The sequence below is a fragment of the Lathyrus oleraceus genome, chromosome 1 (genome assembly GCF_024323335.1).
Source record: "Lathyrus oleraceus cultivar Zhongwan6 chromosome 1, CAAS_Psat_ZW6_1.0, whole genome shotgun sequence".
NCBI lineage: Eukaryota > Viridiplantae > Streptophyta > Magnoliopsida > Fabales > Fabaceae > Lathyrus > Lathyrus oleraceus.
This window is the reverse complement of record NC_066579.1, coordinates 33,688,332-33,832,510: the sequence shown is the minus strand read 5'-3', so window position 1 is coordinate 33,832,510 and position 144,179 is coordinate 33,688,332. Positions and strand designations below refer to the sequence as shown.

The 144,179-nt window shown below is 36.8% G+C and overlaps 6 protein-coding genes across 8 annotated transcripts; 4 read left to right on the top strand and 2 right to left on the bottom strand.

The window, feature by feature from the left end:
• Positions 1 to 15,927: 15,927 nt before the first annotated feature.
• LOC127089215 (uncharacterized) lies at positions 15,928 to 17,154 on the bottom strand. The gene is made up of 2 exons (XM_051029352.1): positions 16,383 to 17,154; positions 15,928 to 16,301 (listed from the first exon to the last, which is right to left on the bottom strand). Exons 1-2 carry the CDS (start codon positions 17,152 to 17,154, stop codon positions 15,928 to 15,930), a joined length of 1,146 nt encoding a protein of 381 aa, XP_050885309.1.
• A 14,822-nt stretch (positions 17,155 to 31,976) lies between these two features.
• Positions 31,977 to 36,823, top strand: LOC127084674 (adenylate kinase 5, chloroplastic). 3 transcript variants are annotated; one of them, XM_051025273.1, is made up of 19 exons: positions 31,977 to 32,339; positions 32,416 to 32,523; positions 32,601 to 32,720; positions 32,831 to 32,965; positions 33,397 to 33,543; positions 34,116 to 34,190; positions 34,281 to 34,377; positions 34,469 to 34,515; positions 34,619 to 34,747; positions 34,940 to 34,975; positions 35,055 to 35,135; positions 35,259 to 35,397; positions 35,527 to 35,606; positions 35,767 to 35,832; positions 35,932 to 35,961; positions 36,049 to 36,158; positions 36,241 to 36,378; positions 36,463 to 36,492; positions 36,582 to 36,823. In XM_051025273.1, exons 1-19 carry the CDS (start codon positions 32,154 to 32,156, stop codon positions 36,604 to 36,606), a joined length of 1,779 nt encoding a protein of 592 aa, XP_050881230.1. In that variant the 5' UTR covers positions 31,977 to 32,153; the 3' UTR covers positions 36,607 to 36,823. The 3 variants fall into 3 exon arrangements, with proteins under 3 accessions (XP_050881230.1, XP_050881164.1, XP_050881300.1); XM_051025207.1 differs by having other exon boundaries at positions 31,978 to 32,339; positions 32,601 to 32,729; XM_051025343.1 differs by lacking the exon at positions 36,463 to 36,492 and having other exon boundaries at positions 31,978 to 32,339; positions 32,601 to 32,729.
• A 19,333-nt stretch (positions 36,824 to 56,156) lies between these two features.
• LOC127089184 (uncharacterized) lies at positions 56,157 to 58,488 on the top strand. The gene is made up of 3 exons (XM_051029351.1): positions 56,157 to 56,667; positions 56,791 to 58,172; positions 58,456 to 58,488. The coding sequence occupies exons 1-3, from the start codon at positions 56,157 to 56,159 to the stop codon at positions 58,486 to 58,488; spliced, it is 1,926 nt and encodes a 641-aa protein (XP_050885308.1).
• Positions 58,489 to 69,449: 10,961 nt separating this feature from the next.
• On the top strand, positions 69,450 to 81,155 carry LOC127089168 (E3 ubiquitin-protein ligase WAV3). The gene is made up of 2 exons (XM_051029350.1): positions 69,450 to 69,592; positions 80,447 to 81,155. The coding sequence occupies exons 1-2, from the start codon at positions 69,450 to 69,452 to the stop codon at positions 81,153 to 81,155; spliced, it is 852 nt and encodes a 283-aa protein (XP_050885307.1).
• Positions 81,156 to 96,441: 15,286 nt separating this feature from the next.
• On the top strand, positions 96,442 to 99,798 carry LOC127084578 (sugar transport protein 7). The gene is made up of 4 exons (XM_051025097.1): positions 96,442 to 96,977; positions 97,628 to 97,947; positions 98,273 to 98,899; positions 99,104 to 99,798. Exons 1-4 carry the CDS (start codon positions 96,833 to 96,835, stop codon positions 99,521 to 99,523), a joined length of 1,512 nt encoding a protein of 503 aa, XP_050881054.1. The 5' UTR covers positions 96,442 to 96,832; the 3' UTR covers positions 99,524 to 99,798.
• A 1,126-nt stretch (positions 99,799 to 100,924) lies between these two features.
• On the bottom strand, positions 100,925 to 101,398 carry LOC127089122 (uncharacterized). Its single transcript, XM_051029348.1, has one exon. It carries the CDS (start codon positions 101,396 to 101,398, stop codon positions 100,925 to 100,927), a length of 474 nt encoding a protein of 157 aa, XP_050885305.1.
• Between the last annotated feature and the right edge of the window lie 42,781 nt (positions 101,399 to 144,179).

Here is a 144,179-nt window from a genome sequence, read left to right as displayed (position 1 = left end):
GCGGGATCACAATCCCCTCGACCAGCCCCATGTTGGACATGTTGACAAACCCCGGAGTAGCATGGCTTTCCAGAGCCCTTACCTTCTCTGCCAGTAACTGAATTTCTTTGCTTTGTGGCTGAGCACCATATTGACCGAATGGCTCATTGTGCATGGAGAATTGATCAGCTTCTCGGTCCTCCTCTTTATCGTCATCAGCCCCAAAGAATGGAGGGAACAGACTATCCTTCAGAAGAAGAAGAAGAAGAAAAATTGCTCAATGTTGCAGTAGAATTATTCACAAAATTTTCAATACCGTAGATCGACTTCACACACACCTACCTTTGTATCTATCAAAAATGCATGTATTTTCCAAAATAGTAAAACTAGCAGCATGCTTGTGAAATTTTCTACTACTATTTTTATTGAAACAAAATAACACATTATAATACTAACCAAAATTATGTACAATGTCGATTCAACAAAATACATTGTAACAGAGTAATCAAAATGAAACCGTGTACCGTTCCAAAATAGCACAGCAAAATACTTAATTGAAAATTCAAATGCAATATCAGTACTTCAGTTTATTGAAACCAAAATTTATAAATAACAGAAAATAAAAATATTAACTAGAAAAGAAATGGTTTCAGTTCCAGAAACGTGAACTCATCTTCAATTCTCATCCCTGCATTTTCAAATCTAATAACATTTCTTCTCAAACTCATATGAACAAAAACAGCACGCACCTCTCTTATTGACATATGATCATTTAAACCAAATACCAATCTCACTAATAACTCAAACAGAAAAACTAGTACGCATAACCAATCATCAGAAAATAACGCAAGAGAGTTTGAAAACCGGAAATTACCGAAACCGGGTTGTTGTCAATGTTGACGCTGATACGTAGAAGAGTCACATGTAGGAACCACTTTGACGTTGTTGCTTGGGAGTTGATGATGAGCTTATGCAATTCAAAACCAAGTGAGACGAATCGAAACAATTCACATCATTTGGGCGTGGCCATAAGGACGTGGGCCTGTTTCCGTGGCATCTTCGTCAAGTACAGACCCATCGTTTCTTGCTGAAGTAGCTGGAGTTTAAGTTGGATAACTTGTTCTAGCCGCGCCGAATCCGTGAACCTACATTTTTCAAGCTTCCAGAACCAGTTCCACTCTCCAAACCATCCCCAATAACATTCGCCCCGCTTAACTCAACCAAAACCGAAAATCCCAATAACTGTCAACAACATAACTTTCAGAAAAAACAAAACTGAAGAGAAACCCGATGGATATAACCTATAATTAAACCAGTGGTCAACGGCAAGAAACCAAACTTCCCTAACGATCAAACGGTCCCTATAGAGAGAAAATTGAAACCAAGACTTCAAAACTGAATTCACCACTAACAATTCTGATTCTGAACCGCATAAAAAATCGTAATCTTCACAACCCAAATACAAGAACATAACTGAACTCCCCAGGCCTGCATAAACACCTTGCTAAAACCACCAATCGAAAAAACAGAAGACCTGCAATTTCCGAACTCTCCCCCAACATCTAAACCAACCAACAACTACCCTTCAACAATGAACCACCTTGAATCTCCGTCATAACTCCCTCAACCAGTAACAATCAATAACCAAAACCAACAACCTCCAAACATGTTCACCCTTAACCTTCCAAGAACGACTTTCACATCAATCAAATATAAAGAATTCGTAGAAACAAAAGCAAACAGACATAGAATAGGTGAAGAAGAGACGAACAGAACAATGACCACACAAGCAGGAGCGGAAGAATTTGAGACTGTGCTAGGAACGAGGTTACCGTAGAGGCCAACGATGACGCGTCCGAGTGAGGTGGAATCTGAGCATAGAGTGGAAATGTTGTCTCCTAGGGTGCGATTTGGGAGGTAATAGTTGGGGTAGAGGCGGAATTCCATGAAGACACGGTCGGTGATGGTGGGGTTTGGTGGTTATGTTGGTGAGGCGGAAGAGGAAAGGGTGGGGAAGGAAAAAGTGGCGGTGGATGTGAGGAGGAGTGAGCGGCGGGTGAGGTTGGATTTGGGAAATGAGTGGTGGAGAGAGAGTGAGGGTTTCGTGAGGGAGTGAAGGAAGAAGAAGAGATTTTTTTTTTTTATCTTTTCAGAGAAGTGAGAGAGAAGAGAGAGGGTGACAGTTGGGTTAAGAGAGACGTTCTATCATGTGTGCTTCTTTAACTTTTGTTTTTGGTGATGTGTCAAAGGGTCATTGGTTGAGAAGGATAATTGAGGATAGGGATCCATGTGTTTTCCAATTGGGATCACTGATTAACTTGAATTAAAGGTTACGATTGGACCAATGAAACACAACATTGTTAACCAAATTAAAAATGCCTAGAATATCCCTTCTAGAAGCTTTAATCAATTTAAATCAATTAAATTAAATAAATTTCACCTTTTTTCATATAAACATGATAAAATTAAAACGAGAGCAGGATTATACCTATTTGATTTTTTTGATTTTTCTGACACAATAATGAAAATAAACGGATTTAAAATGAATAAAAATCAGGTGCGAAATCACTCGAAAAATTAAATTGAATGCACCAAAATGATCAGTGTGAAATAAACTTATTGGAAAAATACAGCGTTTCTTTTAATTTTGAAATAAATTTTGACCGGTTAAACAGGTTTGAGCTGATCAGGAAGTATCAGAAAGTGGCCGAAAAATTAGCTGAAAAATAAATCGAGCATACCAGATTAAACTACGCGAAGCGTAGATTAATAAAATTGATGTCTAGAAGCTTGAATTTAAAATTTTTCGTTCACTGATTTAACGCACATCCATTGACTAATTCTAACGGTTTGTCTATAGATCCGGAAAAAATTGTTTCGACTGATATTTTAGGCACTATGCAGTATGGAATGCATGGTATGCTATGTAGACATGCAATAGCTATGATGAATGTATTGAATCAGCGATTCAGGGTCAAAATTGGGGTATGACAGGAGGATTCATACAAAGAACTTCCAAAATACTTAGTGGCACTTAAGCATTATACCCTAGGGACTATTGTCAATTTGGAAACGTTATCGGCATATACCCCAGACATGACTTGTATTAGTGGTAATGGCATATTCTACCGACTCTTTTGGGCGTATGAAACATGCATCAAAGGTTTTGCTTTATGTAAATCTATTATACAAATTGATGGTACATGGTTGTACGAGAAATATAAAGGAATGCTACTCATGGCAGTGGCACAAGATGGAAACAACAACATTTTTCCAATCTCCTTTGCACTAGTTGAAGGAGAGACTCTTGGGGGATAGAGTTTTTTCCTAAAAAATATCTGATTGCATGTTGCTCCTCAGCATAACTTATGTTTGATCTCAGAAAGACACCCATCAATTATGAGTTCCTATAAAAACATTGATAACAACTGGCATGATCCTCCTTCGACGCATGTCTACTTCATTAAACATATCGCTCAAAATTTCATGCGGGAGATCAAAGATAAAACGTTGCGGAAGAAAGTTATTAATGCATAATATGCATTAACAAAAGCTTCCTTCAAACACTACCACGAAGACATTAGATTGTCAAACGCATATGTAATAAGGTGGATCGACAATATTTCATTGGAGAAGTGGACTAGGGCATATGCCAACGATCAATGATAGGGCCACATGACAAAAAATCTCGTGAAATTAATGAAATTTATCTTCAAAGGCATCTGAAACCTACCAATAACTGCTTTAGTGCAAGCAACCTATTTTAGGCTAGGGCGTTGTTTAAGATTAGACATTCCAAATGGAGTTCAATATTACAATCTGGGAAACTGTTGAGTGACGCTTCAATGAAATTCATTAAAGAGGAAGCTGCAAAAGCTAACACACATGTGGTCACAGTGTTTGACCGTACTAAAGGTTGGTACAGTGTTGTTGCGTCAATGGATCATAATGAAGGCATGTTGAGGGGACACTATTGAGTGGAACTAGATAGAGGTTGGCGCGACTGCGGAAAGTTCCAAGCCTTTTGTATTTGTCGCAACCTAAAAAAAGGGAAATGCGAAAAAAAAACCGGCAAAAAAGAAATGACAGGAGACTCGCCACCGTGCGTTATTTATCCCAGAGGAGGGAAAGGAAACGCTCGAAGTAAACCTGGAAAAAGGAAAGGAAAAGACAAGGTCTCGCAACCAAATCTTGGGTTCGGGAGTCGATTATGCGAAGGGAAGGTATTAGCACCCCTACGCATCCGTAGTACTCTACGGGATCCACTCTTGTTGTTCTTGTCTAAAGGGTGTGGGTTTATCTAATGCACTATTTACTAAAAGAGGGGTCAAAAGAAAATGACTCGCACGGATGTCGCATCCACTGCATACGTATCTCATATGAATATGAGAATCAGAGTCTTCGTAGCTCGGCTGACCTATTTGTTTGTTGTGTTTTTTTTAGGTGAACAACGTTACTACGCAATCTACCGGATGCTCGACCTTTGGAGACTTACTCGCCTGTATTAGAAGGAGTTAACGCGTTCTTAGGAAAAGAAAAATCAATGGATTTGTTTGTGTTTTAGGAATGCTCATGCAAAAAGGAAGTCCAAAACGAAGGAACCGTGCTACCTTAATTGACATGCAAACGAGAGACTATACGAAGCCTAGCAATCCTATGGGGAGACGATCACACCATACAAAACAAACATGCATAAAGTAACCATGCCAACAAGGGGGCTCAAACATACATGGGTAGGGCTTTAGTCAAGAGGGGTCATATCAACCTCGACAAACAAGCCATGGAAGGGTAATCAAAAGGGCTCTTAACCACTGACATTGAACGTCAGGGTGAGCAGATCAAAAGGGTAATGAGGATAAGACCTCATAGCTCTTAACCCTGGACAGGGTGAGCTCATGACAAAAAGTGGGGATTCAGAAAGGTGGAACCCTCTCCACTGACCGACCGGACAAAAGATCTTGGGCTTTTGTTCTGAAGCATCGACACGTAGTGCAAGCATAAAGAACGACACACTGAATAACGGGGGATTGACTACTAATCCCTTTTATCCGTCAATTGCCTCTTCGTGGAGGTCTTTAGTACTGGTGCCTCTTCTTGGAGGTCTTTGGGCACAAAAGTAAACAAACAAAAGAAAACATTGCCTCCTGTTGAGGTCTTCCAGCTAAGAATGCGGTAAAATACGGGAAAGATGAAAAAGGGATCAAGAGATCTACCACACGGATAAAGATCCGCAGTAATAGCAACTAAAGAAATAAGAAACCCGGAGATCTCTCAGGCTAGCACCATCAAAGAAAACAAGTCAGCAAAGCAATCAGAATAAATCTCCAAACGGTATCCCACAAATAAAGTGGAATACCAAGCAAGTTATATCTTCAAGAATCATGTGAGCCCTCACAAAAAACTCAACAAACAAGTTAGAATAACAAGACGGGGTGCAATCAAGAGTTGCACAAAAGAAACATAACAACAACAGTGTCAGGTAAACAGTGCACGGATGCAATAGAAAACATGTCACAACAAAACACAAAACAGATTGGAGAGCAAACAGAAAAAACAGCTACTGTCGCGATCGCTACTGCTTCGCTTAGCGAAGCTTCGCTGCAGATTCACCTAGCGAAGGGGCTAGCTAATGCCTGCGGGTTCTGGGTTCTTCTTTGATAACAGTACGATTTCAGGAACCCCAAACCCTATGGTATCCATCTCATAAGCGAAGTGATTAAACATTCAAGGCCTTGTTCTACACATTCATGCACATCTAAACCCACATGTAAAACCTAACGATACCCACTCTTCCAAATTCACTCATGATGCCTCATACATTCAGAAATTTCAAATTGAAAGCATAAAGTAATGGAAATAGAGCAAACCTGATTGGAGAGATCGAATAAAATTTGAATTGCCCGGTTGGGTTTGCAAAGCAATCTTAGGGTTTGTGTGAGAAGTGTGTGAGTCAGAGTGAAAAGTCTCAGAGTCCGAGTGAATTTTTCACTTCAATGTCTGGAGGCTACTCTGAATTCTGGTAGCTCTTCTCTTCTCTAGGGTTTTGTTTCAATGAAGTTTGGAATTTATAGCCTGATTTTCGTGGCTTTGTGGGCTCAAATGAGAGAGGTCCAAGCCCAAGATTTTTCTGTTATATTTTTAAAACGCGTGGGCTTCGTCTAGCGAAGAATCTGCTCGCCTAGCGAGCATGACAGTTCAGGCTCTGGTGGCTCACTAGGCGAACCATTCTGCTCGCCTAGCGAGCATGACAGTTCAGGTCATCTTTCCAAGTTGTAACCTGTGCGCTGGGCCTTTGTTCCTTCAAGAGTAATATGTCGTATGTTGAATAGGCCTCATTCGAACATGTTGGAAGTAACTCAAGTCATCCTCTAGCCATTTGACCCTCAGTTGACCAACAGTTGACTTTCGATTTCACCGTTGAATTTTGAAATGTACTGAGCCTGTTAAGCTTGATCTGTTCAAGAAAACCTCTGAAAATGAAACCAACTGACTTGGATGATATCCAAGCTTCTTGGAAGATAAACTCTTGGAGCTAATTCTGATTGACATGATGAAATGCAATATGAAATGTTAAATGACCTAAAATGAATGCATGAATGAGGAGGGCAAATTTGAGGTGTTACAGTATTCCCTGCTCCCATGTCATAGTGGCATGTTTAAAGGTTCGACATGATCCTTCCAACATACTATCCGCCATTTACAAAGTCATTAACCTATGCAATATTTACAAAATTATCTTATCGGTGGTAGCAAAAGAGGATTATTGGCCTGCATATCGAGGGGACACACTCTGGCACAATGAAATAATACGAAAAAAGAAAAAGGGTCGCCCAAACAGCACTCGTATTTGAACCGAAAGGGATATAATGAACAAAATGGTGAGATTATGTAGTTCATGTCACCAGCCCGATCATAATCGTACAAATTGTCCCAGTGTTGGACCAAACATAACAACATAATTTTAACTGTAACCCTTTTTCTTTATATTAAAAATAACATTCATTTCATAAATATCATAAGATTCAGTTACAATAACTTGAAAACAACAATTAAACAATAATTTAAATAACAATTAAACAACAACACAAATAACTACAACAATAAAACAATATCACAAACAAATACAACAAATACACAACATAACTATGCGATTACAACCATCAAAACAATTTTGTGAGAAGTATACATCAACATGTGAACATCTCTGTCAGTTTTAACATTCAACCAGAAACGGACTTCTCCATTTTGGTTGAACGTGGTATCAAACCTTTGAATTCTTCTGATCTTTTCACACTTTGCAATTTCTCCATCTAACCAACGGTTCAAGGTCCTGTTAAGATGTTCAAACATATCTATATTCCAAAGTCGAATCTTCATCGGAGGATTCACTGCTGAAAAAATTAAATCGACATTTCTCTTATGAATATAAGGACACATATATGAAGACATTTTAAAGAAAAATGGAAGGAGATAGTAAGAAGACGTGTAAAAATTATGAGAGGGTGGTTTTGTATTTATAGACGTGCAAAAGAGCATGGGCAAGAGCAATAGCCACATGCATTGACACACCCACTTAGTGGATTATGTATGTGCCATTGCATGTGGTGCATTGGACATGTATGCGGCACTCCTAGTGGCGAAATTGACATGCATGCGCCAATGCAAATGACGCATATGTTCAAAAAAATCATTGCATGCGCCAATGGAAATGGCACATTGGTTCTTTTGTTTTGGAAAAATGGTTATATTGGTAAATATTTTGAAATTATGGTTATTTTGGTATTATTTTTTAAAAACATTGTTATTTAAAAAAAACTCCTTTTCCTTATCATTGATAGCACAATGCCTTTACATATGTTTATTACATAAGTAAACTGTTACTTGCACAACAAAAAATTGGACTTGGCCTTACTACACTAATTAAGCTTAAAATATACTTTAGTGAAGAGCACGTGACAATGTTGCTACAAACTTCAATGGTACATAACAAAATAATAAGTTGCTTCTTAGATGACAATGATATGGTTCTTGACCCAAGCATGAACACATACTCTGATGTGCTTTTCTGATCATAATAACACCTACATAATCCGGGTCTGACCATCCTTTAAGATCTTGTATCACTCACCTTCTGTACAAAATACCAAGGCATAATGATCCTTTGAGATATATGAGAATTCTTCTTGCTGAAGCCAAGTGAATCTCTATTACCCTTGTCATACCCTAACTTTTAACCCTAAGATCCCACATACCATTTGCATCCTTGCATACAAACAAGATCGCATATTGGTCCTCTCCCTCTCATCTTTGACGTTTTCCTTTTGCAGGAATCATCAAGCACCTCTTTGTCAGTGTTTTACCTTTTGTGTTTATATGTTCATTGAATATCTAACAACTAATCAAAATATCAAATATATGTTTTGTTTTCTTTAAGTCTATTGTGCAAGGTAGGGCTTTTCCAGCAAGAACATCAAGCATGGCTCCTCGGCTAGGGTTTGTTTTGATTCCTCAACAAAGTGTGGTCAACCATTGGTTCTCAAGGTCATTATCTCTAAATCATGATCTCTAAGGTTCTCAAGAACCTTTCAATCTCATTTGGATCAAGAGCATCTCAAAGTCTTGTGGCTTACTTCTCAAGAAAAGTCAAAGGTTCATGTGTTTATTTCCATACCTTCTTCAATAAGTTACTTCAAACTTTGAGCAATTTAATCAAGAGATGTTCAAGGGCATATTATTTTTAGTTAATATGATCATCCATGTACCTTGAAATTCAAGAAAAGTTCAAGTGCACAAGTTTTATTCCAAGAGGTTTGACCAAAAAGTCAACATTTGAAGTCAAGGTTCAAAGGATCACAACTCCTTCAATTATCAAGATTTTTGAATGATTCTTTTTGCATATGAATCTTCTCAATATTCTCTACAACTTCTATTTACATGAAAAGAGCCAATTATTATTAGAGGATCATCAAAAGTTTGAAGACATTATAGGTTATTTGTGGACTTAGTGAAATTTGACTTATTTTCAAGTGACTTTTTCTCAAACTTCCAAGATTTATAACTTCTTCAATTATTAACATTTGAGGCTGATTCTTTTTTTCATAATATCATTTGTGATACACTCTACAAGTTTTCTTCCAGGATCAAAGTCAAATTATGCTTGGAAGGCCATGTGATTTATTGAGACATTACAGGTCATTATTAACCATTTGGGACTTAGAATTTTCTAAGTTACATGACCAGTTTTTCGTGCCAACTTCAACGTACCATAATTTTGTGCTCAAGCATCCAAATGCAATATTTCTTGGCACATTGTAATCTCTGACATGATGTCAAAACATTGCAAAAATAATGGGATTAAAAAGCCTCATGTGTAAGATGCCTCATTGAGTTGAACATAGTGACTTGGAACTGAAGAAATCACCATGGTCCGAATTTGAACTTCACTAATTCTCAATTCCAAGCCAAATTAGCACGCTTTTTGGACCTAAACATGTTTAACCAAGTCTCGAGAAGTTAATTGACCCTTGAAACACATGATTTGGATGAGTTTTGATGGATTACAAGTCACATTTCCACACATTCTGATCAAATCAGTTTTGCACGAATTAAGCTTGATTCCATATGTATTTCAATCCAAACACATTCCCTATAAATAGAGGAAGCTACTACATTCATTTCCAAGCTTTTGAGAGCTGATAAATTCCTAGTTCACTCTGAAATATTTCCAGAAAATTGAACTATCATGTTTTGAATTCCAACTTATTTCAATCCAACGTCTTGATTCCATTAGCACCTTGTTTACTATGGAAATTGGTAAACAACCGTTGGTCCTCCCTAGGCTTAAAACGAAGGGTTACTTGCAGGATCGACCAGTTGATCCTAGGACATGTGCTAGTGCAAGTGAAACTTGTCCAAATTTCGACGAAATGACTTTGTGAGGAACGGCTCCCAACAAAGTGTCGAACAAGCGTAGGGTTTTTCCACACGAACGGTTTTAGACAATGTTATCGCCTATAGGTAACTCGTGACCGACAATGCTATAACATTCAAAAGATGTATAATACGAACACGCTTTTGGTGAACTCTATGATCGTGATAGAGTCAGTGTCGACAGCGTAAATGACAACGTACAATGATAACTCAAAAGCAAAAGAAATTAAGATAAAATGTTCAACGGGAACAATTGAAAAGTAGGGAAGTTACATTGAAATAAATGTGGTGATTCACGTACATAGCACTCTCAGAAAAACTCTTGCTTCCTCGCGCTGGGAATGGGAAGTTTTCTTATAAGTGATTTCGTAGTACAAAGTGAACACCCCTGAGCCCCTTGTGGGATACTCCTATTTATACTAAACTAGAGGAAACTACTCATAAGCTAACTCCTAGAAACTAGCAGATGTTATGACACACGATCTGCATAACCGCCGAACCCATGTCTTGCTAACTTCTTCGCATTATGGCGCTCTTACTCCTTTTGGAACTGCTATTTTATTTTGAATTTCAAATTTCTCCCGCCCAGACGTTGGGGCGAAGCTGTCTTCTGCACATTTGACTATAATTCTTTAAGTCCCAAACCTCGCGCTGGTCGACATAATGGCCTGTCGACGGAGCCAACTTTCCCTGTCGGCTTCGTCCTTTGGTTTGTTTTTTTTTTCTTTCTTGCTTGCTTCCAACATGTCTTTACCTTTTAGTAGGATATGATCCCCACATTCACAGGACTCTTTCATTACTTGTGCTTTCAACCTGCCTTAGGAATATTTCGTGGTAACAAAATGCCCCCCAGAGATGCCATTTTCTAATGTCGATGTTGATGAGATGATGGCATCTCTAAAACTGTCGAATTACCCCTTACTGTTCCCGCTTCTACTTAGTGGGACCTCTGTGTACCCCACGTGGGTGACGTCAGACAATCATGGTGAACATTTCTTCTTCCCCTCGAGACGCACAAAATCACGTATATGTCACTTCACGTCTCCAAAACTGAACGTGTTTGTCTTTTCGCTTGCCCTCTCTCCTCCACGTGTCCGTAGGCGTGGGAACGTGAGTATACGTGTCGGTCATGGAAGTGTAACCGCTCCCTCTTCTTTGCTCAGGGTTTAAGGGCTATAAAACCCTCATTCTTCTTTCTTCTTCTCTTTTTTGGCTTTCTTGATTTAGCATTCACTTGTCTTCTGCCTTTTTTGTGAAAACTCTTCCACTCCACAACGAAGAAACCTTATGTTCTTTCCATGGCCACCTCTAACAAACCTTCAGCTGCTGAACTCACGCGCCCCATCAACATTGATGGCAGAGAGTATGTCCCTGAGCCTCCATTGGTAGAAGAAAAGGAGAAAATCTGGCGTTCTCAGGTATTGATTCCTTTCTCTCTGGCTAATGAACCCTTAGCGTTTATAGGTCCTCTCCCAGAAAAACGACACCCAGAGATTACTAAAAATGACTCTTCCCTTTTTCCCGCCAGTCACATTTCTGAACCTGTGATGTCTGCTCAACAACCCTTCTGCCTTCGATACGTCGATAGGAACTTCAGGACCGCTCCTCCCAGGAATTGTCCTAAGTTTTGTGTTTGGATGGACCGGTTGGAAACGGAGAAAATCGACCACTGGAAAAGGATAGACATCTATACCCTTGTACAGATTTCCCACTGTGGCCCTCCTCAGTCTTGTGGCATGTTATTAGCCGCCCTTCAATTCTGGGAGAGTTCGACCAACTCTTTCCATACTAGGTGTGGCATGATCACGCCGACACTTCTAGACATTGCTGCGATCACTGGCTTGAGACCGACTGGCGAAGTTTTTGACTGCGAGGTCGTAGCGCCAGTCTCCTTGAGGTTCGACGTTGCTGACTCTCGCAAACCAACATACAACAACTTTATTGATCATCACGCCACTTCTGCAGGCCCCGTGACCGACGAGGAACATGTGGCGTTCTTGACCCTTTGGTTGTCCCGCTTTATTTTCTGCTCAAGGTCTATGCAGGTAGCCAAACACTTTGCTCTCCTGGCAACCCAATTGCATCAAGAGCGTGACGTTGCCTTGGTCCAGCTGATACTAGCCTCTCTCTACGAGTCTCTATCTGAGGTTGTCTGCCAGATCAGACTCTTCGACCCTGAGAACTCCAAAAAGAAGAACGTATTGGTCCATGGCCCTTTCTGGTTTATGCAATTGTGGCTTAATGCCACTTTCTCTAAAGACGTAGCCCCCTATGGGATGAGGAGGGTTGCGTGTCCCCCAGAGGAACGACATCTTACCTGGAAATGGTTAATCCCCTTGACCCCCATCGACAAGAATTTCTCAAACCTCCAGGTGTTTCGACTCATCTTCAACATCATGTTGACTCGTGTCGATTTCCTACCCTCTATGGCCCCTTTTTATCGTCGCACTGAGGGTCCTGAGTGGCTCACTAGACCTTTCCCTCCGGCTGACGGGGAACATAGGAATGAATCCTTCCTTATTTGGAGGCGGTTTTTGGTCCCTCGCTTCTTGTCGGCGGAGACTGCCAGCAGCAATCCTGGCCTAGTAGCTTACCAGCCTAACCTTGTGGCCAGGCAATTTGGCCTTTGCCAATTCATCCCCAAACCTCTGTTTTCCTCTCAAGAGTTGCTTGCCAATATCCTTTGCGGCCAACCTTGGAGCAAGGTCGAAGAGGAACTCGAAAACATTTGGACAAATCGACCGCATCTTCCCTCTCTCCCCTTTCGACCAACCCACTACTGTACCAAGGAATTCCATGATTGGTGGCAGTCCTATTTTACCCTTTATGTTGGAGATCCTGATGCCAAACTTTCTGAATTAACTGAGGCTTTTGTTTGTTTGCAGGCAAAGTCGACTAAATGTAAGGCTCTTCGAGTCAAACAAATTAGCGCTTTCCAGAATTATTTCCAAGTTGTGTATCGACCAAATAATCTTCGTGGGACCATCTGGGAAGCTGTGGTCAAACTAAAAATGAAAGTAACCGACCAACTTTCGAAACTCAAAATCCCTGCTTACGTGAAAGACAAATATCTTTACGCCCTTCACTCCGGAAAACTCAAATTCCCTCATCTGCCATTAGTCCACTAGCTTTGGCCTTTGGTAATTTGGTTCCAGTGTGGTTCTATTGTCCCATTTCGTACATACAGAACGCCTCTAAAAAGAGAAAAGCCAACAGAGTGGTCCCAATGAAGTATTATCTTCCTGAGTACTCAGGACCGCTTCATATTGATCCTCAATATGTTAGCGTGTTTGAAACCACGCAACTTGGTAACATTTCTCTGGAAATTTTAACACTCCCGTTTATCCGAATCTTGTTACTTACTTGTGTTTCCTTTATTTATTTGCAGCGCTCCCACTAAATCCTGCAGGTTCTGTATCTGCTGACCAACCTGCTCCCTCGACACAAAAGGCTCAGGTTCGACTCTGGCTGCCTCACTATTTCCTTTGACTTTTGCTTTTATTCTTAGCCATCCTTTCCTTTCTTGCAGGCTGCTCCTGAGAAATCTTTTGTATGCTATTCTCTGAAGCATCTCCATTCGCTTTTGTTTTCTACAGGGGAACATTATGTGGTTGCTAATGTTTCACTTATGTGCAGGGTCAACCACGTTTGTCAGAACCTACTGTCTCTTCCGCCTCCAAGAAATCCAAAAAACACAATCGCTTTGCTCCCGCGGGCACTGAGGTATTTCTTGTCGGCTCGTCTGCTCTTTTGGCTAGACTATTTGCTTATAACCTTTCTTCGTGTCTCTAGCACACCTCCCACCATAAATCCAAAAGCCATCATGGCCACAAACGGAAGAAACATGACTCTCCTTCCAAGAGTGGCGACAATAAAAAGAAGAGGCATCATACAACGCCTCCTTCAGAGGTTCCTGTCGAAGATGCCGACCCTCCTTGGTCGACGCTTCCACCCTTGGTGCGGTCCCTGCTCCAACTGTGGGAGCTTCACCGTCGATTGGTCCCTCCCCCGCTACTGCCTTGGGGAACACAAATCAGGATGCAGTCTCCCCTGCATCGACACAGGTATTTACCCATATTCCTATTTATTCCTTTGGATTTTTGTTGCGCTTCTCTTACACAATTTTCTTTCTCCAAGCTGATGCTTCTACTGAGTCGACTCAGCCTGTTGCTGACTATACTCCCGCGTCGCTAGTTTCTTCTCTAGCTCGCCCCTTTCAATCTGTCGACACCGCTGGTGAGTCCATTGAATTTCCTCTCCAGATCAGTGACAGTGACTCTGATTCAGTCACTAGTCCTGCGACGTATCTGGACTCCTATTCGACTAGTTCTGACTCGAGTCTCTCTTCAGCTCCCTTGCAGGATCCACGGGAGCCAGTCGGTGTCGACACCAACAAACAACAGTCCTCCCAGGCTACTCCGTTGTCGACTGCTTCTCCTCAGGTTACTTCTCCGTCAGCAACTTCTCCTTCAACCTTCTCGGGGTTGGCGATCAAGCCTTCTGCTTTAGAAGCAATTACCAGATTCCGCAATCTGGTGAAATTGCGTAATGTTTCTTCAGACTCTGAGCAATTATCTTCTGGCAAAATGGGCCCTGAGGCGACGAAAACTAAGGCTCTTATGGATAAAATCCGCGTGCACGCTTTGAACTCTGACCTTCCTTTCGTGCTCATGCATGAACCTGCTGTCGGTCCAGAGGTCTTGAGCGCACTTGCCCAGCTAAAGGATCTCCAACTCTCTGATTACGCCAGACGTGCAATGGCGACTCTAGAACAAATCTTGGTGCCTATGTTGCGCCATATTGACAGCGTTCGAGACACTGAGCGCCAAATTGTTGATACTGAGGCCTCTGTGAAGGAGAAATGGGAGTTGGTAATGCATGCCGACGCGGAAGTTACCAGTATGTTGAGGGCTATGGAGGAGCGGCAGAAGGAATTGACCTCCAAACAAGCAAGGGCCACTGAGCTACGTCAACAAATCGATGCCCTTCGACGTCAAATTGCCACCTTGAAAAATGAGTTGGACTCAATTGTTAAGGAGGAGTCCCGTTTCGTCGACGAAGTGCTACAACCTGCTCAGGCCACTGTGGAACAAACTAGCCGTGATGCCTTAGCGGTCGGTGAAGAACTTATGGCCGTCGAAGGGAAGCTTGAGGAGCTTAAAGCCTATGCTGACACCCTAGAGCCTACGTCTTTGCACTATAATTTCGAACTAAAATCCTTCCAATCCAAGTTCGCCCAGATTTTACTGATTTTACTAATTGTACTAAGATTTTGTTTTTTGTAATGTTTGAACAATGGCTTCTTGCCACATTTAATGTTATATTTCTTGCCTTTAGCACTGTCTACTTATTTTCTATGCCTTTGCAGCTGGTATCTAACATAATTATCTCCAACTTTAGTCTCGCCCATATTTTAGTCTTCCAAAATTTTGACCTCTTGAAGGAGAGGCCTGTATTTTTTCAAGTACTTTCCATTTATTCTTAAAATCCGCTTGTCTGGTGCCAACTCTTCGACCTCGTAGGCGTTATTATAAAAGGCTTGTATCACCTTAAACGGTCCCTCCAATTTGGGGACCACTTACCTAAAACTCTATCATTTCTGTCCATAGGCAGAATTACCCTCCAAACCAGATCGCCGACAGCGAATACTTTCCCTTTCACCCTTTTATTGTAGGCTCGGGCGACTTTCTCTTTCTGTCTTTGTAGAGAGTCTAATGCTAGCATTCTTTCTTCATCTATGTCGACTAATTCGTCTGTCATCATACTCCAGTAATCTTCAGAAGGTATTTCATACTGCCTTTGGATTCTGACTGCTTGGACCTGAAGTTCTACTGGCAATACTGCGTCATGCCCATACGCCAGTCGAAATGGGGTTGTTCCAGTTGCTTCTTTTGGTGACGTTCGACCTGCCCACAAAGCTTGGTCCAACGTCTTATGCCAATTTCTTGGCTTCTTTCCTATGTGTTTCTTTATTAGGCTAATGATCACCTTATTAGCAGCTTCGACTTGGCCATTCGCCTATGCGTAATATGGGGTAGATGTCAGTAACTTGACTCCCATTTCTCTTGCAAATTCTTGCACTTTTTGACCAGTGAAAACCGACCCCTGGTCGGTTGTGATAGTTTCTGGGATGCCAAATATGCAAATGATGTAACTCTGGACAAAGTCTATCACAACTTCTTGGTTCACATTTGGTAATGCTACGGCTTCGACCCATTTTGTGAAATAGTCGATACCAACTAACATATACCTTTGTTGTTTCGACGAGGCTGGCTTTATTTCTCCTATAACGTCCAAAGCCCATCCTCGAAATGGCCAAGGTTTCACAATTGTGTGTAGCTCACTTGCAGGCACATGCTGTATGCCCCCATGCAATTGGCATTCTAGACAACCTTTAGCAAATTCAATGCAATCTTTCAGCATTGAAGGCCAATAAACTCCTGACCGCATCAAGAGCCATTTCATCTTCAAACCTGCTTGATGTGCCCCACACGCCCCGCTATGTATGCTCGACACAGCCACGTATACCTCACTTTCTCCCAGGCATTTTAATAACACTCCTTCGACTGTCTTTTCGAATAATTCATCATTTATCAAGACGTATTTAAGGGCCCTATACTTTATTTTTTGATCTGTCGACCCCACGGGATCACGCAAGTAATCAACTAGCGGTTTACGCCAATCACTTCTTCTCTCGTTGTCGACAACCAGAATTTCAAAATGATTTTTATCTACTGCCCCCAACTTCACGATCGCCAGATCTGACGGTGACAACACTGTCGCCCGTACTTTCTCTCTCATTTGGATATCTTCGTCCTGGTCTTTCAACGTTTTATACCCTGAAGCCTCCTGCGCCAAATCATTTGCTCTTTGGTTTTCTAGCCGTGGTATGTGTTGGAGATTGACTTGCTCAAACCTTTTGAGTAGTCTGATGGTGACCACGAAGTACATGATCAGATTTTCTTTAACACACCTATATTCTTTCGATGCTTTTTTAATCACTAACTCTGAATCTCCCATAATTTCGACATTCCTTGCCCCCAATTCCAGCAGAAGCTCAAGTCCGGTGATCAATGACTCGTATTTTGCTTCATTATTGGTGCATATCCCTTCGATTTTGTATTTGAACTCGACTGGAATTCCATTTGGAGAAATTATGACTCCTCTTATCCCAGCTCCATGCTTATGTCTTGATCCATCGAAGTATAGCCTCCATGGTGCTAAATCTACGTAATTTTGCGCCATTTTGACCATTGAATGATCGACCAGAAAGTCTGCTACTACTTGCCCTTTCATCGCTTTCAAGGGTACGTATGTCAGGGAGTATTCTGTTAACGCTAAAGCCCATTTTCCAATTCGACTATGCAAAATTGGTTTAGATAGCATATGTTTAATAATATCAAAGTGAGAAGATACGTAAACATCAACAAGCTTGATATATTGCTTTAATTTCGTACAAGAGAAATACAGGCATAGACATAGTTTTTCTATATCACTATACCTAGTTTCAGGATCATTAAGCATTCGACTAAGATAATACATAGGTCTTTCGACACAATTTTCATCCTCTTGGACTAACATACTTCCTATAGTCGATTCTGAGGCTGCAATATACAGTCTCATTGGCCTATGCCTAACATGAGGGGCCAATACTAGAGGCTTAGTCAAATACTCTTTGATTTTGTCGAAAGCCTCTTGGTGTGCATCCTGCCATTTGAACTCTTCATTCTTCAGTCGAAGTAGTGGGGAGAACGCTTTTGTTTTGCCACTTAGATTTGATATGAATCTTCTAAGAAAAATTATTTTTCCCAAAAAGGATTGTAGCTCCTTTTTGGTCGAAGGAGGCTTGACGTCCATAATGGCTTTTGTTTTGCTTTGGTTTACTTCAATGCCCTTTTTGTGCACCACAAAACCAAGGAAGTCGCCTGCCTGCACACAAAAAGCGCATTTTAATGGATTCATTTTTAATCCACATTTCCTCATCCTCAGGAAGGCTTTTCGGAGATGGTCGACGTAAGTATGTTGTCCATTTGATTTTATCACAATGTCATCAATATAGACTTGCATGAAATCTTCAATGAAGTCATGGAACATTGAGTTCATTACCCTCTGGTATGTTGCTCCGGCATTTTTCAAACCGAATGGCATGACAACCCACTCATATGTCCCTAAGGCTCCTGGACATCGAAACGCCGTCTTCGGCACGTCTTCTTCTGCAATAAAAATTTGGTTATATCCAGCATAACCATCTAACATGCTTAAATATTCAAAACCAGCGGCCGAATCGACCAGCATCTCAGCCACGGGCATGGCATATTCATCTTTTGGGGTGGCAGCATTTAGATCTCTAAAATCAATGCACACTCTTAAAGACCCATTTTTCTTTATGACTGGCACAATATTGGCCAACCATTCGACATACCTTGCAGTTTGGATAAACTTGCTTTTTAGGAGTCTTTCTATTTCTATTTTTATCTTTGCCATAATCTCTGGGGCGAAACGCCTGGGGGTTTGTTTCACTGGCTTTCTTCCAGCTTTTATGGGCAACTTTAACTTGACCAAGTCTCTACTTAAACCAGGCATTTCATTATAATCCCAAGCAAAACAATCTCTAAATTCTTTAAGTATGGATATTACCTCAGACTTTAGTTTGTTGTCGATGTTGGCGCTTATATATGTTGGCCTTTTCTCGCCATTCTCGCCAAGGTCGACTTCTTCCAAGGGTTCTTTTGGTCGGATTCTCTCTGGTGCCTTTGGGTCTTTTTCGAACCCTAAGGGTTCACTGTCGTAAATGCAATCCAGACGCTGTATGTCGAAGTCCCCTTTGGCCAAAGTTGGTTTGTTTGGGTTTTTTGCCCAATAGCCCTATGCCCTCCTTTATTCAATGCATAGGCCTCAATAGCCATGTTTTCTTCAGCCTCTATGGCCGACTTTATTTTGTTCTCAGTAATGTATGCCGAAATATTTCTTAAAGCTTCTAACTCAGACATCATCACTGGCATCCCTCCAGCCTATCAGCCGGATACCTGTGTATGGTAGATCATCTAGGCGTTCCACATCCCAAATGAAGTTGTGAGTCTCATGTAGAGTTAGAGAGACGAAAGCTTCACTTAGATTGGCATATACATCCTCAGCTGGGAAGCAAGGAGAGATGTTGGCTAGCTTTCTTTCAAACTCCTTCTTGCCGACATTATTCACATCGGCCATAAAATATCCTTGGTCAGCCTCGATACTTTCGGCCACCCCATCCTCTCTCCAAATCACCAGTCTTTGGTGTGCTGAAGATGGTACAGCTCCGACGCCATGTAGTCACTCTCTGCCAAGTAGCAAGTTGTAACTTGGCCTTGCGTCTATCACTATGAATAGTGTCGGTCTGGTCACGGAACCTACTGTAACATTCACCATAATTACTCCCATGGTGCTTTTCGTCTTTCCTCCATAGTCCGACAAGACCACGTTATTAGACCTGATGTCGGTATCATACTTGCCAATCTTCCTCAGAATATGGTGTGGCATAATATTGACCGTGGCACCACAGTCGACCAAAATTTTGTTGACGGTTACGCCTTCCACTTTTGCCCTGATCAACAGTGGTTTCAAATGGTTTTTCATGTTCATCGTTGGTCTTTCGAACACTGCCTCTTGGCTTTCAGCAGCACCATCGTTCAGCACAAAATAGCATCTTGGTTGGTGCAAAGCCATTTCTTCAGCATCAACATTGTCCACCGACTCTTCGACTTCAGTCACACACTTGTATTCCTGTGGTAGGATTGATACCACGTTGACCAGGATGTCGAGGCTTGCTTCAGATTCTGAATTGAAGTCATCAGTCACTTCATCAGAACATTTTTCGGCTGGTCGACGGACGTACTTTCTTATCCGTTCTTTTGCCGCTGTGTTGACCTTCACAACAATTTTCTTCCCAGTATTCGCCTCGCTGGTCATGCCTCTTGCATCATCCCTCTCTACATGTTTATGCCTCTGAAAACGTCTCCATTGAGTCCTCGACATGGGGTTCTTTCCCAAATAGTTTTCAGAGATATGAGTCCTCTTTTCTGACTTGAATTCACGCCTGTAGTTAACTGCTAGACCCCCTCTAGCATCAGCAGAAACCCCTTTTGGGGTGTCTTGTCGAGGCTTGATCCAAGTACCTCTAGGAGCCCTTGCCGACGGCACGAAGCTTTTAGGCCTTGTTGGGTTATTTCCCACAGCCCTTTTTGAGCCTCTTTCATTCTGGTAACCCCTTGTCGGCACATTCCTTTTGCTCTTACCCAGTTGCAGCTTTTGGAAATTCTCTGCAACTATTTTGTCAGTGACAGCACCACACCTTGGGCACAGGAACACCTGTGAACCCTTGTTCTTACAGCGATACAGAAAATCCACCAAGTCTTCATCAGCCCTTGGGTAAACTTTAGCTATATCGACATCTGGGCTTTCCCCAGTTTGCTCGAGCATGTTGGCCTCATCATATTCGCTGATCTCGACCATGTTGATTTCGACTGGCTCCACGAACAGGGCTTCCTACTGGTGAAGAGGATCAGCGTCGATCTTCATTCTGCGACCAGCAAATTTCAGCCTGCCTTCTTGAATTGCTTTCTGAACCAAGTCCCTGAAAAGGTAACAATTAGAGGTGTTATGACCAAGATAGTTATGATATTTACAAAACCCTCTTTTCTGTCTTTGTTCCAACGGTGGTATTTTAGTACTAGGAGGTACCACCATCTGCCCATCTTTGACCAATAAGTCAAAAATTTCCTCACACTTCGACACGTCAAAAGTATAAGTTTTCGAAGGGAATTTTGGGTTGTTTTCGACAGGATTCTTTCCTTGCGCAGGCAGCAAGGAGCGACACTCATAGGAGGAGCCTGGCTTTAGTTCAGCCATGTCGATTTCTAATTCGGTCGATGAAGCATAATCGGCCTCACGTATTGGGTCTGTCGCGTCGTATTCGACAAACGCTACCTTTTCTTTCTTAGACTTATTGTGCCTAACTTTTTCTAGCCTCAACCGTTCTAGATGTCGGACTTTATCAGCCAGTTGTGACATACTTTTAACAAAAGTTGGATCTATCTTCTTCCTAATGGAATAATCTAAACCTCCTGCGGCCATTTAAACCAGTTCATGTTCTGGCACTTGTGTGAAGCACCTAGCTTTTAAAGACCTAAAACGATTCAGATAATCATCTATACTTTCAGCGAACCTTCTCTTAATACTAGACAACTCTGCCAAACTACTTTTTTGAGTGTCCTTCATAAAACTGTTCATGGAACTTCTTTTCTAATTTGGCCCATGAGTCGATGGAACTTGGGGCCAACGAAGTAAACCATGTGAAGGCCGCCTTGGTCAGAGAGGAAGGGAAGTTTTTTACTCTTAAACATTCATTATAAGTTAGATCCCCTGACTCTGTTAAATATTTGGCGACGTGCTCTATTGTCGATTCACCAGACTCTCCCCCAAATTTAGTGTACTTAGGCACTTTCATCCCCCTGGGCGCCTCGGCTTGGAGAATAAATTCAGCTAACGGGGAAACGTATAATGGCCTTTGTAATGTAGCACCCATGCCATTTCTACCATAATCCTTTCGACAATAGTTGTCAAATTATTTTCCACCGCCAAGTCTTCTTGTCGGTGTTGGTCGACGATTTGATCAGCATCCTGCTGTCGGTTGACCATTACCATCTGGTTACGTCCCGCAACTCCTGATTCGACGCCTTGATGTTGAAGGGGTCTAATGATTTGTCCTTCGTGGACTGTCTCCTCCTCCGCTGCCCCTATCTCTATCTGCACAGGAACAGTCAGTCTAATCGTTGGCGTCATCTGTCGGGTCGGTGCCCCCAGAAAATTGCATAAACGCGTCAATTGGTTCGCCACCTGTCTGTTTGTTTCAGCAGATTCTTGTATTAGTGGATTGAAGACTGTGCCCATCTGGTTGGTCAACATGTTAACCAATTCATGGTTACTATCGTCCATTTGCTGTCTCAACACCGCTACTGAAGTGTTCGACAACGACATGGTTCTGTTCTAAGTAGTGTTCCTTATGTTGTCCCCTTGTGATGATCCTTGCAAGGGAGGGTTTGTATCTGAAAACAGTGTTGCACTAGATGTCGATTGATATCCTGGCATTAAGGAATACGACATTCCATAAAGCGGATCTGTGGTGCCAAAGCGAGGCACATAAGGTCTGAATGTCGTTATCGTTGATCCTGAACCCCCTGGTGGAGGTTGAGGAATTGATGTTCCAACCGCACCCGTAGTCGACATGGTTAGGGCTGCACTTGTCATCGGCGGCAAAGTGACAACCTGTGAAACTACTGTTTCCGTATTGGATAAAGTCCCTCGTGGAACTTCATCAGTGTTAGTTTCTGACATTTTCGCACTACTTCGTGGCTTACTATATAGCTTGCCACTTCTAAGTTTCATGCAATTTCGTAACTGCTCTATCACTATCCCATCGGGTGTGCCATTTTGTTTACTGTGGAAATTGGTAAACAACCGCTGGTCCTCCCTAGGCTTAAAACGAAGGGTTACTTGCAGGATTGACCAGTTGATCCTAGGACATGTGCTAGTGCAAGTGAAACTTGTCCAAACTTCGACGAAATGACTTTGTGAGGAACGGCTCCCAACAAAGTGTCGAACAAGCGTAGGGTTTTTCCACACGAACAGTTTTAGACAATGTTATCGCCTATAGGTGACTCGTGACCGACAACACTATAACATTCAAAAGATGTATAATACGAACACGCTTTTGGTGAACTCTATGATCGTGATAGAGTCAGTGTCGACAGCGTAAACGACAACGTATAATGATAACTCAAAAGCAAAAGAAATTAAGATAAAATGTTCAACGGGAACAATTGAAAAGTAGGGAAGTTGCATTGAAATAAATGTGGTGATTCACGTACATAGCACTCTCAGAAAAACTCTTGCTTCCTCGCGCTGGGAATGGGAAGTTTTCTTACAAGTGATTTCGTAGTACAAAGTGAACACCCCTGAGCCCCTTGTGGGATACTCCTATTTATACTAAACTAGAGGAAACTACTCATAAGCTAACTCCTAGAAACTAGCAGATGTTATGACACACGATCTGCATAACCGCCGCACCCATGTCTTGCTAACTGCTCCGCATTATGGCGCTCTTACTCCTTTTGGAACTGCTATTTTATTTTGAATTTCAAATTTCTCCCGCCCAGACGTTGGGGCGAAGCTGTCTTCTGCACATTTGGCTATAATTCTTTAAGTCCCAAACCTCGCGCTGGTCGACATAATGGCCTGTCGACGGAGCCAACTTTCCCTGTCGGCTTCGTCCTTTGGTTTGTTTTTTTTCTTTCTTGTTTGCTTCCAACATCTCTTTACCTTTTAGTAGGATATGATCCCCACATTCACAGGACTCTTTCATTACTTGTGCTTTCAACCTACCTTAGGAATATTTCGTGGTAACACACTTTCGATCTTCTCTAAAGCTTTTGCAATAATTCCCAAGCTCCAAGACCTCATGAATCTCTCCAACCAGATCGAGCTTCATCAACTTTTGATCACCATTTGGACAAGGTAGTTTTGGGCATCATTTGAACTCAAACAAGTTACCACAATGTAGTCTTTCACTCTCTGATGCTTTCCCCTAACTTATCTGGTGTTGATTGATCGTGTTCATCATTTATTTTTCGTGGCTTACTTGCTTCTGAAACTTCTCTGAAACTCCCCATGCTCAGTTTAGATAAATGAATTTGGAGCATGAGGTTGAATTCGTGATAAGGAGGCGATCACATTGGTGGTGGTCTCGTGTTCTGAATTTACCAAACAATGAAACTCCGGTGAGGGGCCATCGGGGAAGATGACTAGAGTTTATCTCAGGTCATCTAATTTTGAAGACACACTGAACATTTGAAATGTTTTGATTGGTCCAATTTGAATTAGATCTTGTGTTTTATTTTGGCTGATTTCCTCTGTGTGTCCCAACCTTGTGATTGTTGGATATGCCACATCAATTAATAAAGTCAGATCCAACGCTCCGTATTTTTTCTAATTTTATTTCTTTTTCTTTTTTCTTTTAAATTGCATTTTCTTTTAAAATTCATAGAAAATTCATTTTGCATCCAAAAAATACCAAAATAATTTCTAAAATTTTATTTTATTTTTCTGCATATGATTTTTACTTTTCAACATTTTATTTTCTTGATTTTTTTTTTGAATTTTCTCTTTTCCTCTTTGTTTTAATTGGTTTAAAAATACTTTTATGCATTTTAAAATTCTGAAAATTTTATTATATGCTTATTATTTTATTTCCAACCTTCCATAATTTTCTTGGCCATTTATTTGGTATTTTGAAGGACTTTATGGATTTTCTCTTTAATTCCCTTTGAAAATTCATTTTAAAAATATTTTGATGAATTTTATTTTATTTTATTACATTTTATAATTGTTTGACCTTTGTTGAATTCTGTTGGCCTTGGATCATGGTTGTTTTGATCCTAGATCTCATCAAACTCAATGAATCTTGGGTGTTGATGGGGGTGAAAACCCTAATCCACCAAAATGGATGATTGATTTTTATGATGACTTGATCAAACCTTTGATCCAATTTGGGTGTGATCTCTTTTGTCCTCTTCTTCTTCATCTCCTTCTTTTCTTCTTGATCAATTGAATGGTTTGTGTCCATTTTGTTCATGATGTGTGGATTGGTGCTTGATGAACTTTCATCATTTTAAATCTACCTCTTAATTGGTCATGGATCATTTATGATACTTTGGGTTGATGCATAAGTTTTTCTTAAGTGCTATGAAGTATGGATTGATGTAATGAACCACTCTCATAGCCATTGTATTTGATTAATTCTCTTTTCTTTTTTTGTGCGGCATATCTTTAGGAGAATGATTTACATATCATTTCTCTAGCATGTATTAACACAAATATTATTATTGACCGGCCTCAGATAGTTGTGACTTCTACATAAGTCCAATTACGGTTGCTTAATATATCGCTAAATTTGTCCCGAAAGTAAATCATTTTCATAAGTGAGACTGTAAGTCTCATACTCTTCATGGTATTATGTGAAAATATTGCTTCCTTTTCATTTATGAGTGATAGTGACATACTTGTTGATTTTTATTCAAGTTGGATCCCTTTTCATAGATGATGTAAAAGTTCATATTTTCATGCTTGTGGGTGAATAGTTGAGTGTTCTCCAAAAAATGAAAAAAATTCTCTCTTTTTAATTACTAACATCATTTACTAACATTATTTTGTATTAACTTTTACTTTAAATGTAATTTATCTTATGCTCTTTATTCTTTTGTCATTTACTTTATGCTTTTATTTTAGTATCCCATATCATATTGTTTATGCTTATATTATTTGTTCTTTGTCCATTTGGATTTCTCTTTCTTTCAAAGACATTAATAAAGGAAAAAACCCTACAAATTTTGGTTCTCTGGATTCATGGACTTAAGGTTACTATCCTTAGCATTGTTGTGGAGTTATGGACTTAGAACTAAGACTTTGACCCTTGCTTTGGGAGCTTGTGATTTGAGACCTTGGGATTCATCTGGTACCTTTGACTTTGGACTTATTTTGAAGACTTGGCTTGGTTATTCTGGTTTCATCTGATACATGATTTATTCTTTGCTTATTTGACTTGCTTTAGGCTTAATTCAAATGAGGGAATTCTTGCTTGACTTATATCATAAAGCTTGCTATCTCTTGGTTAAATCTTTCTTCCCTAGCTTTTACTTTATGCTCTAGGATAGTCTCTTATTCTTTTCTCTCTTTTCAAAACTTTCTTATTTTTACGCTTGAACCACTTTCTCAATAAACCTTGATTTTTGTCAAGTGGTTTTCAAAATCTTCTTCTTAATAAATACTAATACATCTTAAGCATATTCAGACCAATTTCAAAAAGATTAAAAAATGCATAGCTCATTTAAATCATTTTGTGTCCTTTGTGCTCTTTTCCCTTTTAAACTTTTCTCAAAATTTTGACATGAGTTATTTCCATAGTTGAGATGTAATTCTCCTATCTCCATAGTACTGATGATCATTCTTTTCCACCCAAGAGAGCTAGTGACATACTTGTTGATCTTTACCCAAGTTGGAGTTCTTCTCTATGGTGATGTGAAGTTCTCATACTTGTGGGTGGCTAGTTGAGTGCTCTCCTTAAAATGACAAAATATCTTTGCATTAAAAATAAATTAGACAAGCATTTTGAATCTCTTAAAGAATTAAAATACTTCGTTTTTGCACCTGATCATATAGAACCAAAGCTTTCGACTATACTCATAGAAAAATGAGACAGAATACTTGTTTCCACCAATGGAATGATCATCAAAGGGCAAAATACATCTTAGTGTACTACTTCTAGTATGTAGAAGGATCTCATTGGCATAGTCAAAACAAAATACTTCCTAGATTGATTCCCTACTAAGCAAACTTCACAGAGTTTGTTAGGCATCATAAGACTTGGTATACTAGTTACCATTTCTTGAGTAATTAGCTGATTGAGTGACCAAAAATTCAAATGGGAAAACCTAAAATGCCACAACCAACTATGGTTGTGGTCGACAACTATTTCCAGGCATTGTACCTCAATTGAATTGATCATGGTCTTGAATATCCTATTCTTCGACATAGGAGATTTTAAGACCAAATTATTCTGGGTGTAAAACAATTCTAAGGATCCATCTTTTATAACCACTGAGAAACCTTTTTCGACCAGTTGTCTAACACTTAGCAGGCTGCATTTCATGCCAGGTGCATAGAGTACATCTTTGATCATAACTTTTGCTCCATTACTCCTTTGAATAACTATGTTGATAGTATCTTCTTCGTGTAAAGAGCTATTATCTGCAAGCTTGACATTGCTCTTCTTCGACTCGTCAAAATCTTCCAACCACACTCTTCGACCAATCATGTGATTTGAGTAGCCTGTGTCGAGGAACCAGGTCTTGAAGTCGACATGTGTAATACCCCATATTCTCTTAAATGCTCAATTGGATATCAGTTGAGACTAAATGAGTTCCTATGTACTATATATCTTGTCAGTTGGAATAATTTGAGCTCATATGTGCTCTAAATACTGTCAGTTGGGACAACTAGAGTAATCAGTGAACTCTGAAGAGATCAATCCTTATTAAAAGAGATTGACCTTTATTAATAAGTACAAGAGGGTGCATTTTGGTATAAAATTAATAATTGGTTTATTGGTCTAGTAGTGAGAAATATCAATGGATGATATTTTATTTCTGTTTTTTCTAACCATGCATTATTATATTATATTATGTATTGTATATGTATGTGGTGAAAAGAAGAAAAAGAAAGAAAAAGAAAGAAAAAGAAAGAAAACTAGAAAGAAAGAAAAGAGGAAAAAGATAAAGAAGAGAAAGAGAGAAAGGAAAAGAAGAAGAAAAGGAAGAACTTGGGAAAAAGAAGAAAAATCTTGGATCATCATCATTTCATCTTATTTTCTTCATCATCTTCATTATTCAAGGCGAGTTCCTAGATAAATTTAGCCTTTGGGGGAGAAATTCATAAAAAGGGAATTAGGGTTTGTGTATTAGTTATGAATATGAAATTGATGGTGAAACATGATATTCTTGTTGTTTTGCATGCCTATATATGTTAAACCATACTAATTTGGGTTATTGGATGCAATATGATCATATGTGTTGATGTGTATGTCCATTTTCACCTTCCAGACACGTTTCTACACTTTTTGGGTTCTGTCAGCTTCGCCATGCGAGCCCCAAACGAGCTGGTCTCGCTGGGTCTTCGTCAGGCGAGAACAGGGTGTTTTGCTACTGACTTGTCTCGCTAGAGCTTGCTACCAGCATACAGAAAAGTGTTTGGTTCTTATTTCCACCATAACTCGAAAGCCGTGAATCAGATTGGTACGAGATTTAAAGCATTGGAAAACCCTTTCAATGGTCTACTAGATAGTGAAGTATAAACATGGGTATATGCCAATGACGGATAGTATAGTGATGATATACTATCATGTATGTTATATGGGTGAGAAGAAATCATGTTTGTGCCATGATTATTATTTGGGTATTGGTCATGAATTGGTTAAGTATGTTTATGAACCACATTTTGATATAGAGAGATGTCTGTATGACTTATTTCACATAATATTTACCTTTAAGTCCAGTGAACCTCCTCCATAGGATGATCAGACAAATGTTGTTTTGAGACTTGGAAGTGGAATAAGTTAGAATGAGGCGGGTTGTGTGATAACCTTGTTGATTGTTTTGTAATGTGTTATGTTACCATGTCTGCCTTATGTAGGTTATGAAATATATCATGATGCATGCTTTATATTGTGAATTGTTATTGTGTGGTTTGTGTAATAATATGACTAATATCCTATGATGATGAGTGAGGGAACCTAGGTGTAAAACTAGGTAAATGACTTAGTAAGATAACTTAGGTTATGAAATGACTGAAGTGGTGATTCTTGGAAGCAAAGGTACCTCGGTGTATATTGAAGACAAGTAGTCACTTGATTAGCGAATTAATATGGATTGTATGGAACATACAGAATAACATTTGAATGGGTTGATATGACCACCTAGGATCTGATGAATACCATGAGAATCAATTTGACTTCTGGTGAGGAACCTTTGTTCTGAAAGTACTATTTGGTGAGGAGATTTACTTCGAAAGTCCTATTGTTGTTGATACCTAATCACATATCCGGATGTGAATTGTGAATATACAACTTCAAAGGCTTAGGTAAAGCGGTAAGTGGGGATGTGGCACCAATGATTCGTGCCTTAATTGGGTTTGAGTCCCAACCATGGCTGACGTGGGGGAAAGGTGGACACCTAAGTGGGTTCGAGTTCCATATGGTGAAAGATACTCTAAGTGGGTTCGAGTCTCATACGAGTGAAGGTATCTTGAGCTGAGTTTGAGTCTCATAGAGGACCCAATATCCACCGCAAAATTCAAACCATACAAGCATGCATGAGCCGAGCCTGGCCTAGACGTAGGTCCATTCGGGGATTGATGTTTCGTGAATCCGAATAATGATTGTTTGAGTTATGAGAACTCAATAACATGTTTGTATATATTGTGAATATCCCTTCGATACTTAAGTCTTAGTTATCTTATGTGAATGATACACATGTAACGAGAGATGAAAACTTGAGTTAGGATTTGATTAGAAAACTCTATAGAGCCGAGAGGACCCATATGATAGGGGAACTCACTGAGACTATTATCTCACCCCAATATTATTGTTGCTTTTCAGGTGTTGTTTGCTGGTTATATATCTACATGAAGAGTTGTGCATTGATGTTTCAATGGATGCTGATTATTGTGATCTTCGGCTGCAGCGTTGTGTATAATGAAGATATTGTACATAGTTCTTAGAGTTTATTTTTTTAGGATTGATTGTATAACATGTGTCATTTATGTATTTAGATGGACATTCGTATATAATGATGTCATTAGCCATTTATGTTGGGTCAGTACCTAGAATTAACACTTGTATGATATTATCTAAATATATATTATACGAGTTGTTACAACATGCTCATCTGCAACTGCAACCATAAGCACCATACCATAAGAATCATCAAAATCTTGATGTGCAAGGTTTGTTCCTTCATCATCCTTTCCTTTTGTCGCTCCCTTGTCTTTCTTGTACCAACAATTCTTGGCCAAGTGAGCACACTTTTCGCAATTATAGCACTGTACAGTTTTCTTCTCATGTTCGTCTTTTTGTTATGAGGTTCCTTCTCCTATTTTCGAGGATTCATAAACCTTATCATCGATCTTATTCTTTTGAGGGTTCACCAAAGACTTCTTGCTATGAGTCTTGTCTCCTTTGCCTTTGAAATTGTTGAAACCACCATGCTTCTTCCATGTCTAGGCCTGCAGTGCTTGTATCGAATCTTGAACACATTTCCTCTCGACAATCCTTAGCTCACGTGCCTCCAACAAACCAACCAAATCTTCCAATTTCAAGGTTGTAAGATTGTTATATTCTTGAATGGCTATGATAACATGATCAAAGTGAGAGATCAATATACGCATTACCTTCTCAACTACCATCTTATCAATTAGGACTTCACCATAATCTTTCATGAGATGAACAAGATTTAACACCATCAAGACATAGTCTATAATCTTTTCATCTTCTCCCATATGCAGTAACTCATATTACATTTGTAGTGGATGCAACTTGACAACTTTAACCTTCTCACCACCTTCGTAATACTTGACAAGAATATCCCATGCCTCATTCAACATGAGAAATTCGATCAAAATTTTCCGCATCTACTACATATTGAATACATAATGCAACCTTGCAATCTTTCTTCTTAGCATCCTTGTGAGTAACTCTCTGTGCATCGTTTGTGTTGTGAGCAAGCTCAGGAACACCATTAGTAACCCCTTTTAGGGTTTCATGAAAATCGACTAATGACTGCATTTGTTTACTTCATCAGATCCAATTTTTGCCATCAAGAACTAGAAGAGGATTGAGAATACTATTGCTACCATTAATCTTTGCAGCAAACACGATTCACGATACCTGGAAACCCGACCACAGACGTGCAATTCTTAAATTCACGATCAAGAAAAATAAACCAGAAGTTCTAGATATCAATTTCTTAGTGCCAATGCACTTGGGTGGGGAAAGAATAAGAGAGAGAGTATGAAAAGTAATTGTATTGAATTGCTATATAAAGTTATCTACACATGTATTTATATATAATATGTTACTTATAACCCAAGTAGTTAGACTAACTTGAATTATATCACAACACTAACATAATGCGGTTCGATTTGCAACAAATCACAAACCGAACTAAACCGCATAGTTATTTTAAAAAGTGAGTCAAATATATCTGAACCAAATGTGATTTTTTGAAATTTTCGATTTGATTTACTTTGGTTCAGTTAACAATTTTTTATTGGACCGATTGAATTTTGAACACCCCTGTCAAAGACAAATAACTACTCTTATATTCTTATAGGCTGACTTTAATTTTATTAATCATGGTTCTAAAAGATAGTCTTCTAAATTGTTCTAAATTATTACTAGTTAATAATTTCAAATACTTAAATATTGTTACACCCACTTTAATATTTATATAGTTTTTTAAAGTATGGGAGAGCTAGACCGAGACTCTTCTCCTATTAATAAATTCTTCTATTAACAAATTACAAATGAGAGATCCTAAATCCTCCTTCTCACCCTATCTTATACCCATAAAATAAATTCTTTCAAATAAACATATTAATAAATTCTTTCAAATAAACATATTTAGCATCGAGTTCATTCTTTCAATTACAATAAAAAATAAAAATAATTTCTCCTAAGAAATTCACATCCTATTAAAAACTCATTTGTTGAATTGGAGTTCGTTTTAAGTGATGTTTTAAAATTCATCCCTCCATCAAATTGAAAAATTCTTTTTAACATAGCCATAATAATAATCTCATTTTTCCACCGAATATCTTTGGCTTTATTTTTTGGGATATGTATATAGTTGGATTGAGAATAAAATAGAGAAAAAGTTATATAAAACGCTATAAATTGTATTTTAAAAATAAAAATAAAATTGTTTTCTCATGTACTGTGTTTATTTCCGGTGATTTAAGTGCAAGAGAATATTTTCCCTGCTTAGAGGTCTTGTGTGTTTTTACTTTCTCTCCATACATGAAACGAAAAGAACTTTAGCCATTAATTTGTCATCTTTTTCATTATATACCATTTATCTTATTATAATGCTGATAATTAATTATAATTCATGTAAATGTACAATTTTTTTTTTCTTTAACTATAGATAATCAATAAAAATTAAATTATAAAATCAAGCTAGTTAATTTGATTAGAGTATACTCCTTCCGTCCCATATTATAAACAAATTTCACCTTTTTAGATTTATTAAATAATTAATGTATCTGATCTATATAATAAACCAGATACATTAATTATTTAATGAATCTAAAAAGGTGAAATTTACTTATAATATGGGACGGATGGGACGGAGGAAGTATATATTGTGACCAATTAGTAAAAATATTAGTAAAAATATATTGTGACATTCATATTTTCTATCTTTTCTTACTCTTTCTCACCTCTTTCTCTCTTTACGACTCTCTTCTCAACCAATCAAAGCCGTAAAGAAGTAGTGGCCTTGGTTGCTTGCCATTACAGTGTGACGAGTGACTAATAACCACTGAAACTAAATTCAGGCAAAAAGTGTGAGCCTGGGTGACTCATTCATTCTCTGATTGCAACAATGTTGCACACCACCCCCTCCTCCTCTTCCTATGTCCACTCAACAATTCTCCTTCCTCAATCTCATTCTCCTTCTTCTTCCTATCACCCATGTTTACTTCTCAACCACCAACACCACCACTTTCACACTCAACCTCTTCACTTTACCAACTTCACCCGGAAAATCTATTCTCCATTAAAACCCAAGGTTCGTTTCACTTTATTTATGTCTTTCAATTTTATTCTGAGTTTTGTTTATCCGTCATCGTTTTCTTTTTAACAAGGTACTCAAAAAAGTGATAAATTGCTCCACAAGCGAGCCGTTGAAGGTTATGATATCAGGTGCACCGGCATCTGGCAAGGGAACACAATGTGAATTGATCGTTACTAAGGTAAACTTATATTGCATTGATTGAAACAAATGTTTTCAGGTCAGGCCTGATCAGATATGTTGTATCTCTTTCTGCAGTATGGATTGGTGCACATATCTACTGGGGACTTGCTAAGACAAGAAGTAGCAGCTGGCACTGAAATAGGAAATAAAGCGAAAGAGTTCATGAATGCCGGTGGCTTGGTTCCTGATGAAATTGTGACTTCTGTATTGTCAAGAATTGCACATTTTGATTTTCAGTTTCTTTTGTGCTCCATTTTCATATGCTGATATACATACCTTTGTTTTGTTTTTTTTTTCTCTTGTAGATGGTGGCAGCGCGTTTGTCTCTCGAAGATGCAAAACAAAACGGGTGGCTTCTTGACGGTTACCCTCGGAGTTTGACTCAAGCGGAGAGCCTGGAGAAAATGCAGATAAGACCTGATGTGTATATTGTATTAGATGTATGTTAATAACTGTTTTTTTTTTTTTTTACTTTTATCTCCAAAATATCTTCGGCTAAATTAGCAATTTTCTTAAAGCTTAGTAAATTCATCAACCATTAACTTGTTTCTTTTACTCAAAATTTCACTCTGTTGAGTCTGTTCTTACGCATGTGACTTATTTTGTTTAATAAGGTGCTAATGTTTTGTTAGTTATTGAATAAATTAACAAGTTTGTAAAACGAGAGATTTCGTAACTTATCCACAACAAACTACTGAGTCATTTATTATATATAATGCGCATAAACACTTACTTTGCTGGTATTGAGATATTGAAATGATATATGTAATTTAATTGTATTCCGTAGAGTAATGTATGCGATGTATATCTATTAATCAGAAACAAACTGTTCAATTTTCCTTGCTAAGTTATTAAGTTTTCTAATATTCAGGTTCCTGATGAAATTCTGATCGACAGATGTGTTGGTAGAAGGCTAGACCCGGTAACTGGAAAGATATATCATCAGAAATTTTTTCCACCGGAGACTAAGGAAATCAAAGCCAGGCTGATAACTCGTCCTGATGACACCCAAGAAAAGGTGTGATATGCTATGCTTCTCTTTTTATTTAATGTCGTCTTCATTGATATATAACTAGGTCATATGATGTCAAAGTGCATCAGATATGTGTCATCATAGAAATGATGGTCTCAACACAAACACACACACGCGCACATACGCACACAGTATAGAAGCAAATTTGGTAGGACTGAACCATCTTTATTAGATATCCTTCTTAAGTAATAGCATTGATTGTCAAAGTTTATAGTAACTGGTGGATTATCAATGGTTTGAGAAAAGTGTTTTTTAAAGGAATTGTGCATGTAGTTTTTAAATACACTTTAAATGTCTTCACATGCCAGCAATGTCATGGTTTAAGCATCTCTTTCTGTTTACTTTTTAGTGATCATTTTTGTGCATGCTTGTGATTCATTTCTACAATGTGTAGTTCGGAAGCAGAAAATGTAGTCATTAAGCTCATGTTAAAGAAGGAACATGATTTAGTCATTTAGTGATATTTCTGTTGTGTTATCGCACTTTTTCCTGTTAGCAGTAAATGAAACTGATATCCTTCTGAACTAATTTATGTATACTTACTCAATTATTCTCAGGTTCTGTCACGCCTGAGCATATATAAGCAAAATGCAGATGCGGTATCTTCCTCTTATTCAAACATAACAAATAAGGTTACTGAAGATTATTTTCTTATCTATATTATGCCAATATTGTGAACCAGTAGGACATTCTCATATTTTAGTTATTTGTCATATACGCAGATTGATGGCAGCCGTCATAAAGAGGAAGTTTTCAAAGATATTGAATCTTTATTAACTCAATTACAACAGAATAAAGTGAAAATAGTTAATTCTGGAGGTATGAATTTTCAAAAGCATACTATTTCAAACTTCGGCCCAGATATATTTGTATGGAACTGAAAGTTTATTTCAAACTGTTATTTATTCAGAAAAACCAATTCTTGATTTGAAAAAGGGACCAGCATCTTTAATCCAGGTAGCTGATAGTACTTTGTAAAAAGAATTGTTTATTTATTTTGGTTATTTTTACAAAAGCTTCCTCTGTGTATCTTCTCTTATTTTGCTTTAGCTTGTTACAGGATAAATGGAGAGGAGTTCCAACTAAACTAAACAACATTCCCCATTCTCGAGATATCAGGAAATATTTTTATGATGATGTGATACTAGCTACACAGAGGGCTATCAATGATGGAAAAACTAGATTGAGGGTAAAAAAATAAGGATAGTCCCAGAATTTTCTGTAATTGTAGCTTACAGCATTTGTCAAATTCTATTTGTTAACCATAGTATTCCTACACCTTCTGCCCTAAGCTTTCCTATTTTACCTAGACTTGTCTTGTTTTTAATAGCTTGAGGAGGCCAAAGCTGATATAGATTTTTTTTCTTTCCAAATCAAATAGGTTGACATCAACATTCCTGAACTGAATACAGAAATGGTATGGTGTATAGACTTTTGTTTTCTTTCTTTTGATTTTCACTTAACGTCTTGATATAACCATATGTTTTGGTATACAGGATGTTTATCGAATTGGTACCTTGATGGAACTTATTAGATCTCTTGCACTTTCATTTGCTGATGATGGGAAACGTGTAAAGGTGTTTTCCCGACTCATTTTGCTCTAACACACATAGAACATTTTGTTTGTCTCGAAGGCACTTCTATCTGCGAACGTGAAAGTAGTTTTCTTTATTTAAACTTTCTTCAACTTCGTTATGCAGGTTTGTGTGCAAGGGTCAATGGGAGAAGGTGCTCTTTCTGGAATGCCATTGCAGCTTGCTGGAAGCCGAAAGATTTTAGAGCTCATGGATTGGGGTGATTATGGTGCAAAAGGAACATTCATCAACATTGGTTCGATAGGTATATCAATGAGCTTCAACTTGTATGATTCTGCTGTTGCAGCTTTTGATTTAAGCCCCTTGTGCATTATTATTGGATGACAAGTTTAGAATTTGGTCTTACTGATTCCAGCTTAATGTCTAATCTCAGGTGCGGCAGAGGTTGAAGAGCAAGATGACATGTATATCTTGGTGGCTCCTCAGAATGCCATGGGGAATTGTATTATTGATGTAAGGCGATAGAATGGAAGTTTGACAGATTTAATAGATATCACATTCTGAACTTTCTATTCGCCTTGATGGATTTTGATATATATTTTCTTAACCCTTCCGAGCTGCTATCTTTTTTTTTTCTTCGGTTTCTTAATATTTTCCGAGGTTGGATATACAGGATTTAAAAGCAATGACCAGTGCTGCCGAACACAGACCAGTTATCTTAATCAACCCCGAGCTTAAGGTTCATTTCCTAGTTCCCTATTCTGTAGTTCAAGTTTATTTACAAGTTTTTCAGATTTGTACCTACGAGTCCTAAACTAATAGATTTTGACGAATTCAGGATTTACCAGCTTCTAGTGGTATTATGCAAGTGAGTACTAAACCAGCAAATTGAAGATAGTAACAATTTATTCAAGAGAAAAGTAAGGTTTTATAACTTTGTCTTCTTAATCACTAGACAATGGGGCGAGACAAAAGACTCGAGTATGCAGCATCATTTGAAAGTTGCTATGTCTTTCTGCTTCTCTATTATGCAGGAACCCAGTATCCCATAATGGGAGCTATCAGGTCAGATTGTTACATATACTTGTATCATTAAACTTTTTCTAATAACTACTAACTTGGCCGGACCGGTCGGACCGGTATGTAGGATGTCTTATCCATACCGGTATGAGCTGTACAGGAGAGTAGATGAGTCACCTGGAAAAGAGAAGTATGTAATTTTATCTACTTTTCCTCAAATGCCTACTGTTGATGAAGTTAATGATTCCTTTGAAGGAAAACCAAGGTAACAGATCTTCAATATTTATAATCTAAACATTCTGAAACCAGATTTTCAATTTTGCTTAACATTTAAACTTGACTTTTGTAGAAATGGAACCAGGAAAGCCTCAGGGTTGTGGTTAGAAACATCTAGCCTCAATCTATTATTAGTTGTTTAAATTTTTATAAACTATTTTCATTGCATGGATGTACCTATTTTCTCTGCAGGGGCTTCTTGAGTGAAATATTTTGAGCATGGCAGAGTCAGAGCTTGTGGTAGGACATCTTGAAGATTAAAAAAAAATCAATTATTAAATGATCTTTCAGTTTTGAAACAAGGTTGAAATTTTTTGTTTTTAAGCAACTGTATTAATAAATATTATGGGCCTCACGTGATAGCAAATGTATTGTCTTTCGATTACTAGGGTCCCTTTATATTTTTAATTATATTAGTGATTTGTTTTCCGGAATACCCTTATTAAAATTTTACTATTTTTTGTACTAACCAATATAAAAAGAAAATGTTATGGCAAAGCTAAATAAATCCCATCATTTAAAGAGAGTTAGCAAAATAATAGTATTCATAATGAATAAATTGTTAATACTATTACTAATGTTTATAATTATCGTGATTTAGGTAGTGCTATTATAATTTTTTTTTGTCAAAAGCTATTATAGTTTCTTGACATGTCAAAGGTTCAATTTAATCCTTTTTTTTATACAAGGAGGGCTTAAAGCCCAAACAAAAGGAACTAAACCGCAACAAAAGGAGGACCCGGAGTTTCCACCCTATCAATAGCCACGAGATGCCTCATCTAGGAAAGAGACGAATTAAAGAAACCGAAATCTTTTGGAAGTTCCAAACGTCTCTTAGCAAGAGCGTTTGTACAATAATTCTCTTCCCTAATATATAACACAGTCTCTTAAATGTTTTAATTGTTGTTGGTTGAGATAAATTAAATTTCTATATGCTTTATTTGTTGTCAGACGAGATAAATTGCATTCTTATATGTTATATTACTTGTCACTTGTGATAAATAGAATAATAAGTGAACTCATATGAGTCTAATTTTTACTCTTTAAGATTGATCTTTTATTAATTTGTTAAAGAATGAATATTTTAGTAACATTACAAATTTATTCATACGATTGAAGGCATGTGAGATACGCATGAAAGGCTAGTAACCTATATTGTCATTTGCACCAGAAGTGGCTCCAAGAGTAAAACATGCTTTAAGAGTAGTGCATTCTTATGTATGTCGACCATTTAAAATACCTTCACTTGGAGGAAACAAGTATTGTGTCTTTTATGGATGATTTCACAAGAATGACATGGGTAACACTCATCAAGTTTAAGAATAAGGTGTTTATTCAGTTTCAGAAGTTCAAGGTGAAGGCTGAAAAATAGAATGGTAATAAGCTGAAAATTCTCAGAACTGATGGTGGAGGTGAGTACAACACTACAAGGTTTAGAAGGTTCTGTGAGGATAATGGAATTCAGCATGAGGTTACCGCTTCATACACTCCTCAACATAATGGTCTTGATGAAAGAAGAAACAAAACTTTGATTGATATGACAAGGAGCATGCTGAAGGAGAATAAGCTCCTTCCCACCTTGTGGGGAGAAGTTGTTGCCACTGTAGCATATGTGATCAATAGATGTTCCACATTGAAGTTGAAAGGAGTAGTTCCTATTCAGAAGTGGACTAGAGACAAGCAAAATGTAATCTATCTGAAGGTGTTTGGTTCTGTTTTCTAAAAGCATGTCTCATATGCTAAGAAAAGGAAGTTGGATGACAGAAGCAGAGTCATGTTTCTTGTAGGGTACCACAGTACAGGTGCTTATAAGCTCTATTGTCCTGTCACTAACAAGGTGGAATTCAGCAGAGATGTGTTTGTGAGGGAAATAGAAGCATGGGATTGGAACAAGTCTCAATCCAACTCTGGTGTAGTGTTGACACCTGAGTTAACTTCTAAAGATATTTCAGACTCTGAAGGAGATTCTGCCTTTGAAGATGAGTAGGTGACTCTGATGCTAAAGTTGATTCTGAAGGCGAGTCTGACTCTGAAGGTGAATCTGATTCTGATCCAGATTCTGAAGATGATCCAGACTTTGGTGGTAATCATGTCTCTAAAGGTGGTCCAACCTCTGAAGGTGTTCCAGCATTTAAAGAAGATTCTAAGAAGGTTCATAGGCCACAAAGAATCAGACAAATACCAAGAAGCTTTGCAGATTTTGACAAGTTGCAAGATAATAAGATAAAATCTGAAGTGGAAGTAATTTAATGTGTCATGTTGGTAGTCTCTGAACCAGTCAGTACTAAATAAGCTCTCAAGAAGAAAGTGTGGCTATAAGCCATGAAAGAAGCACTTTAGGCTATAGAAATAAACAAGACTTGGGAGTTGACTGGGCTTCCATAGAACAAGAAATCCATAAGTGTGAGATGAGTTTACAAGTTGAAACTGACGCCAGATGGATCAATTGGAAAACACAAAGTAAGGTTAGTATCTAGAGGATTTCTACATAAATATGGTTTAGACTACTTTGAAGTATTTGCACCTGTATCTAAACATGAAATAATCAGATTGGTGATTGCTATAGTTGCTAGTAGAAATTGGCATCTGGTGCATTTAGATGTGAAAACTGCATTTCTAAATGGTTCTTTACAAGAGGAAGTTTATGTGTCACAACCTCCTGGATTTGTGGAAAAAAAAATAAGGAATGGATGGTGTACAAATTGCATAAAATCCTTGTATGGACTAAAATAAGCTTCTAGAGCCTCGAATCTGAAAATTGATTCATTTTTCAAGATTCAAGGATTCAGAAAATGCGAGATGGAGTATGGTGTTTATGTTCATCATACATCTGATAGTAATATGATTCTGGTGTGTCTCTATGTTGATGACATATTGCTAACAGGGAGTTATTCAGATGAGATAGCTAAGTTCAAAAAGGTGATGATGAATGAGTTTGAGATGACTGATCTAGGAAATATCACATATTTTCTAGGGATGGGGGTTTTGTACTCTGATAAGGGTAAAATCTTGCATCATCTGAAGTATGAACTTGAGCTTCTGAAGAGATTTTAGCTAATGAATTGCAAGTTTGAAATCACACCTGCTGAAACAAATCACAAGCTAGATTGTGATGGTCAAGGGGATGATGTAGATGCTACAATTTTAAATAGTTGGTGGGCTCATTGAGATATCTCTGTAATACCAGACCTGATATTTGGTATGCAGTTGGAGTGGTGAGTAGGTTCATGAACAAACCAAAGTGGTCACATTACCAAGCTACTGTCAGGATACTAAGGTATATTAAAGGGACTCTGAGGTATGGAGTTTTGTTTCCCTTTGATGTTAAATCTGATTTGCAGTTGATATGTTTTTTAGACTCTAATTGGTGTGTACACAGAGTTGACAGAAGAAGTACTTATGGATATTTCTTCAAGTATCTAGGAGGTACCATTTCTTGGTGCTCCAAGAAGCAACCAATGGATGCATTGTCAACCTATGAAGTTGAGTATATTGCACGTGCTTTGTCTGCTTGTTGAGCCAATTGGATTCTGAACATGTTGCAGGATTTGAAGATCAAGGTGAGCAAGATTGTGAAGTTGATGATTGACAACAAATTATCTATAAACCTTGCCAAGAATCCTGTGCTGCATGGAAAGACGCAAGCATACTGACACAAGTTCTATTTTCTACACAATCAGATTCAAAATGGAGTGCTTGAAGTTGCTCATTGTAGCACTCATAAGTAGTTGACAGATGTTCTAACCAAAGCAATCAAGACTGGACATTTTATCCATTTTAGGGATGAAATTGATGTTGTTGGTTTTAGTCTTGAATGTGGGTTAAGGGATTGTATTAAAGTGTAATCCAAATTCAAGTAGTTAGTTACATTTAATTTAAGTGTCATTTGAGTTTAGATTGCATTTGAGTTTAATTTCAGATTTTGACTTTGTATATAAATAGAATCGATATTTCAGTTTGAGTAGAATTGAATTTGTAACAAAGTCTCAAAATTCACTTAGAGTTTTCTCCCTCTTTTTCTTCCATCATCTTCTTCATCTTTAACCTTGTGCACCATCATTAACAAGTCTAATATGTAATACTTGTGGTAATTAAAAGTCTTATTATTTAAAAAGTAGATAAAAATGTATTTTTAGATTTTTTGAAAAGTAATTTGTACCAATAAAATAATCTAAATGCATTAAACATTTTATTGTATTTAACTTATCGAAATAACATAATAATATTAAACATTGTTAATAAAAATATATAATAAAAAATATTATAAAGTCTAACCAAACACTCATAAAAAATTCAACAAAATATTACAAAATATTTTGAAGTATCATAAAACAATGAAACTTTCAATGTCTTAAAAGATGTGCTACACAAGATATAAAAGGTGTATTCATATTTGAACATTTGAAATACTTTAATCGTAAAATCTTGTAAGCTTTTTCTTTACTTCTATTTTATCTACCATCTGCACTTAGTAAAAAATAAAATTAGAATAATTTATAGGATAAAAAATAATGATAGATTATAGTAATGATTTTTTTTATAGAAAGGAGGGTCAAAGTCCAAACGAAAAGAAACTACAATGGAATTAATTGGGAAATAGAATTTTCAAACAAATCACTAACAGTAATGTGATTAAGAAACGAATGACACTCTTCTAAAATGCACGTAGAATTCGACTGTAATCTTCCTTCTCTGGCTAACGCATCCGCACACATATTGGATTCCTTGTAGATGTGGTGAATCTTAATCTCTCTATCTTGATGCATTAAAGTTATTATACTTGTGATCAAGTGTCTTCCCATGTTACTACTCAGATCACCCATCGTAATGTCCTTGATCACTTGTTGAGAATCCACCTCCACAATAATGTTCGAAAAGTCCATTGCCATAGCTAGCTTTAAGCCTTCCAAGACATCCCAAAGCTCAACTATGTAAACACTACTCATGCCAACAGATTTAAAGAAACCTCGAAGCCACTCTCCTCCGCTCCCTCTAATGATCCCACCATAACTTGTATTATCGTGTTTATCTCTCGCTTCATCCATGTTTAGTTTGACCTATCCCACCGGAGGAACTTCCCACTTTATGTAACTTAAGCTTCTATGGGGCTTCAAGCTGATATTTGCAGCAGCTTTTGCATTTTTATAATCTTGAACCAATCTATTGATATGACTTAACATGCATGACGATCGATTAAAACTTCCACGTGAGTCTCTTTATTGTGCCACGTCCAAATACTATGGCATGCGGTAGCCCAAAACGTTGTCAAATCTTTCTCGGTGTTCCGCCCTAAGTTACCATTCATGTTATATTAAATCCAATCCTTCACGTTACTTGCAAAAAAACTAAAAGTATTCTTAATGTTCACAGCTTCCACCCAAAGCACAACTGCACAGGGGAAATCCCTAAGAACATGGAATGTGTCTTCTTCAATGTTATTACAAAAGGAACACATTGCACTTCCAAGTCCCATTTGGTGCTTCCTACTATTAGTGAGCAATCTGTAATGTTTAAGAATCCAAACAAAGAATCAAACTCGTTTCATAGCTTGAATTTTCCAAATTTCTTTCCATGGCATATTGCTTATTCTTCCCCCACAATCATCAAGAAGTTTGTACATGGTTCCAAAACTTAATTATTTTCCATCTTGCCCAAATCCAACCCTGACATCTGGACCTGCATCGAAAGAAGGAGGCATAATTGTAGAAATTTGTTGTAGCATATCCACTGGAAGCCAATGATTCAGTTCCTCCCAATTCCAACCAACATCTTCGTTAACAACATCAGCAACTTTAGCAGCCTTCATGTGCATGGGGATATCAATTTGCAGGTCAGATATAAGAATGTTCGGAGAAATCCAAACACCACTTTACGCATTCACATCCTTAATGTTTCCAATACTCCACATACCGTGTTTATCAATTTCTGGCCAAACTTTAGCAATACTTTTCCAAAGGCTTGAGTCAGTGGGCTTCATCGAAATTTCTCTTATGTTAGCATTTTGGTCGTATTTACCCCAAACAACATCAAACCAGAAGTCCTCATTATTATTTTGGAGCTTCCAACCAAGTTTGGAGATATAAGCCTTGTTCATAATGTCCATCTTGTGCAGCTCCAGACCACCATCACTTTTTAAACTAGTAACAACATCCCATTTGATGGCATGATGCTTTCTGCTATTGATATTATCCCCCCATATGAACCTCCGTTGGATCTTATGAATTTCATCTATACACGACTTAGGGATGATAGATGTAATCATAGGAAAGATTGGGATATGTTCAATAACACTCTTGGCAATAGTCACTTTCCCTGTAAAAGCATGTTGACTTCCCTTCCACAAAGCAAGCTTAACATTTACTTGGTCGATAGTGTAGTGAAACTCCTCTTTCCTAGGAATCTTTCCAGTAAGAGGAACATCCAAATATTTACTAAGCGCGACTATTTTGCCAAAACCCGACATCCTTCCAAGCTTATCACACATGCTCCTTGGAACATTCTTGGAATATAACATTTTGGTTTCTCTTAGTTTATTTGTTGTCCAGACATACTGCATAATTTCTTCAAAATTCTCATCACACAACTCATTTGTGTAGGAGTAACTTCACCAAATAAAAGGAGGTTATCAGCAAACATGAGATGTGAAACCCTAGGTCCTCTCCTACCAGCTCGAATAGTTTTCCACCTATCTTCTTCCACAACTTGAGACATAAGATGCAAAAGCTTGTTTAGACATAAACCAAAGAGGTAAGGAGATATTTGATCATCTTTTCTAATACCTATGCTAGGCCGAAAATACTCAGAAGTTGAACCATTCCACTTGATGTTAGTCTCCACACTAGTCACACCATGCATGATGATATTAATCATCTTCATAGGAAGTTCTATTTCAACTAGAGTTCTCCAAATAAAGTCCCAAATAAGTTTATCATAAGCCTTTGACATATCCACTTTGATCACAAAGTATCCCCCCTCCTTCACGTTATTCATGCAATGCACTATCTTCTGAGTAACAATTATATTCTCATGAATGTTGCAACCTGAGACAGATCTAGGTTGAAATAACAGACAAGTTTAGGGATGATTGTAACATCCCAATTTTATTAATTGTTTTATTTTAAACTATTGGTGATTCATAATGATTTTCGGTGTTTTATTTAATTATTAGATGTTGGTGTGATTTAAAGTAAATTATTTGAATATGTGTTGTTGGGGTGTGGTAGAAATAATAGGGTGCGGTGAGACGATGGAGTAAGTTAGAAAATGATTATAATAATTGGAATTTGATTTATTATTATTGATAAAATAAGAAATTGGAGAGAATATGAGTTTGGGCCAATTGTGGGATTTAAGGAGAGTTTGCAGTAAGAAGAGGGAAGTTAGAGTTAAATTGGGCAAAAATAATAATTAAGCAAAAGTAAGGAGGGTACTATGTATTTCAAAAGTTGGGAGAGAAGATAGTTTTATGAAAAAATTTGTCAGTACGTGATATTGGAACAAAAGAGGCAAAGATGGAGAGCAAAAACTTGAGGTTGAAGAAGAAGATCAAGGGCTTTTACTGGAGACCAGGTAAGGATGAGAACTTGTTCCAATAGTAAATGGTATGATAGAAGGGCAGAATGGAGGAACCTTTAACCTCCTTAAGGTTTGGTATTTTGATTTATAATTTTGAATAAAGAAGCTATGATGGTTGTTATATGATGGTTATATGACGAATTTCGTGTGCCTTATATGCATGTAGTTTTTCTATTTTGAAGATTGAAACCTAAATCCACCATTGTTGCAATTTCGAAGGTTTTAGGTATAATCTTAAAATAATGATTAGATTATATAATTTTGTTAAAACTGTAAATTAACTTAAGATAATTAGAGTATTGCATGAGTTGTAATTTTCTAAGCGTTTGGGTTTTTTAAGAATCAAAATCGGAGATCCGGAAGGCCTCCAACGATGAAAAACGCAGAAAATTCTACATTATGTCCGTCACGACTACGCTCAGCGCGGGAGACCCGTAAGTCCAAATCAAGTTTTGTTTGAAGGGTTTGATATCTTCAATAGAGGGCTATAACTTTGTTTCAAGGATAAAATAATTTTGGTGATTACTTCATGGGCATTTTTGGGGTTGAAGAAGATGAAAATCATGCTGGAAATTTTAGAAAAACAACTTTTTAATAAAGCCTTCATGCGCGGTTTTGATCATAACTTTCAACTCGTGAATCATTTTAGGATGTGGTTTGAAGTATTAAAAATTTGAATCTCAGAGATATAGCGTGACGGTGATAAGTGGATTTTTTTAGTATTATTCATATGCCAACTATGTTGGTGAAGTTTTTGTTCATACGTTCGGTTAATGAATTGTTGACATATCCCGACGATTTTGGTCATAACTTTTATTCCGTAAGTCGGATTTTAATGTCGTTTGAAGTGTTAGAAATATAACGCTCGGACCTATAACATGGTAGTGATTTTTGAGATGTTTAAATATTATTCACATTCCTACTATGTTAATAAATGTATTGATTTATACGTTTGATTGATGAATCGTTGCATTTGTGTAATATCGTGGTGTGATAATTATGTTGTTACATCGATGATGTTAAGATGTTGATAAGTTGCTGCTATTTGTTGATATTATTCATGTGGTAACATGAATTGTTGTTGCATGATGAATATGTGATGATAAATGATGAGATGTGTGTGGGGATCCTTTTGGTGAACCTTGTTCTGTTAATGCATGTTATTTTAGAGTTATGCATCTTGGTGTATGGGCTTCGGTCCAGTTTTTGTGAGCCTCGATCCTATGGTGATGGATAAGATGCGAGTAACTAATTTCTATTATGGGGGATTAGTGAATATTTACCTATGTTGATGGTAACGAGTTTTTGTGAGCCTCGATTCCATTGTGATGGATCAGGTGCGAGTAGCTAATTCCTATTATGAGGGATTAGTGAAGCGTTACCTATGCTGATAGTAGCAATTTTGGTGTACTCCAGTTCCAAGACGGAATCAATCCTATGGTGGGGATCATGGAGTAAGATGAACCTGAGTGTTCATATTTGGTACCACATGCATGTCGATTTGGTGTTAAGTACATTGCATAAGTGTTGTATTTATATTGGTTGTTGTTGATGTGTTGTTGGATGGGATGTTGTTGCATATAATGTTAATGATAATTGAGATATGGTTTTGTATGATGTTGATGATAATTTAGATGTTGTCGTGTATGATGTTGATTATGATTTGGATGTGAGAATGTGATATATTATTGTGCATGATTGTGTAGATGTTGTACTTTATTCTTTATTATATACCGTTTATTATAGAAATGAATTATCACCCCTTTTGTTTGATTGTTGCCTTTACATGGGCATCGTGCAGATAGTCAAGAGTAGAATTGATGATGTAAGTGGAAGGTAGCTCTTGTGACAGATCATTTTGAAGCAAACAAAAATGCATTCTAAAAACTGAAATTACAAAAATTAATGTTCCAATAGTTTAACCCACAACCTTATATTGCATTTAATTTTTTTTATAAGCAAGAAGACTTGTGGCAATAAAAAGAGGCACAAGGGGGTACCCACCCTTTTACAACCGAAAAAGCCAAAGGAAAAAACACAACAACACCATCAAACCAAAAGTAAAAAACCACCGCCTACTCCCAACACTTGACGGGATTAGAACACCGCAACCAAGAGATGTTCCTACCATTCTTGGAGAAAGCGTTGAACCACTCCCAAGAAGTAAATTGAATCGTGCTCAAAACGTTCAAGTCCCTAAGGACTGCCTTTAAAAAGGACCGCATTCCTACAAGGCCAAATGGACCAACAAAAAATCAAACCAAAAAACCAAGATGAAGAAGAGGAATTCATACCATGGAGTCTATCCAGCAACGAGCTAGTAGTGATAGTATTGCCCACTCCAACTCAATTACACAACTTGGACCAAATAATTTTTTTTATAAAAAAAAGCAAGAGCCGAATAGATGCTCAACATCCTCTTCTTCCAAAAAGCATAAAGGGCAAACCACATTGTGCGAACCATCAATAATACCTCTCTTCGCCAACTCCAACCTCGTGGACAATCTATTAAGAAGAAGGTGTTAAAAAAAATATGCACCTTACTCGGAACTTTAGATAACCATAACCGAGCTAAGGCTTTATGCAACGAAGGAACCACATTAGGCACCATAACACTAGCTTCAAAAACCCTCTTGTAACTCGCTTTAACCGAGTAACCAAATGTATCCCTCCATCACACAAAGTTGTCCTCCTTGCTAACATTTGGTTTCACATCATGAAGAAAACGCAATAACTCCTCTAACGATAAACTATCCTCGGCGCTCAAGAAGACCCCACTAAGACCAAGATCCCAATTCCAAGAATCATGGATCCACACCTCGACATCACACACTCTACGAAAAATTGACCCACAAAGGCAAAACAAAGAAGGGAAGAGAATATCAAAGGAAGAAGATTCAAGTCAAGCTTGCCCCCAAAAGTCTAAACTCTTCCCATTACCAAGCTTACAAGAAACAGAAGAGGAAAACAAATTAGAATGCGAATGATCAATGTTCAAAGGTTCCCCAATAACACACACATCCCTCCACCATAAAGACGTCTTCATACTCACACAAGGCCCACCAAACATCGCCAAATTAATATTGTCATACCTTACCGCAATAATATCTTACCAAAAAGCAGAGCCACCATTAAGAATCCTCCACTTCCACTTGCTTAAGAAAGCAAAATTAAATAGCCCACAATGTTTCACCCTTAATCCACCAACCTCCTTGGGTAAACAAACACTATCACAATTAACCCAATTCACTTTCTTAACGTCTTCACAACCACCCCATAAAAATGTTCTTTGAATCTTTATAATCACTTTAAGAACCACCTTAGGAGTCTTATAAAAAGAAAAGAAGGGAAGATAACAAGTATTCAAATAATTATTTTCAAATTGAACAAAAATTATACATAAACCGGTTACCCTTTATAAATTCGTATTAAATGAAACATATCTAAGCATCCATGATAAGTCACAAAAGTGAACAAGAAAAAGTAACAAATCATATTTATCAAAGGATCCCTCTCCTAAAGAAAAACTTGAAGTTAATTACCTCAATTCGCACATTGGATTTTGACAATCATATAACCATCTCTGTCATACCCCGATTTTGATCCTGAATTGTTTCCAATTTTTGTTCAATACTATTCAGGTCATATATGAACCTGTTGTTGAACTATTATTCCGGTGTCAGTTCATATATGAACCTGTTCTGAAGAGTCTTTCTCTATGATTGTTCCAGTATTATCAGGTCATATATGAACATGTTGATACACTCTTCTTGAATTTTTCTGAGTTTGTTAGGTCATACCTGAACCTGCTGTCAGAACTTCTTGATATTCCCCAGCGTTGTTAGGTCATATGCAAACTGGTTGTAGCATCTTTTCCTTTTTTCGGGTTAGTAAGTCATATGTGAACTTACTATCGAAACCTCTTGTATTCCAAGTATCGATGATCAAATTTCACTTTGAGTACTCCCCGTTGTGTCTGATTCTCCAGCCGGATTTGTCTTCCCCAACGAGTTTGTTTTTTTACCATTTGTCTGTCTCTCCGTGGACCACCAGCATTCCCCACAGCTTGGTCTGTCTAGTAGCATCTCCTGCCAAGGGTCCACCATATCCCTAGCAGGGAAGAAAATTAAAAAAAAAAATCATGCATCCATGCATATCATATCATATCATATCATACCATATCACATCACATCATGTCATAGGGATTCAGGATCAAAATCCGGGTCTCCTTAGTATTTAACCATCTCCCACTATGATCATATGAAGAGTGTCCTGCTCCATATTCTCTAGTTGAAGATACTTAAATAGGGGCAACTGTCATACCCCGATTTTGATCCTGAATTGTTTCCATTTTTTTCATTTTTTTATTTGGCACTTGGCCTAAAGTTCGTTTGCATACATTCATTCCCAAATCCATATTTTGTGATAAACATTGGTTATTATCTAACTTTTTGATCATGGTGCTTTGTGATTACAAATTGGATTTTAGTTATCTGACTTTTTTAATTTTTCAATTTTAATTTAATTTCAAAGTAAATCTAATTCCAAATTTCGAATTAATCTTAATTGTTTTTTTACTAATGATTCAAACTCTAATTGATTTTTATTTTCAAATAAATGTTAGAATTGATATCAAAGTAATTTTAACAAATTATAGACTAATTTGATTTTAATTGGTGTTATTGGTTTTTTGGATTTTAAATTGACATTTAGATGAGTTTTAGATTATTTCGAAATAATCCCTATCCATTTCTACAACCACAAATTCATTTCATTCAAACCAAATTCAAACATTCATTACATCATTCAAATGTCCAAATAATCATTTCATTCATTAACAATCCAATTACTTTAGAATAACCATGTCAAAAAAAATAATAACCAAGCATGATCCCATAAACATGTCCATATGCGTTGCATTACATGAGATTTGGCATTGTGTGAATCATTTTACATAAGCTAAATACTATTATAACTTATTACATCCTAATGACTAATACATATTACAATAATTGGTTGGAATTAAAAGGGAATATAAAAAAAATTCCACAACAAAAAAGAAACTCATCAACCTTTTCCCTCACCGTCTCCCTCCACCATCATCATTTTCTCCTTGAACCAATCTTCAACAATTCTGGAAAAATAGCAACAAACCTGATGCTAAAAAGAAGGGTTGGCTTTCATTTTCTTGCGATGAACCTGTAGCTGTAGCAGGTTCGGAATCAGTTTTGGAATCTTCAGTTTGCTTGGTTTGAGAAGGTTTATGAAAAGGATCCTGCTATTGTGGCAAAAGAAGCCATTCAGGAAGCTTCTCGTAATGGTTCGGATGTGGTGCTCGTTGATACAGCTGGTCATATGCAGGATAATGAACCGTTGATGAGAGCACTGTCAAAGTTGATCTACCTTAACAATCTCCACACTGAAATTCTTCTCGGCACATGGGTTCCGGCTCTGAATATATTTGAGTCCAGCTTACGACGTCGAAACTGTGCAGAAGCTCGTTGAGGCGTTTGTAGCACAGGAACATCCTGAAACATTAAAAAACTGGAGGAATTCAGTTTACTTATCACTCAAGCCATAAGCTAAATTCAAAAACAACAAGCTTGGCATATGCCTCTCACTGCAGCACTCGATGTTGCGTATTGGATCCTTCTAACTTTCCATTTCCAAAAGATAAGTCGTGGATGATTCAGCATGTTGCTGTTACTTGCATCTCTTTAGATGAAGGACCTTCACCCATTGATAGTCGGTATCTAAACAGACCTCAAACCTGCAGGTTTTGGTTTCCAAGCAAACAAAACAAATTGTACATCAGTTCAATAATAATATTAAACCAGATCATGTAACAATGGTAGCAGTTCTAAACAGACCTCAAACCTACAGCTTGTATTCATTCCGGTTTTGTAGCACAAGGGCAATTGCTATTTAGACAAATGATAGAAGTCTACGCAAATAAATTCAAGGATTAAGCACTATTCTTGTATGGACCATCTCTTTGGAAGAGCTGGTCTCATTGACAAAGCAAAGGAGTTTGGAAGCACAGGATTATATATGTACGGTTACCGTCATGCTAAGACCCACCGGAGTCATTTCAAGACGGTTAAATTCTTAAACTGACTATTGTGCTTCAGCCTCATCAAGATACAAGCCAAGCACCTGTTATTAAAATCAACCGGCGGCCAATGCAATTTTGTGGAGAATTCCAAACTTGACAAACCTGCAGCAGAAAGAAGTGAAGGTTAAGCCTGTCAATCTAATGGAGTAATCTTATGCAGGTAGGAATACAAAATCAATGGAGGAAAGAGCTGTTGGTATTATGCAGGCAACACCTGTTACAACTAGAGAGAAAGAACTGCATTTGCAGGTGACTCAACTCCAACAAAGTACCGGAAGCCTTGTCGACGAATTGCGGAGACAAAAGATGAAAAATGTTCGGTTAGAGAGACAGTTGAGCAGTGTGAACAACAAAATTGAAAAATGAAGAACAAGATGATGAGATTTATCATGGTTTGATTAATCTTGAGGGATAGGGGAATATCTTATTACCATGTATGAACGTGTGGTTGCGGCAGACAACAGTTTTTGAGATGCTATTCCTTGAGTCAACCAGCCAATTCAAATCACGAGTCAGCATAGCATAACAGCCCAAATATATTAATGCACTAACAGCAGTATAACAGCAGGCTTGGTTTTGGATCGCACCAAACTGTCTTCCAAATACCTGCAATCAACTTCTGAGTGACTCCAACAAGGACTGCCGGTCTTCCGCAAAGTTCTGTTGGAATGCTTCCAGCTCCATCATCACCAACAATGCAATTTCTGAGAGAAATATTTGCGGTAAGAGTACTTGAGATACCGATACTGTTCGAGCAATGGAGATTAAAACATGCCCTGAAGTGTCTTCCGTTCCAAGGTCCGACACTTGTGCTAACTTCACATTTTTGGTTCATCTCAAAGCTACTGCTGCAGCCGCTGCTTCTACCAGAAGACAAAATCTTAGCAGAAATCAGACCAGCTTGACGCAGACCTCGCAGACTCCGCGTGCCCCAGTTGACTTGGTCACCGTGCTTGACATCAGTGGTAGCATGGCTGGAACTAAGCTCGCACTACTAAAAAGGGCTATGGGATTTGTTATACAGAACCTAGGCACTAATGACCGGCTTTCTGTTATTGTTTTCTCTTCCACAGCTCGCCGTCTCTTTCCACTATGTAAGATGACTGATTCTGGACGGCAACAGGCATTACAAGCTGTTAATTCTTTGGTTGCAAATGGTGGTACCAATATTGCGGGAGGGCTGAGAAAAGGTGCCAAGATAATGGAAGACCGAAAAGAAAAGAATCCACTTGCAAATATTATTCTCTTGTCGGATGGGCAAGATAATTACACTGTTGGCAGCTCGGGAAATGACCAACCTCAACCAAACTATCATTTGCTTCTGCCAATTTCCATCAGTGGTCGAGATAATTCGGGATTTCAAATTCCCGTGCATGCTTTTGGATTTGGCGCAGACCATGATGCCTCATCAATGCACTCAATTTCGGAGATCTCTGGCGGAACATTTTCATTCACCGTAACCGAAACTGTGAACCAGAGCTGTGATCAAAATCGAAACTGCTTTTGAATCTTCAATATTTTTACTGCAGTAACACAAAGCAATTGGCAAGTCAGTTAAAATTTCAAATAAATTCCCAAATTGGAATAGAGACAAAATTCAAAGAGAAAGTTTGAGCTCAGATTACCTGTTCCAAATCCAAACATCAAAGGGACCAATCCGATACTAAGCAAAAAAATGTAGTTCGTAGGGACGCCTCTTTTGAACCCAATGTACCAATTCGAAACCCTAATCAGCCGAGCATAAATAGAAAAGAAAGGAATCAGTGTGACGGACGAAAAATTTGACGAAAAAAATTAGAGGCGCACACAATTCCACCAAGAACCCTAATCCCAAAATCGAAACATACCTGGAATAAAGAGGCGAAAGAGTGAAGTTTAGGCTTCATCATCACCGTCGCCACCGCCGAAGGTGAGCCCTTTTTGTTTTAGCCATGGATTCTTGCATCGTTTCAGAGAGATTGAGTGAGATGTGAGCGATTGGGGATGGAATGGTTGCGCTTAAGAAAGAGAGACGCGATTGGGAGAGAGACGAGTTTGTGAGAGGGGTTTGGTGTGAGGAGGAGAGAAACGTAGAGAATGAGAACGGGATTGAGAGCTTTGAGAGAGGAAGAGATCAGTTCAGCATGAATGCTAGCTCATTCATTTTCTTTTTTTATTATTTACCTTAGGAGTGTTTAAAATATTTTTTTTGGAAATTTAAATGACCCTTTAGTATTCCAAGTGGATATTAATTTTGTTGTTTAATAATAATTTCACTTTTTACTATTCCCAATCCATTAACTCTAAAACCCAACAGCCAAGCGGCTGGGTTTGATTTTTGTTCATTTTCCTGGTAGTCCAACAGATTTTTTTTTATCTTAGTTTTTATTCTAATGTCTAATCTATCTTAGTTTATATATCTAAAATAGCATTAAGATAATAACTAATGATAAATGGTCTAGTGGAGAGAGGGTAGTTTCATAATCTTAAGTGGAGAGGGTTCAATACTCATATGTAGCATTTTTTTTCCTTTAGCATTTTATTTTCTTTTATCATTTTATTTCTTTTAGCATTTTATTTCTTTTAACATTTTTTATGTTTATGTTTTATTATACTCATGGTTTCATTATTATTTAATAACACAAATCTGTTTTTTATTAATTTCATCACTCATTCAAAACCATTTTAAAATTATTAAAATCATATTTCTCGATTCAATGTCGAGCCTATTTTCATACCCTTGTAAGTCGATCGCTTTTAAGCATCGCCATCAACCTCACATAGCTTACTCTTGGGCTTTCTTACAATGAGCCGGTTCTCTTGCACTTACACTCATGCATTGCATTATTTGTTGTTTGGGCCCGATTTAATTGTTTCATGATTTTTTAATCCCCATTTAACAAGATGTACCCCACTCCCCCGATGTGTAATAATTTGGTACTGTTTTATTTCTTTATTACTTGATTGTTTAGTTAGATACTAACACAAGAGTAAAATCAACAATTTCAAAAAATACAAAAATATGACTCGATCCAACGTCGAGTATTTTCTCAATAAACAAACCAATCCATTTCTCCCTCCCATTCTATTCCATTTGTTTCAAACTTTCACCAAACGCTTGATTCAACGTCAAGTCATTTTTTCTAATAAAAAACTCAAAAAATATTAATTTATAGTTAAGACTTTTTCAATAAGATGGAAGTGGAACGTGGTGTATACCGCGCACTCCTGAGACTAGGATTCGAGATGTATATCTCGCCAATCCTAGCTCTCGCCATCATCCAAATTTATCCACTTTGATTTCTCTCAAACACTCATTCAAATTTCTTTTAAACGTCCATCAATACTTGATCTATGGTCAAGTCATTTTCGCAACAAAACTCAAAATACCTAATTCTTACTTAACACTTTTCCAATAAAGGTGGAAATGGAACATGGTGTATACCATGCACTCCTGAGGTTAAGATTCGAGACGTATGCCTCGCCAATCTTAACTCTCGCCATCGCCTAAAATTGCCAAAGCGGTTTCTTCAAACCCTTTCTCAATCAAATTCCAAAATACTTAATTCCTATCTTAACCTCTTTCAATAAAGATGGAAATGGAACATGGTGTATACCATGCACTCCTGAGGCTAGGATTTGAGATGTATATCTCGCTCATCCAAGTTCTCGCCATCACTCAGAATACATCCAACCAATCAAACCCTTTTCTCGCCGCCGTGCGACTAATCAAAAAACCTTTTTTCATAAACGAAAGATATATTGTCTTAAGGTGATGCAAAACAATGTTTCGACCACGATTGTTGAGTAGAGATAAATGACGATTTTCCGAATGTAGATTTATATATCCGTTAGATGTGTGGTATGCGTTCACTCCTCATCTGTTTTGGGTAAAACAATGTTTTCGTCGATTAATACAGTATAGCTTACGCTAAAATCGACCAACAAACAAACATTTTTCTACCCAGAACTACGTAAGCCTTGATTTCTCTTTTGAGATACGTAGGAGCAGGATCTATAAATCTTGTCAGGCCCACTAATAAAAAACTTAGGTTTAGTCCTTCGTTAAAAAAATCCAAAAACATTTCTTGTCTCTTCTTCCTTTCTTTCCCACCTAATAATTCGAAAAGCCTAACATTTCAAACTAACATTAACGCACACAATTGACCTAATGGTTCCCGTTGAGTACAACGGACGTGAGGGGTGCTAATACCTTCCCCTTGCGTAATCAACTCCCGAACCCTGATTTGGTTGCGACGACCATAATCATTGTCGTTTTGTTTCTTGGGTTTTATCGATATTTCCCCTTTCCTTTTTAGGAATAAATAAAGTTCGGTGGCGACTCTGTTCAGTCCATCATTGCGAGCGTGCGTTTGCGCTTCGCTTTGAAGTCGTATCCCCACATTTTTTCGAGGTGCGACAGATGGCGACTCTGCTGGGGAGTAATCAATCCCTAAGTGAGTCAAGCCTAGTTAGGACGTCTGTGTGCCTTTGTTTGTTTAATTATGTGGCTTTTCCATTATTTATTGCTTTTTAATATCTTTATTGTTATATTGATATTTGTTGTATATTGGTTCCGCCGTGTTTGGTACTTGGATTTTGATTGCAAGCCATGTGGGAAAGACTCTACACCCGAGTCTAGAGTGGAAAAAAAACATAAGATAGGACGATGGTTGAGTAGTACGGACTCCCGAGGTGAATACTTCGTAAGAGTCGGTACGAGCACCTCACTTAGAGTAGATTCTTTTGCAAATATTGTCGCCCGAGGTGTATACCTCGTAAGCGCCGATGTTTCAAAGGAGTCCATGACTCTAAGGACCTTTTAGAACATTGAACCTTTGGCCAACTAGAAATGATGGTTGCGTAGTATGGATTCCCGAGGTGGATACTTCGTAAGGATCGATATGAGAACCTCGCTCAGAATAGATTCCCTAGATGGAGTTGATGACCGGAAAGTATTTTCCGTAAGCGTCAAACAGTCTTTTGAATCCATGACTCTGAGTACCCTGTCTAGAACCCAGTCGATGGTTGCGTAGTATGGACTCCTGAGGTGAATACTTCGTAAGAGTCGGTACGAGAACCTCACCCAGAATAGATTCCCTTGATGGAGTTGACGACCGGAAAGTATTTCCCGTAAGCGTCAAACATTCTTGTGAATCAATGAATCTGGGGATCCTTTGTAACAAAGCCCTAGATCATACACGGTGAGAACCCCGTTTTAGAAAAGCAATCAAATTTATCCCTACCTCGGACTTTTGAACCTATCCAAAAAAAAAACAAAAAAACATTGCATCCATCCATTCATTGCATATGCATAAAAAGCAAAACTCTTGGTTTTTATCAAACAAATGCATCCATACATGCATTCATACATTTTCAAAAAGAGAGAGTCTCACTCCGCCCTTTCTTCCACCAGTTTCACGCTGAATTTTTAACACCAGTATAATACTCGCGCTAGAGCAAGACAGAGAATGGCTGAACAAGAACAAGAGAGCGCCCGAGTTAGAGCTGAGCTAGACGAAATCAAAGGAGGCATGTCCCAGATGCGAGAGATGCTGCAAGCTTTAACCTTCAGGTTTGAGGTTCCACAAGCGACCGTTATTTCAGAGACCACGGGCCCAGCAGTAGAAGTCCCACCTCAGAGGACGTTACCCTCAACCCTTCCTCCGTATGGGCTACCTTATGACTTCGTCCCCCGAGCGGAGGTGGTGCACGACATGGGGCAATTTGTCCAACATGCCGTGCCATTACCGGTTTACACTGATGCACGTCCAGTCATCCATACTGTGGTTCCACCAGCTGCCTATACTAGACATGTTCCTCATTATGAAGATCAAAACCACATGTATCAGACTGTTGACTCAACCGTTGCTGGTGACGAAGTAAGGTTTGAGGACTTCAGAGAAGTAAAGGAGAACATGCAGCTCCTCGAGAAGAAGTTCTGAGATCTAGAAGGAGACCACGTCTTTGGATCTGCTGCCAAAGAAATGTGCCTTGTATCCGGGTTGGTGATTCCAGCAAAATTCAAAACTCCGGACTTCGACAAATACAAGGGGCATACTTGTCCAAAAAGCCATCTCATCATGTATTACCGCAAAATGGCTGCACACGTGGAGGATGACAAGCTGATGATTCACTGTTTTCAGGACAGTTTGAGCGGGGCTCCTTCTAAATGGTACCTAAGTCTGGATCAGAACAGGATCAGGTGTTTCCAAGACCTGTCAGACGCATTCATAAAACATTACAAGTATAATATGGACATGGCGCCTGACAGAAGACAGTTGCAGAGCATGTTTCAGCATGATAAGGAGTCTTTCAAAGAGTACGCTCAGAGATGGAGGGAACTGGCTTCCCAGGTTGAACCACCTCTTGCTGAAAAAGAATTGGCTGAATTGTTTATCGACACTGTCCAACCCCAATTCTACGAGAAGATGGTTGGAAGTGCTTCTTTGGGATTCTCCGAGCTGGTTGCTATAGGAGCTCGCGTGGAATATGGTGTAAGGAATGGCAAACTGGCAGCTGTAGCTGGAACTTCAAGTGCTAATCCGAAGAAGTTCTCTGGAGGGTTTCCTAGAAAGAAGGAAGGGGAAACAAATGCCCTGACTGCTGGTCAAGGAAGAGCTCCTCCAAGAAGGAGACCACAATAATATCCACCTCAGCAATGTATTCAACAACCAATTCCCTATCAACCACCCATGTATCCCATCCAGTATGCTCCATAACCATACGTAGCTGCTGTGACGCCTGCGTTCAATCAACAGCCTGCTCAGGCTTATCAAGCGCCTCCAGCTTATCGACCAGCTCCAGTTCAACAACGTGCTGCGGCTCCTCCAGCTTATCAACAAACACCAGCAACTCCTGTTTATCAACAACCGAGAGCGCAAGCGCCGAGGCAGAATGCTCAGAACCAAAATAGGAGACAAGGGGAGAGGGTGACCTTCAATCCAATCCCAATGTCCTACACTGAGTTGTATCCTTCCCTATTGCAAAAGGGTTTGGTGGTTCCCAGACCTATGGGACCTCCACCTGATCGTCTTCCTCCATGGTACAACCCTAATGCACACTGTCCTTTTCACGAAGGTGCCCCCGGGCATGACCTAGAGGGTTGTTACGCTCTGAAGCATAGGGTTCGGGAATTGATTGAGAGCAAGATCTTGTCTTTTAAGGACATGGGACCGAATGTGAAGAATAATCCCCTTCCTCCCCATGGAAATCCTGAAGTCAACGCCATTGAAGACGCTTCTGTTGGTGTTACGGTTGAGAAGGTGGAGGATGTAAAGACTCCTTTGGCAGCATTCCATGCCCGATTGGTGGAAGCTGGCCTGGTTAATGTTGATCATGACAATTGTGAAGAGTGTGCCACACACCCAAGAGGATGTCAGGTGGTACGAGACAATATTCAAAATTCGATGGATAAAGGAGTGCTTCAAATATCCAGTGTTGTGAAGAATGAAGATGTGTTGGTAATTGAACCTTGCTTCAATTTACCTGAACCAGTGGAAATACCTTACTATAGCAGAAGGGTGGCGCCTGAGGATAGTCATCCGTCGCCTGTGGAAATATGTATGCCCGCACCTTTTCCGTATGAGAGCACCAAGGCCGTGCCTTGGAAATATGAGATTACTGCTGTGGATAAGGTTGTTGAAGGAAGTTCAGACGCTGAGGTGACAGAAGCTGTAAGTGAAGACGTCACAAATATTGCAGGAATGAGCAGAATGACCCGTAGTGGTCGAATCTATACGCCTGAATTCAATGTGACTCCTCAAGGGCCAAATAAGGAATCAACGGTTGCAACTCCCACTAAAGAACCCGAAGTGGTCCAATCCGAAGATGCTGTTGAATTCTTGAAGTTGATCAAGAAAAGTGACTACAAGGTTGTGGACCAGTTGCATCAAACACCATCTAAGATCTCTATTCTGTCTCTTCTATTGAACTCCCAAGCCCATAGGGAAGCTTTGTTGAAGGTGCTTGCTCAAGCTCATGTAACACAAAGCATAACAGTAGACCAATTTGATGGAGTAGTTGCAAATATCACAGCCTGCAATACTTTGAGCTTCAGTAGAGAGGAATTACCTGAGGATGGACAAAATCATAATCGTGCCCTCCATATCTCGGTAAAATGCAAAGATGATGCTTTGGCAAGAGTTTTGGTTGATACCGGATCTTCTCTGAATGTTATGCCAAAGAGAACACTCACCAAGTTATCTTATCAAGGACCAGCCATGAAGCCTAGTGCCTTGGTAGTGAAAGCTTTTGACGGTTCCAGGAGAACAGTGATTGGAGAGGTTGAATTGCCCATATTGATTGACCCTCATGTATTCCCGATTAATTTCCAAGTCATGGATATTAATCCAGCGTATAGCTGCTTACTGGGACGTCCTTGGATTCATGCTGCAGGGGCAGTCACCTCCACTTTACACCAAAAGATGAAGTTTGTGGTGGACAATCAACTAATCATCATTTCTGGGGAGGAAGACTTTGTGGTCAGTCACCTTTCATCCTTCAGATATATCGAGGCTGATGAGGACGCTTTGGAAGCTTCTTTCCAAGCTCTTGAAATAGCCAATGCCACTTTTGTGGAAATGAAGGGCCCTGTTGGGAAAGCTTGTTCATCTTTCGCTTCTCTGAAAAGCGCAAAGTCTAGTATTGAAGGAGGAAACCCTGAAGGTTGGGGTCAACTTATTGATATTCGTGAGAAGCATGATCGCTTTGGTCTGGGATATGTGCCTTCCGCTGCGAAAGGAGCCCGAGTCTCTATAAAGGACAACACCCGAAGCATCCAGGAAGTATTCCTCAGCACAGGATTCATCCATGGAGATCAAGTCAATGCAATTGAAGATAGCACCGCCAATGAAGATGAGCCATGTTTAGTTTACCGGTGTGAGACAGCTTTGAACAACTGGAAGGCGGTTGAGATCCCCGAAATTTTTCCTTTGTCAAAGTAATAATTGTTGTATTTTTCCTTTCAAATCCTTAGCTCTGCCCAAGGCTAATGGATCATGTTGTAGGGCCCACTTTCATTTTCAAATAATCATTATCAATGAGTAAAAGGCATTTTGTTAAATTCTTAAAATTCATTTATTTTGCTTTCTCTTAAGAAAATGGCAATATTTTCAAAAACAAAAAAAAAACTTTTCATTTATACATCTTTTATTTTTACTTTTCTAAAAGAAATCAATCATTCAAACATGCAGAATAAACGATAACCCCGTTGAATCCAATGACTTTACTACCTCTCATAACTTTGACTCCCCTATCTACCAAGCGGAAGAGGAGGGTGAAGAAGATTGTTACATCCCCGACGAACTGGCAAGGCTGCTCGAGCACGAGTCCAAAGCCCTTCATCCACATGAAGAACCGGTGGAAACAATCAACCTTGGCACAGAGGAAGAGAAGAAAGAAGTCAAAATCGGCACCACGCTCGAAGCAAGCATCAAAGAGAGATTGGTCAAGCTGTTACAAGAATATGTGGATGTATTTGCATGGTCATACCAGGATATGCCAGGTCTAGACACCGAGATCGTTGAGCACAAGCTCCCGCTTCAGCCAGAATGCCCGCCAGTAAAACAAAAACTCCGAAGAACAAGACCAGATATGGCTCTGAAGATTCGTGAAGAAGTCAAACGACAATTTTGTTGGTGTAAGCCCTAGAGGCCAATACATTTTGGTACTTGTATCGAATAATAAAAGGCATTCTCTTTATTATGGTTGATTAATAAAGTCCCTAGAATAGATAGTCCGTTTAATGTATTAAGTGTGACTTAATCATGAGAACACATTAAACATAAGGACACTATTCTTAAAGTATCCGTAGTCGAGCTTTAGTGTGAAGTGGGATAACATTAAAGCATTAAGACTATTATGTTTGTAGACTGATGATCACATCTCATGGATCATGGATAAAGAGTTATCAAGTCTTAAACATAGGTATGAATATTAGGAGTAATATTTATACCGGATTGACCCGCTATGAGAATACTATATAGAAAGTTATGCAAGGTGTCATAAGTTATTCTCATGGTGATAATAGTGTATTCCACTCTTCGACCTGAAACCACTATGGATCCTAGATGTAGAGTCGAGTGCTTTATTGTTGATCCAACGTTGTCCGTAACTGGATAACCATAAAGACAGTTGATGGGTACTCCACAAAGCATGCTGAGGGACATGAGTGACCTAGATGGAATTTGCCCATCCTGCATAACAGGATAAATGTCTATGGGCCCAATATTGAACTGGACAAGGATGACACGGTCTATGCCTTGTGTTCAATATAGACATAAGGGCAAAAGGGTAATTATACACATAAGTATTATCACAGAAGGAATTGTCAGATCACATGACATTTTCGTGTCTTGGGTAGTAGTGATGTGTTGCTAGATACCGCTCACTGTTTATTATGTTAAATGCGTGATTTAATATAATTGCCAACGTCACGGAAACCTACAGGGTCACACACAAAGGACGGAATGATGAGAGATAGAGTAACTAAGGAATACCGTAAGGTACGGTGCCCTTAAGTGAGTTATAGAGCATCGTAAGGTACGATGTACTTGAGTAGAATACGAAATATGGTAAGGTACCATGAGCTTAAGTGATTTTGGGCATATTATAAGATATGGGCCAAAATACACTTAAGTGGGCTTTAAGCTTGAAGCCCACACAAGTGGTTCTATAAATAGAACCCTTGTGCAGAAGCAAAAATTTGCGGTTGCATTATTTTCGTTTTCTCTCTCTCTCTCTCTCACTCAAAGCCTTCATTCGTACCAGCTAGCACTAAGATTGAAGGAATCTGTTCGTGTGGACTGAGTAGAGACGTTGTCATCGTTCAACGTTCGTGATCACTCCGTGGATCTGCATCAGAGGTTTTGATCGTCACAAGAGATCTGCACCAAAGGTTTCGATCATCACAAGAGGTAAATATTCTATCACTGATCATGACCATTCGTAAGGATCTCTAAAGGAGAAATTATTAATTTCCGCTGCGTTTTGGACCGCAATTCTCCTTCAAATTTAACGCTGGTTTTCTCGCAGTGGCGAAGTACCCACAATGGGTAGCTGACATTGTACCTGTGCCTAAAAAGGATGGCAAGGTGAGGATGTGTGTTGACTATAGGGATCTGAACAAAGCTAGTCCAAAGGACGATTTCCCTCTACCACACATTGATACTCTGGTAGATAACACTGCAAGATTTGCTGTCTTCTCCTTTATGGACGGTTTTTCGGGATACAATCAAATCAAGATGGCTCCAGATGACATGGAGAAGACCACTTTTATCACCCCTTGGGGGACTTTTTGCTACAAGGTAATGCCTTTCGGTCTCAAAAATGCTGGGGCAACTTACCAAAGAGCTATGGTCACTCTCTTCCATGATATGATGCACAAGGAGATAGAGGTATATGTTGACGACATGATCGCTAAATCTCAGAATGAAGAAGATCATATGAGCCATCTGAAGAAGCTGTTTGAACGCCTCAGAAAGTTTAGATTACGATTAAACCCTGCAAAATGCACATTTGGTCTCCGTTCGGGGAAGTTGCTTGGCTTCATCGTTAGTCAACGAGGAATTGAGGTAGACCCTGACAAGGTCCGAGCTATACAAGAAATGCCTGCTCCACGCACCGAGCGAGAGGTCAGAGGTTTCCTTGGACGTTTGAATTACATCTCAAGGTTTATCTCACACATGACGGCCACGTGTGAGCCTATCTTCAAATTGCTTCGAAAAGATCAAGCTGTTGAATGGAATTCTGATTGTCAAAATGCTTTTGAGAAGATTCGTCAATACTTACAAGAGCCTCCTATTTTAATTCCACCTGTCCCAAGAAAGCCATTAATCATGTATATGACGGTGCTTGAAGGGTCGATGGGATGCGTGCTGGGGCAACATGACGAAACTGGTCGGAAAGAACATGATATTTACTATCTGAGTAAAAAGTTTACCGATTGTGAAAGTCGATATTCGCTTTTGGAGAAAACTTGTTGCGCGCTGGCATGGGCCGCTCGTCGTTTGAGGCAGTACATGATTTTCCATACTACTTTGTTGATCTCGAAAATGGATCCAATAAAGTACATCTTTGAGAAACCTGCCTTGACTGGAAGACTTGCCCGTTGGCAGATGCTTTTGTCAGAATACGACATCCAGTATGTAACCCAAAAGGCAATCAAAGGAAGTGTTTTAGCAGAGTATCTTTCTCACCAACCAGTTGAAGACTATCAGGCGTTGAAGTTTGATTTCCCCGATGAGGATATCATGGTGATAAAGGATTGTGAGATCCCAGGCCCAGATGAAGGACCAGAACCAGGATCTCGATGGAAGCTCGCATTTGATGGTTCCTCCAATTACAGTGGTCATGGTGTGGGGGCTGTTTTGATGAATCCAAATGGTGGCTTTACCCCTTTCACAGCAAGGTTGTGCTTTGATTGTACAAATAATATCGCCGAATATGAAGCCTGTATCCTTGGTCTTGAAGCTGCAATTGATCTCCGAATCAAGATCCTTGAGGTGTATGGAGATTCAGCCTTAGTGATCTATCAAGTCAAAGGAGAATGGGAAACTCGCGATGCGAAGCTGATCCCGTATCGCGCTCATGTTGTGAAGATGATAGAATACTTCGACGATATCACTTTCCATCACATCCCAAGAGTAGAAAATCAAGTGGCTGACGCTTTGGCAACATTAGCATCAATGTACCAAGTCAGATTCCACAATGAAGCTCCACTTATTCGAATCGAGCGAAGAGATGAGCCTGCCTACTGTCAGCTGATTGAAGAAGAAACTGATGGTAAACCTTGGTTTCATGATATCAAGCGATATCTTCTAAATCAAGAGTATCCAGAAGATGCTACATTGTTGGATAAGAAAACTCTAAGGAGGTTATCGTCCAAATTCTTTTTGAGCAATGATGTGCTTTACAAGAGAAACCATGACATGGTTCTGCTCAGATGCGTGGATAGACACGAAGCAGACATGTTAATTAAGGAGATTCATGAAGGATCCTTTGGGACCCATGCCAATGGACATGCCATGGCAAAGAAGATTTTGAGAGCTGGCTATTACTGGTTGACCATGGAGTCTGATTGTTTCAGCTATGCAAGAAAATGTCATAAATGCCAAATTTATGCGGATAAGGTGCATGTACCGCCAACACTGTTGAATGTTTTGACATCACCTTGGCCTTTTTCAATGTGGGGCATCGACATGATTGGTGCTATAGAGCCCAAGGCTTCCAATGGTCATTGCTTCATCCTGGTTGCCATCGATTACTTTACTAAATGGGTAGAGGCTGCTTCCTACACCAATGTGACGAGACATGTGGTTGCTCGCTTTATCAAGAAGGAGATTATCTGTCGCTATGGAATCCCAAGCAAGATCATCACTGACAACGGTTCAAACTTGAACAACAAGACAATGACAGAATTATGTGAGAGTTTCAAGATTGACCACCATAATTCTTCTCCATATCGTCCAAAGATGAATGGTGCTGTTGAAGCTGCCAACAAAAATATCAAGAAGATCCTGCAAAAGATGGTGAAAACTTATAAGGATTGGCACGAGATGCTACCCTTTGCTTTGCATGGATACCGGACCTCAGTCCGCACTTCAACAGGGGAAACCCCATTCTCCTTAGTGTATGGGATGGACGCAGTTCTCCCAGTCGAAGTAGAGATACCTTCAATGAGAATATTGATGGAAGCCAAGCTGGATGAAGCTGAATGGATCCAGAATAACTATGATCAACTTAACCTCATTGATGAGAAGCGTATGACCGCTCTGTGCCATGGACAATTGTACCAACAACGAATCAAGAAAGCATTTGACAAAAAGGTCCGTCCTCGAGAGTTCAAGGAAGGAGATCTCGTGCTCAAGAAGATCTTGCAAGTATACAAAGACTCGCGTGGGAAGTGGACTCCCAACTATGAAGGCCCATACGTTGTAAAGAGAGCATACTCTGGAGGTGCTCTATTTCTCACAACTATGGATGGCGAAGAGTTCATTCACCCTGTGAACTCTGATGCAGTCAAAAGATATTATGCCTGACAAATCCCGGTGGATTGAAAACCCGAAAGGGCAGTCTAGGCAAAAATTAGGGATAAAAAAAAGAAGATGATAGCTCGCTAAGTTGAAAACCTGAAAGGGTGACTTAGGCAAAAAGGAGCGTCCCGGTGGATTGAAAACCCGAAAGGGCGATCCAGGCAAAAATTAGGGACAAAAGGCATAGACTGCATCGGTTCGTCACTGATCAACACAGAAGAGCTAAAAATGGAAGATCAATCTAGTTACTCCCTTCAGAAGGGAGGTCCCGTGGAGTCATTGTTATTAGGGATAATAGTAGTCATTGTGATTCAATGTAAACCTTTCCCTATTGCCATTTTCAAATTTGTAACATTCCATGGAGCTACGCCATTTGCGTGCTACCATTCTTGAATAAATACAAGTTTGCCTATCAAATTCTATCATTTGCTATTTTTTCTGACTTTCTTTGTTATGCAAAATGTCATTTATTTGTTAATAATGGAGTTTTGAACTCAAAAAGAATTTTTCAAACATATTGAGAAACACAATTTAGCTTTGACATGTGGAAATATTAAAAGGAAATCTTTCGTCTTTCCCCGCAAGTCTCAAGTTGCAAGACTCCCCTTGGATGATTAACATCTATCTCCAGAGAGCACAAATTTATCATTCTCTGGAAGGATTATTGGGCCAGTTGTAACTGTTCAGCTTGATAAATCCTCCTTTGATGCATTTACTCACTCCTTTGGTTGAGTTATTGGTGTTGAAGATTCAGTACCTCCATAAAGCTTTCCCTAATGTGCAGTCTGTATATTGTCAGCATTTGCATTTCATATATCATGCATAAAAGAAAATTCAAACCATGCATAACCGAAATATACTTCGGGCTCATTTTGCATTGACCCAGGTCTTGTTGTTGATCTTATATATTTTAACCTCTAATTCCAATTTGAATTTGGTGCCCTTAAACCATCATCTGGTTTTCGCAGTCATTCTCAAGTCCAATTGTTGTTGGCAGAAATCTGTTAAAAGCTGGTTGTAATCCATTTGCTTACAGTCAAAGTCCAATTGTTGTTGGCACCTATCCGTTAAAGTTTGGTTGTGATCCATTACTTATGGTCAAAAGTCCAATTGTTGTTGGCACGTACAGAGAGTTTAATTATCCTGTCTTTCCTGATGGTTCCGTGAAAGTCATGTATGACTTATCATCTTGAGGAATTTCCAGAAGCTTGGAGGTTCTTCGTGTTAGAAAGCTCCAATGATGTTCCTTTGTTTGTTTTCCAATATTCTCAGGTCATGTATGAACCTATTGGTAAAACTCCCTTTGTTTTTTCCCAAGTGATGTCAGGTCATGTATGAACCTATTGATGAAACTTGCTTTGTATGTTTTCCAATGTTCTCAGGTCATGTATGAACCTATTGGTAAAACTCCCTTCGATTTTTTTCCAAGTGTCGTCAGGTCATGTATGAACCTGCCTGTTAAAAATTCTTTGAATAATCAAGTGTTGACAGGTCATGTATGAACCTGCTGTTGAAAATTCTTTGGATGTTCCAGCATTGTTAGGTCATGTATGAACCTGTTGCTGTTGAGCTTTTATTCCAATATTCTCAGGTCATGTCTGAACCTGTTTTTGAAGAATATTTCCAATGTTGTCTAAGTCATGTATGAACTTGTTGTGGAAATTTTCTCAAAATGTTCCAGCATTGTTAGGTCATGTATGAACCCGTTGCTGTTGAGCCTTTATTCCAGTTTTACCAGGTCATGTATGAACCTGTTGCTGAGCTTTTTATTCCAATATTCTCAGGTCATGTCTGAACCTGTTTTTGAAGAATCTTTCCAATGTTGTCTAAGTCATGTATGAACTTGTTGTGGAAATTTTCTCAAAATGTTCCAGCATTGTTAGGTCATGTATGAACCCATTGCTGTTGAGCCTTTATTCCAGTTTTACCAGGTCATATGTGAACCTGTTGTTGAGTTTTTATTCCGGGGTCAGGTCATACTTGAACCTGCTCTGAAGAGTTTTTCTTTTTGTTCGATACTATTCAGGTCATATATGAACCTGTTATTGAGCTTTTATTCTGGGGTCAGGTCATACTTGAACCTGCTCTGAAGAGTTTTTTCCAATTTTTGTTCAATACTATTTAGGTCATATATGAACCTGTTATTGAGCTTTTATTCCGGGGTCAGGTCATACTTGAACCTGCTCTGAAGAGTTTTTCCAATTTTTGTTCAATACTATTCAGGTCATATATGAACCTGTTGTTGAGCTTTTATTCCGGTATCAGGTCATACTTGAACCTGTTCTGAAGATTCTTTCCTTTTGTTCAATACTATTCAGGTCATATATGAACCTGTTGTTGAACTTTTATTCCGGGGTCAGGTCATACTTGAACCTGCTCTGAAGAGTTTTTCCAATTTTTGTTCAATACTATTCAGGTCATATATGAACCTGTTGTTGAGCTTTTATTCCGGGGTCAGGCCATACTTGAACCTGCTCTGAAGAGTTTTTCCAATTTTTGTTCAATACTATTCAGGTCATATATGAACCTGTTCTTGAGCTTTTATTCCGGGTCAGGTCATACTTGAACCTGCTCTAAAGAGTTTTTCCAATTTTTGTTCAATACTATTCAGGTCATATATGAACCTGTTGTTGAGCTTTTATTCTGGTGTCAGGTCATACTTGAACCTGCTCTGAAGAGTTTTTCCAATTTTTGTTCAATACTATTCAGGTCATATATGAACCTGTTGTTGAACTATTATTCCGGTGTCAGTTCATATATGAACCTGTTCTGAAGAGTCTTTCTCTATGATTGTTCCAGTATTATCAGGTCATATATAAACATGTTGATACACTCTTCTTGAATTTTTCTGAGTTTGTTAGGTCATACCTGAACCTGCTGTCAGAACTTCTTGATATTCCCCAGCGTTGTTAGGTCATATGCGAACTGGTTGTAGCATCTTTTCCTTTTTTCGGGTTAGTAAGTCATATGTGAAATTACTATCGAAACCTCTTGTATTCCAAGTATCGATGATCAAATTTCACTTTGAGTACTCCCCGTTGTGTCTGATTCTCCAGCCGAATTTGTCTTCCCCAGCGGGTTTGTTTTTTTACCATTTGTCTGTCTCTCTGTGGACCACCAGCATTCCCCACAGCTTGGTCTGTCTAGTAGCATCTCCTGCCAAGGGTCCACCATATCCCTAGCAGGGAAGAAAATTAAAAAAAAAATCATGCATCCATGCATATCATATCATATCATATCATACCATATCACATCACATCATGTCATAGGGATTCAGGATCAAAATCCGGGTCTCCTTAGTATTTAACCATCTCCCACTATGATCATATGAAAAGTGTCCTGCTCCATATTCTCTAGTTGAAGATACTTAAATAGGGGCAACTGTCATACCCCGATTTTGATCCTGAATTGTTTCCATTTTTTTCATTTTTTTATTTGGCACTTGGCCTAAAGTTCGTTTGCATACATTCATTCCCAAATCCATATTTTGTGATAAACATTGGTTATTATCTAACTTTTTGATCATGGTGCTTTGTGATTACAAATTGGATTTTAGTTATCTGACTTTTTTAATTTTTCAATTTTAATTTAATTTCAAAGTAAATCTAATTCCAAATTTCGAATTAATCTTAATTGTTTTTTTACTAATGATTCAAACTCTAATTGATTTTTATTTTCAAATAAATGTTAGAATTGATATCAAAGTAATTTTAACAAATTATAGACTAATTTGATTTTAATTGGTGTTATTGGTTTTTTGGATTTTAAATTGACATTTAGATGAGTTTTAGATTATTTCGAAATAATCCCTATCCATTTCTACAACCACAAATTCATTTCATTCAAACCAAATTCAAACATTCATTACATCATTCAAATGTCCAAATAATCATTTCATTCATTAACAATCCAATTACTTTAGAATAACCATGTCAAAAAAATAATAACCAAGCATGATCCCATAAACATGTCCATATGCATTGCATTACATGAGATTTGGCATTGTGTGAATCATTTTACATAAGCTAAATACTATTACAACTTATTACATCCTAATGACTAATACATATTACAATAATTGGTTGGAATTAAAAGGGAATATAAAAAAAATTCGACAATAAAAAAGAAACTCATCAACTTTTTCCCTCACCGTCTCCCTCCACCATCATCATTTTCTCCTTGAACCAATCTTCAACAATTCTGGAAAAATAGCAACAAACCTGATGCTAAAAAGAAGGGTTGGCTTTCATTTTCTTGCGATGAACCTGTAGCTGTAGCAGGTTCGGAATCAGTTTTGGAATCTTCAGTTTGCTTGGTTTGAGAAGGTTTATGAAAAGGATCCTGCTATTGTGGCAAAAGAAGCCATTCAGGAAGCTTCTCGTAATGGTTCGGATGTGGTGCTCGTTGATACAGCTGGTCATATGCAGGATAATGAACCGTTGATGAGAGCACTGTCAAAGCTGATCTACCTTAACAATCTCCACACTGAAATTCTTCTCGGCACATGGGTTCCGGCTCTGAATATATTTGAGTCCAGCTTACGACGTCGAAACTTTGCAGAAGCTCGTTGAGGCGTTTGTAGCACAGGAACATCCTGAAACATTAAAAAACTGGAGGAATTCAGTTTACTTATCACTCAAGCCATAAGCTAAATTCAAAAACAACAAACTTGGCATATGCCTCTCACTGCAGCACTCGATGTTGCATATTGGATCCTTCTAACTTTCCATTTCCAAAAGATAAGTCATGGATGATTCAGCATGTTGCTGTTACTTGCATCTCTTTAGATGAAGGACCTTCACCCATTGATAGTCGGTATCTAAACAGACCTCAAACCTGCAGGTTTTGGTTTCCAAGCAAACAAAACAAATTGTACATCAGTTCAATAATAATATTAAACCAGATCATGTAACAATGGTAGCAGTTCTAAACAGACCTCAAACCTACAGCTTGTATTCATTCCGGTTTTGTAGCACAAGGGCAATTGCTATTTAGACAAATGATAGAAGTCTACGCAAATAAATTCAAGGATTAAGCACTATTCTTGTATGGACCATCTCTTTGGAAGAGTTGGTCTCATTGACAAAGCAAAGGAGTTTGGATGTACAAGATTATATATGTACGGTTACCGTCATTCTAAGACCCACCGGAGTCATTTCAAGACGGTTAAATTCTTAAACTGACTATTGTGCTTCAGCCTCATCAAGATACAAGCCAAGCACCTGTTATTAAAATCAACCGGCGGCCAATGCAATTTTGTGCAGAATTCCAAACTTGACAAACCTGCAGCAGAAAGAAGTGAAGGTTAAGCCTGTCAATCTAATGGAGTAATCTTATGCAGGTAGGAATACAGAATCAATGGAGGAAAGAGCTGTTGGTATTATGCAGGCAACACCTGTTACAACTAGAGAGAAAGAACTGCATTTGCAGGTGACTCAACTCCAACAGAGCACCGGAAGCCTTGTCGACGAATTGCGGAGACAAAAGATGAAAAATGTTCGGTTAGAGAGACAGTTGAGCAGTGTGAACAACAAAATTGAAAAATGAAGAACAAGATGATGAGCTTTATCATGGTTTGACTAATCTTGAGGGATAGGGGCATATCTTATTACCATGTATGAACGTGTGGTTGCGGCAGACAACAGTTTTTGAGATGCTATTCCTTGAGTCAACCAGCCAATTCAAACCACGAGTCAGCATAGCATAACAACCCAAATATATTAATGCACTAACAGCAGTATAACAGCAGGCTTGGTTTTGGATCGCACCAAACTGTCTTCCAAATACCTGCAATCGGCTTCTGAGTGACTCCAACAAGGACTGCCGGTCTTCCGCAAAGTTCTGTTGGAATGCTTCCAGCTCCATCATCACCAACAATGCAATTTCTGAGAGAAATATTTGCGGTAAGAGTACTGGAGATACCGATGTTGTTCGAGCAATGGAGATTAAAACATGCCCTGGAGTGTCTTCCGTTCCAAGGTCCTGAAGGTGAGAAAAACAAGAAAGGGGGGGTTTGAATTGTTTGGAAAATAAGCGCTTTTTCAAAATGAAAATCACACAAGGATTTTATACTGGTTCGCTTATAACACAAAGCTACTCCAGTCCACCCGGCCAAGGTGATTTCGCCTTCAACAAGGACTTAATCCACTAATCTTGAAAGATTGATTACAAACAACGTCTAAGAGAAAGATCTCTTAGTCCTCTCAAGTATACAGACTACACAGAGTCACTTGAGGAAATAAACAAACAATAGATAAAAGATTTATGTAATCTAGAGTGCTTCTAAGAAAGCAAATATTACAATAGTAAGAACAAAAGTGATTCACGTTATAAGCAAAAGCTTCGTGAAGGTTTAGAGAGCAAGAGTGTTTCCTTGAGCGTTGATGTTTCAGTATATTTTTCCTTGTATGTGTTGTGTACTGAATGTTGATTTGCAGTCCTTTATATAGATCAGTGAGGTAGTAGTTGAAATTGATGAGTAATAAAATGAATTTACGCCATAACATAAATAGCTTCTGCCAGGATAACTTTCTCTCCTTGAAATGACTACTTACCACATATAGTACCTTCTTTATTGAAATTGGAGATTAACGTCTCTTTCTGTATTAGGAAATCCATTTACAAAACTTTACTTGACTTTAACATTACTCTTTCATAATTAGCAATTCCATAATCAGAGTCTTCATGTTTCTGGAGATCTTGGAATCTGCTATCTAGCTTCTGATGTTGATCTTTTGAGTTCTGATGATTTCTTCAGATAGCGCCAAGAGCTTCTGAAGTTTGACATACTGTTGTTCAGAATCAGAATTTCTAGAGCGTACTTCTTGTTCAGATGCTTCTGATATTTTGCTGTTTTGCTCAGAGTTAGACTTTCTTGAACGTGTTTCTACTTCAGATGCTTCTGATCATTTGATAATTTGTATCTGATCTGGTTCTGTATCTGATGACGTCATCAGATCTCTTCCTTCTTTCTTTAGAACCCTGCACACTTAGAAACTTTTCGTTAGGGTGCCATTTTTGGTTTCATCCTTTGTTATCATCAAAATCATGGAATCTGTTGTAGAACAATTTTTGTTCTTACAATCTCCCCCTTTTTGATGATGACAAAACAATCTTAATTAGCAGATGAAACATATGAAATATCAGATCAGATAGACAAGAGCACCCCCTGAGATAGTGCTAGGGAGTTCAGAAGTTCTTACCAGAGCTTCTAAGTAAAGAGGTTTCTTGATACCTTCTGCAATTTCTTAAGTCCAGGTTAGATAAATTTATTTTTAAGAAAAATATGTTGCAGAATGCTTAAGGTATTTAGACAATATTTTCATCAGAGCTATTAATGACTTCTCCCCCTTTTTGTCAGAATCAAAAAGACATAGCAAAAATAAATAATTGAAGAAAAAAAAACATTGTATTTAGATAAAAAGCAACAGAGGCAAAAAGAACAAATAAACATCAGAAACAGAGAAATCAGAGCAACAAGCAATAAGTCCTAAGTGCCTAGGGGTTCGGAGGCGGAGGCATTCTCTGAAGCAACATAGCCAGCATGTTCTGAATGTTGTCGTTGACAGTGTCTTGTTTATCCATTCTGGCACGGAGTTCATTCTGATCTTGCTTAAGTTCTTTCAGCGTCTGGAGAACCATAGGGATAACAGAAGAAGAAGACTCCCCCTGAGTCAGAGCCTGTTGTGCTTCAGCAGCAGCCAGCGCTTCAGCTTCAGCAGCAGCTTGTGCTTCAGCTTCCTTTATCCTTAGAATTTCAGCTTCTCTTGCTCTTTCTTCCTCCAGCCTTCTAGCCTCTTCTTCAGCTTCTCTTGCTAATCTCTCTTCTTCCAGCCTTCTGGCTTCAGCTTCTCTTGCAAGTCTTTCCTGAAGTCTTGCCTCAGCATCTCTGATGTAGCCATTTCTGACTTGTTCAGAGATGTTCTTCAGTCTAAAAGCCTCAGAGGTCATCCAGCCAATGACTCTGTTCCAGTGTGTCCTTACAGAGTCAGGATCATCACTGACTTCAGAGTTAGTGGTCAGAGACTTGACCTTTTGTACTGAAGCCCCTACGACCAGCATGATGGCTTCCTCAAGGGTAGGTATAGAAAGGTCAGGTTCAGAGGTATGAGGTGGAGATGTTGGAGGGCTGAGATTTAATGTGAGAGGTTCAGATTCTGCTTCAGGTTGAGGTTCAGATCTTTGGGGTGAAGCGTAAAGAGGGTTTAAGTCTAATGGTTCAGTTTCAGCTTCAGGTTCAGGTTCAGCGGAGGTGTTTGGAGGGGTGATATCAGAGGTGTGGAGGTCAGAGGGTTGAGTTTCAGAGGGTTGGTCTTCAGAAGTAATGTTGGTTGTTTGTTCTGGTGGAGGTGAAGTTGCTTCAGATTGTGTTTGTGTTGGTTGTTGTGAAGCAAGGTTTTGAGCCTGAATTTGGGCTAAGGTTGGGGAGTCAGGGTCAGAGTATTCTTGGTCAGAGGAGATTTGAAGGTATGAGGGTGATTCTGGGGCTGAAGATGAAGAGGAACTGGTTTGGTTCAGTTTTTCAGCTTCAGATAAGGGTAGTGTTGTATGGGCAAGATTAAATTTAGGTCGAGGTTCTGAGGTTCTGGTGGTTGAAGGTGGGATTTCAGAGGTTGTATAAATGGGTGGTGTTGGGAGAGGATTAGAGGAAGGAGTAGAGGAAACCATCAGAGGTTCAGAGGAAATAGGAGGAACAGACGTACCAGTAGAAATTTGCAGAGGAGCTGGAGATCTGCTTCCAGAAGATTCTCCAAGTCTTGCCTTCTTTGCCTGTGATGTTATCTTCTTCTCAGAGAGACCTCTCTTGTACCTGACGAAGTCTTCTTCTGAATCTAGACAATCGTCGAGGCTGAAGTCAGAGATGTCAACACCTTCATCCAGCAGACGCTGAAGATAGATAGCAACCGCATCTCTGGGTTCATTCTTGTAGAACCTAGCAAGACCATGAGGCAGCTTCCTCTGATCTTTCAAGGAATCCCAGGATGTGTCCAGCGTGGGTCTGACTTGAATCTTCTTTATTATTCCCATACTCTTGAGATTTCTGGCGTTCAGAGGCTTCCCAGTATCTATTGCCAGATCTTGCATCAGCTTGGCCTTCTCCAGATGATCTACCAGCCCATTCTCGATGAAAACATCAGATAACAATCTTCCCAGAGGGATGTAGGATCTGGGCTTCATGTTGTTTCTGGTCTCCCTGACAGAGTCTCTTAGGTATCTGAAGAGTATTGCAGGAAGGCAGATCTTCACACCCTTGTGAATGCAATACAGAATGCACTTCTGATCTGCATTGATGTAATCAGAGGAGTTTGAGGCTGGGCGGTGGTGAATAGTTCCCAGAATGATCTTGAGCCACACTCTGAGGTTCTGATGCAGCTCTTTGTTCTTTGAAGGATTTCCTTCAGTGTTGGGTTTGAAGATGGTTGGATTGATTACTTCAGCAACGCGCCTTGATCTAGGGTTGATGTTGTAAATCCTTTTTCCTCCATCTTTCTCCATGTTCAACAAAGAAGCAATTGACTCTTCAGTAATTACTATCTTTACCCCCAAAACATAGGAGACGATGAAATGGTCATCAGCATCTGCAAATCTCCAGAACTCCTTGATGAGAAGTGGGTAAACAGGGCCATAGAGCCTTTGGAAGTAGTTTCCCCAACCTTGTTGACGAAGTTCTTCAGTAAGATCAACTCCATTTCTTCTCAAGTTGTCAAAGTCCACCAGTGTTTCACATAACACATCCAATCCCTCAAAGGGAGTTGCTAGGTTGATGTGAGGTAAACGATCAAGGATATGGGGTTCCTTGTATACTGGAGTAATGGAAACGCCTGTAACCATTGGAGTTGAAATGCTTTAAGTTTGGGCAGTGGTGGTGGATTCCATTTGTTGAGAGAAGTTGAAAACTTCTTGTTGTTGAGCATCCATAGTTGAAGAAGAAGATGAAGAGTTTGCAGAAATGCTTCAGAGAGGTTTAGGGTTTTAGAGAGGGTTTGAGAGTGAGTGAGAGTGATAAGTGTGTGAAAAGTGAGAAAAGTGTTTAAATACCCTAAGTTAAAACACATGCAAAACGACACACAATATTGCGTTAGCACAAAGCTCAAGTAAGCACGCTTGGAGGAGAAATGATTAAGGCTAATTAATGAATGTCTAATCCCAACAGTATGCACACTGCTCGAGGAGATCTCAAACGTTTCCCTTTGATTTTCTTCTGGACAGCTGTCTAGAAGTTCTAGGGTTGGACGCTAAGTGCTCCACGTGTTGATGTATCTGATCTTCAGGAATACCAAAGGATTGGTTCCTGGAGATTTCTAACTCAGATATCTTCTTAACTTGGTAGAAGTATCAGAGTCAGAGGCAGAAACACATTTGTTTATGTCAGAGTCTCATTTTACATTTTCAGAGCCACACTTCATTCTGGACAATTTTGAATGTTCAGATTTTCTAAGATAAAAAGAAATCTATCTTCAGCTAGAGGCTTAGTAAAGATATCTGCCCATTGATGATCTGTATCAATGAACTTCAATGTTACTATCCCTTTCTGAACATAGTCTCTGATAAAATGATGTTTTATTTCAATGTGTTTAGCTCTGGAATGTAGAATGAGATTCTTACTTAGACAAATGGCAGCAGTATTATCACAGAAGATAGGAATGTTACTCTCAAAAATTTGCAGATCTTCTAACTGATGCTTCATCCAGAGCATCTGAGTTGTGCACAGTGATGCTGAGATATATTCTGCTTCTGCAGTTGATAGAGCGATAGTTGACTGTCTTTTGCTAGCCCAGGAGATTAGATTGTTTCCCAGAAGCTGGCAATTTCCAGATGTGCTTTTTCGTTCTAGTCTATCTCCTGCATAATCTGCATCACAGTAACCAGAAAGTCTATACTCTGATGTTTTCTTATACATCAGGCCCAGGTTAGGAGTTCCTTTCAGATACTTAAGAATTCTCTTAACTGCTGTTAAATGAGATTCTCTAGGATCTGATTGGAATCTGGCACAGAGACAGACACTAAAGAGAATATCAGGACGAGTAGCAGTCAGATAGAGAAGAGAGCCTATCATACCTCGATAGAGCTTCTGACAAACCTTTGAGCTTACTTCTTCTTTTTCAAGAATGCATGTTGGATGCATTGGAGTTTTTGCAGAGTTGCAGTTAGCCATGTCAAATTTCTTCAGAACATCTTTAATATATTTGCTTTGATGAACATATGTAACTTCTGAAGTTTGGTTAATTTGAATTCCCAGAAAGAACTTTAGTTCTTGCATTAGACTCATTTCAAATTCTGTCTGCATTAACTTAGAGAATTCTTGACAAACAGAGGCGTTAACTGAACCAAAAATAATGTCATCAACGTATATCTGGCATATCATGAGATCATTGTTAAGGTTCTTACAGAAAAGTGTGGAGTCAACTTTCCCTCTGATAAAATTGTGTTCCAGAAGAAAATTGCTTAAACGTTCATACCAAGCTCTGGGAGCTTGTTTAAGTCCATATAAAGATTTTTTAAGTTTAAAAACATGTTCTGGAAAGTTTGGATTTTCAAAACCTGGAGGTTGGTTGACATACACTTCTTCTGATATATAACCATTAAGGAATGCACTCTTGACATCCATTTGATATAATTTAATAGAATGGTTAATAGCAAAGGATACAAGAAGACGAATAGATTCTAACCTTGCGACTGGAGCAAAAGTTTCATTATAATCAATACCTTCTTGTTGACTATAACCTTGAGCTACCAGTCGAGCTTTGTTTCTGACGACTTCTCCTTTCTCATTCAGCTTGTTTCTGAATACCCATATGGTTCCAATAACGTGAGTGCCTCTGGGCTTTGGAACAAGATCCCAGACATCATTCTTTGTGAATTGATCTAATTCTTCTTGCATGGCTGAAACCCAGTCGTTATCTTGAAGTGCTTCATCACAGGACATAGGCTCAATCAGAGACACTAGTCCCAGAGGAGTATCTTCAGAGGTCCTGAAGGTAGATCTGGTTCTGACAGGTTCGTCCTTGTTTCCCAGAATCAAATCTTCAAATATCTTAATACGACTTTTGACTTTCTTTGGGATTTCTGGGGATTTTATTTCTTCAGAGTTCTGAATGACAGTTGCTTCTGGAATTTTATCAGATCCTGCAAGAGTGATTTCTAAATCTGCAAAATTTTCAACTAGCTTTGACTTTTCAGGGTCAAGCTTATCATCAAATCTGACATGAATTGATTCTTCCACAATTTTGGTTTCTGTGTTGTATACTCTGTAGCCTTTAGAGCGTTCTGAGTATCCTAACATAATACCTTTCTGTGCTTTGGAATCAAACTTGTTCAGATGTTCTTTAGTGTTTAAAATAAAGCAAGAACATCCAAAAGGATGAAAATATGAAATGTTTGGTTTTCTTCCTTTACACAGTTCATAGGGAGTCTTTTCCAGAATGGGTCTTATAGAGATTCTATTCTGAATGTAACACGCTGTATTTACAGCTTCTGCCCAAAAATGCTTTGCCACATTAGTTTCATTGATCATGGTTCTGGCCATCTCTTGGAGTGTCCTATTCTTTCTCTCCACAACTCCATTTTGTTGTGGAGTTCTAGAGCAGGAGAAATCATGGGATATTCCATTAGAGTCAAATAATTCTTCAAAATCTTTGTTTTCAAATTCTCCACCATGATCACTTCTGACTCTAACAATTTTAGCATCAAATTCTTTTTGCACTTTGGAGCAGAAACTAGTGAATACAGAGTGAGACTCACTCTTGTGCTTTAGGAATTTTACCCATGTCCAGCGACTGTAATCATCAACAATGACTAGTCCATACTTCTTTCCATTAACTGATGCTGTTTTTACAGGACCAAATAAGTCAATGTGAAGAAGTTCCAGAGGCTTAGAGGTAGAAACAACATTTTTCTTTTTAAAGGATGTTTTTGAAAATTTTCCTTTCTGACATGCTTCACACAGAGCATCTGAAGAAAACTTTAGTTTAGGTAGGCCTCTGACTAACTCGAGTTTAGTTAGCTGAGAAAGTTTCCTCATGCTAATGTGGCCCAAGCGTCTATGCCATACCCATTGCTCTTCGTGAACCGACATCAGACATTTAACATTTTGTTCTTTTAAATCAGAAAGATTAATTTTATAAATGTTGTTTTTCCTCTTGCCTGTGAAAAGGACAGAGCCATCGTTTTGATTAATGGCTTTACATGTTTTTTGATTAAAGATTACATCATAACCGTTATCACTTAATTGACTTATGGATAATAAGTTATGCATTAATCCTTCTACATAAAGGACATCAGATATAGAGGGAAGAGTACCATTACCAATAGTTCCGGAGCCTCTGATCCTTCCTTTCTGATCTCCTCCGAAGCCTACAAATCCAGCGTCTTTAAGTTCCAGACTTTGGAACATAGACTTTCTTCCCGTCATGTGTCGCGAGCATCCAGAGTCCAGGTACCATGACTGGTGTCTGAACTTTGCTGCATAGGATATCTGCAACATAGACAATCTTATCCTTTGGTACCCAGAATCTCTTGGGTCCTTTCAGATTAGTTTTCCCAGAGTTTCTTATAACTTTGGGTTTTCTAGCATTTTTAAATTTTTGTTCTTGTGTGTGTGTATAGTGATATGAAAAGGGAGACTTAAGTTGGTTACTGGTAGAAGTTTTATCTTCCTTAGGATCATACCCAATTCCCTTTTTATTGTTCTGACTTACTCCATAAATCATGGATGCCATAATACTCCTATCTATCCCATTTTTCAGAAATTCTTGAAAGGCTTCTTCGTATTTATAAATTATTTTATTTGAAGTTTGTGGTGCTTGAGACAACACTTCTTCTAATTCTAAGCTTTTTCTCTTTGCTCCATCTCTTTCTAATGTTAAAGATCTAATCGTATCTTCTCGTGCTAGAATTGTCATCTCAAGTTCACTGCATTCTTCAAATTTTACTTTAAGACAGCCTTTAATGTTTTTAAACTTTTGTTTTAATTTCTGATATGAGCTAAGAGTTTCTGACAAACAAGATTCTAGATCAGATCGAGAAAGTTCAGAAAATACCTCTTCAGATTCTTCATCTGAGCTACTCCTGGATGTGGTAGCCATAAGTGCCACGTTGGCCTGTTCATCAGAGTCAGATTCTGATGATCCAGATTCACTATCATCCCAGGTAGCCATCAGTCCTTTCTTTGTCCTGAAGGTATTTTTCTTGAAGTTTTCTTTTCTAGAGTTGTCCTTCTTTAGCTTGGGGCATTCATTCCTGTAATGACCTGTTTCTTTACATTCATAACAGGTAATATCTTTGTTAGTTTTACCTTTTGAAGTTGATTCTGATCGATCCCCTATGGGTCTTGGTCTTCTGAAGTTGTTGTTCCTCTTTTTCCAGAGTTGTTTAACTCTTCTGGTTAGTAGGGACAATTCTTCTTCATCATCAGAATCTTCTGGTTCAGAGTCGTCAGTATCTTCAGTTTCTGCCTGGAGAGCTTTGGTTCTGTCAGGTTTGCGTCTTTCAGGTCTGGACTTCAATGCTACAGACTTGTTCCTTTTCTGAGGCTCATCTTCCTCTAGTTCTATCTCATGGCTTCTGAGGGAACTGACAAGTTCTTCAAGGCTGATATTGTTCAGATCCTTTGACAGTTTCAAAGCAGTAACCATAGGTCTCCATTTCTTTGGCAGACTTCTGACTATCTTTTTGACGTGATCTGCAGTTGTATATCCTTTGTCTAGAACCTTGAGACCTGCAATAAGAGTTTGAAATCTAGAAAACATAGCCTCTATAGCTTCGTCATCTTCCATTTTGAAGGCTTCATACTTCTGGATAAGCGCCAGAGCCTTTGTCTCTTTGACCTGAGAGTTTCCTTCATGAGTCATCTTCAGAGAGTCAAGTATATCTTTGGCTGTCTCTCTGTTGGTGATCTTTTCATATTCGTTGTACGATATAGCATTGAGAAGTATGGTTCTGGCCTTGTGGTGATTTTTGAAGACACGTTTCTGATCTTCTGACATCTTATTTCTGGGAACTTCAGCTCCATTTTCTAAGACTGGAGGTGTGTATCCATCTGTGACAATGTCCCAGAGGTCAGCATCATAACCCAGAAAGAAACTTTCAATTCTATCTTTCCAGTAGTCAAACTTCTCTCCATCAAAAACAGGAGGCTTAGCATTGTAACTATCTTTTTCATTTGAGTGGGCCATAGTTTTTCTCGTACTGAATCTCTCTACACTGTTAAGTGTTTGATTAGAAAATCAATAACAGAGCCGGAGCTCTGATACCAATTGAAGGTGAGAAAAACAAGAAAGGGGGGGTTTGAATTGTTTGGAAAATAAGCGCTTTTTCAAAATGAAAATCACACAAGGATTTTATACTGGTTCGCTTATAACACAAAGCTACTCCAGTCCACCCGGCCAAGGTGATTTCGCCTTCAACAAGGACTTAATCCACTAATCTTGAAAGATTGATTACAAACAACGTCTAAGAGAAAGATCTCTTAGTCCTCTCAAGTATACAGACTACACAGAGTCACTTGAGGAAATAAACAAACAATAGATAAAAGATTTATGTAATCTAGAGTGCTTCTAAGAAAGCAAATATTACAATAGTAAGAACAAAAGTGATTCACGTTATAAGCAAAAGCTTCGTGAAGGTTTAGAGAGCAAGAGTGTTTCCTTGAGCGTTGATGTTTCAGTATATTTTTCCTTGTATGTGTTGTGTACTGAATGTTGATTTGCAGTCCTTTATATAGATCAGTGAGGTAGTAGTTGAAACTGATGAGTAATAAAATGAATTTACGCCATAACATAAATAGCTTCTGCCAGGATAACTTTCTCTCCTTGAAATGACTACTTACCACATATAGTACCTTCTTTATTGAAATTGGAGATTAACGTCTCTTTCTGTATTAGGAAATCCATTTGCAAAACTTTACTTGACTTTAACGTTACTCTTTCATAATTAGCAATTCCATAATCAGAGTCTTCATGTTTCTGGAGATCTTGGAATCTGCTATCTAGCTTCTGATGTTGATCTTTTGAGTTCTGATGATTTCTTCAGATAGCGCCAAGAGCTTCTGAAGTTTGACATACTGTTGTTCAGAATCAGAATTTCTAGAGCGTACTTCTTGTTCAGATGCTTCTGATATTTTGCTGTTTTGCTCAGAGTTAGACTTTCTTGAACGTGTTTCTACTTCAGATGCTTCTGATCATTTGATAATTTGTATCTGATCTGGTTCTGTATCTGATGACGTCATCAGATCTCTTCCTTCTTTCTTTAGAACCCTGCACACTTAGAAACTTTTCGTTAGGGTGCCATTTTTGGTTTCATCCTTTGTTATCATCAAAATCATGGAATCTGTTGTAGAACAATTTTTGTTCTTACAGGTCCGACACTTGTGCTAACTTCACAGTTTTGGTTCATCTCAAAGCTACTGCTGCAGCCGCTGCTTCTACCAGAAAACAAAATCTTAGCAGAAATCAGACCAGCTTGACGCAGACCTCGCAGACTCCGCGTGCCCCAGTTGACTTGGTCACCGTGCTTGACATCAGTGGTAGCATGGCTGGAACTAAGCTCGCACTACTAAAAAGGGCTATGGGATTTGTTATACAGAACCTAGGCACTAATGACCGGCTTTTTGTTATTGTTTTCTCTTCCACAGCTCGCCGTCTCTTTCCACTATGTAAGATGACTGATTCTGGACGGCAACAGGCATTACAAGCTGTTAATTCTTTGGTTGCAAATGGTGGTACCAATATTGCAGGAGGGCTGAGAAAAGGTGCCAAGATAATGGAAGACCGAAAAGAAAAGAATCCAGTTGCGAATATTATTCTGTTGTCGGATGGGCAAGATAATTACACTGTTGGCAGCTCGGGAAATGACCAACCTCAACCAAACTATCATTTGCTTCTGCCGATTTCCATCAGTGGTCGAGATAATTCGGGATTTCAAATTCCCGTGCATGCTTTTGGATTTGGCGCAGACCATGATGCCTCATCAATGCACTCAATTTCGGAGATCTCTGGCGGAACATTTTCATTCACCGTAACCGAAACTGTGAACCAGAGCTGTGATCAAAATCGAAACTGCTTTTGAATCTTCAATATTTTTACTGCAGTAACACAAAGCAATTGGCAAGTCAGTTAAAATTTCAAATAAATTCCCAAATTGGAATAGAGACAAAATTCAAAGAGAAAGTTTGAGCTCAGATTACCTGTTCCAAATCCAAACATCAAAGGGACCAATCCGATACTGAGCAAAAAAAAGTAGTTCGTAGGGACGCCTCTTTTGAACCCAATGTACCAATTCGAAACCCTAATCAGCCGAGCATAAATAGAAAAGAAAGGAATCAGTGTGAGGGACGAAAAATTTGACGAAAAAAATTAGAGGCGAACACAATTCCACCAAGAACCCTAATCCCAAAATCGAAACATACCTGGAATAGAGAGGCGAAAGAGTGAAGTTTAGGCTTCATCATCACCGTCGTCACCGCCGAAGGTGAGCCCTTTTTGTTTTAGCCATGGATTCTTGCATCGTTTCAGAGAGATTGAGTGAGATGTGAGCGATTGGGGATGGAATGGTTGCGCTTGAGAAAGAGAGACGCGATTGGAAGCGATTGGGAGAGAGACGAGTTTGTGAGAGGGGTTTGGTGTGAGGAGGAGAGAAACGTAGAGAATGAGAACGGGATTGAGAGCTTTGAGAGAGGAAGAGATCAGTTCAGCGTGAATGCTAGCTCATTCATTTTCTTTTTTTATTATTTACCTTAGGAGTGTTTAAAATCTTTTTTTTGGAAATTTAAATGACCCTTTAGTATTCCAAGTGGATATTAATTTTGTTGTTTAATAATAATTTCACTTTTTACTATTCCCAATCCATTAACTCTAAAACCCAACAGCCAAGCGGCTGGGTTTGATTTTTGTTCATTTTCCTGGTAGTCCAACAGATTTTTTTTTATCTTAGTTTTTATTCTAATGTCTAATCTATCTTGGTTTATATATCTAAAATAGCATTAAGATAATAACTAATGATAAATGGTCTAGTGGAGACAGGGTAGTTTCATAATCTTAAGTGGAGAGGGTTCAATACTCATATGTAGCATTTTATTTTCTTTTAGCATTTTATTTCTTTTAGCATTTTATTTCTTTTAACATTTTTTATGTTTATGTTTTATTATACTCATGGTTTCATTATTATTTAATAACACAAATCTGTTTTTTATTAATTTCATCACTCATTCAAAACCATTTTAAAATTATTAAAATCATATTTCTCGATTCAATGTCGAGCCCATTTTCATACCCTTGTAAGTCGATCGCTTTTAAGCATCGCCATCAACCTCACATAGCTTACTCTTGGGCTTTCTTACAATGAGCCGGTTCTCTTGCACTTACACTCATGCATTGCATTATTTGTTGTTTGGGCCCGATTTAATTGTTTCATGATTTTTTAATCCCCATTTAACAAGATGTACCCCACTCCCCCGATGTGTAATAATTTGGTACTGTTTTATTTCTTTATTACTTGACTGTTTAGTTAGATACTAACACAAGAGTAAAATCTACAATTTCAAAAAATACAAAAATATGACTCGATCCAACGTCGAGTATTTTCTCAATAAACAAACCAATCCATTTCTCCCTCCCATTCTATTCCATTTGTTTCAAACTTTCACCAAACGCTTGATTCAACGTCAAGTCATTTTTTCTAATAAAAAACTCAAAAAATATTAATTTATAGTTAAGACTTTTTCAATAAGATGGAAGTGGAACGTGGTGTATACCGCGCACTCCTGAGACTAGGATTCGAGATGTATATCTCGCCAATCCTAGCTCTCGCCATCATCCAAATTTATCCACTTTGATTTCTCTCAAACACTCATTCAAATTTCTTTTAAACGTCCATCAATACTTGATCTATGGTCAAGTCATTTTCGCAACAAAACTCAAAATACCTAATTCTTACTTAACACTTTTCCAATAAAGGTGGAAATGGAACATGGTGTATACCATGCACTCCTGAGGTTAAGATTCGAGACGTATGCCTCGCCAATCTTAACTCTCGCCATCGCCTAAAATTGCCAAAGCGGTTTCTTCAAACCCTTTCTCAATCAAATTCCAAAATACTTAATTCCTATCTTAACCTCTTTCAATAAAGATGGAAATGGAACATGGTGTATACCATGCACTCCTGAGGCTAGGATTCGAGATGTATATCTCGCTCATCCAAGTTCTCGCCATCACTCAGAATACATCCAACCAATCAAACCCTTTTCTCGCCGCCGTGCGACTAATCAAAAAACCTTTTTTCATAAACGAAAGATATATTGTCTTAAGGTGATGCAAAACAATGTTTCGGCCACGATTGTTGAGTAGAGATAAATGACGCTTTTCCGAATGTAGATTTATAAATCCGTTCGATGTGTGGTATGCGTTCACTCCTTATCTGTTTTGGGTAAAACAATGTTTTCGTCGATTAATACAGTATAGCTTACGCTAAAATCGACCAACAAACAAACATTTTTCTACCCAGAACTACGTAAGCCTTGATTTCTCTTTTGAGATACGTTGGAGCAGGATCTATAAATCTTGTCAGGCCCACTAATAAAAAACTTAGGTTTAGTCCTTCGTTAAAAAAATCCAAAAACATTTCTTCTCTCTTCTTCCTTTCTTTCCCACCTAATAATTCGAAAAGCCGAACATTTCAAACTAACATTAACGCACACAATTGACCTAATGGTTCTCGTTGAGTACAACGGACGTGAGGGGTGCTAATACCTTCCCCTTGCGTAATCGACTCCCGAACCCTGATTTGGTTGCGACGACCATAATCATTGTCGTTTTGTTTCTTGGGTTTTATCGATATTTCCCCTTTCCTTTTTAGGAATAAATAAAGTTCGGTGGCGACTCTGTTCAGTCCATCATTGCGAGCGTGCGTTTGCGCTTCGCTTTGAAGTCGTATCCCCACATTTCTATCCTCATTCTAAATATCTTTAGGCACGGGATGAATGACTCATTTGCCCATCGTATTCATCTCTACTCATAGACTTTAGTGCAATTTAAATCGGATAATTGATAAGTCTTTCTACACAGATGTGAGATGCAAACTGAAGATCGGACTTCAACCTTCTAGGTTTTCTTTTCCCTTTTGTTTTCTTTGTTTCAGTAAAACTAAAACCATTTTTGTCAATAAACTCAAAAATAATTAACCATACGATTAGAATTATACACAATGAGCCTTAAGCAATGAAGAATGATGAGAGGGGTCATTCCTATCCTTGTCTGAAGTACCTTTGAGCACGAGGCATAAGCCATAACTACTCAAAGTATTTTCCTTCATTCATAGACTTTAGTGTAGTTCTAATCACGACTTACTTTTCAGAATAAAAGCAAAATCAACTCATCACACTCATTTTCGCTTTTGGGCATCTTCTTTTATCAAACTTTTTCAGAAAGGGCGTGTTACTTTCGTTCTACCGTGAACGAAGCTTAAGCATTCATGCGTGAGCATACAATTAATGTTTAACTACTAGAGTGTTATCCAAGTGCATCCATTTTATCGCAAACAAACAAACGCTTAAGGCTCATATGCTCGAGCATACAAGCAAGTTGATTGTAGAACGTGAACATTAACATTGTTCATTGAAAACAATTAATGCATCTGTATTTTCTACCATGAAACTACGGAGCTCTGAATTTCTTATTGCACGATGAGGATACGTAGGCACAAGGGATCAAATCTATTTTCTTTTTTAACATTTATTTATTAAAACCTTTTTCCCTTTTGCGAGTAATCTTTAGATAGTAACACATGGTCTTGAAAAGAACAATCAAAACGGTTCCCATTAAGTACAACGGATGTGAGAGATGCTAATATCTTCCCCTTGCATAACCGACTTCCTTACCCTTTTTCTCTTCCCCCGAATTTTATCGATGTTTTCCCTTTCCTTTGGAATAAATAAAGTTTGATTGCGACTCTGTTGTATCTTTGAGCGTGTGATGCGCTCAGGTATATTTCGTGTAGCTTCAGCTGACAACTCTGATGGGGATTCCCTAAACAAGTCAAACCTAGTTTTGTTTGCTTTCTTTGCATGCTTTGGGTGTTTCTCTTTATTGCTTTACTCTCTTTATCTTTATGCTATTTATTGCATTCTTTATTGCTTTAAATATTTTGCATATATTGGATATATCTGTTATACTCTCTATTGGGTTATGATGATATTATGAGAGAGAATCTCTATATCCAAGCTTGAGCATAAATACAAGATAGTATTGTGGCTATAGTCGTGATTGACCTAATTGGAGTTAGTCCTCGAGCACGATCAACACGAGACATCACACCTAGAGTAGATCATTTTGGGAGTATCATTGTCCGACGAGTCAGTCGTCTAAGGCAATGGTATCTCAATATTACTGATTCGTATCATATATACTTCTATTTCATGGTGGTTTATTGTTATTATTTATTTTGGCATATCTTTCTCCTTTTCCTTCTTCGACCATCACCATTCGAAACGGGTAAACGAATAAGGATCTGAATGTTTTAGTTCAACCATGTTTTTCATTTTTCCTGGGTTCATCATTTTTCAATTTTTTGAACAATTGATTTTTTTGACTTTCTCTGTCTTTCTTGATTCCAGTCTGCAAGATGATTAAGCAATCAACATTTTAATTGATTTATTATCAAAATATTTGATTTTTGTTCTTGATGGATTGATTTTATTCTGAATAATTTTTTAACCTTGACTAAGCAATCAACCGTTAAATAGAATGAAACGAACACCTTTGTCATTTCTAACCTCGACGTTTCTGCAGGACTCGGGAAAAACAAAGCTTACATTAGCGAAACACTGCTTACCATAATCTTTATATTATTTTCCTTGGTAAGAACTCGATATCTCAGTGTTCATATATTACTCATAATCCTGTTTGTCTGTATTTGTTTATCAGATATAAAACTATAATAGGTACAATCTTCAACAACATTGAAAATTTTCGATTTTTAAAAGGGTTGTGACAATTTTTTTCCGAAAGCTATGATTTTATTTACTTATTTTACTTTAAGTTAATTAAATTGTTTTTCTTTGATGTGTGCTTTTGCAATGGACGTTTCATTCTTTCATATTGAAAAGACGAAAGATTTACACCTTTCTTATCTGTTGCGGGGTTCTAGTATTCTTATGCTTAAGTGTCGATCACATCATGTCATTTTCATTTAATTATTCTTTAATCTTTTGAAATTTTCAAGTTAAATAGATGAGTTCTTATTATCATTTGCATGTTCTGTGCAGGCGTCTCATATTTTCCTCATAATTACATTTTATTGTACACAACTTCCCGATCCAAACTACCACTACCGTGAGATATGATTAGTTGATAATATGCACTTGTAAGACATAATATTGATGATGTGTTTGAAAATGTTACTTCCGTTAATTTTGTTAAATTCTTTTAACTTTACACTACTAATGTATCGAACATGGTTCTAAACTTGCCACATTGTTCCGTCCAGATAACATTCTCAAAGTTCTCGTGATTAACTGTTAGTATACATTACTGAATTGGTTAGAGTGAAATTGAATATTAGGTGTAAGAGATAAAAGTATGTTATATTTATCAGTATTTTTGTCCTGCAAGTTTCTGTAGCTAATAAAGTGATTATACCGACAATGATGGTTGTGAAATTTCCTGATATCAAAGTCAGCTTCCCCGATGGTAAAACAATGAACATTCTCATTCAAATTTATAATGGTGCATTAGATTCTGAAAATTGGATCTCAACTTTTAGTATTTGATTTCTGTCTGATTTTGTATACTGATTTTGCTCTTCTTTTTTAATTGGTTCTCAACTTTTGTTCATTATTTGAATATTTTACAAAAATTAGGGCAAGGAAGAATTTGTTTTTTTACTTCAATTTCAGTAGATAACATGAAATGTGTCTAGATGATTTGTAGTTGTATTGATGATATGATGATTTTTTTTTTAATTTGTTGTTTGATGTATGTTTGTTTTTGGAGAGTTTCTTGATGAAGTGGGCACACCATTGGAAGTCCCAGCTAGAAAGTCGTTTGGGAAATATAAGGGACTCAAGTCTATTAGGATTTCTAAATTGGACCTTAAAGCATGTTAGTTTTTTGATTATTCTTTAGTGAGTTTTACACTAACACAAAAAAATCTGACATTTCTAATTATATAAGGAATCTCTTCTCCAAGACTATCCCAAACATTTTAATTATCATAGTTTCAAATGAACACGAAAAAGTTCTTACTAAAGCTATAGAATTCGAACAAGAAAACATAAATAATTGTGGCCTAGTTGGCTCATATATTAGGCTGCATTTCATGGAAGTACCCATTGTTGTTGCTTCAAAGCTATGTACACTTACAAAGACAACACTGATCACAACATCTAGTCTAGACTTTTGGAACACGAAATCAAATTAGTTGTTCTTCATTTCGGATGTTCTTCATTCCATGTGTGTCTGTGCTTCATTTCTCGCATCTGACTTGCTTTGTCCATCAATTGAAAACCGAGATATGAGAAGTATCTCACATTATATCGAGATTATTTTAGAATATTTTAGATTATTTGTATGAAGAAAGGAATTTTGTTGTGTATTTTTCTTGTAATGATGTACATATATATAAGAGTACAAGAATTTGTATACTAATTACCTATAATTGTCTAGTCTATAATTGCCTATAATAGAGATCCTATTTTAAATACAATTATGATACAATTTCCTGATATACTTTGACAGCTATATGGATATGCATTGCCAACACATGTTTGCTTGGGTTTGACCTTCTTTAATGTGAATAATATGTGCTTATCCTTAACACCCCCCCTCAAGTTGGAGGTGGGATTGAAATCTCAAGAACACCCAACTTGCCGAGTAGTCGTTTATAAGTATCGCCTCCAAGAGGTTTAGTAAATATGTCAGCTAGTTGGTCAAAAGATCGGAGATAAGAAGGGCTGATAAGACCTGATTTAATTTTCTCACGAACGAAATGACAATCAATTTCAATGTGTTTTGTGCGTTCATGAAAAACTGGGTTTTCGACGATGTGAATAGCAGTTTGACTATCACAATGAACGGTGATCGGTTGAGGATGATCAATGCCAAGATCCGAGAGAAGATATTTTAACCATTGTAACTCGGAAGATAAGGTTGCAAGGGAATGATATTCTGCTTCAGCAGAGGAACGAGAAATTGTTGGTTGCTTCTTGGTTTTCCATGATATAGGATTAGAGCCCATCATGGTAAAATAGCCGGTAGTGGAGCGACGAGTAGTAGGACAACTAGCCCAATCAGAGTCGGCATATCCAACTAAATTGAGGGAGCTAGAAGCCGAAAGAAATAAGCCTTTGCCGACACTCCCCTTAAGATATCGGAGAACTCGTGTGGCCGCATCGAGATGAGTTGTACATGGAGATTGCATGAATTGACTGAGAGTGTTAACAGCGTATTGGATGTCGGGCCGTGTCACTATTAAATATAATAGACGACCAATGAGGCGACGATAGATTGTCGGATCAGGAAGAGGGCTTCCTTCATTGGGCCGTAGACAGAGGTGTTACTCCATAGGAAAATCTGATGGTCGGCAACCAGTCATACCAGAGTCGGATAAAATGTCAAGTGTATATTTCCTTTGACATAAGAATATTCCCTTTTTAGAACGGGATACTTCGATACCTAAGAAGTATGAAAGATTTCCAAGATCTTTGATGGAAAAGGCCTGGGCGAGAAATTTCTTGATGTCGGAGATAGCATCTTCGTTATTTCCAGTGATGATGATGTCATCTACATAAACGAGTACAAATATAGTCGTGTGATTACTTTTGAAAGTGAATAGACTATAATCAGAGATGGATTGATGAAAACCCTTTTGAATGAGGGTGGTGGAGAATTTTGAGAACCATTGACGGGATGCCTGTTTGAGACCATAGATGGATTTGTTTAATTTGCAAACACATGGTTTCCCTTTATGAGCGAAGCCATGTGGTAATTTCATGTAAACTTCTTCATTAAGGTCTCCTTGTAGGAAAGCATTGTTAACATCAAGTTGGTGTAACAGCCAGTTTTTAATGGCAGCAATGGAGAGAAGTAGTCGAACCGTGACAAGTTTGGCAACCGGTGCGAATGTTTCATGGTAGTCAATACCATGTACTTGATTGTAGCCTTTGGCGACTAAACGAGCCTTATATCGCTCAACGGTACCATTAGAGTGATATTTAATTTTGTATACCCACTTACAACCTATGGCGGTTTTGTCATTCGGGAGAGGAGATAAAACCCAAGTGTTGTTGGATTCAAGGGCGTGGATTTCTTTAGCCATAGCGTCACGCCATTCAGCTGATTTGATAGCTTGAGAATAAGATGTTGGTTCTTTATTTTCAATGATATTAACAAGAAGAGCTCGATGAGAAGTGCTCAAATTGGATAAAGAGAAATAATTCTTTAATGGGAAGACACTCTGTGATGTGACATTATTAATGTCACATACGTGGTCCGTGAGGCGAACAGAAGGAGTACGAAGACGTTGAGGATAACGACGTTCTGCAAAATTGATCGCTGTAGGTGAATGTTGTTGGGGAGTTTCTACAGGAAATGGATGGAATATTGGATGGAATATTCGATGAGTTATCATCCTGAGGGGTGAGAATGGGCACAATTGTGTCATCATGATGACTAATGCCGGGAGAGATACTTGATGCAGGTGATAAGTTGGAAGAGGAATCATCAAATTCACAATCAAGGATTTGAGTGTTGATGCTTATGTCGTTAGCGATGGAAGGAGTTTGAAGGTCGTGATATGGAAACATGGTTTCAAAAAATTGAACATCGCGAGAGACATATATTTTGTGAGTGTGCATATCGTAGATGCGGTATCCTTTTTGATTAAAAGGGTAACCGACAAAAATACCGGGTTTGGCTCGTTCATCGAATTTGTGTTGAATGTTCATATTTTTGGCAAAACAGAGACATCCAAACACACGAAGTGATGAGTATGAAGGAGGAGAACCGAGTAAAATTTGATGAGGAGATTTATATTTCAGGATGGGAGTAGGAAGTTTGTTTATGAGATAAGCGGCAGTGAGTACGCATTCACCCCAAAAGGAAAGGGGTAATTTCGCTTGGAAACGTAATGCTCTTGCGACGTCGAGAAGATGGCGATGCTTGCGCTCCACAACGCCATTTTGTTGAGGGGTTGCAACGCAGCTGCGTTGATGAATAATGCCATGATCATGAAACCATGTTTGGATTTGTTTGGACAAAAACTCCGAACCATTATCGGAACGAATAGCTTGAAGTTGGGGAAGAAAGATGCCCCCATCGGCGGAATTAATTTTAGTGTTGAATTGGCGATTGATTTGATTAAAAAAATGAATTAGCGTAGTAAATGTTTCAGATTTATGTTGCATGAGATATAACCAAGTACATCGTGAATAATCGTCGATAATTGTTAAAAAATATCGTGATCCATTGTGTGATGGAGTAGAGAATGGACCCCAAATATCGACATGAATTAACTCAAAACAATGAGATGAATATGATGTTCTTGAAGAAAAAGGTAAACGTGTTTGTTTTGCACGCGGACAAACGTCACAAACAAAATCTTTATTCGCATTAATATTTGGAAAGTTCTTAACAATAAATTGAAAGCGGGAAATAGATGGGTGACCGAGGCGTAGGTGCCATAGGTCAGCCTTATTACATTGCTTAGAACTAAAAAAAGAACTGGATGGATGGTCAAGGCAATAGTGATCCTTGTCATCTTTATTTAATGGTGGTTCTTCATTCAGGTAGAAGAGTCCATTCCGAGCACTACCCCGACCAATCGTCTTCTTCGTTGCTCGGTCCTGAAATATGCAACCAGAGGATGAGAAAATAATATCACAATGTATTGATTTTGTTAATTGTGAAAGAGATAATAGATTATATTTGAAAGATGGAATGTGATAAACATTTGTGAGTGTAAGTGACGGCGAGCAATGAATATTGCCGATGTGTTTCACGGACGCGTGAGAGCCGTCGGGTAATTGAACAAGTATATTTTTATGAACAAGTGAATATGAAGAAAAATAAGAAAGAGATGTGCATATGTGATTTGAAGCGCCAGAATCAATAATCCAAGAAAAAGGAACACAAGTAAAGGCGGTACCTGCTAAATTCACAGATGATCCCATAGTGTCCTCTTTGGCTAAGAGAGATAGGAGTTTTTGGTATTGTGCGCTTGAGAGTTGATTAGCAGAAGTAGATGAGAGTGGTTCAGATTTCTTTGGTGGCTTATTTGGAAAGCCATGAATCTGATAGCAAGTAGCAATAGTGTGACCATACTTATTGCAATTCTCACAGTACGGACGCTGCCGTTTGCCTTGAGTGCGATACTGCACTTTAGAAGCTTGAAGCGCTGCTGATTCCTCAGCAGGGAGGGGTCAAAAATTAATCTCTTGTTGTTTCTCTTCCTGGCGTACGATGTTATAAATACGCTGAATTGAAGGAAAAGGATCCATGAGGAGAATTTGGCTGCGGACGGCCGAGAATCGGTCATGGACGCCCTGAAGAAATTCCATGGCCCGGTCCTGATTTTGTTGATCAATGGTACTCTTGGCATTACCGCAGATGCACGGTTTGGTAGGTGCGATGGAATGGAGTTCATCCCAGAGAGATTTCAACTGAGTAAAATACAGAGATATAGACATGCCCTCTTGTTTTAGGGCAGAGATAGATTGTTTCAATTGATAGATTTTCGGAGCGTTGGACTGAGATAAACGCTCCTTGAGATCGGTCCAGATTTGTGCCGCCGTTTCAGCATAGAGAATGCTAGGGCGAATCTCGGTTGAAACCGAGTTGAGAATCCAGCTTGCAACCATATCGTTGCAGCGGCGCCACTTAGAGATATCATCGGCCTTCTTTGGACAGGTTAGGGTTCCATCGACAAACCCGAATTTGTTTTTTGGCACGAAGTGCCATTGTTACGGCTCGGCTCCATGAACCATAGTTGTCGACCGTGAGCAAAGGTGTAACAAGGACAGTTGCAGGGTTGTCGGAATGATGAATGACGCATGGATCAGTGTTGGAGGTGGTGGCGGATTGGTCATGGATCGGAGGGTTTTGTGAAGGGGTTGGGATGCTGGGTGGTGGAACGTCGGACATGATGATGCGAGTGAGTGAGTGAGTCGATGAAGAAGGATTGAAACAGGATGATAAACACAAACTGAGGGATATTAACCAGAGAAAAACTGATACCATATGAAGAAAGGAATTTTGTTGTGTATTTTTCTTGTAATGATGTACATATATATATATAAGAGTACAAGAATCTGTATACTAATTACCTATAATTGTCTAGTCTATAATTGCCTATAATAGAGATCCTATTTTAAATACAATTATGATACAATTTCCTGATATACTTTGACAGCTATATGGATATGCATTGCCAGCACATGTTTGCTTGGGTTTGACCTTCTTTAATGTGAATAATATGTGCTTATCCTTAACAATTTGTTAGCATTAGTTTTTATATTTTATATTGTTAACACCTATTCCTTCAATATTTCTGATAAGAAGTTTTTGAACATTTCATTTTGTGGCGGAGCTGCGCCCAAAGAGTGTCAAAACATAAAGTTTCTGTAAAACACATATTTTATAATCAAGGTCGGTCCAATCAGATCAGATGTCCGTTCTAATTTTAAAAATGGATTCAAATTTTTAAAAAAATATAATTATAATAATTAAAAAAATATCAAAAATACAATTATGTATTAATTAAAAATAAATTTAATTATAATTATTTTGAGTTTTAATCAATCCTAATTTTTGTATGTATTGAGTTTTTATGATAATATTTCTTTTAATTATTAAATTTTTTTAATAACATTTTATTTATTTTTATTAATATTTATTAAAAAAATTAAGAATTTCAAAATTTGGGGCCTCTAAAATTTGGAGTCCTATGTTGTAGCACATGTTACACTTGCACAGGGCGGGCCCTGTTTATAATCCTGAGGAAGTTAAATTCTTTAATTTAAGAAAAATGGCGGAGTTTATGAAATCATTAGATTATTTTTTTGGATGAATTGTATCTTTATGTGGGCAGTACGAGTGTGCATGGATACCATTTTATATGAATCGATCCATTTTTATGGTTATGGTTTATAAACCAAACCACTTCTCACAAAAATCAATTTAAAATTCTAAACCGGTTCCGAACCGGTTTTAAATGGGTATTGATTTTAATCAAAGTTATTTAATTTAATTTAAATTTTATTTTCTTTAAATTAATATTAACTTTTAAATTTAAAAACATAAACAAATTTTATGAGATTTTAAACTATTTTTTCTTTTAAAATTAAAAAAACATAAAAAAAAATTAAAAAAAACAAATATTCAGAAAAAAAATATTAAAAAAATTGAAAATAATAAATATATACTTTGAAAATGAAAAAAAAATCTTAAAAAGTAAATAATTCCAAAAAATAAAAATAACTGAAAAAAATTTATTTTAAAAAAATGGAAATTGAAAATAAAAAAATTCTGAAAATAAAAAATAATTTATATTTTGAAATTATAAAAAATTATTATTCTTTTAAAAAAAATGAAAATAAAAGTTTTTTTTTCTGAAAATTTGAAAAAACAACCTTTTTGAAAAAAAATTATCAAAAAAAAATTATTTAAAAAAAAATCTAAATTTTTTTACTGAAAAAAATACAAAATATTTTTGATAAAAAATATATTTTTTTATTCAGAAGAAAATAATAATTTAATTTTAAAAAAATATCAAATATAATTTTTTTCAAAAACAAAATTTCAAATATAATATATTTTGTGAAAAGAAAAAAAGTTCTGAATCTTATTTTTAAAATATTTTTTTATAAAATTTAAAATAATTTAAAATATAAAATTAATTTATAATGTGATAAAATATAAAAATTTAAGGTATAATAAAATTTGGATATCCAATAACAAAACCAATATGAATATCTAATAACAAAACCAAATTTACAGGGACTAGAAAAATAGTTAATAATCAACTTTTTGTATAATGTGTAGTTGTATACTCATACTGAAATTTTGTTTAACAGGCGTAGCTGCTGGGAACCTAATAAATCTTGCAACAATTTTATCTCTCAATTCAATTAGGGTGTGCTTCTTTAATCTCTATTATCTTTCTTGTGATGATTATCATATCAATTAATTCATTATCAGGCTATACTTTTTATCTATTAATTGCATCTTATCTCTTTCATGTGTGTAGTGTGTGTCACTATAACATATTTCTTTTCTGGGATTTTTTATTTTCAAATTCTCTTTGGCATTGTGAAAACTAAGAAGTTAGACGAATGGAAACGGTTGATTATAGGGACTGCATAAACAACTATTAGGTGAATGTTGCTTTACATTTTAAAAATATTGAAACTATGAAACATTCATATTAAGATAATATGTAAAATTTTAACACTTTTTCATTAAGTTCAATTATATGTATATTTTCATTAGGATGTTGCTCATGATATTACCAAAGAGTTGCGAGGCAAATTAGATTAGATATTGTTGGAAACTACAGTAATGGAAACATTTTTATTGAATTTTTTTTGTACTATATTAAGTTATAAAACTATGAAAACTTTAATTTTTCTTACAAGTTCATTGATACAAATGTGTTCAGCTATCAATTGTTGGAATTAGGCATGGAAACCGGGCGGATCGGAGGCGGTTTTTCATTCCCCAAATCTAAATCTGAATTCCCAAACAATCCTCGTACCCCATCCTAAATTCAAACGGATTTGAAAAACTAAAACTCAAACCCGTCCTAAACGGGTTCGGGTATCCTGCTTTGTCACCATTCATTTGGTGAAATCAACTTTTTTAATAAAAATACTTATTTTTTTAAAAATAAAATTATATTACAAATAATAAAATAAAACAATATAAAAAAATTTTATACATATATTTCAAATATTTTAAATAATAAATTCAAATTAAAATATCAAAACATTAATCACATATTTAATATTCTAAACTATCAAATAATAATAATAATAATAATAATAATAATAATAATAATAATAATAATAATAATAATAATAATAATAATAATAATAATAATGCACCTATTGAAATAAATGGGACGAATTCGGGGTGGGTACTAGTGTCCCTATTACCCGACTCATCTCTATATTTTATAATCAGAGAAAACACAAGCTCAAACCCAAATTCAATCAAAGTGAATTTTCTCCGTCAACTTCGAAACGAGTTCGGATAGATGATTCACTACATCAACTATTGTAACACTAATGAATCAAGGCTGATTTTTGTCTTGAATTACTGATTTGCATTTTACTGAACAATATTTATTTTGTACATTTTGTTATATAGCTCATCATGTGCTTTTTTACTTCTATTGGGTTATAATAATTATACACTATTTTAGAGTTAGACCAATACCATGTTTAAGAATTTAATTTTGTGTACCTAATAGATATTAACTACGGGTTCTAGAGATGTATTTGAATGAAAATATTAAAAATTTAACAATTTATAAAAAATAGAATTGAGTTTATACTATCGTTACTCATTTACAGTTAAATATTTATTTTAAATTATAAATGTATTTAAACATATTGTAAAACATCTCATTTTATTTATACAACTAAATCTTAATATTTTTTATGTCTAAACTAATAAATTTATCAATGCGGACGGTATCTTCCTAGTTAAACAACAAAGAAAGAAGAAGAAAAATAAAAGTTAATCAAAAGGGATAAGAAGGAAGGAGGTTATGCACACGCTAAAAGTATGCTATAATTATAGAAAAAGACAAGCAAGATCAAATGGTCTTAATTCGAATGATGTCATAAGGCACACAAGTAGATGAAAATAATTGAATCCAGATTCCAAATGCCAAGTCAGGTAAACATGTAAATGTCATAAAGTTTTGCTAAAACATAATTTTGTAGATCTCTTTTTTTCTCTTTTTTTTTACCTATCTCAAGTTTAAAATATTAAAATAACATACAATAAATAATATAAATAAATAAATTAACTAATTTAAAAGTATACCTGTAAAATATTTAGTAAGTACTTTATACCACTCGTGCACATCAACAAATTAAATAGACATTTTTTATTGTTTGTTTCTTATTTATTTATTTTGGTTCTCTATGTTTTACCAAAATGAATAAAAGGAATTATCATCATAATAAATATTAAAATATCTTACAAATAGACAATATGATAAAATTATGTGTAAAATATTTTATAGGATACAAATATATTTTGAACTATAAAGCCTAAATAAAATGTAAAAGTAATTAAAAAATAAACGAAAAAACATGAAAAAATTACAAAATACTAGGTCAGTGAGAAGAAGCATGAAGAAGTTACAGCAGACCTGGTCCTCCATTCATGTGAGCCAACCAAACCAAAACTGAAATTGCCTAACCGAAAAAATGACATACAAAATTAGATTTCATTTTTATTATATATTCTGGTATGAGTTAGTGTTTTAAGTGTCACAAACTTGAAAGAAAGAAAAAACTGGACACATTAGGAAACAATTTCTTGAGCAGCTATACTAAGAAAAACAATAAATTCCATATTCGGATGCCACGAATGCAGATACGACCATTTTCTGCAAAAATATATTATTTTTATCGTTTTTGGTTGACTTCATATAACACACTGTAAATGATGAGAAATCTATGATATTTTCATTTTTTTGAAGAAAGAAAAAGAAAAGCATTCATTCTTCTCTGAATCAAGAAAATGGCAGGTGGGGGTTTTACAACAGATACTGTGGGGAAGGAAAGGGCAAATCTTTATAAAGGGAGAGTTACTCCTTATGTTATCATTGCTTGCATTGTTGCCGCTATTGGAGGATCATTATTTGGATATGATATTGGAATTTCAGGTTCTTCTTTCTTAATCTCAATCATAATTTTTTTTCTCTTCTGATTTCAACGTTTCTCAGTCTATTTCATTTCATGGTCCGGTTGAAAGGTTAAATAAGAATGGTACTGAAAAGGGGAATATTTTTGTGACAACCTTAAAAAACATGCATGACAGGAATATTCCACAAGAGATTCGATTCTGGTTAAGGAATTACAGATTTGAAATTTCAGACGGCAGATCCATAACATTTTTGCATCATGTTTCAATTTTCGGGTTTACTCCGCGTCAACTTCTCTGTGTGCAAATACATAGACTATAATAGCTTGAACCATTTTTTGCATCATGTTTCAATCTTCGGGTTTACTCCGCGGCTTCCTCTCTGCGTGTAAATACAGAGACTGTAATATCTTGAACCATTCTCTCTGCATGCAAATAGAGACTATAATATCTGGAGCCGGACAAAACCACAATAGATGATAAAGATCTCTCTTAAAAGTTTCAACGACATTGCTTTTTGATTTAATAATTAATAAGATATACTTGGATTATCTAGAATATCTTTCTTGATTTGTTACTTTTATATGTTGGAGCAACCTTGATCTATTCCAATTATTGATCAGTGTTTTTGTGTTTAGATATTTTCTGATGCATGTTTTATGGTTAACACAGGTGGGGTGACTTCCATGGATGACTTCCTTGAAGAATTCTTCCCAGAAGTATTCATGCAAAAAAAACATGCACACGAGAATAACTACTGCAAATACGACAGTCAGAGTCTTGCTGCCTTTACATCTTCTCTTTACATCGCTGGTTTAGTTGCATCTCTGGTTGCATCTCCTATTACAAGAAAGTATGGACGTCGGATGAGTATCATCGCTGGTGGTGTCAGCTTTCTGATTGGATCAATTCTGAATGCTGCAGCCATTAGCCTAGCAATGCTGATATTCGGCCGCGTTATGCTCGGTATTGGCATCGGATTTGGAAATCAGGTAATAACATACTTTTGATGATCATTTTTTCTTTCTTTTCTGGTTTAAAATAGTGTTATATTTTTATGAAGGGATGAAACTAACTTTTATTGTCCTTAAAACCTGGTCCTAGATTATCCAAACAAGTAACATATACATTGAAGGGTGGTAGTGTTAATTGTTAATAAATAACAGATAAAATGTTGATGTGAGTTCATAAAATGTACCGGAAAAGAAAGATATTACTAGTATTTGTGATGGAAACAATCTTTGTTTGAGTTAGAAGATTAATACCTTACAACTTGACAAATTACTTGAGCTGCTCCTCCACGTTCTTCTTTTGAAGGCAATTCCGCTTTATTTATCAGAGATGGCACCAACACACCTGCGAGGAGGATTGAACATGATGTTTCAAATGGCGACAACTCTTGGGATTTTCGCAGCCAATATGGTGAATTTCGGAACACAGAATATTAGACCTTGGGGATGGAGGCTGTCCCTAGGCTTGGCTGCAGTACCGGCTCTTCTGATGATGATAGGAGGAGTATTTCTTCCCGATACTCCAAATAGCTTAATAGAACGTGGATTGAAAGAAAAAGGAAGGAAACTCCTAGAGAAAATCAGAGGAACTACCGAGGTTGATGCAGAGTTTGACGATATGGTTGAGGCAAGTGAGTTGGCGAACTCGATAAAGCACCCGTTTCGTAACATCCTTGAGAAAAGATATAGACCGGAGTTGGTTATGGCAATTGTCATGCCAACTTCACAGATCTTGACTGGCATAAATTCCATTCTCTTTTATGCTCCAGTGCTTTTCCAAAGCATGGGATTCGGCAGCCATGCTTCCCTCTACTCCTCCGCTTTGACCGGCGGCGTTCTTGCTTGCTCGACATTCCTTTCCATTGCAACAGTTGATAGATTGGGAAGGAGAGTTCTTCTCATCAGCGGTGGAATACAAATGATCATATGCCAGGTAAGAATTTAAAGATCCCTGCCGTTTCTAATCAATAGCTGAGAATACATGCATTAAAATAATAACAAAAAGACAATAAGCTCTTGTTATAGTTATTTTGTTATTATCTTAACCCATTAATCAGTTGTAACCAAAAACTATGTTTCTACATGAATTAGTCTAATGCATGGAAACTTATTTTTTTTCATTTTTTCACATGAACAGGTTATAGTTGCAATAATTCTAGGGATCAAGTTTGGGGATAACCAGGCACTGTCGAGAGGCTATTCGATATTGGTAGTAGTTGTGGTTTGCCTCTTTGTTGTAGCATTTGGATGGTCGTGGGGCCCCCTTGGATGGACAATTCCAAGCGAAATATTTCCGTTGGAAATCCGTTCTGCTGGGCAAAGTATCACAGTTGCTGTAAACCTTCTGTTTACTTTCATAATTGCTCAAGCATTCCTTACTCTTCTCTGCGCGTTGAAATTTGGGATCTTTCTCTTTTTCGCCAGCTGGATTGTCATCATGACCGTATTTGTTATGCTATTCTTGCCTGAAACCAAAGGTATTCCCATTGAAGAGATGGCATTTATGTGGCAGAAGCATTGGTTCTGGAAACTGATACTACCTCAAGGCGAGCTGTAATTCAGTTCAGGACCTACAATCAAACTTACATTACAGTAATAAATTACATGAATAAAAGATGTTACATCCGAGACCGTCAATGTCTGACGTTAAAGGATTTAAATTGGTATTTTGCCCAATTTATTTGTAAAGAGAGCATTGAAGACAAAAATGTAAAGAAAGATGTGTATGTATCAGTTAATATGGTGAACACTGAGGGAGATAAATATAATAATTGTAATGTGAAGTAATCTAATGAATGGAACCGAAATTCATTCGGTAGACTTTCTCAATCATATCCCAGAAAGATATTAAGTTACTGCAAATAGGATAAAGTAGCAATTTCTTTGTTTTCTCTTTTTTTATCAGTTTTTTCATCTTCTTTCTCCTGTCACTCTTATTTGACATATTCAATTGCAGCTCTTACAGTAACACAAAAGATTAGCAATCATACCTTGCCTAAGCAACAGAAATTCTAAAAACTTCAACTGCGAAACAATTAAAGCCTCCAACTCCATGCTTGTGACACCATAAGATAAGATCACTTGAGCAGATTACAACAATCGAGCAAGTAAAGAACATATAATAAGAATCGAAACTATTCTTTGCTTGTTACACCAGAAAAAAGAGTTTCACAAATCCAAATCTATTCAACACCAATGAAGTCTAGTAATTGTTCCAAAACCACTTCATTCTTGCAAAGAGTTGAACTCATTCATAAACCAAAATGTTTACTTTCAAACAATGAAAATCACATTCCTGAGAATGATAACTGGGATATTCAATGTTATTCCTACTAATATTATTTTCAAAATGTCAACATGGAAATGTTGCACTCCTTATTTCACATTCCGTAATCTAATTATAGAATTTAAACAATATAAACAGTCAGTTAAATTACTTTTACATTGCCACCAACATATGAAAATTCATAATTTTGGTACATAACTCCATTCTTATAACTAATATGACCTAGTAAAATAGAGAGCTCATATTCCATGTCCTAGAAGTGTACATCTATTAATCAACTCATAATCATGTATATAACAATGGTCATCAATTCAAAACATACTATCATAACAGCAAAGTATCAAGTTTTATTGGATTAAATATAAAAAATACATGAGTATAAGTGATCATATCACTCACAGCACAATGAATTTACTTGTCTTTCCATAATGAAACTATAAATAAAACCTAAGCATAACCCTCTTTGGCATGCATTCTAATTTCAAAACCTTTCAATACAAAGGACTAACTAAACTTAGCTAAAAACCCCTTATCAACAAGCTTGATTCTAGTCTTTTGCCTTCAACTTTCTTCTATAACATTCTTTGTTCACTTGCATTCAATGGTCATTTCTAAATAAAAGCAGAGAAAGCCCATCATCATAAGCATATAAATCCAAAGAAAAAAACAGAATCACTTAAACAGAGAAACCACCAAATCATCACTGACGGCGCCTTTTTTCGTCCCAAGAAATCCGGGAACCGGTACAGAACTCGGCGGAGGCGATAAAACAGAAGTCTGTCCGGCATAAAGTCCACCCGTCAAATCAAGAACCCTAACCTGCTTCTCCACCGTCTGAGGATCTGGACCAAGCCGATCGGTTGATCCTAACATCGAATCATAACATCCCTCATCCTCACTCTTCATCACATTGTCAGGACTCAGCTTCTCTCCTCTCTTGAGAATCTTCACCTGACCCATTACAAGATTCAATCCAGGGTGTTTCACGGTGCAGTTTCTATCACCGCCGGAGCGGGAACGACTTTCATTCCGCGAGCTAGGGTTCACGGCGGTCGGTAACCGATTTCTACGGGTACTCTGGTTAGAGTTAGGGTTTGTGATGATGGAAGATGAATCGTTGGATTGAAGAAGAAATGAGGTTCCCATTGAAACATATAGAATGTATCGTGAGATGAATATTTAGAATTTTTTTCTTTACTGCCCAGGAACGTTTTGGTATATAGAGAGAGTGTCTTTGGTACTTAGAATAAATCAAATAAAACTAGTAAATTTAGCTTCTAAATTATAACTAATTTATCAATATAATTTTTAAATTACCAAGCAATTAATAATTAATGGCTAAATTGTTGAACAATTTTCTTTTGAACAAAGTTGTTGAATAATTGATAGTTTAAATCATGACTGTTTATTTAAATAAAATACAAATTGTTTCACAAATAAAGTAAAACTAAATATTATCCACACTCATTTATTTATTTTTTATTTAATTTAAAATGATTTATTTTTAAAAAAAGTCAAATTAATTTATTTTATAAAGTATATTTATTTTATATATGATTAATTTTAAAAATTTGAAGCAATAAATAAATAACATATTTTAACACAATTATTCTGATCTTGTTCAAATTACAAGAATCCTGATCATCTGAAATTTTTTATATAGATGAAACTTAGAAAGTACATCCGCTTTAGAGGTGCATCAAACCAAGGTTGTTTAGCAATTATGGATCATTAGATGTAATGTTCGTATGATTTACTAACATTTATTCTTTGAGATGTCTCTGGAAAAAGGTTATAGGAGATGGAAATCCTAAAATTTCACTTTAAAAGACATATAACAAACTAGCATTAGTGATACACTCTTCTAACCTAAAACCTCAATTTAAGATTGTCACTGGCTTGAGTGTCATAGTGTATGCAAGTAAGACCCTTCATTGTTGAGCAAAGCTCAAAGATCGCTTCCAGAACTTGTAATCAGATTCATCACTATCAAACATCATTTAAAGAAAAAAGACAGTACATAATCATTTGATGTCGTATGTGGGAATCATCCTCCGACAACTCCACTCCAATTTTAGTTTTATGGTGTACTTCGAGAAAACATGAACCAAGAGATTGTTCTCCCCGAAGAGTATTAACGTTTTCTTGAGGAAACTCGTGAAAGACATATTAAGTTAGAATAGGTTAAAGAACCAATGGTCACACTGCGAAAATTTACCCTTTTCTAATGAGATTTTCAGCCAATGAGACGATTGTAACACCCTAAACCCCAAACACTTGATTTATAAAAACACGCGGAAAATTTACTCAAAAACAGAGTGTCACATTCTCTCAGTATAAACATCTTTCTCAACTATCATATTATAGCAACTGAAATAAATAATAACAACTCAACTTTAATTGTCTCGTAAAAAAATCAACTTCATTTCAAATGATAAAAGAAATAGTTCAATAATTCTCATAACACAAAACAGAAAAGGTAACCCGTCCCAATGTTACACTACCAGAGCAACACGTAGAAACTAAAATAAATTCAAAAGCGATAAATGACAAAGGAGACCATCACGCCATTCTCCAAAACACAACAACAACCAAGGCTCCTCTACCTAAGTATATGCACCACATGCGTAAAGAACAACATAGATAAAAAAAACAGGGGTGAGAATACATTCACATATGTTAACGGTGCATAAAACAGCAAGGGTAGTACAATTAGCATAGTTAATCCATCATATAATTCATCCACAACAATAATCATTCACAAATGCAATCATGTATGCAATGTATTCATCTCATCTACTTTGATGCATGTGGTACCAATGTTTTGGATGTCAGAGGTATATTACTAATTAATCTACTTGTCAATGGTTCCTCTTTGAACATGGTTCCTCTCTGAACCATTAGACTTGTCACTAGTTCCTCTCTGAACCTAGTTACTCTCTGAACCATTAAACTCGTCACTGGTTCCTCTCTGAACCCGAGACTCGTCACTAGGTCGAAGTTTTACCTATCTTCGATATATATGATGTATGAATGTAACAAAAAAATGTAATACCCATCTCAAAGCTCCAACTCTAATATTCGTTATTGGTTCCTCTTTAAACCTAAACTCGTCATAAATATCGCCAATACACGACCACGACAATGGTTCCTCTCTGAATCCAAACATTTCAACATAACTCAACGCTTTTATCATAATTTGGCATAATAATCAAATTATACAATTTATCAACAATACTCATTGATACCCATCAACAACATCAAAATTTCATCTATTAAACATCGAAAATAGAATCCACTCGAAAAATCAAGCCGAACGACCCAAAATTGGCCAACCAAGGGCATGATATGATGGTCAGCCCTCCAAGAATGACAGTTGTCACGCCTGCCCATCACATATCTCCCTCACAAACCTCTCACCACGTTGATGCATGGACAAGGACTTTATCCCTGAGTCCATGACGGTCGGCTCGTTAGCTCGGTGGCGCTTGCCTGCTTGGCCAACGCAGTAAAGGTTGGACTCTCACCGCTGTGCATAACATATATTTCTGTGTTTTTCCACTGGAGCACTTTCGAAGCTCCGATTTCGATCCCAGAAAAGTCCAAAAATCATAGAAAATTATCATACATCATTTATACAACATTGAGCATATCAGTTTCACACAGATTAATCATTTATGTCATCGATTGATCACAAAAACCATTAACATGTTCATCAACTTAAAGCATATCAACATGAACATCAAAACTTAGAATTAACACATGTCCTTCACACAACTTACAACCATTAACATATCACAAATTTAACATCAAGTCACAGCAACCTAAAGAGGTTTTGCACAAATCCCTTTCAAGGTTCAATAAACTCATCAATTGAGGAATTTAAAAGAAAAGGGAAAGAGGATAAGGAATAATATATATCCTTTATGCCTAAATACACTCATATCATGAACAGTTCTCCCCTCCCTTACCTCAAATTTGCAGCAACCTTGAAGCTTTGGCTATGAAGATTCTCTCTTCTCCTTCCAAAAGCTCACATAGGGTTTTCTCCTTCCAAAAGCTCACAAAGGCATCTGTATAGAAAAAGGAAGTAAATTTTAATGAAATTGAATCTGAAAATGATACTACCTACTTTGAGGCTGTTGATTTCATCAAAGGAACAACTGAATGAATATGGATTAAATAACTACTTAATAATACGCATTTGAATAATGTATGGTGTACTTCTACTAATTTTATATTTGCACTGTGTGCCAAATTAATAATATAATTAAGAATATGTATGTTCAGTGGTGTGTAATGTCCAATGCTTGCATGAAACAATAATGTTGAATATGTTATGTTGATTTACTTCTTCATTAATCTTATTTCTATTTTAAGAATGTTAGACATGGAACATGTCAAAGACATTTGCATTCCAGACAGTGGAAATATTTTACTAAAATAAATCTTACTAAATGTGTAATACATACAATCTAAGGTCCTGCAAATTTGATTGAAGGAACATGTAATGCTATGTCCATGTTACCAAATGGGACTAAATATGTCATTAATAATGCTTTATACTCTCCAAAATCAAAGATAAATTTGTTGAGTTTTAATGATATATGTCGTCAAAGATATGATATTGAAACTACAACTGAAAGTAATATAAAATATATTAATATTACTGCTAATGTTTTGGGAAAGAAGAAAATTTTAGAAAAACTACCAAACTTTTCTTTTGGATTACATTATACATATATACATGAAATTGAATTTAATTTAGTAGTAAAAGAAGATATCAAAACTGTGACTTTATGGCATGACCCCTTAGGTTATACTGGATAAAAAATGATGCGTAAAATAGTTGAAAGTACCCATGGTCATCCATCGAAAGGTTTGAAACTTACAAAAGAAGATAAGTCATGTGAAGCTTGTTCTCTTGGCAAACTAATAATTATCATATCCCAAAATTTTCCCTCCCCTTTTCATTTCTACCTAACTTTTGGTTTGAGACTTCATCTGCATATCCATGACATCATAGTACATTCATTTGCATTGAGAAGCACAAAATCATGGATTCAATGGCCTTGATCATACAAAGCATGGAAGAGAGGCCGAGTCCCAAACTAGGGTTCATTTTGATGGCTTTGCTTGTATTGGTGAACTTTTCATCTTGATTTTCTTCATCATGAAGCATAAGGGGAGCCCTAATTCATTGGTGTTAGATTGCAAGCATCATCCAGATCATTCAATCCCTAAAACCCTAATTTCATCTGATTCACTATCATCCATTGTGCATGTTCCAATTGTTTGATCAAGATACATTCAAGGACCACTTGTTCTTGTCCCAATGTGAGGTTTCATTGGTTGGATTAAAGTTCATTGTAAGGCTTTACATGTTCATTTGTGGTTTGTTTGCTTTCATTGGTTCAAGCCTATTCTCATGGCATCACAACTCCCATTTTTTCATTGATTTTATCTGGTCATTTCATCTGGTCATTTCTAGTTCATGGTTTGTTCATGTCTAGTTGTTCATGTGTCCATTGATTCTTTGTACAAGTCTCATTGCCCATTCTAGGATCCTTGATTCATTGGTCATTTGTGCCATAGAGGATTGTTAATTCAAATCCATTTCCATTTTCATTCATTTCATTTCCAATGCCATGGTAGATTATACATTATCCTTTGATTCATCCAAGTCTTGTCATTCATTAGGTCATACGCACCATACATTCAAGTTGTTATGGTTTTAGCTTTGAGTGCATGTATCATTGGATTTCCATTAGTCAATTTCCAATCCAATTCATGGGATTTCTCATTCAATTCATTTCATACCATTTCATTTCAAACCAAGTATCATTTTATAATTGTTAATACCTTAGGATTGGCATTAATTTTGTAAAACAAATAATGTAATCATCTCTGTTGTTTTAATATGTTGGGTTGAAGAAATTCAACATCTGGACCAACATGTCATGTACGATGTCACGACATCATGTCTGTGACATCGCACATGTGCAGAAAACTGAATTAATTAATTCAGTATATATTCTGGGATTAGTGAGGATATTTGGTGAATATCCTAACTCCCATGTGGAGGTCTTAAAGACTCAATCAGAATATATATAGGCTCAAAATAAGGAGATATATATAGAGAGATTTTAGGATTAAAGACCTTGATTGTAGCAGAAAGTTTCTGCTGACTTTGTAACAGCAAAGAACAAGTTTGCTGCGATTTCTGAAGGCCCAAATCCAGTTGGGTGATTAGGTTATAAATAGCATATCGTAACCTAGTATTTGTAAGCCTCTTAGAATGAAAAATTAGGGGTGTGTGTGAGGTAAACCTCCCAACTTGTGGGAAGGTTACCATGTGTTTCTCAGTGTTCAAAGCTGAGAGTATTTGTAACTCAAAGCCTGTAGGTAAGAGTGATTATGTGCTTGAACGAAGCTGTGAAGTAAGTTCAAGTTATTTAACATTACATTGGTTTGTAGTGATAGGAACGGAAACTGGAGGTTTCTATCTAGGAGTTCCTAGATATAGATTGCATTGGGTAGGGATTAAGTGAAGAGTTGTAAACGGGGGAGTTTAACTCTGAATTAATACTGCTGATAGTGGATCTTCTTCCTGGCTTGGTAGCCCCCAGATGTAGGTCATGTTGGACCGAACTGGGTTAACAATTTCCTGTGTTTGTTTTCCTTCTGCATGTTAAAATCCTTTTGCCATAACATAGCTGGTATTTCAGTCTGCTTATCAAAATAATAACAGACCTGGGATATAGCCTTCTGTTTGAATGTCAATCAGAATGTTGTGACATTCATCAGTGACAGCATATACTGAATAATTGGCATGTTGGTTTCAGTTCAGTATTTACTTAAGTCTGGTCTTCACGAGGATAACAGACCTGGCCAAAGGATCATTGTGAAACTGTCAAACTGGATGTCTTGACAGTTGTTCCTGTAGGCTGATACTGAGGTAGAGACTGGTTGGTCTTTTCACAATACAACAAATTTAGCACTGTCCGTTTTCAGGAACATAACAGAATCAGCATATGTTCTGGCTGTCGAACTGAATGTTGTGACATTCATTCTCAACAGCATGTGCTAAAGTGTAGGATGATTGGTTTTTCTGTTCAGTATTTTTCTCTGGCTATTCTTTAGGAATCCAACAGCTGAGCTAAAATCCAGGAAACTAACTACTAACCTACAATTAATGAACCTAACAAATAGTATATTTGTTAGCAATCTAATAAGTGGAAATTAGATTAACGTGTTCAACCTTTATTTTAGGAAATACATGTACAAGGCCAGCAAACTGGAATAATGTAACAGTTGATGTTCAAATCACTATTGAGACATCTTGTTGATGACTGTGTAGGAAAATAACAGAATTTAGTGCTATGGATGATCTCTGCTGAGTCTTTCCACCAGATGCACAGAACTAGGTGTTCCTCCATTCTAGGGTGATATAGAAGCAGATGTCGTGACATCTGTGAACGTGTGCATATTAGTACAGGGTTTAATAACTGTCTTGCAATATTAGTTACAATGTTGAATCAGATGTCATGACTTGGAGTAGAACATCTGAAATCTGACTATGCCAGAATTTCAATAATCATATTCAAAGTCCATACATGTACAAAATTACAAAAATTATCATTTTTATAGCAGTTGACTTTTGGTCAATAGTTGACTTTTTGGTCAACCAGTTGATCAAAGTCAACTGACCCCCCTTGACTATGATAAGGCCTAACATAATACCATTTGCCATATTTCATCATCAAAATCCATTTTTGCTTGCTTCCATCATGCTTTCTTCAAATTCAAGTTACCCTTGGTCAAACCATGTTCATCATGCCATCCTACAAAAAACCAAACACATTCATGGCCCATTACAACACGTTCATAATAATACCAAACATTCATTAACCTAGCATATCATGCATCATCAATTTATAACCATACATTCAAAGCTTGCAAGTTCAATAATCCAAGCAACCATAACCCAAACCTAACACATGACAACCAATAACCTACAACCAACAACTAACTGTTGATTGTAGTATGAATGCTATCGTGGGTAAATATTTTTTATCGTCTCCACATGGATTAGTGCGATATCAATTTCGTTCAACAGTTACTAAGATTTTAAGCTTGGTTTGCAAGTTTTATTTTAAAGTTGCATTGTCTAAAATGGATGACTAAAAAATAAAGCTCTAGAGAGGTGAGAACTTGTCAAGATTGAATTTCATCTACCGATCAAATACGCAACTTACCAATCAGTTGTACACAGTCATAAACATTTGTTAATATCATCACGTATTGCTCACAAAATAGTTCATGTCTAAACTTCCAATGAGATTTCTACCTTATTGTTTAATCGACAATCTCTCAGCCTATTAAACAATACAGAGCATTAAGAATCTATACACACGGTGAATGTTAAACCTAAATTTATGTCTAGTGTTTAGAATCTAATAGAATGTTTATCCTATATCTATATTCGAAGATTAATTCTCAGTAACAACTCAAATCATAAGATAAATATGTAAACAAGAATAACATTGATAAAGATTCGTGAATAGATTGTATACAATGCCATGATTAATAAAAATACATATTATACCAGTAAACTTACATCCAATCCCAACAAGAGAGGGATTTAGCTACACATAGTATCTAGATACAAAAAGAAGGATGTAGAGGAATAAGCACCCACCATGATTTCCCAACGATAGAAGCGAATCCAACTCCGGATCTTCAAGAAGCACCTTCCACTTGTTGTTTTCTAAGCCTTACTCTCTCCAAAAATGGCTTCTCTTGGCTATTCCAAGAGAGCTCAAGAAAAATATCAGAGAAAAACAGAGAGAGAGGTTAAAAGTATGATTTGGACCTATTTATACAAAATTGGAAATTTTTTGTCTCGCCCGACAAACTGATCCTCGCCCCACGAAAGTTTCTTTATGGCCTAGCTGGAAGTTAGAGCGCATCAAACTGCCTTCAGCGAAATATCTTCTCTCACCCGGCGACCAAGGCCTCGCCCAGAGAACTCAAAATCACAAGCCCTCATCGGGCGACGAGGGCAAGATTTTCCCTTGGATTTCATTTCTCTGGTCTCGCCCCGAGCTTTCCAAAGCTCGTCGGGCGAGCTCGCTTTCTTCTCGCCAACTCATGCCCGACGACCATGCCAGAACTTCCCATCTTAGCTGTGTTCCTTGTTCTTTGAATTTTGTCTTTTCCTATGGTTTCTTGCACCATTTCTTGCACACTAACACACAAATCAAGGACACCAAAGTTAATTGTAATTTATATGACATTTGTGGCAAACATAGGGAAATTAATCAATGAAACCGCAAAATAGTTCGAAAAATGTCAAGTTTTTACATATCAATTATAACCCAATTTGGCCCTCATCACTAACCATTCAATAATATTCATAACACAAAGGCATAACACAAACACCATGATACCAAAACATGAATAGTACAACCTACCTAGCAAAACATACTAGTCCAAGCCTAGCAGCCAATCTGCATCAACATCCTGCATCAAGTAAAACATGTAACATCATCCTAATGCACAACAACCTACCATCCATTGCAAATGAACCTACACATGCCATCAACCAAATGCAAAGTCAAAACATGATCAACCCGCAAGCCAGACTGCACCAACATTCTCCAACCATCCACCATTACCTCACAATAATTATGCAGCAAGCATGAGCAAAGGCCTGCAACCATCTCACCATATAAAATCGACCAAGCCATCCTGTTGTAAGTGATCAATAAACCTGCAGTACACAATTGGAACAACAACATGACATATCAAGTTGATCAGTGCACAAACCCTGCAGACCACCAGCCATTGAACAATGGCACAAACTTGCTGGAGCAGAATAAATAAAATCGAGCAAAACTGAGTTGAACTCATGTTAACCTAACCACATTAGTATCACACTAACTAAACCTAACATTTCCAGTTAACTAACCACTTCATTCACCTAACTAACCAATTAGATTTTCAGGAATTCCAACTAACTTTTCCCCTCGATTTCCACATATTTCGGTTATAATTTTCAATTGACTTTTCACAAACTCCAAAGCATAACAACCTATATAAACAACTTGCAATCATTTCCACGGGGGTCTCAATAATTTTCCATCACAATTCACCAATCTCTCAACATTCATCTTCAATGAATCATTTCCACATGAAACCTCTGCATCATCTTTAACCTCTCAACCATTTCACCACCTTCAATCAACCTTTACCACAAATTACTCAGAGCACATCCCTAGCCTTCGTCGAAGTCCCACAATTGGACCTTGAATGAAGGCGTGTTAAAACCTCCATTTGATTCCATCACCATATTCATCAAGCCTCTTAATATTTCATCTCTACATCTGATTTCTATTCAGCTAACTCTACTTCATTCATCAACAACAACCACAATTCACAAAAAACAAGAAAATTTAGGAGAAGAAGAGGAAGAAGCTATATACGTAGTGATAAGAATCAAAATCAAAGAGATAGGGATCTGTAACTGAGGAATTTATAGCTTGGACCTGGGTTTCTTGTGCCATCCTTCATCAACTTTAATTGACACAATTATCGGGGTAAATCACGTCCTTGTTGGTAGAATCTCCATTTCTCTTATAACCAATTTCTTCATGCAATCTTGTTCTTCAGGTTTCTATGGTTCATTTCCCCATGACTATTGTTAGGTTCAAAGATGCATTAGTGTTTAATTTAACATGGATTGGTTAGGGTTCTTGAGCTAAATCTCCTTGGTTTGCATCCTTGAGTGATTTTCTTGTGAAATTGGACCTTGATTTGTATTCAGCTCATTGCCACAATTCAAATGATGTTTTTTTCATTTTCGTTTCGATGGAGCATAGTTGACGGAGGCAACCTCTGGAGCGGTGGTTGGTGGTGGTGGCTCTAACCTGAGTTATGTGAATTGTTCTTGTTTTACTGCATGCGTTTTTTGAATTTTCAGCTGATCACATTTCCCTTCATTCATGATTGGGCCTCGTTCCAATGGGCCTTGCATTTTACTGAATGTAATCATTGTTTTGAACATAAACCCCCTGTCTTTATACATTAATTAGTAATGGGCCTCCTTGTTGGGCCATGCGCCAGATTTTCTTTGTGCACCCTGTTGGCCATATAGACCCCTATATTTTAATTAATTATGAAACTTCTTTGCTAATTTCTTTTTGTGCCATTTTCGTTCATACTTGTTTAATTGTAGTTAATTCATATTGATGCAAAAAAAGGAAATTAACATGATTATTTTTTCTAATTAGGATTAATTGATTCCATTTAATTCTTAATTGTTTTGAAAATGTCTTGAAAAATATATGATTAACCTAGTACTAATTAGGTTAGACTTTAATTCAAATTATTAAGAATACTTAGTGTATTTGGTTTTAATTCATTTTATAATCTTATTTGTCCTTAATTTTTTTTAGATTTAATTGATCTTTTAATCACATTGATTCTTGTTAGGCCTTAATATGATTTTATAATTAGTTACATTCTTAACCAATGATATGCTCCCTTAGTTTAGGTTGATTTTAGGGTTTCTAGATTCTCAATCCCTTATACATAATTCAACTATTGATCTTCATTCCCACTGATTGAGTTGATCAAAGTTTACTTTGATCAACCAAATCCTTTTAACTGTGATAATTCCCTAAGCTTGTTCAAGTGATCAAAAGACCCTTGAGCACTTCATAGGACAAGTCCCTTGTGTTCAAGTTGAACTGGATCTCAGAAGCTCAAGACTCAAGATCAAGACTTCAGACTTCAAGTCAATATAAGTCAAGCATTGCATACAAACTAGACTACTATCAAGCACACCAAAGGTGTATCAACATTTGTCAATCTTGATTCAATTTGTATGTCATGAGCCTTAAGCAACGAAGAATGACGAGAGATATTACTCCTACCCTTGTCTAGAGTACCTTTAAGTACGGGGCGTAGGCCCTAGCTACTTAAAGTATTCATCTTCGTTCATAAAATTTAGTATAATTCGAATCAAATGATTTTCATGTTTCCTCCTACAACAAGCAACACTACATCATCAAAATCATATATCATAATCTTCTTTAAACACTTGTTAATCATGATGAGAATTACACGCCACGAGCCTTAAGTAACAAAAAATTATGAGAGGGAGCCTTTCTATCCTTGTATAGAGCATCTTTGAGTACGAGGCATATGCCCTAGTTACTCAAAGTATTCGCCTTTGTTCATAGACTTTAATGCAATTTGAATCAACCAATTGACAAGGTCTTCTTTAGGCAAGCACATCAATAATTCAACACTTCAATGGTGCAACATCATTGCTTCATTGATCATTGTCCTCTTTAGATCACCAATCATACTCTCTCCTTGATATCAAATACCCATATTTGAATCCTAATCAATCTATCATTCACGGTTTCTTTATAAGTCCTCTTGTGCTTAGGAAAACCCTATTCATTTGTTTGCTTGTCTTATCAGTCCTCTTGTGCCTAGGTGAACCCCTTAGAGCTCTTTTGCCTTGTAAACTCTCTCATGTGTTGGTAAATCATCTCTTATTCATTGTTTGTCTTATAAGACCTCTTGTGCTTAGGCAAACCCCTTTGAGCTCTTTTGCCTTGTAAACCCTCTCGTGTGTTGGCAAATCATCTCTTATTCATTGTTCTCCTTCTAAGACCTCTCGTGCTTAGGTGAACCCCTTGAGCTCTTTTGCCTTGTAAACCCTCATGCGTGTTAGCAAATAATCATGTATTCATTGTTCTCCTTCTAAGACCTCCTGTGCTTAGGCGAACCCTTTGAGCTCTTTTGCCTTGTAACCCTCTCGTGTGTTGGAAAATCATCTTTCATTCATTGTTCCCCTTTTAAGACCTCTCATGCTTAGGCAAACCCTTTGAGCTCTTTTGCCTTGTAAACCCTCTCGTGTGTTGGCAAACCATCTCTCATTTATTTTTTCTACTTTTAAGACCTATTATGCTTAGGCAAACCCCTTTGAGCTCTTTTGCCTTGTAAACCCTCTCTATGTTGGCAAAACATATTTCATTATTTGTTCTCCTTTTAAGACTTCTCGTACTTAGGTGAACCCCTTCGAGCTCTTTTGACTTGTAAATCCTCTCGTGTGTAGGCCAATCATCTCTCTTTTGTCACTTAGGCTAAACACCACTCATTGGTTAATGTCACGCTCTTGCTATTCAAGCAATTTGCTTCGCCTTTTGGCAACCCAATCAAATCTTTCTTTCTTTGTTCCGTCTTAGTTCCTCGAACTACGAAGCTCTGACTTTCTCATTGCATGATGAGAATACATAAGCATAAGGGTTCGAACCCTTGGCGAGCATATTTATTATTATTCTTCCTTCTTCCTTAAAGCACCATCCATATCTTTCATGATCTATTATCAGCTATCTTCAATCATAACCATTCATCTCAATGATGTACTGTTTCTTTGGACCAAATACCAATATTTCTTTAGATTCCATATATACATTTTAGGAAAATAACCAGTGTCCACCTTTGAACCAAGAGTTGTTTGTCTCGTCGGCAAATATTTCATTACCTTTTATTTTTTAGCTTGATGCATGCTTTACTCTTTGGTTAAAATATCATTCCTTTGTGGATTCAAACAATACCATTATCTTTTGGTTCCAAATATACCTTTCATCACTTCTGCCAAACCTTTCAGTTCTTTTTGCGTTAGTTCTACGAACTAGTGACCTTTGAATTTCTCATTGTACAATGAGAATACGTAGGCACGGGGATGCGAATCATTGGCGAGCACATTAATTATTTCTCTCTAGCCTACCATTCACCTTTCATCATCCGCTATTCACTACCTTCATTCAATACCTTCAAATCATTCATTCCCTAGTGATATATTGTTCTCTTTAAGCCAAATATATTATTTCTTTGAGTCCCATACATACTTTTAGGCCAATAACCAATGCCCGCCTCTGATAACAAGAAACATTCATCCATACACTATTTCTTCATTCAATACCTTCAAATAATTCATTCCTCAGTGATAACAAGGAAAAAGTCCCGACTAGTGGCTCAATAATATAACCAAGAGGATGACAAATATTATGAGGAAACTTATGCTCCAGTTTCCTGCCTCGAGGCTATATGCCATTTACTAGCTTTTACATACTCTAAATATTTAAAATTATTTCAAATTTATGTTGATGATATTATATTTTGTTCTACTAGCATGCAATTAGTTAAAGAGTTCTCAAAGTTAATGCATGACAAATTTGAAATGAGTCTAATGGGAGAGTTAACTTACTTTCTCGAACTTCATATCAAGTATCTCAAAGAAGGGACATTTTTGTGTCAATCAAAATACTTCCAAGAGTTGCTTAAACACTTCGGAATGACAAATGCAAAGTCAATCAACACTTAAATGCCCATTAACAGGAACTTAGACAAAAATGAAAGTGGTAAGGATGTTGACATCAAAAGGTATAGAGCTTACGTTAGAAAGTTCCATTTCATGTGAGTGCATTCACCATATCTCATCATATGAGGTAGTATCATTTCACTTATCTCTTTGTTCAAAAGTTTTTATTTCATGTGTTGCTTATATGTCTCTTATATGTGATTGCATGTTTATGTTCCAAATGCGCTACATTTGATAAATGATACTTTTCATGTATGCTCACTTCCAAAAAAATCGTTGTTAACCCATCTTTGTTTCAATCTATATGATTATAGTGACTTCATATTAGTATGTCATTATCATATGTGTCTCATGCTTTTATATCTTCACATTGGAAGTATTCTTGAAGCTAGTGATGTTTGAGCATGTAATTTATGTTATTTTGTTTTATCCTCCTGCTTTTCTATTTTATCAATGTTATAATGTGCTTATAATGAACTCCTTGTAATCTTGAATTAATTGCATGTTGATTTATGTATAAGAAATCTTCACTTTAACGTCATTCTAATGATATGTGAGTGCACGTCATCGTTGAACAAATTCTCCTTGCAACGTCTATGCGTGTTATATATGTTGTTGTAAGTTTTACACGATGTTTCTCACATTTTATGGATTTGTCTATTTTTGATGTTGTCAAAGGGTGCACATATTCAATGGGAGCTATGATAAGACATCAAATACTTCGTACGATTTGTCATCATAAAAAAAAGGGAATATGTGACTGCATATTCTTTTAGAAAAGGTTTTCAATGATGTAAAAACTAGGACACTTAGTATTTATATATATATTGAATTTTATTCTCTAAGTCTAGATGTGCATTTTCATATTAGGACACTTAAAATCAGGTTAAATTGGTTTTTACAAGTTAAAATTATGATTTTACATGAAAAACAAGGTTATGGGTCGATTCATCCATGTTATGGGTCGACACATACTGAAGACCTTTAAAATAAAAGCCATTGCCTTCTATGTGTTGATACATAAGGCTCTTGGGTCGATACATAGCACATGTGGGTTGATACATGCTTCTTTGAAGTCAATACATAGACAATATGTGCAACACATAAGATTTTGAAGTCAATACATACTACTTTAATTTTTCCAAACTTGTAATTTTTCTAAACCTCTCTCTCTCTCTCTCTCTCTCTCTCTCTATATATATATATATATATATATATATATATATATATATATATATATATATATATATATATATATATATATATATATATATATATATATATATATATATATATATATATATATATATATATATATATATATATATATACACACACACACACGCGTATTCATGCATTATTTTTCAAGCAATTGAAACCAAGAACAAACAAAGCATTGCTCATCATCTTCAATATTTTTTTATGTATACACACAACAATTACACATAATCATTTTTGTTAGATGATATCTAGATCAAGATTTATAAGGTCCAATTTAGGATTGTTGTAATCAAATTAGGTTGAAAATTCTTTGGGGGTTTCATTGATAAAACTAGTTGGGGTTTTCCCTTAAAGATCAAGGTTGATTTGGGTTTTTTGCACAAGATTTCACAACGAGGACTCAACCGAGTGAAAGCTTTGAAGAACAAGGTTTTCTTTCAAAGGAGTAGCGGTAACCGAATGATCGAATTGGAAATATTAGGTCACTTGATCCTGCTTAAGATCAAGGGAGAAGAAGAAGATAAAATCAACATCAAACTTAGGGTTTGGGGGTTTGGATTGCAACTTTTTCTCTTGTATACAACATTTGTAAAGGTTAATTGAATATCTCAATTCCATTTGGAATTGGAGGAAAATGTATCCATAATAAGGACAATCGGGGAACTGCCTAAACAAATTATTATGTTCTCTCTCTCTCTCTCTCTCTCTCTCTCTCTCTCTCTCTCTCGTTTTACAATTTGATAATTCATTTAGTGTGTAATTTCATATACTGAAAATTATGTTTGTGTTGAAATCTTTCAATCTGTTTTGTAAGATAATTGGAATCTAAACAATTGCAATTGATTTTTCGTATCATCAACACAAAAGAAAATCAGTTTGGTGTTTATTGCACACCAAGAGTTTGATAAGTTATCATAGTCATTTTTGTTTCTTATTTCATTAGAAGTTGATTATCAAAGTGTGACATAGTTCAAACGTTATTTTGAAAAGTGTCATCCAGACCCTTCTAGACCTGGGGCACCTGCTCCATTCATACAAAATATCGTGTCTCGCTTATCCTTAGAACCTGGAGTACCATAGAGAGTCTCATTCTCCTTAGTAGATACCAGTATGGAAATAGAGTCTCGATCAATTCCAATATTATAACAATTGTTCGGTATTCTAAAAATCAAGAATTATTATTTTAGAATATATTGCTCATTTTGAATTTGAATAGTAAGAACCAGCTGAACTAATCACATTTTTACATGAACATATATAAAAATTATAAGAGCTAAAATGATATATTATGTCTCACTATTCCTCTCTCATGTTCACTAATTTCTTATTAAATTTGAAAAATAAATAAATACATAATTAATTTAAAAAATAAAACTACAAAATTAAAAATGAAGAAGAAGAAACTAACTATTAATATTTTATATATATTCACAATGAATAAGAAAAAAAATAGAAAAAATATAAAGAATAATCCTCTATTTTAATTTATTTATGCCTATACCATGTATATAATCCTAATAATAACAGTGGAGTAATACCCATTACAACAAGAGTGTTAATTAGTACATAGTTCAAAGGAAATTCTAGAGAGACGTAGCAATCTATTGATAAATGCATAATAATAAATATATGTAGTAGAGAGAAGTGTATAGAAAACTCTCTTGAAATATCTAAAATAATTTATAATGTATAGATTATGTATAACTTTTCCTTATTTCCTATAAATAGTGTGAGCTTATTATTTGTAAACTAAGGTAGTAAAAATCTAGTAAGTAAACAAATTTGTAAAACTTCCTTTTCTTAGAGCACACGATAACGATGTTTGAGATGTTTGAAAAAAGTTATAAGGAATAACAAGACAAAAAGTCCTTAACTCAAACACCGAAGGATGTTTTGAAGGATTCAATAAAAAGAAATAAGAAAACTATTTTCCTTATTCACCAGGAATTGAATGAAAATGAGTTTGAGAAAATCTCAAATGCAATAACGGCTAAGAAAGCGTGAGAGAAGCTCCAAAAATCTTTCGAAGATGGAGATAAAGTAAAGAAGGGGTGTCTCAAAATTCTAAGAGGGGTGTTTAAATCCATGCATATGAAAGATTCAGAGTCTCTTTTTGAGTATTTTTCAAGAGTTATCACTATTTAAAATCAATTAAAAATGGAGAAGAGTTAGAATTTATGAGAATTATGAAGAAGATACTCCACTCATTAGACCCTTAATTTGAGTATTTTGTTGTGATAATCGAAGAAACAAAAGATTTAGATACTACGATAATAGAGCAACTTCAAGAATCATTACTAGCTTATGAGAAAAAATATAAGAATAAAGTAATCATGGGAAAAATATTCAATATTCAACTAAAGGAGAATGAAGAAACTCAAAGAAATGGGAGATGCCGACAGAGTCGAGGTAGAGATCAAGAACAATGTCACGACCAATGACATTTTGGACGTGGTAACTATGGAAGAATTTTAAATTTCACTAACAATAGTTATGAGAGAGGAGAAATCTCAACAAAAGGGCGTGGAGGAAGTTATAAATCTCAAAATCAATGTTACAACTGTCAGAAGTTTGACCATTACATTTTAGAATGTAGATATTTCAAAAATAGAGTTGTGGAGAAGAACAACTAGGTGGAAGGAAATAAAGAGAAATTTGAAACAATGTTGCTAACACATGAAAATAATAAAGGAAGCCAAAAAAAATCATGGTACCTTGACATTCGTGAAAGTAGCCATATGTCTCGAAAAGAACATGATGAACTAGAAAATGAAACTTTCTCATTTGGTAATGATTCTAAGGTTCCAAGAAAGGAAAAAGTAATATATTAATTTTATTAAAAGACGAAAGACATCAATCTATATAATACATTAAATCTGAAGCGGCGAATTATATCACGATACATCATATGACACATATTCTATATTTGACCCATCATCATTATTCTTATGCGGCACCTCCAAAAATTCACCTTTATTTTTCTAATGGTCAAAGTACATACCATTCTTTTATCGAGGTCATGAGTTCGAACCTCGAAAAAAATAAAAATATATTAATCTAACAACTATTTTATAATTTTTGATATATATTATTTGTTTAAATCTTATATAGTATTATTATTTTTCTTGAAATAATTTTTGAATTATAAAAAAGAGAGAAAAACGTTGATATATTTTTTCAAGATAATGCCACACTCGTTTTGAATAAAATAATCTAACAATCCATCAATTACTTCAACTAAGTATATTTGCTCAAATTTTAAAAATAAGAGAGATGTGTGAATCTAGAGAAAAAACTTTGATATATTTTTTCAATATAATGCCACACTCATTTTGAATAAAATAATCTAACAACCCATCAATTACTTCAACTAAGTATATTTGCTCAAATTTTAAAAATAAAAGAGATGTGTGAATCTAAAAACTATTAAATATTTTTGATTTTATTGAAATCTTAGCAAATAAAAGTTGAAACAAATGTCTTTAGTGTCAAATTAGTTATTACACAAATTTCAAAAGTTTGTCACTATTTATTGATATTTAAATATGATAGAGCATGCAATACTTTTCAATCTTATTGATAAACGTCACTATTATATTCTTCATATTATGACGAACAAATAAACTATAGACAGAGGATAACATTCTTGATTTCTCATATATGAGTGTCAAAGAGACATGAGAATCAAAATATAAAAAATGATCACAAGTAATATCTTTTAGAGTTATTAAAATTTGCAAAAACTAAATTCTAGATATAACTGTGAACTTCCAAACATATATTTTTTCTTTCAAGTAAAATGTTCATTTTTATTGTTGATTAATTCATATTGTTGTCTATATTATAATTCATAATAAGATGTTACAATATAACTCTTTAACCATATTTTTCAAAAAAAAAAGAATATAATTTAAATTCAATATTACTCAAATAAAAATTAATTCACAACAGCGCATCGAGCGGGTTTTAATCTAGTTTATTTTAAATGTTTATTACGCTTTAAACACAAAAAACAACATTTTGAGTTTGGAACAACTTTTAGAAAAATACACTACACCAAATAACACATTTTATGACAATTTTTTCACCTTATCCAACGAACAACCAAGTTTTAAACCATTGGCGCACCACATTTAATTTTATTTTTTAAATGCTACCTATTCCCTCCATTGTGCATACAATCGAGGGGAAAAGTTATGATCAATCTCCTTTCAAATCCCAAAAACTGCATTTAAGCGCATTCTTTTTTATTTATTTATGATCTGTTCGCTCGATTGAGTTGGAAATCGAGGGGAAAGATTTTGATGAGTCCCCAATTGAAACCCAACAAATGCATTTTAGCGCATTTTAGTCTTTTTAATTTTTTTTAATACATATTCCCTAAATTGTGCTATCAATCGAAGGGAAAATTGTTTTATTTATAACTAACGAAACTTTGTTGTCCATTTTAAAAATAATAACGGTTAAGACATTGTTACTCATCAATCCACATGAAACATCAATGATCCGCATGACACCGGCACCAACAAATTAGAAAGTAAGTACTATTGGACATGTGACTCAACACATAAGAGGGAGTGAATTCTGGATTTTAGAAAAACAATAGTTTAAAATCGAATTGTTATTAATTTTAGAGTTTAAAAACATTTTGTTAAAACTATTTTAGAAATTTGCAGCGGAAAGTAAATATGCAGAAAATAATGAGTTAAGGGTAGGAGAAATGACATATGAGATTTATACAAATTCAATCGAGAAGACTTAATCTTGTTAACAAGATTTGATCTTGAGAGTGTCCAATTATGATTAAGAGCTTTTAGTTGGTTAAATTCTCGAACCCCTATATACAAGGAAAACTGAAGTTTCATAAAAACTTCCAATCACACAACGAACAAAAGAGATAAGCGGTTAATCTTCCTTCCAAACATGAACTTCAAGAGAGAAGTGATTAGTCTCCCTTCCTGTTGATTCTAAGTGTTGGCAGCAATTTTGGTAAAACAAAGAGTGTTCACAAGATGTCATATGTGATGTCTTAACATAAGATATCCTATGTACCTGTTGGAGTTCAAGAACATGTGCATGTAGGATTGTTTCAGAATGCCACATACAATGCCATGGCTTCTGATATTGGATGTACCTGCTGGAGCTTAAATGAAAGACATGTTCATGCAGGATTGTTTCAGATGAAATACACAAGGTCATGACATTTGATATGGCTGTACTTGCTGGAAGTTATAAAAGGAATTATTGGATTATGCAGGATTTTTCCAGGATGTCAGACCCGATGTCATGACATCCTGTACACAGAACATTCAGTATGAATGTCTGGTGTTTTATGATTGCACAATTAATGGCAATCTTTGTATGATTAAAGATATGATTAGCTGGCGCATTCAATCATGGATTACAACCAGATTTACTTATTTTCCAAGGAGATCTATACAGCTGTTATAAAAAGATTTGATTGGAAAATAGATTTAGGGTTTTCAAGATGTCCAAGCCCAGCTGGATGCTTATATAAAAAGGGACTTAGAAAACCTGTTTGAATACACAACCAAGACTGAGCGAAATATAGAGAGAGAGCTAGGGTTTGTGTCTGTTTAGTCGTAAGACTTGTAGGTCATTCAAGTCATCCATTGATGATTGAATTGACTGATTTGTGGTTGTAATTTGTCACACTAAAGCTGTTAAGCAAGAGTGTGTGTCTTCTTGATCAAAGCTGTGAGGCAAGATCAAGAGTGTGTCTTCTTGATTAAAACTGTGAAGTAAAATCAAGAGTGTGTAATTGAAAAGTATTTTCTTTTCACAAGGGATTGTTGTTTAAAATCACTGGTGTGTGATTGTAAGGGAAGTGAGTGGATTCTCATATCTAAGAGTGCTTAGGTAGAAATTGCACGGGTAGAGATTAGGTGAGAAAGACTATAACTTATTGAAGTGTACAGAGAGTCTTTAAACTAATTCTATTTTAGTGAATTTCCTTCCTGGCTTGGTAGCCCTCAGACGTATGTGAGTTGCACCGAACTGGGTTAACAATTACTTGTGTTATTCGCTTTACCATTCTGTTTTTGTTTATCCATTGTGTATTACCAGATATTAGTGTCGTGGCATTACCTTCGACATCTTATATTTGATACCAGAATTTCAATTGGTATCAGAGCGGGCATCCTGCTCTGGTTCTGGGTGAGATCTAGGGGCAATACTTTCTGGTACAATGGAGAGAGATGGAGGATCTGTTCATAGGCCACCAATTTTGGATGGTTCTAACTATGATTATTGGAAACCTCGAATGGTAGCGTTTCTGAAATCCCTTGATAACAAGGCTTGGAAAGCTGTGTTAACAGGTTGGGTACATCCTGTCATTACTAAAGAAGGAGAAGCCACCACTAAGAAGCCTGAAGAACAATGGTCCAAGGAGGAGGATGACCTTGCTCTTGGAAACTCTAAAGCCTTGAATGCCATATTCAATGGGGTAGACAAGAATATTTTCAGGCTGGTAAACAACTGTGAAGTGGCCAAAGAGGCTTGGGACATTCTCAAGACCACTTATGAAGGCACCTCTAGGGTAAAGATGTCTAGACATCAGCTGCTCACCTCCAAGTTTGAAAACTTAAGGATGAAAGAAAATGAAAACATTCATGATTTTCACATGAGTATCCTTGAAATTGCTAATGCTTCAGGAGCCCTGGGAGAGAAGATGATAGATGAAAAACTGGTAAGGAAAATACTCAGGTCACTTCCTAAGAGATTTGTAATGAAGGTGACTGCCATAGAAGAATCTCAAGACATTTCCAACATGAGGGTAGATGAGCTAATTGGTTCCTGTAAGACCCCAATTTTGGGCCCTAAGATCCCTCATGGCCCATATCATTCATATCATAACCTCAAGGATCATTGCATGCCTTTGTACCCTCCTAGTGGGTAGATTGCCTTGTAGGTTTGTTTCTTGATCACCAAGCATACTTTGCATTTGTATATCTTTGCTTTCATATGTTTATCATTCAAAAAGTACAAAAATATTGTCAGTCTAACCTTGTTGCTTGCAGTTGAAGCAATCATCAGCAATTAGGTCAAAGTCAGTCATTGATCAGTCAAAGCAATGGATGGTGGCCATTCTTGCAGAATTTGGGCACCATGATCATAATCAAAGGTTCAAACAACTTGAGACATCATTTGAAGTCAAGTTCTCAAGGAATTAGGGTTTTGAAATCATCAGAAGTGGTCCAATCAGTCCAAAACCCTAAAAAAGTCAAACTTGGTCAACAGTTGATTTAATCAGAATTTTGATGGATAGAATTGATCTGAAGGAGTTCATTCATGCTTGTATAAGCCTCATCTATCATGTTCAAGCCTCATCATGGAAGAAAATCAAGTCAAATCAGAAATTTTCCAGAAATAGAAAGTGGACCTGTAATTTCAACTGCCAAAAATGGAAACTTCTTGATCTTAAACTTACATCATGATACAAGCTTCAAATGAATTTTTGCCCAACATGAAAGTTGAAGATCTTGTCTTCCCATTTTCAAAAAGTCCAAGAACATCAAAATCCCATGTGTGGTTGTCAAGATATGATCAAATCATTTTCACCAATTTTTGAACTTCAACAAGCCATAACTCTCAAACCATAAGGCCAAATTTGGTGGGTTTTTTTCCTACAAACCACATTTTTCATCCTCTTTCCAAAAATATAAATTTCATGACCTAAAACCTTGCCAATCAAAATGGCATTTTTGGACCTTTTGCATTTAAATTCAAAGTTTGACCAAACTTTGACTTTTTGAGTTTTTGACTTTTTCTTGATTTGGTCAATTGGGAAATGTTCCATATCACATTTGTGACTTGTTCCAATCCCAAAACCATCATCATACCACCATTTTCCCATCATTTTGAATTAAAATGCAAATTTGGCAAAATGTGCAAAAGGTGTGAAAAGAATAAAACCAGTACAGCAGTACATGTACCACTACAAGCAGCAGAAATGCAGTCTGTTTCCAGCCTATTTGAGGCCCAATTCGCAGCAGCACACACCCTCCATCATTCACTTGTTCCACAATTAGCAAAATGTGCATTTGGTTGTTTTAACATAAGTAGGATTAAGCATCCCTTAAACCAACTCTAAACAGCCACATATAAGGGCATTTTCCTGACAGTTCAACCCTAGTTTTTCAGCCTACCACACAGAAAAAAGACATATTCTCTCATTTGCATTTTTGGCTCAAGTGAACTTTTCTGCCAAACCCTTGAAAACCCTCGAATGACCTTGATTCCTCCATCATCTAAACATCATTTGGGATTGTTTTTGCACATCATTTCTCAACTGTAACCCTCTTTCAAGCTCTGCATCTTCAAAGCATCTCCAATGGCAACTTGGAATTTGAGGAGGTCCAAGCAAGTTTGAGCTGAGCAAGCTTCATCACCTTTCATTACCAAGCATAAGCATCACCTATGTGCACCCCTATCATCAAAAGGATCACTGTTTCAACATTTTCTTCCAAAACAAGTAAGCAATTCGACTTCCTCCTTTTACCATGCCATGATGTGATTTGGATAGTTTATTTGATGCTGATTCAAATGATTGTTGGCTTGCTTGAAATGGTTATGTCATGGCCAAGAAATCTGGATTTCATGTTGTGTGTCCAAACTTATTTCTGTTCGATTCACCTTGCTTGCTTTGATTCCTTAAAATGTGATGCTATATTATTGTTCCTTGATGGTTAATGATGCTGTTGGTATGCTAGATTTTGGATTTAGGGCATTTTGAAAATTCGACCTGCTGTAGATTGATGATGTTTTTATGAACATGCTAAAACCCTGCTGTTATGATGAATGCTGCTGTTATGATGAATGCTGCTGTTTTGATCCCTTGTCATGTCCAGAAATCCACCTTGGTTCATGTGCTGTTGTTTGTTGTGCTTGATTTGGTGATGGACATTGGATGATGAATACCTTTGCTGCTGTTAAACTACTTGCTATGCCCAAAATCTTTTTGTCATGTTTGTGTTGTTTTGGTGTTTATGACATGAAGCACATTGAAGTTTTCTGTTTGCTTGATGCCTACATGATGATTGCATGATGTTGCTTGGTCGAATTTGGCATGATGTTGACTGCTTGAATGTTGCAAATACCATGCTGTTGTTGAAACACTAGTGACTTTCCAGCAAACTTGCCCTGTTCACATACTGCTATTGTTGCCTGTTATTGTTGTTTGTATTTGCTGTTATGTTGAATTTCAACTGATTATGATTGATTTCCATGCTCTGCTGTTCAAACCTGACCCTGCCTAGAAAATCTATGTTACATGTTCAATACCATATGGCTGCTGTGTTTAAACCTCAGATTTTACCAAGATTTCGCATGAACTGTTGCTTGTTTTGTTGATGAGCTTGTTTTGTTGATGAGCTTGTTTTGTTTTGAACTACCCTTGATTTGTTTGTTTTGCCTTACTACTACCATGTTGTGTTGGATGAATGAGAAACATTAATGTTCAAGGCTATGCTGCTATATGCTATTGTTTGTTGTGCTTGATTTGGTGATGGACATTTAATGATGAATGTGTGCTTGCTGCTGTTATGATGATGTTGATGTTCATGATACCCTGCTGCTACACATTGCCAAATGCTTGCTGCTATGTGCTGTTGTTTCTAAAACCGTAAACCCCTGCTGTTCATGAGCTTCACCTGTCTTAATTTCCAGAAATTTGAACGTTGTGTTTTGGTTAGTATTGATTGATGCTCCTGTACCAATGTCCTGCTAAATGATATGCTGTTGGGTGATGGTCGATTTTTTTTTGTTTTGATGTTGATGAACCATAAACATGAAATTGATGCTGCTATTGCTGTTTTGAACTTGGCCCAGAAATCCATGCTGTTTATATACTGTCATGTGCTGTTGTTTTGTTTATGAACATGCTGCCATGCTAAAACCATGCTGCAATTTTAAATCCGTGTTGTTGCTGTTGTTAGTTCTATTTGATATGATGAACATGATGCTATGCCCTGCTGTTGTGTATGATGAAGCATGATGAGGATGAACTTGGTTTGATGATTACATGTATGATGAACATAGGCTGCTATTTTGAAACCTTAAGCCGTACAGGATTTCCCATGAGCATGTGTGTTATATTACATTTGTTGTTCATAACTTTGTTTGGATGTTGACTGAACTTGTTTGAAGTTTGAATACATGAGCCATGTTGTTAGAAACCTTAGGGTTTTTTCCAAATTCAGAAAATTCAAATGGATTGGCTGGTTACTGTTTTATTGGCTGAGAGCCAATCAAAACATTTCGTTTTGTAGGGCCAAAACGCAGCACTTCAATAAGTGACTGCAGAATTACAAATTTGCCATGCTTGTTTGTTCATGTTTCACCAATTATTTCATCCAATTTCCACAATTTATTTCTCATTCAATTTTCATCAAAAAATTATGAAATTTTTTACACATGATCATGAATGTGTCCTTCATTTAATTGTGATTTTTAATGAATTTTTCAGTGGTTGGATTTTTTATGGTGATTATTTTCTTCACATGTATGCATAAATGATACATTATGCCAAATCTTTTGTGAAATACTCATGTTATATCCAATGCCCTTGAAATTTTTTGTGGTGAAACTAGACACATTGACCTTCATTTTGGTATAAAGTTTGTGCATTTATCATTTGTGGATTGAGAGTTATGATTTTTTGAAGTCTTGTGTTACATTTGGTGCTATAACATGAACATGCATTTTCCCAATTTTTGTTCACATGCTTCCTCTTATCCAAATCACTTAAAATTTTGCATGAATGATCCTTTACATGTCTAGTTCATGTATGAATTTTCTTGGAATTAATCATGCTGTTTTCCATTTGATTGTGAATTTTCTTCCATATGTGGTCATTTGTTGACTTTTTGTGCTATGCCTTGCCAAATCTTTTGTGAAATTCTCAAATCTTATTGTATGACCATGAAATTTCATATATGATAACTAGACATCTCAAGCTTTGCATTGGTGTTAATCTCATTCATTTCTCTTCTGTTTTCAAATTGATATGATTTTTTGAAGTTGACCTATGCTTGTTGACTTTCACCATGCTTGCTTGAATTTGATTTGAATTCATGATTTTACTTGACTGCCTTCCTCTCATCCAAATGCCATGAAATTTGACATGTATACCATGTTAGATGTTAGGATTGAGTGTGATTTATTTCATAATTTTTGAGAATGTTTTGGTTGACTTTTGAATGAAGTCTTTGCTGTTGACTTTTGTATGCTTCTCTTGCCATGCTTTGCATCCTTTTGCATGTGAAATGACCATGATGCATGATATAAGTTTGAATCCAATTGTGTTTGCTTCTTACATGATTGAACTTGACTTTGATTGAACATTGCTTGCTGCCTTGACTTTTTCTTTCATCTTTGACCCTAGGCTAGTCCTAGTGGTCTTGTAAGCTTACAATTGAGCTGTTTGTTTCAGGTTGAGCACCAATGCCCCAAAGACCTTTCAATTTTGATTGAGTTGTTTTGTTTATCATGTGCTAACACTTTGTTTTGTAGGTGACTCATATGCTTGAGTCTTTGTGCCTTGCACAATTGGTCCCTCTGTGGTTGACTTTTGGTTCATTTCTCTTTGTTTTAATTGTTGAACTGTTTACTAATTGGTTTGACTTTTTCAGGTACTTTAGTTGCCTAAGTTCTCTGAACTTGCTTGCTTTGCTATTTAGCATTTGCTTTGAGGTATAATTACTTCTTCTTCATGTAGTCTGGAGACCCGGTCTGTTATTTGACCGGGCAAACTGTCTGAAGTCCTCCTTAAGAGGCAATGCCTGTGTTTGTTTATATTTGTCCTAAGCAGGAAAAGTCCTTCAAGTAAGGCAATTGGTGGAAGGTAGGGATAAGCAATCTATCCCCCACTATTCAGTGTGTCCTCTCTTTGCTCCCATTACATGGTAGAAGCAATGAGATAAATACCCAAGATCTAATCGAGTCAATAATGTGGAGAGAGTTCCTACTTTCTGAACTCCCACACTTTCTTTGATGCTCTCTCTAATCTGAGATAGAAGCAATGAGGCACACCCCTCATCTCCTTTTCATCTGCTTCACCTGAGCCCCTCAATGGCCAGGTTAAGAGCGACCTTTACCCATTACAGTGGACTTTTAAAGTCAAACCCTCTTGTGTGAGCCCCCATTGTTTGGCTATAGAGTGTGCTGTTTGATATTCACTGACTGATTGATTGCTTCGTATGCACTTGCTTGCTTATATGTTATGCATTTATCATCATCATCAATTGCCATTAGTGCATGATCATCTCATTTGTTTTTGTGATGCTATCATTGTTGTTTGCCCATTGAGGACAATTGTAAGTCCATTGCTTTGGCATTTGCTCCCATGATATGGAAGGATAGAGTGTAAGACCTCATTGGTCACTCATATCTTCTGTTTATCTATTTGTATGTGAGGATACAGTTATAAGTCCCTGTAAGTTGGCATCTGTTATCCTGTGATCATAATTTGATCTGTTTGATTTGTATGTGAGGATACAGTTATAAGTCCCTGTAAGTTGGCATCTGTTATCCTGTGATCATAATTGGTTCTATCTGTTTGTATGTGAGGTTGCAGTTATAAGTCCCTGTAAGTTGGCATCTGCTTTCCTGTGATCATAGTTTGTTTATCTGTTTGTATGAGAGGTTGCAATTATAAGTCCCTGTAAGTTGGCATTTGCATTCCTGTGATCATATTGTTTCTTTTGTTCTTGTATGTGAGGATCCATTGTAAGCCCCTGTGATGTGGCATTGGATTTCCTGTGAGCATACTGTGGAGTTAACCTAAGTCCAGACAGATTGGCAGTTGACTTCCACATTTCATTCTTGTTTTCTTTTGAGGAGATTGGTGTAAGTCCATTGAGTGGCATCTGATATCCATTTCTATTTTAGGAGACTGGTGTAAATCCATCTATTGGTATCCGGTATCCGCCTTTTATTTCTTTGTCTGAGGAGATTAGTGTAAGACCATTGAGTGGCATCTGACATCCCGTTTTGTTTTAGGAGATTGGTATAAGACCATTGATTGGCATCCGATATCCGCTTTTGCTTGATTTGTTTGTTTGTTATTATTAATTGCTATTCCAAAGGACACACTTGAATCATCTCCCATATGATCTCAAGAAGTGAACCTTCTAAGAAGTTTTACTTTCCATCTTCATCCATTCATCCTCATTATGTCCTAAACCTTTTCACACTTTATCTTTCAAACTTGACATAAGTGTTGTGCAAACATCTTCATGTTTTTTTTCAAATTAAAAACCTGGACCCAAGTCCTTGACTTTTTTTCAAAACTCCATTTCATAATACTTATCTGAATCAATCTTAATCATACTTTGACTTCACTTTCATAATCACAATCAGTAATTCCACTCATTCACTTGTTTTGGCTTTGTCCATTATTAATGCTTTCATATATGAGCTATAGGTTTGATTTATCTTAGTGGTTGATGTTAATCTCGCCTTCTGTCTTTAGTGATTGAATTGTAAGCCTTCCTTGCCTATTATAGGGTTAACCCCTCCCTGGCAAGTTGAAGCTGTTCTCACATGGTGGACGTTGTTGTTTGTATAAGGTTGAGTTTTCTCCCGTGGATAACGTAAGACCTAGGGTTTGTGTTTAAAATTGAACCTAACCCACTTTTGGAAATCTTTTAGCCGAACTACGGCGTTCTGATCCTTACCTTTGATGGAAGGTACGTAGGCAACGGGTTCATCCGTTCGAACCCAATAACCCAATAATAATAAAAATGTATATTCTTTTCTCACCATCCCAATCATGTTTGCACAATGTTTTTGTCATAACAAATAACAATCTTTTACAACAAGTGTGAAAAGGGCTCCCTAGGAGTACCTAGGACGTAGTGGGTGCCTAACACCTTCCCATTGCGTAATTTACCCCTTACCCAGACTCTCTGATCTTTTTATTAGTTTTCTACGTGTAAAACTTCTTAGGCTTTTGTTCGCTTTTTAGCCAGTCCTTTGGATAAATAAAAGTGCGGTGGCGACTCGAAAATTTCATGTATCTCTTAGCTTATGATTTAATCGATAAATCATATAGCGACGAATACACCGCTACAGTTCCCTCCAAACCTTTGAGTTGGGATTAAATGATGGTTTTGAAAGGAAAACAAAGAGCAAAACCTTTATGTCAAATACAGAAGAGGATAAGAGTCAGGAGGATGATGAAGATCTGGTCAATGAAGTAGCAATATTGGGAAGACAGTTCAATAAACTGTTGAAAAAGATGGATGTAAGATCAAGGACAAATGTCAAGAACATCTCATCTGACATCAGTAAATCCAACAATGCTGGAAGAAGAGCAAGATCAGATGAGAAGCTCAAAGAAGGAAAAGAGGTTAAGTGCTATGAATGTGATGGGTATGGACACATCAGGACTGAATGTGGAACCTACCTCAAGAAACAGAAGATGAGTCTTGCTGCCACTTGGTCTGATGAGAGTGAAACAGAGGAGGCTGCAAATCTTGTGACAACGATGACAGGAAGATGGGGATCTGATGAAGACTCAAGTGATGATGAAGTAACCTTTGAAGAATTGGCCTCTACCTACAGAAAGTTGTGTCACAAGAGTGCAGAGCTGTGCAAATAGGTTGAAAGCCAGAAGAAGGAAATAACTCAACTTGAGAATGAGAAGGCAGAATACTTGGAAACCATCTCCAAGTTACAAACAGAAGCAGTGGTTCTGAATGCCAAGCTAGATGAAAATCCACAAGCTGAAAATCAGAAGATAGCACAGCTGGAAAGTGAGAAGGAAGACCATGCAATAACCATCTCTAAATTGAAAACTGAAGTCATGTTTCAAAATTCTAAATTAGAAGAGATGACCAAGTATGTAAGAATGTTAAGCAATGGGTCTGATTCCCTAGACAAGATTCTTCAAACTGGACAAATAACAGGAGACAAATCTAGCATTGGGTATAATAACTTAAAACCTAAGAGCAGTTACACTGGTGTCAAACCTCAAGCCAAACTTAAGTGTATCCAAAAACCTGTGATGTCACATCATATGTCTCAACACCAGGGGAGAAAACAGTTGAAAGGGAAACACCAAAGATGGAGATGCCATTACTGTGGGAAATTTGGTCATCTGAAGCCTTTCTGCTATAAACTGTATGGCTATCCTAGGCCTGCTCATCATCATCAGGATCACTATCAATTCAGACCCAAACAACACATGCCTATCATCGAGAAGCAATGGGTCCCTAAGACTAATGTCACAAGTCTGATAGCTCACATTCCCCTCAGAATCTCAGCCAAAGAAGAGTGGTACTTTGATAGTGGATGTTCCAGACACATGACTGGAAACCAAGATCTGCTAACTGATCTGCATCACCATACCAAAAGTCATGTAACCTTTGGAGATGGAGCAAAAGGTGAAATCAAGGGAACAAGTAAGCTTGATTGCCTTGGAGTACCTAAACTTGACAAGGTTCTACTAGTTAAGGGCTTAACTGAAAACCTAATAAGCATCAGCCAACTATGTGATCAAGGTCTGAATGTTAACTTCACCAAAACTGAATGTCTAATCTCTGACATAAATAGTGAAGTAATTATGAGAGGAATCAGGACCAAAGACAATTGCTACATATGGAGCTCTCAATTGGATTATCCCTTAAAGTATTGGTTGAGTACAAATGCTCTCAAGAGTGATGAAAAAAAAGGCTGGGGGAAATGTCACACAAAGATGTCACACCAGAAGATCAGAGGAGAAAAGGTTATGATGGCTCAAAAAACTGAGAGGTTAGATCAAGCAGGTGGACATATGACCAGTCATAGGCAGAATGGAACTGTTGGGACTAAGCAACAAGGGACTCTATGTTTATCTCGATGCAAAAAGGCCAAAGACAATATGAAGAAGATTTGGATGACACATGTGAAAGGTAGAGAAGATGATAGCAGTTGGGCTCAACTGGGTTGGATGAAACTATTACTGATTATATACAATGTCACACACGATGTCATGACATTGTATTATGACACCCTGAATGCTGAAACTAGGTCCAAAAATCAGAATCAGCACAGATGGATAAAGTATTGTTCTTGCTATTATCACCCCATTAGAAAATTTATGGAAGACAAATTCAGAAGTCTAAAGCATGGACTGGAACTAGCAGACAAGGGAGCAAGGAATTTGGGTAAAATTAAAATTGAATATGAGGGAGGGAAATTAGGGATTTGTACTCTTGAGAAATTATGGCAGTTAAAGTGGAAAAATAAAGAAAATAAAAATAGTGTCTGCCCTTTTAAAAGAAAGAGCCACATTAATGCTAAATCATTCCCTGGCATTGAAAATAGTATCTATTCCCTTAGCACACGCTACCTAAACACAACAATCTCCCTTTCCATTCATCTTCTCAGAGAAGCTCAGCTAGGGCAAAGAAACTTTTCTCAAAAGTCCTACAACATGTCTCAACATTCATCATCATCTAGTTCAGAATCTTCTCACCATGGAAAAACTCCCTCAATGGAGTTTGTAGATGAAGACGTGACGGACGTCACTCCTCTTTGCATGATACCAGACGACACCCCAGGCCCCTCCTTCAAAGCTGGAGATAAGCAAGGTAATACCTCTGGTAACTCCTCTCTTCTAAAAGACATGCATTATGTTGATCGTGCCATAAGGAACCTAGTCACTAGGATTCTAAGAGAAGGGCATGAAGTCAAAGGGGTTTCTACCCCTCTGTCTAGAAGGGACCCCTCTCCTGAGGAGGAACCTCATGCTGATAAAGATGATGACTCATCTAAATCAGAAAAAGAAGGTGCTGCTGAAGGGCTATGCTCTCTAGGTAAAATCCTACCTAGCAAGAAACCAACAAATATGTCTTAGGAGAATGTTATTGACCTAGAGGAAGAAAGCTCTGAAAAGAAGGATGATCCTTTGGTTAATCTTGTAAAACCTAGTGTTGTTGAGAAACTGAGAACTAGGCAAGGGAAAAGTGTGGCAAGAATGAGAACAGGAAGAGTGAAAAAGACTGCTGGTATAGGACCCTCAAAAGCTTGGAGCAAAGTTGAGGTTAGGAAAAGGAAAGAAAGAGATAGCTCTGACTCTGAGGAAGATGTCAAAGACGATGTCCCAGACATCTCCCCTGCAAAAAGGCAGGCTGTTCAGAAGTCTCCTGGTAAGGCTGATGCTATGCACCTAGACAATATCTCCTTTCATTTGGAAGATGGGGCAGCAAAATGGAAATATGTCATTCAAAGGAGAGTAGCTATTGAAAGAGAGCTTGGACAAGAAGTTGTAGAGGTAAATGAGGTAATTGAGTTGATCAAAAATGCTGGACTCATGAAGACTGTGGTAACTCTACCCCAATGCTATGAGGGGTTGGTAAAAGAGTTTATTGTTAATATCCCTGAGGATATTCATGAAAAGAGCAGCAGGGAGTTTTGCGAGGTGTTTGTAAGGGGAAAATGTGTGAAATTCTCACCAAGTGTCATCAACAAGTTCCTAGGAAGAGGAACGGATGGAGGAGTAGACCTAGAGACTACAGACAATGAGGTCTGTAGGGTTATCACAGCTGGCCAAGTTAAGTAATGGCCTAGTAGGAATCACTTATCAGCTGGAAAGCTCAGTGTTAAATATGCCATCTTGCACAAGATTGGCTCAGCTAATTGGATTCCTACTAATCATGTCTCTACCATCTCCATCAATCTTGGAAGAATCATTCATGCAATTGGAACAAGGGTTAATTATGATTTTGGCAAGTTCATATTTGATCAAACCATTAGACATGCTTCTACAAATGCTGTGAAGTTACCCATTGCCTTCCCCTCCCTTATTTGTGGCATTATTCTGAGCCAACAACCAGGCATTCTGAGTACAAGTGACATTCCAAGTAGGAGAAAATCCCCTCTGTCCATTCATTATAAGCTGTTTGAGGGAAGTCATGTCAATGATATCATGACATCTGCCAAAAGGGAGTCTACATCTCAAGGGAGCTTGGTTGATCAACTAAAAGAAACCTGCAAGGAATTGGAAAATGGTATAAGGGTGGCCAAGGCTAGAAAAGAAGCTTTAGAAGTTCTTATCTGTAGCCTGGAGAAGGAAGAAGTAGAGAAGGCTGGGAAGGACTCAAATACAAGATCAAAATCCCAATCCAGTGGAAGTTCTGGAAGCTCAGAAGACTCTGAAGGTGCAGGTGAAGATACAAGTGAAGGTGAAGATGATTCTTCTTCTTCTGATTAATGGTTCCTGGCTGAATTGAAGACTGGGAGGTGTGCTGGAAAGTTTGGTGGAAGCTGGTCTGCTGTTTGAAAGACTGATGTTTTTACTGTTTTTTTTGTATTTTGTGGTAGTCCTCATTGATGCCTGTTATGTAATATTTAGGGCTCTTAATGAGTTCCTTGAATTTGTTCATTATCTCAGCTATCAGCTGTGTATAATGATGGTGTGTACTTCCTGAATATTTTGTTTTAACATGTTTAATGTTATAACATCTGATCTAACATTCTCTGCTAGGCTAATAGACATTTATTTTGTCTAATTGGTCACCTTTGGTCAATTTTGACTAAAAAGGGGGAGAAGTGCTTGATATGGAAACTGATGTGTGGAAGTTGTGTATGGCTGATCTAGAGGACAATTATTATTGAAGTTATTGAAGGAAGTGCACAGGTGTTAAAACAGATTGTTATTCTGTTTTCAGATGTCAAAGGGGATGTCTGATATGATGTACAGGTGCTGATGTTGAAGCAGATGTCAGAATGACATTCTGGCTAGTACAGGTGCTGGAGTTACAATAGTTGTTATTTGATGTATGCACATATTTAGGGGGAGAAGGAGTACCCTTGTGCATTTATGTGTCTTACTAGTTGCATCCATAACTAGTAATTCTGTTGTTTGTTGCACAGATTTAGGGGGAGGAGAAGTACCCTTGTGCATGTGTGTATTACTAGTAGCCATAACTAGTAATTGTTTTGCTTCTGCTACTGATTAAACTACTGTTAAGTTGTTTAACTGCTGATAGTTTACCTTGTGAACAAAAAAAGGACAAATATATGTTTTAGCCAAAATTTACCAAAGGGGGAGTTTGTTGATTCTAAGTGTTGGCAGCAATTTTGGTAAAACAAAGAGTGCTCACAAGATGTCATATGTGATGTCTTAACATAAGATATCCTATGTACCTGCTGGAGTTCAAGAACATGTGCATGCAGGATTGTTTCAGAATGCCACATACAATGCCATGGCTTCTGATATTGGATGTACCTGCTGGAGCTTAAATGAAAGACATGTTCATGCAGGATTGTTTCAGATGACATACACAAGGTCATGACATCTGATATGGCTGTACCTGCTGGAAGTTATAAAAGGAATTATTAGATTATGCAGGATTTTTCCAGGATGTCAGACCCGATGTCATGACATCCTGTACACAGAACATTCAGTATGAATGTCTGGTGTTTTGTGATTGCACAATTAATGACAATCTTTGTATGATTGAAGATATGATTAGTTGGCGCATTCAATCATGGATTACAACCAGATTTACTTATTTTCCAAGGAGATCTATACAGCTGTTATAAAAAGATTTGATTGGAAAATAGATTTAGGGTTTTCAAGATGTCCAAGCCCAACTGGATGCTTCAATAAAAAGGGACTTAGAAAACCTGTTTGAATACACAACCAAGACTGAGCGAAATATAGAGAGAGAGCTAGGGTTTGTGTCTGTTTAGTCGTAAGACTTGTAGGTCATTCAAGTCATCCATTGATGATTGAATTGGACTGATTTGTGGTTGTAATTTGTCACTCTAAAGCTGTTAAGCAAGAGTGTGTGTCTTCTTGATCAAAGCTGTGAAGCAAGATCAAGAGTGTGTCTTCTTGATTAAAACTGTGAAGTAAAATCAAGAGTGTGTAATTGAAAAGTATTTTCTTTTCACAAGGGATTATTGTTTAAAATCACTGGTGTGTGATTGTAAGGGAAGTGAGTGAGTTCTCATATCTAAGAGTGCTTAGGTAGAAATTGCACGGGTAGAGATTAGGTGAGAAAGACTGTAACTTGTTGAAGTGTACGGAGAGTCTTTGAACTAATTCTATTTTAGTGAATTTCCTTCCTGGCTTGGTAGCCCCCAGACGTAGGTGAGTTGCACCGAACTGGGTTAACAATTGCTTGTGTTATTCGCTTTACCATTCTGTTTTTGTTTATCCATTGTGTATTACCAGATATTAGTGTCGTGACATTACCTTCGACATCTTATATCTGATACCAGAATTTCACTTCCAAACATGAACTTGAAGCGGTTAGTCCCTAAACTAAATTGATATTTTCTACGGAATCCTCTCCAACCAAGGTGAGTTTTTAACCAGGCTAAACTCACGGACCGAACCAAGGTTTTAACTAGGATAACTATGAACCAAAATGAGATTTTAAACCATGCTTATCTCAAACCAAAGTAAGCTTTTAAATCGGACTGAACTCATAAAGTGAGTTGAAATTTTAAACCGAGATGATGTTGAACTGAAGTAAGCTTTTAAACAAGGTTGAGCTTATGAACCGAATCGGCAAATTAGAAACTAAATAACCAAACCAATGCTTTTAATTGGTTTAGATGTTGAATCCAAACAAACACTACCTTAAGGATAATACCCTTTAAATAATACAAAATTCCTCACCAAATAATAAAGACTTTCTCAAAGTGCTATGACAAAATTAAAGTGAGAGAAAGTAAAAAATATTTAGAGAGAGAGAGAGTGAGGAGTGAGATAGAAGCCTCACATTTCTGGATCTGAAAATGTGAATGGAGAGGCCTCTATTTAATGGCTAGAGTTTGAAACAAAAAAGGAAAGACTCATGGTTCCAAAATTAGTGTGCCAATCGATTGACTTCTTGCCCCAATCAATTGAAAGCCCAAAATTAATTTATTAAAAATGTTTAAAAAGGAAAGAAGGGATATTGATACATTTCCCTTCCTTAAGACGGTGTCTTAATCATTTAAGGACAAATTTTTCACTAAACCAATGGATTGGGTATGAGTTCTAATCGATTGGACAATACAAAATTTTGTCCAAAACATTCTGACAGTTAATGAATCAACTGACACGACTCCAGAATATTTTTAGGTATGTTTTCTTAAGAAACAGAGGCTTAAAACTTTTTTTTAGTGTGTGTATGTGTGTGTGTGAGTTTTATTTGAACCTTAATATATGAAAAAACCCTTGTGTTTTAACAAAACACAGTTCATTCAGACGCGACAAGTTGAGCTTTCAGACTTCCTCTCTTTCAAACTTTGAAGCTTCAAGACTTGTTAAGTAAACCAATAATATAAACACTTGCTTAGGTCTTATTGGATATGAGATTTGATATTTATTCAATTTGAGTACCATAATCATAGGATATTTGCAATGATCATCAAACCCTAATTCTTCTAATTCCATATTTAACCGCTTGTCATACTTGAATCCTCATAGGTTGTAAAGTTTGTTATGCAAGTTTCCATACAAGTTGTCATAAAGGTTCCATCATCAAATCTCCTTTTAGTTGTCATCATCATAATCATATTATCAAAAGCTCATTTGATTAATTCTTTGATTAACCTACAAAACATGGTTCTCGATTCTCTCCCTTTTTTATGATGACGACGCATCTCTTAAAAAGGTGGTAAAAACAACACACACACACAGATATATATATATATATATATATATATATATATATATATATATATATATATATATATATATATATATATATATATATATATATATATATATATATAGAGAGAGAGAGAGAGAGAGAGAGAGAGAGAGAGAGAGAGAGAGAGAGATAGAGATAGAGAGAGAGAGTGGTTAAACTCCCCCTCAATTAGGTAGAGAGCATACTTTACTCATCCTGAGAGTTACTTTTTTCCCTTTGTTAAAATAAAAAAAGTGGGTAAGATGCATTGAGAGAACTTAATATGCCAACATAAAGGCACAAAATCATTTTGAAATGAAAATAACATTCTTTATTAATTCAAATCATACTGGAATTGAAATTCAGAAAGTGAGAAATTTCAGGAATTGAAAAAGACGCAAAAAATTGAAAATCAAACACACTTAGAAACTAAGACACATAAGTGAGACTATTCTTCATCTAAATCATCATCCAAGAACAAATATAAAGGAAATTACCATGGGTCTTGGATAAAGTGTCGAGTTATAAAGTCTATTTTGTCATTTGTCTCATCCATCTTCTTGATTATGGTCGTGAGTAGGTCTTCACTTGAGGGAAATTGAGGGATATTATAGTCAAAATATTTCAGATCTACAGGTTCTCCTTGATTGTTGCCAAGAATGCTTCTCCTATCTTTGTTACATATTATACAGACTCTTCTTCTTCTTCAAAGTTGAATCTACTGTGTTCCAGAAATTTTATGATTAGATTATAATATGATGTCACATTCCTTTTTTATTGATTCCCATAATGTATTTAATCACTTGATTTGCCCAATTTTCCTTGATTTTGTTTTCTATTATCCATAAAACTTCGATATTAAACCGAGTTATGAGATTGAAATTGCTTTTTCTTGGAAAAAGTATGTGATTGGTCATATAATGGATCATGAGATTGTCGGGGCGAATCCATCCTACAGTGAACATATTTGGTATCGAGGATGAAGGGTTTTTAATTTGTGAGGATGCAACAATATTGTGGTCAAAGTTGTAGCCTTGATCTTTTGGCTCGAGGATATTATATGCATGAGGAAGATCCTGGATGTTTGCAAACTCTTCCAATGATAGGGATATTTTATGACTTTTTACTTAAAAAAAACTATTCCAATAGTGAAGTAAAGTTTTAGGAAGAAATATTAACTAATGATGGATACTCATTTCTTGAGGGGCTCTTGAGGAAGGTGGATAGATTTAGTTCTTCAAAATTCTTGAATAATTCACATTATTTAAAAGCTTTTGGATCCAAGGTGTGAATTATAAAGATGGTTTTTTTAGAATTCTTGGAGGAAACTTTCTTGTTGTTGTTGAGAGGTGAAAGCATAAAAAAGAGGACTATCGGAAAATATTAGCCTCATAGGAATCCTTGATGATGATTTTGAAAGAATAATCTTACACATAAAAGGAAAGAGTAAATAAACAAATATGAGATGCAAAATAGTGAAGGAGGGTGACCTATTTATAGCATGGCTCCAAGAAAATTTGACCGTGTAAATATTTCAAGAAATCAATGAAGATTGTGCATATTCAAAATTAGATCAAAATAATTCTAAAATTATTGTCCCAATCAATTTGGTTAAGGAAACAATCGATTGAGTGATCAAATCTTGAGAGATATTGGTCAATTTTCATTAATAAGTGGATCTGGTTGACTTGGAGGCTACACTTCTCTTAGATTGGGTTTGAAAATATGTGCGCCAAGTTGTGTAAATCGATTGGCTTAGAGCTACAATATATTGGGCTTACGTAATTTATCATCCTTGGAGCTCTATGGGCCTTGTGATGGATTTGCTTTTGATTTTTCAAGTTTTTGCAACCCTGCCCAGTTATATTTTCACGTCTTTTCTATAAAAGATTAAAAAACTCATCTATTGGGTTAGCAAAAATATTTTAATTGATGACCAAAAATTAAACGCACTATTTTAAAGGATTAATAAGAGTTTTCCGATTATTTCAACTTAAATAGAATTCTACCTCAATTATCAAGAACCTTAGATAAAACCTTCCCTCTTTTAGGGGAACATCAACACATTGTGGCATGCCCTTCTCTATAAACCGTTGGATACTGACTGTTGGTTAAACAATGAGATATATATGTCCATCACATACGTATCTACTCAACCTATTATAAGGTCAGTTGATAATCACAAATTATAGGTGTTAAGATTATCCTCAATAAGAAGGTTTTGGTTTGATCACCAATATTGGTATCAATTATCAACGATCATTTATGGACCTGAGACTTTAAATTCACAAACCACTTTATACTCGAGAGTATACTCTTTGATTTGCGCAACTTTATTTAATACACCTTTGATGCCAACATTTTCTTGGGTCCAAGTGCGTTAGTGACTCTAGAAGGTATATGTGGTTTAGTCTATTATAATGAGAACACTTATAAACAAGTCAGTTTGATTACTTTACTTTTAATCCTTTATTAGGTGCTCTATCAAGTTTATATCCTAGTCCACTTTTATTTAACAAAGGTTTTTGGCTTGATAAGATTAATTCAAGATTTTCTTTCCCCTTAGTAAATTTAGTCAAGGTTTCATGCAAATTTGTCACTTCCTTTTTCAACGAGACATAAGTCTCACATGTTCCTTCTAAGTTTCTAACATTAATCATTTCTAACTTAAGCGTTTTATTGCTTTCTTCAAGAAACTCCAAATAATCCTTAAGGTCTAAGATACATTTTTTAAACTTATCATTTTCCTTAATTAACTTCGCACTTATTTCAAAAGTTGCTTGTAATATGGCTATGTTACCTCGTAATTATCTTCCTCGTGAAATACTTTCAAGAAGACTTCAGCTTCTTCATTGGAAGAGGATTATTATATGGTTCTCCCTATGGTTGACTCTTCTTTATTTGTGAAGGTTTTGTTCTCTTTTCTTCTTTTGAAGACTCCATTGGACAATGTGTCTTCCTCATATCCTTTTTACATATGAAGTTCCATCATTTGATGTTAAATATTCTTAGGATCATTCAACTACTGAGTAAGTTCTTTATAAGGAAGCCATGCGAGTGTTTTGATAGGATTTGAATGAAGTTGATGAGAATTCTTCACGCTTTGATCTTATGCATTCATCTTTAAGTAATTAAGCTACTTCATTGGATTTCTTTATGAATTCATCCTAATTTAATTTTTCCTGAAATTCATAAGCACTTCCATCTTTTGATTTAGGATTAGATCAGATTTTCAATTCTTAAATCTTAGACATTTGCTAGTAATGAATGTTCCAATATAACTTCTAACCTTACTAAATTTAGAAAAACATTCACCTTCTTCACCTGGTGTGTTAATTTATTCTTGTTTGATACTTGGATAAACTTCATATATTATTTCAGGAGTATCACACATTTCCTTGGAGAAATTGAAATTGTAAACATAAAGAATTTTTATGTCATCTAAGGACATTACTAAAAAATTCTTAGTTTTGATATCAATTTCAAATTTTATCTTTTCTTCTACGGTCCAAAGAGAGTCAAGTGTATTCACTACTTCTCCATTTAATTTGTGAGTAGGGATAAACAGATCATTAATTATTATTTCCCACAATTCTAAGTCAATAGATTTAATGAAAATTTTAAATTTAGTTTTCCATAATTCAAAATTAGCACTATCAAACGGTAAAGGTGTGTTTATGAAATATCACTTATTAGGAAATGTGTTGGAAGTCATATTCCTCCTTGTCGTGCCGCGAAAAATACCCGAGGGTCTCGCATGCTCGAAATATAACAGAGTTGCCACCGAACTTTATTTATTCCAAAGAAAAGGGAAAATATCGATAAAACCCAAGGGGAAGAGAAAAAGGGTGAGGAAGTCGGTTATATGAGGGGAAGGTATTAGCAACCCTCACATTAGTTGTACTCAACATGAACCATTTTGATTGTTCTTTACACGGATGTGTGTTATTATCTAAAGGTTACATGTGATTGACCTTAATTAAGGGAAAAATAAGTTTATTAATTAATGTGCTCACCAAGGATTCAAACCCTCGTGCCTACGTATTCTCATAGTGCAATGAGAAAATCAGAACTCTGTAGTTCATGGTAGAATGAGTTTGTGAATGGATTGGAAAAGATTTGTGAAATGGTGAAAGTGTTGTTTGGACTAAGAATGTGTTGTTTGAACCCATATAGTGGTGTCTGAACCAAAGAGTGTGGCGTTTAACCAATAAATGGTGATTAGCCAATGCAAATTTGCAGGGTTTTGCCTGGATCTGGGGATCAAGACCTACAAGAAAAGGGTGTTTGCCTAAGCACGAGACTAACAAGGCAAACATGCATGAAGGGGATTGCATAAGCACGAGTCTAGCAAGGCAAGCGTGCATGAAGTCGTATGTCTAAACCTGTGACTAACAAGATAGACATGTGTCAAAAGGGTTTATCTAAGCATTGGGTCTGACAAGACAAAAACATAAAAGAAAAGGGGGTCTGCCTAAGCATGGGACTTAAAAGGCAGACATGCATGAGAATGAGGGTTTACCTAAGCATGTGACTAACAAGGCAAACATGCATGAAGTGGGTTTTAACCATGAGAAAGTGATTAACCCAAATAGATGTGTATGGTTCAGAAATGAGTGTTTAACCATGAGAAGGTGATTAACCCATGAATAAGGTGGTTAACCAAGAGAATGTGATTAACCTCAAGAGTGTAGGGGTATCGAAAGAGTATTGTGTTTGGTCCAAAGAGAAAGATATTGATGTGGATTGTTAAGGTGTTGTTTGAGGTTTAAGATTGAAAAGTTTTTTATTTGAATTACAACAAAGTCTATGAACGAAGGTGAATACTTTAAATAACTGAGGGCTATGTCCCGTATTCAAAGATATTCAGAACACTGGCAGGAATGATCCCTCTCATTCTTCTCTATTGCTTAAGGTTTGTGGCACACAATTCGCATCGTAATTAACAAGCATTTTGAAGTTATAAATAACTTCTTTGTTTTGTTTTTGAAAGGGGATGAGGCATGGTGTGTTTAAATGGATGAAGCTTAGCATGACCAAGTCTTGATGTGCTTCTATTTAAACAGTCTTGAATGTGATACTTGACTTGAGTTTGACTTGATGGATCAGGTGTGCGTAAGTGTAAAAATCTAATTCAATCAAGTGATCAAGGATCTTATGATCACTTGAATGAATAGGATCCCTAAGGGGAGCATGCGACTGTTCATTTAAAGTCAAAAAACAAATCTAAATCACAAAGGTAATTAATTGATCAACAACGAAATTGATCAATTAATCCACCAAAAAGGGATCATGCTAATAATCATTCATTAAGCACATGAAAATTATGAAAGAAATTAAAAGGCATTACATCATGGTAAAACCTTAATTGCTAACTCATCATTAATTGAAATTAAAGAGCTAACAATTAATCAATTAAGCCATAGCCTAATTAGAATCTAATAAAATGGATCGCACATTTTAATTTGACTACTAAAAAAAAGCATTCTTATTTATAGGTATATTTTATGTGTATAAAAATTTTTAAAAGAAGAAAAAAAACAATAATAGTAATTAAATCAATCTCTCTGTCAGGGACTGTCATACCCTAAAATATACCTTACCTTTCATAATGTTCACCTAGGTAAATAACCCTAATTCATGTCCATACCTTCATGGTCAGTCATTTCACTTGCATAAGCATTACTCAAAATAAGAGGACATGTAACTTGGATTCAAAGCATTGTTATGTGTGCCTAGTGGAAGCTAGGGTTCCCTAGCAACTTGAGGTTGCTCAACCAACTAAAACCCTAATTGGTTGTCCCTTTGATCTTTGTGTGTGCGTGCTTTGTTTTGAGGATTCATTTGCGACTTCTTGGTGAAGCAAAACCACAATTATGGATATCCATCCTTTTGGGGACACCTAACCCTAATTTCATCTGGTTCACCACCATTACTATGTGCACGGTTCACTTGATTGTTCAAGCTCCATTCAAGGCCTTTTGTTATTGGTTCATCTTGAGGATTCATTGGTGGGATTGGACCAATTTCAACTCATTACATGTCCATCTATTTCTTGATGATATCTTTTGGCCCAAGCCTATTCTCATGGCATCCCAACTCCCTCTTGTCCCATTCATGATCATTTCATCTGATCATTTCATCTAGTCATTGCCATTCTTATTTAGTCCACTCATGCTTGTCCATATTAGTCCTTGATTGCCTTGGTTTAATTAATTCTTGATCATTGGCCATACAAGTCAACTTCACTTTCAATGTCTTGATGATTTATCCATTGATCTTTGGTTCATTCAATCATGTTATTCATTCATGGAACATTCAAGTTTTCCAGGTCTTAGTTCTTATACTTGGTTCATTGGATTTCCACACTATTCATTTCCATTAGTCCCCTCAATTCAAGTCTTATAAAATTCATTACCATTCAATCAAGTCCACTATCATTTTTCATCTATACATTTCAAACAGTTCATTACATTCAATCAAGTCCACAGTTCATAAAAGTATCATTTCATACAAAATCTATTCAAATATTTAATTCCATTCAAGCCTCCTACAAACCTAATGCTTGCCTGCATTAGGACAATCCAAATGGAAAAGATGCAGACAAACTAGCTTTGCATCAATAAACACCATTATCACATTAACTTTCATCACACCTACATTA

Coding starts and splice junctions, on each gene's coding strand:
- LOC127084674 (XM_051025207.1), top strand. CDS start 32,154: ATGTTGCACACCACCCCCTCCTCCTCTTCCTATGTCCACTCAACAATT. Junction 34,378..34,468: donor GAAAATAGTTAATTCTGGAG/GTATGAATTTTC, acceptor TTATTTATTCAG/AAAAACCAATTCTTGATTTG. Junction 36,379..36,462: donor TCCTTTGAAGGAAAACCAAG/GTAACAGATCTT, acceptor TGACTTTTGTAG/AAATGGAACCAGGAAAGCCT.
- LOC127089215 (XM_051029352.1), bottom strand. CDS start 17,154: ATGGCGCAAAATTACGTAGATTTAGCACCATGGAGGCTATACTTCGAT. Junction 16,302..16,382: donor GTGTGGGGCACATCAAGCAG/GTTTGAAGATGA, acceptor AATTTGCTAAAG/GTTGTCTAGAATGCCAATTG.
- LOC127089122 (XM_051029348.1), bottom strand. CDS start 101,398: ATGGGAACCTCATTTCTTCTTCAATCCAACGATTCATCTTCCATCATC.
- LOC127084578 (XM_051025097.1), top strand. CDS start 96,833: ATGGCAGGTGGGGGTTTTACAACAGATACTGTGGGGAAGGAAAGGGCA. Junction 96,978..97,627: donor ATATGATATTGGAATTTCAG/GTTCTTCTTTCT, acceptor TGGTTAACACAG/GTGGGGTGACTTCCATGGAT. Junction 98,900..99,103: donor TACAAATGATCATATGCCAG/GTAAGAATTTAA, acceptor TCACATGAACAG/GTTATAGTTGCAATAATTCT.
- LOC127089168 (XM_051029350.1), top strand. CDS start 69,450: ATGGAGGAAAGAGCTGTTGGTATTATGCAGGCAACACCTGTTACAACT. Junction 69,593..80,446: donor CAAAAGATGAAAAATGTTCG/GTTAGAGAGACA, acceptor TTGTTCTTACAG/GTCCGACACTTGTGCTAACT.
- LOC127089184 (XM_051029351.1), top strand. CDS start 56,157: ATGGCTGCACACGTGGAGGATGACAAGCTGATGATTCACTGTTTTCAG. Junction 56,668..56,790: donor AACAAATGCCCTGACTGCTG/GTCAAGGAAGAG, acceptor AACCATACGTAG/CTGCTGTGACGCCTGCGTTC. Junction 58,173..58,455: donor ATCGTGCCCTCCATATCTCG/GTAAAATGCAAA, acceptor TTCATGCTGCAG/GGGCAGTCACCTCCACTTTA.